Source organism: Panthera tigris, chromosome B1, assembly GCF_018350195.1.
Source record: "Panthera tigris isolate Pti1 chromosome B1, P.tigris_Pti1_mat1.1, whole genome shotgun sequence".
Lineage (NCBI taxonomy): Eukaryota > Metazoa > Chordata > Mammalia > Carnivora > Felidae > Panthera > Panthera tigris.
Genome location: NC_056663.1, coordinates 203,620,261 through 203,758,987, shown reverse-complemented (window position 1 = coordinate 203,758,987; position 138,727 = coordinate 203,620,261). Strand labels below are relative to the sequence as shown.

At 58.2% G+C, this 138,727-nt stretch overlaps 4 protein-coding genes across 12 annotated transcripts; all 4 read right to left on the bottom strand.

Annotated features, from left to right (window-relative positions):
* Window positions 1–1,838: 1,838 nt before the first annotated feature.
* On the bottom strand, window positions 1,839–39,052 carry RNF212 (ring finger protein 212). 5 transcript variants are annotated; one of them, XM_042985182.1, is made up of 13 exons: window positions 38,856–39,052; window positions 34,248–34,309; window positions 26,019–26,078; window positions 25,293–25,367; window positions 21,727–21,783; window positions 20,682–20,740; window positions 18,835–18,887; window positions 18,690–18,747; window positions 17,675–17,720; window positions 13,686–13,749; window positions 2,685–2,757; window positions 2,261–2,424; window positions 1,839–2,081 (listed from the first exon to the last, which is right to left on the bottom strand). In XM_042985182.1, exons 1-13 carry the CDS (start codon window positions 38,962–38,964, stop codon window positions 2,044–2,046), a joined length of 918 nt encoding a protein of 305 aa, XP_042841116.1. In that variant the 5' UTR covers window positions 38,965–39,052; the 3' UTR covers window positions 1,839–2,043. The 5 variants fall into 5 exon arrangements, 4 of the variants coding, with proteins under 4 accessions (XP_042841116.1, XP_042841117.1, XP_042841118.1 ...); XM_042985183.1 differs by lacking the exon at window positions 13,686–13,749; XM_042985184.1 differs by lacking the exon at window positions 26,019–26,078.
* Window positions 39,053–40,731: 1,679 nt separating this feature from the next.
* LOC102961342 (transmembrane emp24 domain-containing protein 11) lies at window positions 40,732–63,771 on the bottom strand. Of its 2 annotated transcripts, none has more exons than XM_007093186.3 (5): window positions 63,563–63,771; window positions 50,420–50,520; window positions 42,613–42,738; window positions 41,744–41,890; window positions 40,732–40,950 (listed from the first exon to the last, which is right to left on the bottom strand). In XM_007093186.3, exons 1-5 carry the CDS (start codon window positions 63,753–63,755, stop codon window positions 40,801–40,803), a joined length of 717 nt encoding a protein of 238 aa, XP_007093248.3. In that variant the 5' UTR covers window positions 63,756–63,771; the 3' UTR covers window positions 40,732–40,800. The 2 variants fall into 2 exon arrangements, with proteins under 2 accessions (XP_007093248.3, XP_042841115.1); XM_042985181.1 differs by lacking the exon at window positions 63,563–63,771 and adding an exon at window positions 55,972–56,268.
* A 10,242-nt stretch (window positions 63,772–74,013) lies between these two features.
* SPON2 (spondin 2) lies at window positions 74,014–79,367 on the bottom strand. The gene is made up of 7 exons (XM_042982768.1): window positions 79,282–79,367; window positions 78,162–78,311; window positions 77,467–77,692; window positions 77,000–77,223; window positions 76,684–76,875; window positions 76,116–76,290; window positions 74,014–74,724 (listed from the first exon to the last, which is right to left on the bottom strand). Exons 1-7 carry the CDS (start codon window positions 79,294–79,296, stop codon window positions 74,540–74,542), a joined length of 1,167 nt encoding a protein of 388 aa, XP_042838702.1. The 5' UTR covers window positions 79,297–79,367; the 3' UTR covers window positions 74,014–74,539.
* Window positions 79,368–106,409: 27,042 nt separating this feature from the next.
* On the bottom strand, window positions 106,410–133,517 carry CTBP1 (C-terminal binding protein 1). 4 transcript variants are annotated; one of them, XM_042985179.1, is made up of 10 exons: window positions 133,395–133,482; window positions 124,010–124,205; window positions 122,404–122,558; window positions 114,362–114,506; window positions 113,027–113,233; window positions 111,118–111,332; window positions 109,128–109,258; window positions 108,353–108,480; window positions 107,702–107,819; window positions 106,410–107,336 (listed from the first exon to the last, which is right to left on the bottom strand). In XM_042985179.1, the coding sequence occupies exons 2-10, from the start codon at window positions 124,014–124,016 to the stop codon at window positions 107,150–107,152; spliced, it is 1,293 nt and encodes a 430-aa protein (XP_042841113.1). In that variant the 5' UTR covers window positions 124,017–124,205; window positions 133,395–133,482; the 3' UTR covers window positions 106,410–107,149. The 4 variants fall into 4 exon arrangements, with proteins under 4 accessions (XP_042841113.1, XP_042841114.1, XP_042841111.1 ...); XM_042985180.1 differs by lacking the exon at window positions 133,395–133,482 and adding an exon at window positions 124,353–124,632; XM_042985177.1 differs by lacking the exon at window positions 124,010–124,205 and having other exon boundaries at window positions 133,395–133,517.
* Between the last annotated feature and the right edge of the window lie 5,210 nt (window positions 133,518–138,727).

Sequence of the window (138,727 nt, the reverse complement as noted above, 5' to 3'; positions counted from 1 at the left end):
TGGAAAACAATCCCTAAAAATGAGGGGTTTGGAGACACTGCACCAGCTGCAGGCGGGATCCCCGGATGGTCCCGGTCACCTGAGTCCCCACACAGCCCAGGGGCTCCAGGGCTGGCCTCAAGGCGCAGGTGAGGGAGCTTCTGCAACACCCAGCCGGGGATTCCCACCCCTGCCACCTGCCCTCCCCTCCCCTCCCCTGCCCTCCCAGCTCCAACAGGCACCCTAGCCCTTCACCAGGCTTTCCCGGGCCAGGGGCTCTGGGGGCTTTGGGGTGCCCGTGACTCACGACCTGCTGTCCCTCCCCACCAGGCCTCCCTCCTGTCCTTTCCCAGCACCCAAGAGGAGCAAGGCTTCCAGGCCTACGTGGGAGGGGGAGGGCGAGCAGGGTGGGGTGAGTGCACTCCCCTCAACGTGCCTGTTACAGAAGCTGCTCCGGGGCCCAGTTTGGCTAAAACCGGAACAAACGGTCCCACAAGCCCGGCGTCCTCCGAAAGCTGACAGTCTGGAAGACACTTTCTGGCCAAATGGCAGACTGAGCCCTTGGGGAGGGGGCAGGCAAGGAGGGAGGGGGATTGGGGGCTGGGGGGGGTGGGGAGGAGGGTGCGGGAGGGGGGCAGGGATTGGGGGTGGGACTGGGGGACGGAGAGGGAAGGGGATTGGGGCCAGGGTGGACGGGGGACTCTGCCCCAAAGCTAGGCTATTTCCAGGCGTAAGTGTCATCTTGCAATTAAGACAAGACGAGGAGCAAACTAAACACATGGTAGATAAGCTGTCAAATATCTACTCCGCACGTATTGGGTGCGCCAGGTCGAGGGGGTTGGGAATAACACGCGACCCTACTTGGCGCGCCGGGTCGAGGGGGTTGGGAATAACACGCGACCCTACTTGGCGCGCTGGGTCGAGGGGGTTGGGAATAACACGCGACCCTACTGGGCGCGCCGGTTGAGGAGGTTGGGAATAACACGCGACCCTACTGGGCGCGCCGGGTCGAGGGGGTTGGCAACCCTACTGGGCGCACCGGGTCGAGGGGGTTGCCAATCCTACTGGGCGCACCGGGTCGAGGGGGTTGGGAATAACACGCAACCCTACTGGGCGCGCCGGGTCGAGGGGGTTGGGAATAACACGAAAATAGCCTTCACAGGCACATTTGAACAGAATACATTGTAAAAGCGGGGCCGGTGCTGCCACCTGAGAGGCCTGCTCTCACGGTTTCACACCCACCCCTGCACGGAAGCCCTGAAGTGCATTGAAGAGGTTTGTCCCACCTGTAGAGGTAAGAGCTCAGTCCAGAGATGGGCCTGAGGCCCGGTCTGCACTTGCAAATACGCGGGTTTCTGGGCACCTTACTACCACTGGTGCTCAAGGACCTTCCCTGGGGGCCGAGTGCCAGCCCCCCCTCGCCCCCTCCCCACAGCACATCCTGGGTGGTGTCCCCTCAGACAGGTGACCAGGCCTCCGGTGGCCGTGAGGGGGCCGCTCCGCACTGCCGTCCCGCATGACAGAGCCCCGTGGGGCAGATGGCCGCACACTGGAGGCGCCCGGCGCTGCCCCCCAGGCCGCGTGTGTGGGGCACGGCTGCCGTCTTGGTTCGCGGCAGGGATGCCACTATTATTCAGATATCTCATTTAGTTTTGCCTTTCCAGTGAAAATTATTCAACAATTTTTTTTATTATTAAGGTTTATTTATTTTTGAGAGAGAGAGAGACAGAGCGTGAGCAGGGGAGGGGCAGAGAGAGAGGGACACACAGAATGCGAAGCAGGCTCCAGGCTCTGAGCTGTCAGCCCAGAGCCCGACGCGGGGCTCGAACCCGGACCGTGAGATCACGACCCGAGCCGAGGCGGATGCTCAACCGATCGAGCCACCGATGTGCCCCGGAAGTTCTAAACACATCACACGATGCCATCCCAGGTCATCAGAAAAATGCTTTATTCAACGGCATTACTTCATTCCACGCAGACGCACGCACGAGCACGTTTGCTGCCTAACGCACACACGCCGGCGCCGAGGGGGCCCGGAGGGCCAGGCCGGGGACGGGAGCTCGTTCACCTTCCGTGCGGGACTCCCTCGAGGCCAGCAGACCCTGCGGGAGCATGGACAGCCGTGACCCAAGGTGGACACGCCCGGGACTGCCACTCACGTCTCAGCCACTCACCAAAGCGCCGCGGCACGACCGTCAGGAACGCGCAACGCGTCGCGTCTGCTTCTGCCACATGCACGCGTGCGGGAGAAGCAGCTGCTCTCAGAGCAGGGCACACTTGCCTGCGTGCTGTCTCTGCAGCAGCGCGGAGATGCTGATGGGCTGCCTGGGGGCCGCTGCCCGGGAGCCCCCCAGGCTGGGCGAGCCCCCTCTTCCTGCTCGGCCTGGGGCCTGGGGCGCGGGAGCCTGGGACAGCCCCTTGCCGGGGACAGGCAGCGGTGGGACCCTAGGAGTAAACCCAACAGACACAGAATCCTCAGCGACAGGGCCCCCCGGCCCCCCCCCCGACCCCCCCTCCCCCACCGCATCGGCCACGCCCCCTCGGAGCTTTCCAGTTCTTTGGTTTTAAAAAGCAAAGCATGAAGCTGTCTACACGACATAACCCTGCTCAGAACACACGCAGAGGGGTTTAAGAAGCAGTACACCAAGGTTAGCGGCATGAACTGCAGTGAGTCAGGTGGTGGACGCCTGGGGCGGGGACACTACCTGAGGGCCTGGGGCAGGTCCCTGTGACTTGGCGTCGGGCCGAAGGGCTGAGGGCCGCGGCGGGCGACGCTGCCTGCGGTGGACAGGAGCAAAAGGTGAACACGCGCGGCTCAGGGAAGACAAACACAGAGGCACGTCCCTCTGCCCTCGGCTGTCCCCTGCCACGTCCCCGCCATCCCGCACCCACACCCTTCCCGACCGGGCGGACGCACCCACAGGACTGGAACGGAACTCCTGGGATCCAGTGCTGTGGCCCTCGTGCCCGGCAGCTGCCCCGGGCACACCCGGACCGGACCGCCAGCCCCGCAGAGCCTCAGCCCGACACCGAGCTCTGGGCCGCAGGCTGGGCTGGGGAGGGCACCTGGGATGCAGATGGCTCAAGAAATGTGCGGAGACCTGCTCTCTGCCCTACTCTGTCCCTGCTCCTGTCACTCAGAACCACTGGCAGGGAAAGGCACTTTCACCAGCTTCTGGATCTGAGTCCCTTAGCCCCAGGACCGGCTCTGGTCTCCGCCCACACCGCCAGGCTCCCGGATTTCTGCTGACATCCTCCGTGCTAATAAGAAGCTTCTTTGAAAGACGCAAACAGCCCCTGGCACGCATTAGTCACAGCAGAGAGCAAATCTGAAGACTACTATTGTTTAATACCCGAATTCCTTTGCATCCAAATCTTGGAGAATTTTAACAGAAGAATGGCAGGGAGAGCAGGGAAGACAGCATTTAGGCTCCCCGTGTTCCCTTTCACACTGAAGAACCCGGATCAGAGAGGGGCAGCGGCTTTCCCAGGGCCGCAAGGCACCCAGCGGCCAACAGGGACCTTGTGTCTCTGCCCACCGGCCGTGCCGCAGCACAATGGCTGAGACCAGAGATGCAAAATGACTCGTTACTTATCTCCTGTATTTTAGGATGGTTTGGCACCGCGGGGCCTTGCTTATTCTGGGAAGACCACCCCTCCCAGGGCTAGCTGACTCCCAAAGAGTAACGATTCGTCTGTGAGCTGGCCTTTGACATGAAATCTGAGTGCCCAGAGGTGCTCCCCATCACCTCCCCGCTCTGCCCTACCGCCACCCCCAAAACTGCTGAAATGATCCCAAGGAGCCAATCCCAAGCCGTCCTCACTGCCCACCACTCCTTCCCGTGAAGAGCAGCCTCCCTGCTCCCTCTGCCCGTGGGCCCCTGTGGGGCGTGCCCGCCTCCTGCTGCCGGGGCTGTGAGGAAAACCTTGTCTCCTGGTGGGCTGGCCACACATCTCATCAGACAAGTCCCGGGACATTTTAACCCCGGCGCAACACAAACAGTAATGGCAGGTTACGTGCTCAACGCGCTACAGACCACGGAGACGGAGTCTTAGTCACTCTTTGCGGGACTCGGTGGCGATGACGGTTATCAACAGAGATGAGGGAACCGAGGCCCCCGGAGGTGAACTCACAGGGGTTTGGGGTTGACACCCCGCACGCGGCAGGTGGGAACCTCGTGACACACGGGGTCTGAGCGGGAACCCCGGCCACGCGGGAACTCCAGAGCAGGGCACGACCGAGCACTCGGGCGCTGGGGCGTATCCCCTGCTTCAGCCCCGCTGGGACCGCGCGCTCAGACCGAGGCTCCCCGACCGACAAGACGGGCAGCAAGTCAAGGCCCGTAGCTCCTGTTCCAGAAAGCCATGCCGTTCAATGAGGTTAGAAATATTTCCGTTGGCAAACGAGAAATTTGCTGTTTAGAGAGGACAAGTTCCCTTATCCAGAATACGGAAAACCTCATCGGCCTGTGGCGGCAGACGGACGAGCCCGCGCTGTTTCCTGAACGAGGCACCAACGTGCCACCGAGGCAGGTGTTGGCGGGTGGTCGCTGAGGAGGAGGGGTCCCGGGCGGCGGGGAGCAGGGTGGCTGTGCCCGGGGTAGGGGGGAGCTCCCCACTCCGTCAAGCGTGCTCGTGGGGAAGGGGCCCAGGCCGCGCAGGAGCCGGGACCAGCTGGACACAGACGTGAACCCCGGCACGGCCAGCCCACGGGGGCAGCCGGCACCCACACGTGGACCGGGTGGTGGCACAGCGAGGTGGGGACAGCCGGGGGCGGGCGGTGCCGAGCCGGCTCCCGCACGAGAGACAAGATCGTCTTAAGACGACAAGGCCGGAGGGCTCCCCGCTCGAGGAGGAAACCAGGGCGGCCCAGGGCAGCATGACTCACGGCCGACTTCTCGCCAGGCGGCAGCAGGAACCTCCACGGGCTGGAAGCGGTGGCCCACGGAGCCACGTCCAGGGAAGCGAGCCTCCGAGATGCACACGAAGTGAAGCCACTCAGACGTGGACAGAGACCAGGAGAACCCACCGCCAGCTGCCCTGCCCTACGACGACAGCGCGCTTCAGGCCGAAGGGAAAGGAGAGCGGCCGGTAACGAAGCCCCGGAGGTGGTCAAGTAAAGGGTGTGTATGTGTGCCTTTGTCTCAAGACCTTCAAGATATGGGAGTTTAAAATCATTCGCATGCCGCGTTCCTGGGTTAACACCTGTGGATGCCGTATGCGTCCACACAGCACACGTGGTTATACGTCAACGAGACAGCACGCAATGGGGGAGGGGTGTCGGGGGACAGTGTTGCTGAATCTCACCACAGTTAAGTCAGCTTTCACGTCAAGTACGTTACGATGGGTGCGCGGCCTAATTCCTAGGCAATCACAGAAAATAACAACACGTTGCCGGAATATCAGCCGCAGAATCGAACGTGTGTCGATTCAGTGGGCTCGGCCACCCTGACACAGCACCCCGGGCCAGCGCCGGACTTTACCAGCGGACACGGTCCTGGAGGCTGGCTGGCATCCAGGAGGGCCTGTCCCCGGTTCCCCACTGGCACCTTCTCTGTGTGCCCTCACCGACCTCTGGGGCGCGGAGCCAGTGAGCTCCCCGGTGTCTCCTTTCTTTGTTGCGGTTTTACGGTTTTGTTGACATAAATACAACGTGCTTTTTCCCCCTTCTTCTGGTGTCTCTTCTTATAAAGACACCAACTATATCAGACTGGGGTCCCACCCAAGGACCTCATTTACCTCTTAGAGGCTCAGTCTCCAAATACAGTCATGTGGCAGGGGGTTAGGGCTTTAACGTGAATTTTGAGGGGAAACGATCCAGCCCATAGCAAAATCATACACTAAAAATATTTAATGCGAAAAAGGCAGTTAAGGAGATACAGACAACAAGTCCCAAGACATACATAAAATAATAGCAAAATGGCAGACATATATCCAAACATACTAATAACTGTGTTAGCTATCAGTGGACCAAACAGTCCAGTCAAGAGGCAGGGATTTTAAGAATGAAACCAGGCAAGAAGGAAAACATCTCATACTGTCTGCAACAGGCACACTTTGCATTCAGACACAAATAGGCTGAATGTTTTAAAATCGGAAAAGATACACTATGCAAACCGTCACCAACCTAAAAATTAAATGAAGAAAATCCCACCATCAAACATAATTACTGAGGCAGGAACGTATCAGTAGAAATGAGACCTGTACACTGAAAACCACAAAAGATCCCTTGGGTAAATCAGAGATCCAAGAAGCAAGGAGACGTCACCAATGGATCCCGAGACTCAAAACTCTTAAGATATCAGTTCTCCCCCAAACTGATTTGCAGATGCAATGTAATTGCTATCAAAATCTTAGCAGGATTTTTTGGTAGAATTTGACAAATGGATCTTATGATTAATGTAAAAACGCAAAGGACCTAGAACAGCCAAGGTTATTTGGGTAAATTAAGAACAAAGTCAGACGGCTCCCACTGATTTCAAAATTTACGGTAAAGCAAGAGTAAGAAGATGGTATTTTGGGGGCGCCTGGGTGGCTGAGTCAGTTGAGCATCCGACTTTCGCTCGGGTCATGATCTTGTGGTCCATGAGTTCGAGCCCCGCGTCGGGCTCTGTGCTGACAGCTGGGAGACTGGAGCCTGTTTCAGATCCTGTGTCTCCCTCTCTCTGCCCCTCCTCCGTTCACGCTCTCTCTCAAAAATAAACATTAAAAAAAAACTTTTAAAAAGGATGGTATTTTTGAAATTTTTATTTAAGTAATCTCTATACCCTATACCCAACGTGGGGTCAAACTCATGACCGTGAGATCATGAGTCACATGCTCCACCAACTAAGCCAACCAGGCATCTCCAGGAACAGAGGAACATCTCTTAGTGGAAGAGAATACAAAGTGCAGAAGACTTTGACAGGACCAACCAATTAACTTCAATTTTGGACTTTTTATATGCAGAATTACAACTGACTTTTATGTATGGATCTTGTATCCTACAATCTTACCAACCTTGTTTATGATTCCTAGTATTCTTAAAGATCCCTCATGATTTTCTGCACACAAGGGCACACCGTCTACAATAAAGACACTCTACTCATTCTCACCCAATCGATGTGCCTTTCACTTCCTTCTCTGGCTTCCCTGCACTGGCTGGAGCCCTCAGTGGATGTCAGACAGGAGAGGGGCTGTGGACTGGGGGCATCTCACCATGTCCCCGGTCTCAGAGTACAGCATGATCCCTCTCAACAGTACCTGGTCAGCTCTGGGCTTTCTGCAGATGCCCTTTACCTGGCGAAGAGGTTGCCTTTTATTACGTTTCTTGAGAGTGAATGGTTGTAGAATTTTGTCAAATTATCTGTTGAAAAGCTCTAATGTTTTTTAGGTCCTTTATTTCTACTAGTATACTAATTAGTCGATCTTCAGATGTCAAATAACCTTGAATTCATAGGATAAATCCCACTTGGTGATGGCATACAATCCTTTTCCTAGCTTGCTAGATTTGATTGTCTCATATGTTTTTGAAGAATTTTGTATCCATATTCATAAGGAATACTGCTCAATTATTTTTCTTGTGCTGTCATTGACTTTAAGATATTGCTGACCTTATGAAAACTGGAAAGTGTTCAGTCCCCTCCTATTTTCTAAAAGAACTCATATAGGACATTAGCCCATTAAATGTCACATAAAATTCACCCATAAAGCTATTGGGAAAAGGGCTTTTCTTTATGGAAAGATATTAAAATTACTAATTCAACTTCTTGATGGAGGTCTATCCAGATTTACGATTTCTTCTTGAGGTAGTTTTGATAATGTCTTGATAGGAATTTATTCATTTCACATAAGTCACCTACTTTGGTAGTATAGAAGTATTCACAATATTCTTATAACCCTTTTAATATCTGTAGGGTGTATAGTGGTACTCCTGACACTGGTAATTTGTGCTTTCTTGGTCACTGTAGGTAAAAAGTTTACCAATTTTCATCATCTTTTCAAAGGACAAGCTTTAAGCTCCACTGACTTTTCTCTGAGAGTTTTCCATTTTATACATTTCAAATTTATTTCGTTGTAGTTAGCTCCCTAAGGTGGAAGCTCACTGGTTTTAGGCCTCCTTCCTTTCTCATGCATTTATTTTTTTTAATTTTTTTTTTTAAACTTATTTTTGAGACAGACAGACAGAGCAAGTGGGAGAGGGGCAGAGAGAGAGAGGGAGACACACAATCTGAAACAGGCTCCAGGCTCTGAGCTGTCAGCACAGAGCCTGACATGGGACTCGAACTCACGAACCGTGAGATCATGACCCAAGCCGAAGTCAGACGCTCAACTGACTGAGCCACCCAGGCGTCCCTCTCACACAAGCGTTTAAAGCTATACATTTCCCTCTAAGCACTGCTTCACCTGCATCTTGTATATTTTGATATGTTGTATTTTCTTTCATTCATTTTCTGGTGTTACTAGCGATTTTTTTCTCCTTGATCCATTAAAGCTATAATTGTGTTAATACTTGTTTTATTATCAGATTTTCCTTCTGCTGACTTCCAATTTAATTCCACTGTAGTCTGAAAATACACTTCACGTGATCATGATCCCTTTAAAGGTGTTGGGACTTGTTTTGTATCCTGGTACGTGGCCTACCCTGCAGAGTCCCCCCTCCGCCCTGGCAAGGAACGCACGCCGTGCTGTCGTCAGGTGGGGGACAGTGCCGTTCACGTTACTGGAACGGGGAACTGAAATACCCCAATCTCAATTGTTGAATTAACCATCTCCGCTTTTGTCAGCTTTCACCTTATGTACTTTCCATTGTGGGGTGTCTACACTAAGAATTATTACGTCTTCCTGGCGTGTTGACCCTTTAATCATCATGAAATGCCCTTCCTGGTCTCTGGTAATATTTATCTTAAAAAACCTGCTTTGTCTGATGTGAAAACAGCCTCCCTAGCTCTGCACTTGCTATACCTTTTCCCATAATTTTTCTGTCTCCCTGAATCTACAAGTGTGCCTTCTGTCAGGGTAGCTCTCGTGCCGTCTGACAATCTCTGCTCTTCCACTGGGGTGTTTAGTGCGTTCACATTTAATGTCGGCCCCGATGGATCAGACCTGTGTGTGGCCACGATGCTATTTGTTTCCTTTTACCTTCCTGCTCTAGCCGCCCCATCAACCTCTGAGAAGAGAGCACTGAGATCTCGAAGACCGAGTCTATTCCTTTCCCTCTCGTCTGCTTTTGCTTCGTTAATCGCCTCTGTTGTTGCGTGCGTACCGCTGAGACGTTGCTCGTCTCCAGAAACGTCCTTTGTCCAAAACCACTTTGTTCGTTAGTCACACCGCAGCTCCAGCTCATCTGCTTACTGTCCACACGGTGCGGTTTCCACCCTGTCCTCCGCTTCCTTGTGCTGCTGGATTACAGGCCTCCGGCGGACAGTGCGTGGCTACAGCTTCTCCACCCGGTCTGACAAGCTCTGCCTTTTCATCGGTCTTTAGCGTTCGTGATGAAGGGAAGCATTGATAGGATCTGGTTTGTACCTATTCTGCTATTTATCGTCTACGGTCTCATGTGTCTTTTCCCTTCTAGTCTGCCTTGCCTTCTTTTGTGGCAAACAAATGCCTTTTAATGCGATATTTGAATTCCTCTCGACTTAACTGTATCTTTGAAGTCACGTTTGTCTGTGTTTACTTGAAACAAGTCGACTTCCAGGTAAGGCTGACTTCATTCTGCTGGGCTGTGTCACCTCTGCTCCGACGCGGCCCCGGCCCCGTCCCCCGCTCCGTGCGTACCGCCCCAGGTGCTGGTTTGCTGTGTTACACTTGCCACTTCTACCACCTCAGGTCTGCAAAGTACCAGAGAATGAGACCCTGTTCCCTCCAGTCCCGTCAGTGTGTATCCTCCGCTCGGTGCCTCCCACTGGATTTCCTGTAGGGCAGGCCTGCTAGTGACCCTTGTTTGAGTTACTCTGTAATGTGTTTATTTTGTCTCAACTCGATATTTTTAATGTTTATTTGAGAGAGAGTGAGCGTGGGGGAGGGGCACAGAGAGAGAGAGAGAATCCCAAGCAGGCTTCAAGCTGTCAGTGCAGAGCCCGATGTGGGCCTCAATCTCAGGAACCGTGAGATCATGACCTGAGCCAAAATCAACAGTCAGAAGCTTCACCAACTGGGCCACCAGGCACCTCTGTTTTGTCTAAACTTTTAAAGAAGAATTCTATTAGATACAGAATTCTTGGCTGACCCAGGCCTGGGGGGGTCTCTCAGCCTCTGTTAGAATTGAAGGTCTAGAACTCTTAAAACTGCTAAAGACAGAAAAGACAAGGAAAGTGACTGAGACACAGCGGCCGTTTGAGATGCGGGGTATCCTCACAGGGGACTCTGAGCCCGAGAGCAAACAAGGCTTCTCAATGGTCAAGGGGCAGAACCATCCTGACGCTGAGCTGCCTGCAGGCTGTGCTGGTGCTGTGAGCACCCCTGTCCTTTGTGGGGGGCTGGGGCGCCATGCCTGCAACATGCTCTCAGTGGTTCAAAGAAACACGGACTATAAAGGGTAGGCAGCAAATGTGGCAAAATCTTAACAGTCGGGGAATCTGGGTAAGGGGAACAGGGAGTTTCTCATACTTTTCTTACCATTTTTCTGTGTGTTATTTCAGAAATATTTTCAAAACAAATTATAAAAATACCAGGTTGGGACACTCATATTACAATATATCTCAAAATACACTGTAAGGATTTTGGAGAAAGATAAATATTAAGAACTAGAATAAAATGATATAGGTTTGGAAAAAATCCGTCCAAACAGAAATCTGGAAACAAACAAAAATTAACAGATTTGAGAACATAAAAATGTTAAGCATTTATGGCACAAAAACAGACAGATCAATGGAACAGAACAGAGAACCCAGAAATGGACCCACAAACGTATGGCAAGCTAATCTTGGACGAAGCAGGAAAGACTATCCAATGGAATAAAGACAGTGTCTTCAGCAAGTGGTGCTGGGAAAACTGGACAGCGACATGCAGAAGAACGAACCTGGACCACTTTCTTACACCAGACACAAAAAGAAACTCAAAATGGATGAAAGACCTCAAAGTAGGACAGGAAGCCGTCAAAATCCTTGAGGAGAAAGCAGGCAAAAGCCTCTTTGATCTTGGCTGCATCAACTTCTTACTCAACACGTCTCCAGAGGCAAGGGAAACAAAAGCAAAAATGAACTACTGGGACCTCATCAAAATAAAAAGCTTCTGCACAGCGAAGGAAACAATCAGCAAAACTAAAAGGCAACTGACAGAATGGGAAAAGATATTCGCAAACAACATATCAGATAAATGGTTAGGATCCAAAATCTACAAAGAACTTATCAAACTCAACACCCCAAAACCAAATAACCCAGTGAAGAAATGGGCCAAAGACATGAACAGACACTTCTCCAAAGAAGACATCCAGATGGCCAACAGACACATGAAAAGATGCTCAACATCACTCATCATCAGGGAAATACAAATCGAAACCACAATGAGATACCACCTCACACCCGTCAGAATGGCTCACATTAACAACTCAGGCAACAACAGATGTTGTGAGGATGCGGAGAGAGAGGATCTCTTTTGCACTGTTGGTGGGAATGCAAACTGGTGCAGCCACTCTGGAAAACGGCACGGAGGTTCCTTAGAAAATTAAAAATACAACTACCCTACGACCCAGAAATTGCACTACTAGGCACTTATCCAAGGGATACAGGTGTGTGTTTTGAAGGGACACATGCACCCCCATTTTTATAGCAGCACTATCGACAATAGCCAAAGTATGGAAAGAGCCCAAATGTCCGTCGATGGATGAATGAATAAAGAAGATGTGGTATACACACACACACACACACACACACAATGGAGTTTTACTTGGCAATCAAAAATCTTGCCATTTGCAACTACGTGGATGGAACTGGAGGGTATTATGCTAAGTGAAATTAGTCAGAGAAAGACAAATATCCTAGGACTCCACTCGTGAGGAATTTAAGATACAGAACAGATGAACATAAGAGAAGGGAAGCAAAAATAATATAAAAACAGGGATGGGGACAAAACATAAGAGACTTAGAGAACAGAGTTGCTGGAGGGGTTGTGGGAGGGGAGATGGGCTAACTGGGCAAGGGCATTAAGAGGACACCTGCTGGGATGAGCACTGGGTGTCATATGTAGGGGATGAATCAGCGGAATCTACTGAATTCATTATTGCACTGTATGCTAACTAACTTGGATGTAAATTTTAAAAAATAATTAAAAAATGTTAACCATCTAAAATTAAAAAAAATCAAATATAAAATTAAACAGCAAATTGGATAAAAGATGGATATCCTTCATCTTGAGGATTTCATACACGTGAAGGACAGAAGGGAAAAAGAATTCACAGTCAAAAACAAGAAATGACTAAAATGAGGACACTCAGGATCAGTCACGGCATGAGGACCTGTCCCTTCCAGGCGCACGGGGCAGGACACGCACGAGGCAGGCCCCCCTCCCCCGTGTCACTTCTCGATTCTGATCGATACATCTGGAAGCATTTAGGATGTTCACTGTGTTCCCTTCTGGAAACATGCGCCAGGGAGAGGACCCAGTGAGGTCCGGGGTCCCACAAGCCCCCGCCCGGACAGTGAGGGGCAAGAGGAGGGAAGGGCGCAGCCAGGCTGGGCGGGCAGACCCCAGGCTTCTGTACGGAAGGGAAGCAGGGCAGGGAGCTCCCATTCTTGCGGCCTCCACGCCTGAGTCCTGTGAAGGCAGATGTGACCCCCACAACCACGTGGGAACAGCGCACATGCCAGGGCCTCCAGGACCTGCCCTGCTCCCCACAAAGGTGAGTGGCGAGGCAAGAGCCGGCACCTACGGGGACCGCGACCTCGGACACCACGGAAACACGGCATCAACGTGTGTCACAAGTTCTCACTGGGGTGTGACAAGGAGCTCCATCCAGGGGAACTGGCTCAACTGGGAAACTCCATCCATGGCGGTGGGGGGTGGGGGGTGGGGGGAGGGAGAGGGGAGCCGCATCGCGAGCTGGATTCTCTAGAAGCTGGCACAACAGGCCTGAGGGGGGCAGTGTGGGGGCTAAGGGCAGGGAAGGGGGACAAGAGGCTGTGAGCAGGGTGGACCCCCAGGATGGGGTGCCGCTCAGGCGCGAAAGTGCCGCGGAGAGGCCCCCGGAGCGGGTGCTGGGGCCCCAAGGCCACTCGGCTGCGTGGGAGGCAGCAAGAGGCGCCAGATGCGACCACGAAGCCTGCCTGTGGGCCCTCCTCCGAGGCAGTTGCTAGAATATCCCCTCCAGCAAGAAGCAAAGGTGAGGCGGAGAGCAGAGAAGCAAACGGGGTCACACATCACGGATGTGAGGGTCTCCCTCACGGGCCTAAGCTCAGGGGCTTGCTGAGGGCATGAAGGCGACGGCAGAGGGGCCGGGGCGGGGGGGGGGGGGCTCACCCTGCTCCCACTGGGAAGGGACCATCTCGCCGAGACGGAGACATCTTGCTGGGACAAGAGTACTCGTGAAGGGTCCCCAACGGGCCCAGCAGCCACACCGTTTTGGGGAACAGGTCACTGCCCACGCTGACTTCGTGGCAGGACAGCGCTGCCCTGGGTGGGTTCCACTGGGTTCCCTTCTGTGGCAGACAGTTCCGTGGCATGTCCGTTTGGGGCAGGGGACAGGGACCCCCATCCATTTGGGGCAGGGGACAGGGACCCCCGCTTACCCATGCGTCCATCATGAGGCGGGCTGATCAGAGAGATTCTTGCCGGGCCAGCCGTGACCTCAGACTAAGCGTGTAGAAAGAAAACAAGTCAGTTCCTGGAGCTGCCCATCCGAGGGCCAGACCCACCCCATCTACCCCGAACCACCGGCTCCAGGCCCACAAGGGCAGGGCGCCCCCACCCTCCGCTCCCCGGCCCCAGGGGGCTCGCAGCAGCGGGGGGGGGGGGGGTTGCTGCACCAAGTGCTTCCAAGAATCTCAGAAGAGAAGAAACGTCAAGTCCTTGGCTGAGGTCAGAAATGTTGAAATCCCACACAGATCCTCATTTTGGGCTCATGATCTCGTCACCCTGCGCTCCGGTGTGGACGGGGTGTTCTCGCTCGCAGGGAGCCAGCTCTGGCCGCCCCGGTTGTGTTCCCCAGGGGCGGCCCCCCTCCCCGATCCCCTGAGGATGGCACGCTGGCACTGTCACTAGTGATGGGGGGCCTCCTCCGACCACAGAGGCGATGCCAGGCGTGCAGGCCAAGCGCTCCCTTCGCTGCCATGGCCGTCCGGGTCTCACTCCCGTGGCCCCCGACAAGCCCGGCTCCCGCCAGTCTGTCTCCAGACCCGGCCACCATCCCCTGTGCCCATCTTCCCAGTTCCCACCCCGGCACACCCACCCCTGCAGCCCCCTGCAGGGTCCCCTCTGCGACCCCAGCCCCTGGCTCACGCCCACCAGCAAGCCTCAACCACGGAAGGACCAGCGCGCTTAGGTGGAGACGCTGCCCCGCCTGGAGGGTGTGTCCATCAACTGCCTGCTCACGCCCCCGACAGCTTCTGGGTGAAGCGTCCCTCCCGGCCACGCGTGACAGTGGTGGGCTCGGCAGCTGTCCTCCCAGGGGCTAGAGCTCTGGTCCCACCACACTTGGTCCTTCCCATCGGCCCGTCCCCCCTCCCCCACCCCGGGGCGCCCCCTCCACAGCCACGGGCCGAGTCGGGGGTGCGCAGATATCCCGTGCGCCCCTGCCGCCGGCCCTCTGCACCTGCTCCTCTCACGGTCCCGACCCGCACCTCCGTCCGGCCTGCTCTGCACATCGTTGCCACATGTGCCCCCTGCACGCCAGCTCTCAACAGCGGGCAGAGCGTTCGCAACTCCAACAGGAGAACTCGTCACAGCGCGACGGCGAAAGTCACTCCGCTGAGTTAGAATCGGTAACTGGTCTCTTCTCACCTTGGCTTCTACCAGCAAGGGTTTCTATTTGCTGGGTCAGCTCTCGAGGCTCCTGGGTCAGGGAGGATCCAGTAACAGGTGAAGAAAAAGGACCCGGAGACACGGCCGGCCGGCCGGGCTGTGCAGGCACAGGGCTGAGCACGGGCTGCGGCTGGCGCCCCGGGTCCCGGTGAGGACCCGTGCTCCGGAGCACGACCGGGAGCCTCGGCCTAGGACGGATGCTCGCGAGGGTCCCGCTGAGCAGAGCAGGGCAGACCCACCCCAGGCGGCACAAGGAAGCTGAGACGCCCCATGGAGGCGGACCACGCCAGGCTGCACTTTGCGGTGTGGACCACAGAGACCCCAAGTGGCAGATGTCTGCGAGGAGGGGTGTGTTCCACGTGCTGCAGGCGCTCCCACGGGGGCTCCCACGGGGGCTCCCACGGGCACTTCCATGAGCGCTCCCACGGGGGCTCCCACGGGCACTTCCATAAGTGCTCCCATGGGGGCTCCCACGGGGGCTCCCACAGGCACTTCCATAAGCGCTCCCACGGGGGCTCCCACGGGCACTTCCATAAGCGCTCCCACAGGGGCTCCCACGAGGGCTCCCACAGGGGTTCCCGTACGTGCAGCTTCCAGGCTCTCCCTCTATTCACAACTTGCTCACGGAGAGTTCTTCCTGCCAGACAGCAAATACTCTAGACAGATCTAGCACTTCCCGGGTGTCAGGAGAGTATGGAAAACTCTGAGTCCAAACCTCCCTCCAGGGTGTCTGCGGTCCGTGTCCTGAGGCTGCCCCCGTAGAGCAGCCCCGCGTCCTGCTGGTTTCGGCGCATCCCGGGATGCCGCGTGGAGGCTGCCGGTCCTGCGTCTGTCAGCACGGTGTTTCTGCCTTCCCGATGGCTGACGTGTTTCTCTTTGGGCTCTCCCTCAAGTCGGTTCTCGCGCTTTACCGGCCCCCCTCGTTAACGCGTGCCGTAGAGCAGGCCTTCACTGGATCCCTGTGAGTTGTCATTTCCCTGTTCACACCGGCCGACCGTCCCGGGTAGGAAGCTGCTGGCCGGTGTCCACGTCTGACACGCCATCGGCACCCTGCGCACCTGCAGGCTGTGTCTCTCTCACCTGCTCTCCCAGGACCCCGGGGTTGGCCAGGGCAGCAGGTGGGAGGGGGACAAGGCCCTCTACGCCCCAGGCAGCTGACCCCAGGCTGCTTGTGCCAGGTGTCCTGTGGTGGGTGTGGCACCTTCTCGACCAGGCGGCCGCAGTGCCCTCACCCTGCTTCCCCTGCAGCCGTGGCCACTCACCCTGGATGAGCCCGCAGGGGCGGGGACCTCTCCTAAACCACCAGACAACACCCCTCAGGGCAGCCCCACACCGGGGCCGGAGTCCTGTGCTCCCCTCCGCGCCCTGCCCCGGGCCGGCTGTGCCACCCAGGGTCTCTGGGCCCGGGGTGGGGTTCCCAGGACACAGCCGTCACCCTGCCCCCACTCCAGGGCTGATGGCGTCCGGGGGCCGGGCAAGGGGGTGGACAAGTTTCCGGGGGCACACTTGTGTCCTGCTCTGGTCCAAGGCGGGCAAACCATGGCCCGGAGCCCGATTCTGTTGATAAAGTCTTACTGCCAGGCAGCCGTGCCCGTTCGCCTCCACCCTGGAAGCCTCACCTCCCGGAGGCCTTGGGGCAGAGCCTCAACTACTCCCAACCTGCCCTGGACGGCAGCAGGCGCTACCCCCGGTCCAGCACCTCACTGCAGTTTCGAGACTGTGGGCTGTGTTCTGGTCCCTCAACTGTAACAGCCGGGACATGGGGGATCAACTCAGGATGTCAGTCTCTAATCTCCAAAACAAGGCCACACGTGGGCGAGGCTGAGTCCAGCCTCCGGGGCGCCAAGGCCAGCAGGTGGTGCGTGGGGGCTGGGATCCACAGGGCAGGGAGGAGGTGCACCCACAGGCTCCCTCCCAGATGTGACGGGGGATGGTGAGACAGGAGGGTGGGGCGGAGAACCGGGCACAGAGGGAGGCGCATGCCGGCACAGCCACCAGGGACTAGGGCGTCCCCTCCACCCCAGCTCTGAACGGCTTCGCGTTCCTACCTGCTTATCCTGGAATCCAGATTCCTCCTTAATCTGCTTGCAGGACGGCCCCCGTGGAAATGAGCACTACTCCTCACTAACCAGCCTGAACACCCGCGTGCACGTCACGGGGCGACCGGGAGACCGAGCTCCCACGTACCGGGTGTTCACGGACAAGCAGCACCAGGCAGTGTATGAGTCACCAACACCGAGTCTGTGTGCACCAGGTCGCTCCCTCTGGGGCCTCGCTTCCCCATCCTCTATCCTGAGCCTCCGGCGTCTGGCCTTGGGTGGGGGGTGGGGGAGTCCCAGGCCGCGCTCCATCCGGGCCAGGCACCGATGGCCCGAACTTCCGGCCGTGTCTCCTCTGGCCTTGCTCCTCTCCAAGTGGGAGCCCTGCCTCCTCTGGCCTCGCCCCTCTCTCCAAGTGGGAGCCCTGCCTCTATTCAGGGGCCTCGGGGTCTCCAAGCCTCTTTCTTGGCCGGACCGGGTTTATCCTGACTTCACTCAGCCTCCCTTCCTTCTTCCCCACCTGCCGCTCACAGAAGGGAGTGTGCTCAAAATCGTCACCCAGGACCTGCTTCGCGAACCACATCTCCGCCCAGCACAGGATGAAGAGACCCTGCTGTGATCTGTCCCTGGGGCCTTGAACGCTTGTGCTTCCTGGTGCTGCAAAAACCACAGACACCGTATGCGGGACGAGGTGGGACCCAGGGAGTGGGTGTACTTACTTTTCTCGCTGGGGAAGGAGTGAGGTCGACCTGCATGGACTCCACCCTGTTAAATGACAAGGGGACACGTTCAGGGGCCAGGGGCTCGTCAGCGATGCAATACCACCAACCGAGACTCGTGCCACGGGACCTACGCTCACCTCCAGGCCCCCGCGCTGTCGGCCCGCCTGCCTCGCTGGCCAGCGCCCACGGAAGCCTTGTCGCCTGGGCCCCGGCCCGCCCACTCCATAGCCCCCTCCCGGCCCTCGTCCTCGCTCCTCTAATCGGGCCTGAGCTCCTGCAAGGCGGCGACAGGAGTAAACATCCTTTTTCCTTTCCTTAGCGCTTATTGCCCGACCCACAAGCTTCACGCAACGAACACTCAACAAGTGTTCGTTCTGACTGAGCCCGAGTCTGACGGGGAAGCACCACTCAGGCAGCCTCGTAGGAGAAAGAGCAGAAGAGAGAGGACATGAAAGGACGGGAAAGTGAGCTACTGAGCTCCTGCAGGGCGGGCTGCCGGACAAAGCCAAGGTGAGGGGCGCAGCTCCCCTCAGCCAGGGTGGGTCGGGGTTCCGGGGGCAGCCACCCGCCCAGCTGTGGTCTCTCGTCCTAGTTTCGTCTGTGCTGGATTAGTCTCCGAGCCGCCTCCCCTGGCCTGGCCATCCCGGTCACAGGTCAGTCCCAGGGTTGACACCCGTTGGCGCGGTGTGGTCGCAGGATGCCCCCCAACCAGTCGCTAGGACTGTGGGGACAGAGTTGTGACCGGCCAGCCAGGACCACACACCTGATTGTGAGGCTGCGTCCCGCGGGGCAGGCAGGAGCCAGAGGGAGGGGCGAGGTGCCATGTCCTGCACTCAGCTCAGGGTCCCTGCCTGTCCGCTGCTGACTGGCGGGGTTGGGGTGGCGGTGAGGAGACGTGCAGGGTGGAGGGAGGAGGGGAGGACCGGAGGCGCGTCAGAGGACGGGCTGTGCGACCCGCCGGAGCCGGCCAGTGACGGTCAGGGACACTGGGGCCGCCCCGCCGCACACGCACCTGTTGGAGGCTGACGAGTCAGGGGGCCGGAGGTGTCCGCCTGGCCGTGCCGAAGGAGCTGCAGCAGGGGTCTGAGCGTCAGGCCGCGTTCGCCGGCCCGGCTGCCTCTTCACATCCCTCCCAGCTCAGGCCCCGTGTCACTTACTCGAAACCGGAGTTTTTATTGTGCTGAAAGCTGTCTGCTGTGACAATCTCATACTACACAGATAGAGAGGGGGTGCTAATCAGCCGCAAACGTTTACTTCCACGTAACCCATCCCGGTTACAATCGTAAGCCGACAAACACAGCCAGATGCCCCACAGGTGCCCCGGCCCCCAACCCTCGCCAGCTTCCCACACACACACACACACACACACACACACACACAGCCCTGAGGAGACCCCCCGAGGACAGGCAAGTGGCCTGTGGCTTGCTCTATTGGCTGCGCCCGGTGCTGCGAACAAGCAGGTGCTTGGCTACGGGTCGGGGGGCAGGCAGCCATCTGCCTCTGCGGTGTGGGGACCTCGAACCTCTGAGGCCCTCGCTCCTGCCCGTGGTCTCCGTGAAACCAGTGTGCTCTGTGCTGCCCCCCCCCCCAGGACATGACGGTAACAGAGCCACCAGTGCCCCCCCCCCCCACCGCGGGTGAATGTGCTCCTCGTGCTCTGGTGGGGGGTGGGGTGGGGGGGACTGGCAGATGCCGTCTGGGAGGGGCGCCCTCCCCGGGGAACGTGTGCGGAGCCAGCCCGCGGGACGGGACGAACCCCCCTGGCCCAGGCCGGGCAGAACAAGCAGATCTGGACTTGGAGGAGTCAGGTGCAGGAGAAACACCGCCTGGGACGTGCCTAAACAGAAGGTGGCGACAAAGATAAGCTAACACTACGGCGGTAAAGATGACCAGGAACGTTCTAGAAATGGAAAGCTGAACAGCCAAAAAGGACCTGGGATGGAAAAGGTGTGCCGCAGGCAGCTGAGCAGAGCACCGGGACTGGGGGCCGAGGAAAGCACAGGGAGGCTGCAGGGACAGAAGCTACCTGGGAGCAGCTCTGTGCACAGGCCTGCCAGGCTCAGAACGACAGGGCACGAGGACGCGGGAAAAGAGCAGGATGGGGAAAGGTAGCGGCTGTGAGCGGCCAGAACTCACGGAAGACGCGATTCCCCAGAAAGAAAGCAAACTATTCACCCAGAGGGATGGATCGGAGACCCCGTGCAGGCCCCTGGCACTCTCCGCCATGCTGCTCCCCTCCCCTCTCCTCCCCTCCCCTCACCTCCCCGAACTGAGCAGGGCCCGAACCCCCACGTCCCTCAGGCTCTCCGAGTCTCCTGCTGTGATCTCTTGGGAATGGGGCAGGACCCCTGAGCACACCCTCACACTGGTGTCGGCTTGGGGGCCCCTTCACCCCAGACGGGGCCCCAAGGTGGCGGAGCGACTTCCAGAGGCCCGACGCGACAGGGCAGCAAGTGCCCGCTTGCAGCGCGTGGGTCATGCCCGCACACGTGACCAGCCGGATGGATGCCAGTCCCCAGGGCCGCTGGCTCTGCAACCTTTACCCTGACGTTCGGCCTACCAAGCTGGGAAGAGCCACCACATTAGCACAGCTCGCGAGACCTCGCCCCGTCTCAGAACAGAAGGCACTGTGGACAGCGGGAGCCCCCCGTGGCCGCTGCCCCAGGGCACGCCACGGCCTCCGCACGCGGGGCACACACGCTGCCCGTGTTCACCTGTCACGGACACCACGGTTCCTGGCAGATGCGCACGGGGCCCCGACAGGGCCCGGCTGTGGGGCGCCTCTGCCTCAGGGACCTCGGGGAGCCCCTGGGGGGGTTTTCACATTTTCCCTTCTGTCTCCCTTGGCCTCCCTTCACCTCCTACTGAACTGCTGCTCTGACAGAAGCTTGTAGTAAAGGCAAGCGCTCTTTCTCCGGCCCCCTTCGTTACAACAAGGTCTCGGACAGACGGCCGAGGGCACGGCACGGTCGGCTGCCCTGTTCGCACTCCGGAGAGAACTCACCCCTGCAGCTGTTCCAACCGCAGCGCTGACTTCCGAAGGGATTCTTCCAGCTTTGAGATCTAAACACAACCAGAGTTCTGGTCACCAGGCGGTGTAGGCCGACAGCGTTGAGAGCACGTGCTGACTCTCTGAACGTCTTAAGCAACAAATCAGAAGGTGGGAGGCATGGGAGCTGTCCTCTTGCTGCTTGAGTGAATGTGCACTGAGAGCAGGCCACCAGGGGCCCCGGGGACCAGCACTGGGACGCCAGCACGAGGCAGCCTCACCCAGGTGCTCCCAGACCCTCTGTCTACACTCGAGAGGGCACTGCTCTGAGTCAGAAGCTCGATTAATGCTGCTTTCACTAAAGCTTTGCTTTCCTTTCATTAAAGACGAGTACTTACAAGGCTAGAGAAGAGGGCTCACAGGGCTAGAGGGGAGTGCTCACGGGGCTAGAGGGGAGTGCTCACGGGGCTAGAGGGGAGTGCTCACGGGGCTAGAGGAGAGTGCTCACGGGGCTAGACGGGAGTGCTCACGGGGCCAGAGGGGAGTGCTCACAGGGCTAGATGGGAGTGCTCACGGGGCTAGAGGGAGTGCTCACAGGGCTAGAGGGGAGTGCTCACGGGGCCAGAGGGGAGTGCTCACGGGGCCAGAGGGGAGTGCTCACGGGGCCAGAGGGGAGTGCTCACGGGGCCAGACGGGAGTGCTCACAGGGATAGAGGGGAGTGCTCACAGGGATAGACGGGAGTGCTCACAGGGCTAGAGGAGTTGCTTGCAGGGCAAACGAACAGGCCCCTCGAACGTCCTTTACAAGGACTGGCCAGTGCAACTTCACAGTTGCTGTCGACAGAGAGGTGCCTCCCGAGTTGGGGGATGTCAGCGGGTCAGTGTTGGCATTCCAAGTCGAAACTGTCCTGGTCACCAGGCTGGGGCCCCCAGGCAGCCACATGCTGTCCACAGGCGGGATCCCCACACCAGGTTGAGGGTGGGCAGGACAGGTGCCAGCCCAGCGGCCCGCCGCCTTGAGACGCAGCCTCGGAACGAGGCGGCACGTCACCGGACTTACCTTTTCTCTATAGAAGGCCAACAGTCTCCTTCTGTGCTTTTCTTGAAATTCTGAAACCTGAGAAGACAGTACGTGTCAGCTGCTGGCGCTGGCACAGGGCCGCCACCGCGCACGCTGTCCCGGCGGCCAGAGGTTGGGAGGAAGCGTCAGTGCGAGCACCGGCGTGCCCGTCTCCCTGCGCCCCGTCCCCCCGCCTGCCCGCTGGCCCAGGCGTGGGCTCCGCTGGCTGCCACCCTGCGCCCAAAGCAGAGCTCAGGACTGCCGCGCAGGACGCGTGAGCAGTGGCGTGTGCCCAGCGCAAACGCGAGCCGAGGCCACGTGCTCCGCGGGAAGCTCGCGCTGCCTCCCTCGCTAGCGGCTTCAACGGTGTTGAGGGCCTGGCCGCGGGATGGGACACGACCAGCGGGCCAATCACAGCGTTCCGCCCCTTCGGGAGCAGCAGCCGGGTCACAGGATGGCCTCCTGACCCAACAGCACCAACGGGGTTGGGGTGACCCTGGAAGCGCTAGGTGGCCGCGGCCGGCCTGGGAGGGAGGAGCCAATGCAGGCAACGGTGCCCAGCGGAGCGGAGAGAGCATGAGAGCCCACGGACCCTGTCCGGTCCCCCAGGGCCCACCGCACCTGGTCCGGCACCATCTCTGGTCTTCCATTTGTGGGAGCCCCGACGTCCACGTCTGTAGCGGGCTCCCGAGGGCACCAGCGTAAATCAGAAACCGTGACCTGTGATTTACTCAGGGGAGAAAAGAGCCAGCCCACGAGAGAGGTCTCCAGACGTGATGCCTTCCCTCTTGAAACACTATGCCGTGACTGCTAAAACCCAATTCTGCTGCCCCGGGGCAAGGCCTCCGCGTGGCTCGTGCAGGGCTGGGCGCAGGGCCAGGTGGGACGCAAGGTCAGCATCCCCTAGGTCCTTCCCCGGGACTCTGCCAAGTGCACGGACAGGAAGGGACGGCCAGCCCACAGCTGGTCCAAAGACCTCGTCTGCGGGCCAGGCCACCTCCAGAAGACGGGACCACAGTCAGGAGTGACAGACACCCTCCTATTCTTCTGCCAAGCCCCCGCATCTTCCGAAGGGTTCCGCGCCCTCGGGGTCCAGAGAACACACTGCCGGGGCCGTCGCTCCGCAGGACGAGGGCTGACAGACACGGGCTCTGCCGGAAGCACTCGTCTGCGGTGGGGGCGCCACCAGGGGCCCGTCCCAGAAACCTCCTTGACGACAGCTCTCAGGCCTCATGGCTCCTCAGGTCTGGCTTCCAGGAGGCGGGCCTCACTTCCGGGCAAGGCAGCATGGGCAGCGAAGCAGGGCCGGCCCGGGGCTAGATGTGAGGTGAGGGCCCGTGCACAGCGGGGAGCGGTTTTGGCGGATCTGAAGCCACCCTCCAGTCGTCTTCAGCAAGACAAGACTCCCCGTCTGTTTGCTTGGTCTCATTCCTCAACGGGTTCTACGCGTGTGGCAGGAAGAGAACGTCACACCCTGACCCCTAGACCTCGTGTCTTGGTGTAGACCCCGAGAAACAGAGAGCAGGAGCGCCTGAGCACGACCACGGGACGGCCACGTGGCGTGTCCGGGAGCAGGACTGCGGGGACGCTGGCACGCGGGGCCTTCTCCCCGGAGGTACCGGGCTCGGCAGGGCCTGTGGGCGGGCCCACGCTATCTTCACTCCGGCAGGCTGTTCTCAAACCAGAAGGGGGAGGGCACACGCACACAGGCCTCTGTGGCAGCACACGCCAAGGACGTGGCCACGGGCAGGGCTGAGCCTGGGAGACGGGCTTGTGGACAGAACGCTGAGCCCCGAGGGGCCTGGTGCGAGTCCACGGCCACACAGACCCCCGTCTGTGTGCCACCCACCTGTACCAGGCAGGGGCCAGCCTCCGTCGGCCCGAGTGACCGCGTGCTGGGCCCCTCAGGCTGAGCCGCTGTGGACTTGATGGGGGTAGGCGACACCAACAAGGCAAGATCTAAAAGGGCCGTGAGCCCTCATCCAGTAGAGAACACCCTCCTGGACGGAGAGGGCACGGCCTCTTCAGTTTGTGACGCGCCCAGGCTGAGGAAGGCCAGGCTGGGAGCTGACCACGCACGCCTCTCCTTTGCTGTTCCTTGACTGGCGGGAGGTGTGGGATGGCCCATTTGGGGGGCGGTCCCCTCGGGTAGAGCCCCAGCCTCTGTGAGGGGGGATCAGGTCTGCTGGCTCATTTCTGTCCCCCTCCCAGAGGAGCAGCCGGATGTCCACACTCCGGCCAGCACGGACCAGCCCTGGCTCAGGGGGCAGGAGGGGAGATGAGAAGGGGTCCCGGGGAGGGGACAGGAAAAGAAAGATTTTTCTATGTCTTCCCAACTGGATCAGGAAGGGTGACCTCCCGATGTCTTCAGTGGAAGGACCTGCCGTGATTCTGACAGTCTCACACGTGCCAGGGCCCGAGGGCTGGCTTTACATTCTTCAACTTACTGGAGACCCTGAGGGTTCTGTCTACGTGGGTTTTATCTGTCAGTGCTGACCCTACTAGAAACTGATACCGAGAGAAACGTACGACACATAGCAATTCATTTCAGAATAAACCCAGTTTGTTAACATGGGTAACAACGCGACATCCCGTCGTGTGGCCTCTGGAAACTCCACTCTGCGCCATGACAGATGGGCTCGTGACCGGGGGAGAGAAGACCCAGAGGCGAAAAGGATGTCACTTGGCAGCTGCCTCCACAGCCTCTGGCCCCACCCCTGTGTGGGCGCACGGTCTGGGACAGCGTCCGTCTCTGCAGAGCTGTCTGGGAACACCACGTCAGGGCACGGGACTGCCAGTGGTTCTGAACGTCATGGGTGGAAGGGTCGCCAAGCTTGAGAACGTGGACAGTTTCCGGGCCTCGGGGGACCTGGCCCATGAAAGCTCCCACTGTGGAGGTGGCGATGGAGACATCCGGGCCCCCGCTTGGCCCCCGCCTTGTGCCGCTGTTGTGTCCTGGTGCGCCACCCAGGCCTTCAGCGCTAAATGTAGATGGGACGGCCATGATACCGTGGTGGCTTCAGGCCGTGTCATAGCTAGAAAGGGCCTTGCAGAGAAGAGGAGGTCTCGGTGGGGCTGCTGGACCACAGCCTCCAGACGTGCAACGGGCCCAGAAGGTCAGGGTGGGACCGCTCTCCCTTGGCCCGCTGCCCCACGGGAAAGGTCTTGGCTAGAGGCGGCTCCCGGCTGCTGTCCACTTGGCCCCTTTCCCCAGAGGGTGGGTGGGAGGTGGCCCACTGCAGGGGCTACACACTGACAGAAGGGGGAGAAGCGGGATGGCTGGGGGCTGGGGGGGTCCCTTCTCTCAGGCAGCTTCCCGGACAGGACGGTGGCCCGCACATGGTCCAGTGATGTCTGGGAAGTCAGACCTCTGGGGTGGGACGTGGGGTGAGCAGGGGTTCACGACCCTGGAGGGAGGTGTGAGGCCCACGTGGTGGGGGGGGGGGCGGGAGGAGGACAGCACAGTGTGGCCGAGTGCGCCGTGACCCTCAGAAAGGACAGCCTCACGAGGCAGCCGCAGCCTGACGGGCTTATGCTGAGTAAGAGGTACCCCGTGCGGGACTCACCTGGAAGGTCTCCTTTGAGTATTTCCTGCACAGGTCGTCTATACCCATGAACAGCGCCCGGATATCCGCGTCCGTCTGAAAGACAAGGAAAGCAGGGTCCCTGTTACCGCCTCTGACACGGGCGTGCGGCACCGGTGAGAAAACCGCACCTCCGGGTCTGGAGTCAGCCCCACGCGACACAATCGATCGACACCTCACAGGCCGTCTCCAGGGGCCCCGGGAGGGACACCCACGTCCCAGCTGCTGGTGGCCGTGGCAGACGAGGGGCAGCGCCACGCCTCCAGCGCCAAGGGGCTCCGGGCACCCACCGGGGGGCAGAGTGGCCAGCGGCCGGCTGAGCCCCCGGGCCGCACGTCCTCCTCTGTGAGGCGGGAGACACCCCTACTTGGACGGGTTCCCCCAAAGGTTGAAGGAGGCAGGGGTGAAAGCCAAGCGGAGGAAACGCGTGGAGCTCGGAAGAAGGGGAAAGCCGACGATCGCGGCCGAGTGGGCACGAGGACGTGCCGAGTTACCGAGAAAGCAAGCTCGAGAGACTCAGGAGAGCGGGGGCTGAAGAAACCGTCTCTGCCGACTTACGACGCTAGTGCAGACGTGCCCTGTCCCCCACCCCCCACCCCCCCACGTCAGCAACGGCCGTCCTGCGACAGGACTCAGAGAGCGGCCGCCGCTAAACGGACAGGACAGCACGAAGCGTGCAGGAGCACCCGGATAAGGACACACACGCACCAGAGCGAAGAGGTGCAGGAGGGGCCTCGTGCGTCCTCCCCGTCTGGTCTTTGGTCTGGGCTGTGGGCGAGTCACGAGCTTCAGGATGTGCCCCCGAGCCCCAGCGAGACGACAGTGAAGCTGAACTCAGATGAGCAGCAGAAACGGGGAAATGCTCCCCAAAGGGCCAGGGCCTTCTGGGGGAGCCAGCGGCGGGGTGGGAGCAGGTCTGGCTTTGGAAGGTCAGGGGGCCGGTGTGGTGAAGCAGCCCTGGGATCCACTCCTGGGCGTCAGGGCGACAGCGGGGGGGCCCCGCACAGTGCTGCCTGGACGGACCACCGCAAGGCGGGGCAGCGCGGCCCACGGGGAGGGGCCGGGGCCTTCAGGTACGTGCGAATCCTGCTCTGCACCAGCTGGACCCGCCGCCCTGGCACACGGCCCAGCATGTCCGAGCTTCCGTCTCCCGAGCGAGGTGAGCAGAAATGGTGCCCTCCCGAAGGTCACGTGGAGCGCGGGCAAACAAAAGGGGAGAGGTGCCCCCAACAGGGCGTGGCCGGGCCTGGTGCTCGGCAAGTGGGGAGCACGCCTGTTATGTAAAGACACATACACAGACGACCCAGAACACGACGAACGGCTCCGTGGGCCAGAAGTGAAAGCACCTGGAAAGGCTGTCAGTCATCTGTCAGGGTCTACTACCTTCTGTGACGGGAGTCAATCATTCTACACGTGATAGAGGCCCCGAGGGGCAGGGGAGGGTGTGGAGACAGAGCAGCCGAGGGCTCTCCAGGCTAAGGAATGACCTAACTGCACAGGCTGTGGAAACTCTGCGAAGACAAGCAGGACAACTACGCAGCAACCGCATCACACGCAGGAGAGCCGGGTGCGGAAAAAGACAAAAATGGAGGAGTATGGTCAAAGCGCCAAAAAACATTGATTTCCGTTAAAGAATTCTAAGCCCAGTGAAAATATGCTTCAAACTGGAGACAAAAACAGAGGTCCTTTTCAGACAAACAAAAAACAGAGAATTTGCCACCAACAGAAGCCACGGCCTTCAGGTAGGAAAGGGTCCCTCGGTGGGAACAAGTGAGGAGCACGAGGGAAGGGGACTGTGGGGTGACCCAAGATCAGAATGGTGACCGCACACTCATCATCCCATGGGGCTCTGTGCAGACAGAACTGAACCACACACCGACAGCATGAGGGGAAGGTGGCACAAAGGTGACAGAAGTGTCTGAGACCCTTGCATTGGCAGGAAGACTACTTCACGTTAGACTGCAGAAGCTCAAGGGCATACCGTAGTCTCCGGGGTCATGGAAACAAATGCTGTCTTGGTCTGACGTACAGGTCACAAACAATTCCCACAGCCATGTATCCATACTTGTGCATTCTTCTGTATTAAACTTGAATAAAAGTAAAAATAACAACTAAAAATCCCCAAATATTTCTAAATTAATCAATACAGTTTCAGAAAACACACAGCTCACAGGAGTAATCAGAAAAAATTTCAAAGTATTCTGAAGTGAAAGATAACAAAAATGTAACACAGCCAATTGCAGAAACGCAGGCAAGGATGAACAGAAGGGTGCCACAACCCTGCAATGTAGATATCAGAAGGGGGAGGCTAGAGGTTCCTGTAAGCAATTATCTTAAAGAACAAATTTAATCCAAAGAAAAAAGAAAAAGGAAATGTTAAAGAAAACAAAAGTTGAGAAATGCAAAGTGACGACAAACAGAGCCAAAACACCTGAGAACACTAACTTACTAACAATAAAACCAGGTAAGACTGTTGGAAGAAAAAAAAGAGACAAGGCAACAAAAAAGGACATCACTACAGATCTCACAGACACTGAAAATACAGATGGCTACAGACATGCGGATGATGAGAAATTTCAAAATTCAGAGGAAGTGCACAAATTCCTAGAAAAAGACTTACTTAAGCTGACCCAAGAATTAGGAACTCTGAAAAGTTCCATGTCTAATTAAAAAATTAAACCCTAGTGGGGCACCTGGGTAGCTCAGTTAGCTGAGTGTCCAACTTTGGCTCAGGTCATGATCTCATGGTTCATGAGTTTGAGCCCCACGTCGGGCTTACTGCTGTCAGCGAGAAGCCTGCTTTGGATTCTCTGTCTCCCTCTGTCTCTCTCTACCCCTTCCCCGCACGTGCTCTGTCTCTAACAAATAAACAAGCATTAAATAAAAAAATTAAACCCTAGTTAAAAACCTCCTCAGCCTTCTCGAATCAGAGAGTGTCACACATGAATTTTACCATTCTCTGAATAACCCCAATCTTGAAACAAAAATCTTCCAGAAAAGAGGAAATGAAAGAATATCCAACTCCTTTTATGAAGCCAGCAAAACCCTGATTCACCAAAACTTGAAAAGGGCATGTAAGAAAGGAAAATCACAGGTCAGTTCTCACATGAACGCAGGTGCACAAAACCCAAATTCACCTACACATACAAGCTATACCGCATCACAACCAAGTTGCAGTATTTGAAATTCTACTGTGAGTTTAAAATTCTAAAAATAAATGCAATTCACCACATCCACAAAATAAAGAAGAAAAATAAAATGATAACCCCTTAGTAAGAAACCCAGAGCTCACATGAATACTCCATGGTGACCCACTGGAAGCTTGACCCTGAAATCAGAAAGAGACAAAGGACGCCTGCCATCACCACTGTGTCCCCTTGTTGCTTACACAGTGAGAAGAAGGTACAAGGAAAGAAAGGGGGGAATGACACAGAAATTAAACATTTGGAGATGACACGACCGTGCACAGAGACAGTCTAGACGGATCTTCACATCGGCCAACAGCATTATCAAGTGAATTTAGCACGGTCACCAGATAAAGGTTAATAAACAAAACCAACCCATTTTTACACACCAACAAGAAGCACTTAGGAGATGAAATTATCCCAAATCACCAATACCTGGGTGACGCTAACGGCGGCACCAGCCTCTGTACAGAAAACCGCCACTGAAGCCGCAGCGCATCTAAACAAATGGAGGTGTGCCACACACTTGTGGCCTAGAGGCCCCACTGTAGGGATGTCAGTTTACCTGTGTCATCAGTGAAGTGCAAACCCAACAGGGCTTTGTGTGGAAATTAACAAGCTGATTCCAAAATTACATGAAGGCGCTAACTTAAGAGGGACACCTATCTCTTGCCTGCGTATTAGTGGAGGCCTGTGCTCAGTGGACGGCCTTCCGCTCGGAAACCAGCAGCCCTCCTCTGCTGGGTCACCAGCATCCACTTAGCAGAGTGTGTGTGTGTGTGGGGGGGGTGCTGTCCAAGAGACTGCTTTGGGGGCCAGGCCTGGGGAGGCATTGTTCACGGGAGGCAGGCAGGGAGACTGAGTCTAGCTGGGGGCCCAGCGAGGAGAGCAGGGCCAGAGACAGCCCCCAGCCAGGCCAGTGTGCTGCTCCAGTGGCTGCTGTCCACTTCTCTCTTCCCCATACGGAAAGGTCATCCCCCGAAACCCTGTGGGACACCCCCCAAATGCCCTAAACCCAGGTCCTTGCTGGCACGTGGTCATGTCCTCCAAGTCCCGATCTGGGCTGTGGCCCAGGAACCAGGCTCAGCCTCACCACGAGCAGCCTCCGACCTGGGGCCTGGGGCAGGACGGCTGAATCCACCCCTCAGAGGTCAGGGGAAGGCAAGAGGGCACAGCCATCACGGAGACCCTGTGGGTGGGTGTCCTGGGGTTCCTGCCCTGGGGCCACACATGCATCTTCCTTAGCCAGGCCTCTGCTGTCTAGGGGAGCCTCCGGTCTAGCCACCTCCAGCCCCGACTCTGCCCACTTCTCCCCAGCGCCTTAAGTGGGCATGTGGAAGAGTGCCCTGCACACTCATGGCCCCAGGTCCCACGTCCTCACACTTGGAGTCCAGACGCCGCTGGCTTCTCCAGGGCTCGGGGCCTCCCCACTACAGGGGCTCCTTTCCATCTCCACTGGAGAACCAGCCAATTCCAGCCCAAGTGCAACCCCTTCCGGTCCATATATCCTTCTGCTGTGCGTTCGTCACAGGCTCTGTCCTGCGGGCCCGGCTGCCTCTCCCAGATCCCCGCGGGCTCCCCAGCTTCAGTCTCCCCACCCCCTGACAGATAAGGCCCTTTCCGGTGACAAACAAGTCAACAAATACAAAGCAGGTGGTGTCCTGTGTGTGAAGCCAAAGGAGCAGGTGCGGGCAGAGTAAGAGGCGCGGGCAGCTTGCACACAGCAGGTCGCGGAAGATCAGCTTGGCCTGGTCCATGCACTGTGTCTGGCTCTGACAAATGAAAGCCAGTCAGAGCAGAAACCACTAGGGGCACCGCGTTCACAAGGGTTCGTGTCGTCCTGTGAAACGTCGTTCACGTATGTGCACACACGTGGATTCATGTGCACCCAAATGCACACACACTGTGCCATGATTGTAAGTGTCCTTCCTGCCACAGGTCAAAGAAACCACAGTCACACAGAACCACAGGCAGAGACCTAAAGGCAGTGGGGGAAGGAGGAGGTGGAAGCAGCCTGGCCCCAGGAACAGTGGCAGGTTGGAGTCACCGGCCAGGGGACCAGGTGTCCACCAGAGGTCAGGTCCCAGAGCCACGGGCACGAGGGGACTTGCGTTTCACTCCGAGAAAGCCGGGACACACGACCCATGAGCGCAGACCCCTCTGGCTGTGGGGGGAGAAAAGATTCCAGGAAGCAGGAGGGAGGGCAGGAAGAATGGCTCTTAGGCGTCATGGTGGCAGAGGAGAAAGGAGGGCCCCCGAGAGACTGCTGGAAGCGGCCCCAGAATGCAACGCAGGCGTGCGGGAGAGAGCGGCCAGGAGCAGCACCGGTGCCGCGAACAACTTCACTCACGCACGTGCACAGAGAATGAACAAATACATACATCTTCGAGCATCTGTAGAACATTAACAATTACCATGTACGAAGACACAGTGAAAATCTTGACAATTAAAAAAAGAAACCACATGGCCATATTCTCTGATCACAAAGGCATAAAATTAAAAGTTTTCTACAAAAACAATAGAGGAAATAAGATCTAATCTCTCAGAAATTAAGGAATATTCTCCCAAGTAATTCTTGAGTTGAAAAAGAAGTTAAGAGAAATAGAAGACTATTTAGAAATGATAAAACCAATGCTCAAAGTGATGCAGAACAGCAGTCAACAGAAGGAAATGGACAGTCTGAAATACATTTATTAGAAAACAAGACAGAGCACACATAAACTGAGCGTGCAAACCAAGAAGGCAGAGAAAGGCGGGGGCGTCCCTCCCTCGGCCGCAGGCCCGACCAGCTGCACAAGTCAGCAGAGCCTGGCAGCACAGCTGAGGGCCTAAAGCCGTACATGTCTTTCCCCCTCCCCCCATGTTCTTACTTCAAAAACATTTTTTAAATGTTTGTTTATTTTTGAGAGAGAGAGAGAGAATGAGCGGGGGAGGGGCAGAGAGAGGGAGACACAGAATCCGAAGCAGGCTCCAGGCGTCGAGCTGTCGGCACAGAACCCGACGCGGGGCTCGAACTGAAGGACCGCCAGATGGTGACCCAAGCCGAAGTCGGATATTTAACCGACTGAGCCACCATGCGCCCCTTCGTGTTCTTACTTTCAATTGTTCATTTTAATAATCATTTGTTTATATGCTTATCTCCTTTTCAAAGTTCCTCGAAAGCCTCTTCTGTCTTTTTTTTCCTTTTTTAAAAGATACAACTTATTGTCACGTTAGCTAACATACAGCATATACAGAGTGCTCTTGGCTTCAGGAGTGGATTCCTGTGACTCATTGCTTCCATACAACACCTAGTGCTCATCCCAACAGGTGCCCCCCTCAGTGCCCATCATCATTTTCCCCTCTCCTCCGCCCCTCATCAACCCTCAGTTTGTTCTCTGTATTTAAGAGTCTGTTACAGTTTGCATCCCTCTCTGTCTGTAGCTATTTATATATGATATATATTATATAATATATATACTAATATGTTAATATAATAATAAATATATAATAAAAATATATTATATATATAATATATATGTAATGTATTTTTCTTTTTTCTTTATTTTTTTATTTTACATCCAAGTTAGTTAGCAAATGGTGCAACAATGATTTCAGGCACATCTTCTTTATCTATTCATCCATCGAGGGACATTTGGGCTCTTTCCAAAATTTGGCTATTGTTGAAAGGGCTGCTATAAACATTGGGGTACATGTGCCCCTATGAACCAGCACTCCTGCATCCTCTGGATAAATTCCTAGTAGTGCAATTGCTGGGTCGTAGGGTAGTTCTATTTTTAAATTTTTGAGGAACCTCCATACTGTTTTCCAGAGCGGCTGCACCGGTTTGCATTCCCACCAGCAGCACAAAAGAGACCCTCTTTCTCCACATCCTCACCAACATCTGTTGTTGCCTGAGTTGTTAGTTGTAGCCACTCTGACCGATGTTAAAAAACCCAGAACCGGACCCACAAATGTGTGGCCAACTTATCTTTGACAGAGCAGAGAAAATTACCCAATGGAAAAAAGACAGCGTCTTCAGCAAATGTTGCTGGTAGAACTGGACAGCGACATGCAGAACAATGAACCTGGACCACTTTCTTACACCAGACACAAAAAGAAACTCGAAACGGACGAGAGACCTAAATGTAAGACAGGAGGCCATCACAATCCTCGAGGAGAAAGCAGGCGACAACCTCTTCGACCTCAGCTGCAGCAACTTCTCACTCAACACGTCTCCGGAGGCAAGGGAAACAGAAGCAAAAATGAACTACTGGGACCTCATCAAGATAAAAAGCTTCTGCACAGCGAAGGAAACAATCAGCAAAACTAAAAGGCAACTGACAGAATGGGAGAAGATATTTGCAAACGACATATCAGATAAAGGGTTAGGGTCCAAAATCTATAAAGAACTTATCAAGCTCAACACCCGAAAAACAAATAATCCACTGAAGAAATGGGCCGAAGACATGAACAGACACTTCTCCAAAGAAGACATCCAGATGGCCAACAGACACATGAAAAGATGTTCAACATCACTTGGCATCAGGGAAACACGTATCAAAACCACGTTGAGGTAACGTTTCTTAAAGGAAATAAGGCACTTTCTACCAAACACTTAAATCTTTGACCTTATTTTTCCACTTCTAGGAATTTATGCTACAGAAATATTCCTACAGATATGCAGAGACATGGTAAAAAATGTTGGCTGTAAGACTGCAACAGTGAAAAACTAAAACACCCCACTAGGAAACTGCTGAAATAGTTTTGCCAATAGGAAAATACTGAAACAGTATGCAGTGTTTTTGGAGAGGGTGGGTGTGCCAGAAGTGTAAAGTCAACTGAGCAGACACCGTTATGTAAGAAGATAAATCCCAGTAACACACAGCAGGAACTATGTTCCCACTTGTTGACATCTGTGGGAAACGGGATTTGGGGGACTTGTACTTCTCCATTATGATCTACTGTATCATTTCAGTTTTTTGTGACATCGTATTGTATTTATAACCAGAAAAAAACCAATTTTGTTATAGATTAAAACATCCGATCACACACATATCTTAGAACCTAAGTATAAAGAAAATAATTATTTACAACTAAGTTTAAACCAAACAAGTTAAACTGATGTATTTTCAAGAGAAAACAAAAGTCATTGTTTCAAGCCTACTGTGACAGTCATCAACTCTGAACTGACGTTCCTCCAACCCTCTTCATTAGCTATGAGCCCCAGGGAAAGCCAGACTCTGTCACCTTCTTCAGGGGTCTGTACTGTACCGGAGACCCTATTCACCTCATCTTCTCCTCCCGGAACACAGCACCGCAAACTACAAACAGGGCCAGTCTACAAAAGAAGGTATCCGAGGCATTCAAAACCAAACCCTGATTGTACTTTACTCAGAAATCCTGGAAGATCTTCTACTTAACCTAGCAAAATGAAAAAATTTTTCAGACACCCCAAATGACTAAATATTGAATCTCAATATTAAAAAAAAAATACTGATCGGGGCGCCTGGGTGGCTCAGTCGGTTAAGCGGCCGACTTCGGCTCAGGTCATGATCTCGCAGTCCGTGAGTTCGAGCCCCGCGTCGGGCTCTGTGCTGACGGCTCAGAGCCTGGAGCCTGTTTCAGATTCTGTGTCTCCCTCTCTCTGACCCTCCCCCGTTCATGCTCTGTCTCTGTCTCAAAAGTAAATAAACGTTAAAAAAAAAATAATAGCATAATACTCTAAAAAAAAATACTGATCAACATTCAGATAATACATATTTGAACTTACGTGTTCTGAAAGTAAAAGTGCGCGACAAGGCACTTTACAAATCAAGCACTCGCCCTTTCTACCTGTAAAAGAAAAGCAAACTTTACTATATCATAGTGAGTATTGCTTCTGAACGTGTGTAGACGCAGATTCAAATTACAGTTTTCTTCACAACGTGGCATCCACACTTCCACGCTCCATCATGACACTGCACGTGGCCAGACTTGGGACACCGTTTTTGCAGCGAACGATCCACCTCTTCCTGCCTCGTGGAACTGCCCCAAATTAGTGACTGTGAAGATCAACAATACTGAAACCAAATGTGTCTCACAACTCTCTTACAGTCAGGTTTTGTAGCGATGTCTTAATTAACAATGGTCAGTACTCGAAAGCAGCTCCCTGCACCCCACCCAACACATGAAGTCAGAGCTTTGCTCTGCTCCCGCAACCTCACCTCTGCGACACCAGGGACCGCTCACCGGGAGAGGACTCTGCGTTTGCTGGGCTCCTGCCACCTGCACGGCGGCGCCTGGACGGAGGCCCCGTACTTCCCACCTGCTGGCGTCGGCTGACTCACCTGCTCCTGCCCGGGGCCCCCAGCGACCCGCACCTGCCGCAGCCTGCTGGTTTCCGCCACACTCGCCCTCACCGGGAAGCCCGCGCTAAGTCCCGCGCTTCCTGGCCTGCCCCCGCAGGGGCCCCTTCTCCCGTGACCCCGCCCTGGGCCCCCGGAGCGGCCGCTGTCGTGGGCAAACTCAGACCCCTTCCTACGCCTGTACCCGCGTCACTGGCGGCAGCGGGGCCCCTCGTCCCGGGCTCGGCCCCAACCCCACACGTCAGAGTCTCACTTTCCCCCAGAGCGGCCTGGAGCCCGGAGCCGGCCAGTCGGTACTGCGCTCCTCGCCCTTCCAAGCAGCACACCCAGCCCCAACCCGGGCTCTCTTTCTCCCCCGCTTCTGGTCCAGTGTAGCTAAGAACCGGGCAAAAAAATCACTTAACTGGGAAGCGGATTCAGAGACGTGGATCCCGACATGGATGAACCCGCAACACTGGCGGCCCCCATCCGTTTTTCTTGAGTGTCCCCCCAACTCCCTGCGGGGGGGTGTTCGGACCAGCCCCAGACTGCGTGCTGACCTCCCTCAATCCCCTGCCTCCTCTCGAGTTACCCACCACAGAACAACCCAGCTCACTCTGCCTTCTTCCTCTGTCCCGTCCCACCCCCGGCACGTGGGACGACGGTCCTGGTACAGAAAGAGCCGGCTCCCTTCCAGCGGCCTCCAGAGCTACCCCCTTCCTCTATCCCTACAAACACATTCAAGTGGCCCTCTCCTGAAAACATCCACGCCTGGCGGTACGTTCCCGTCCCCCCCAGGTCTCTACTGCAGATTCTGGAGCACAGAACTTCCCCTTGAGCATCGCTGCAGCCTGAAGCCGTGGAGTCAAAGATGAACGGAGCCGACTCCGAAAGCTCTGCGAGTTGTGTTGAGGGCGGGGGCAGTAAGAGACCGGACACAGAGAGGAACTTGTCTGCAGCCAATGGACAGGAAAACCGACATTCATACTTAACATGCAAACAGAGCTCACTGACCCATTAAGCACTCCAGTAAAAGGTGCGAGGGCCGCTGGCCAAAGCACAGACCACCAGTAATGTATGAAAGGAAAATCCAGGCCATCGGTGCTGGGGACGTGGCGCAGCCACGCCTTCTGGGCGGGTGGGTCCTAGGTGTCGGCTGTGACGGGCACGGCCCAGTGAAGCACTTCCACGCTTACACACACGCAAAGGAGAAAACCACACAAGCGAACGAGTGCTGCTTACCAGCAAAACATCAGAAAAAACACACGTCTTTTACCAGGGAATCGGTTAAATGGGTCTCGGTATGGCAACTAAAAGATATACTATGCCACCTTAACAAGGATGATACAGACTTAGTCGAACGTGAAAAATATCCACGTACTGTTCATAAATGCAGGTAACTAAACGGTATACACACAATACCATTAACATTCTTTTAATGCTTATTTTTGAGAGGTGGGGGGACAGAGAAGAGAATCCGCAGCGGGCTCCAGGCCGAAGTCTGACGCTTAACCCACCGAACCACTCAGGCACCTCCCGTTTTTGTGTTAAAAACCTGTATCCATAGGAAAGAGTCTGGAAGGATATACACCAAAGCTTAAGGAGGGCTCATCTCTGAGTAATGGTCACCAAACAGCTGGGAAGCTATGGTCGGTGCTCCACCCAGAGCCCTCAAGCCTTTGTGCTGTCTTTTTTGTTTTGTTCTATGGCCCAGCACCTGTGGCTTTTTGGAGGAATGACCTAGGGCTACTGGAATGTGCTCTGGCCTTAGGCTTCAAGAGCCAGAGGTCCGCTGGGAATCGCCCTGCCTGAACCAGTCCCCCAGGGCTGAGAGCATGCACTGGTCTCCACTGTTTTCACCCAAGTTCACCCACGCCACTAAATCCAGGGGGAGGTTCCACTCTGCCCTGGGACGCCAGGTCCCAAATACTCTGCTTTCTTTTCTTCCACAGCCTCCTCCTACCTTCACCGTCTTCTTCAAGAAATGCTCCTCCCAGGCGACACCGTGCCCTGGTTCCCTCCGCCCTCCACACTCTCCTCACTCCAGTATCTTCGATGACTATATACATGCTAATTCCCCGACGTGTTCCTGGCTGTGCTGACCCCGAGCCCCAAATACTCAATCCCTCCCAGTCTCCCCCCGTCGGATGGCTCTCACCGGAATCTCAGCGACCAACGTGAGCCCCTGAACCTCACCCCGGGAGCTGCTGTTTCCTCTCTGTGCTTGGTGCTGCTAACCCAACCCCCAATCCTCCAGTCAGAGGCCAGGCCACTCCCCAGACTCCAGTGTACTACATCTCTCTAGGCCCACGGCCCCATCATCGCTCCCGTGCTCAACCGCACAGCCTCTTGCCCAGTTCCTGTCTCCCACCAAATTACTTTTCACCCAGCTGCCAGAGACTTTTCAAACACACACGTGAGACTCAGCAACCCCAGTGCAGATATATACCCAAGGCGGTCCACAAGATAGACATCGGGTTAGTGGTTCTCTCTGATGTGGCTTCTGAGAGGGTGGTGATGTTCTCTCAATCTGGGAGCTGGTTTCACAGGCAAATTCACCCTGTAACAATTCTTGTGCTTTGCATTCATGACTTTTTCTTTGTACTTCAATTTAAATATCTTTAATGTTTATTTATTTTTGAGAGACAGAGAGAAAGTGCGCGAGTGGAGGAGGAACAGAGAACAAGGGAGACACAGAATCGGAAGCGGGCTCCAGGCTCTGAGCTGTCAGCACAGAGCCTGACGCGGGGCTCGAACCCACAAACCGCAAGATCATGACCTGAGCCGAAGTCGGACGGTCAACCGACTGAGCCACCCAGGCGCCCCTATTTGTCTTTCTCTCCTGTGAATTATCAGTTTATATTCCTGGCTAACTTTTTTATTGGGACGATATTTTTCTTAATCATTTATATTGAGCTCTTTACATAGGGAGACAATTAACTTGGTCATTAACAAGATAGTTATTTTCATGAGGGTGCAATTTGCCCTTTAACTTTGGCGTGTAGGGCATACAGAGGTTTCATGTTTTTTTTTCTTTTAGGTCAAATCTATCTTTTCCTTTTGATTTCTTCTCTTTATTTTAATGTTTATTTTTTAACTTAAAAAAATTTTTATTTTTGAGAGAGACAGACCGAGTGGGGGAGGGGCAGAGAACGAGGGAGACACTGAATCCGAAGCGGGCTCCAGGCTCGGAGCTGTCAGCACAGAGCCTGATGCGGGGCTTGAACCCACAGACTGCGAGATCATGACCTGAGCCAAAGTGGGACGCTTAACCGACTGAACCACCCAGGCGCCACTCTTTGTCTTCAACTTAAAATTTTCATAGAAAGAGACACCTGGGTGGTTCAGTCGGTTGAGCGTTGGACCCTTGAAGTCGGCTCAGGTCATGATCTCTTGGCTCTGTGCAGACAGCACGGAGCCTGCTTGGGATTCTCTCTCTCCCTCTCTCCCTGTCCCCTCTGTCCCTGACCCGCTTGCTTTCTATCTCAAAATACATAAACTTAAAAAAATCTCATAAAAAGAAAGATACCTCTGATCACGTCACCACCCTGCTTAAAACCAGTGGTTTCCTACTGCCCGGAGAACAGGGGGGATCCCCTGCAGCATGCTTCAGCCGACTTCACCAGCACCCTCAGCTCCTCCAGCCCGTCCACACTTCCTTCTACCCTAGGATCTCTGCACTCGGCGTCCCCTCTGCCTGGGAGCTCCCAAGCGTCCAAGCTGACTCTCACCTTCCCGCCCCCTGCCCCGCAGGCTCTGGCTCCACCCTCGCTTGATGCCAGGTGAGGACGCGCCTTCTGGGGCCCTGCGCTGGTGTTTAAAGGCATCCTGGACACAGGGCCTAGTTTAACCCGCCTTCCGAAAGGGCAGGGAGAGCCATACTCCTGGGGCTGACACCTGCGATCTCGGCCAGCACGTTTTCCACCATCCCTCCGGCCGCCCACCCAGCAGGACGTCCTGCTGCCTCTGCACCCGAGGTTCGGGAAGGAACCCGGCGCCCTCGGCCCCGCCCCGCCGCCCGGGTACTGTCCGACCCCAGGGCCCGCCCGCCTCACCTTTGTCCAGGCAGACGTCGCAGTACACGTGGCCGCAGTTGGTCAGGCTGAAGCACGACGTCCGGTGCGGCGGCTGGAAGCAGCGATTACAGAACACCCAGCTGGCCATGTCGAACCCGGCGTCCGCGCCGCCGCCGCGCAGAAGCCCAGGCCCACAAGAGGCCCACACGCCGCCTCCCGCCGCAGGCAGAGGGTGGCGACTCTGCACCTGCGCAAACGCGAACTTGTAACCCGGCGCCTGCGCACCAGAGAGCGGTGTCGCTCCCGCCAAAACCCGTGCTGGAACATACCAACCCGGGGAAGGGAGGGAGGTGGGGTTAGATAGATTCTTCTCCTCGCAGGCTGTCTTGGCTGGACGTGGAGAGGAGGAACGTGCACACCGGGGCCTGGCCTCCCTCATTCCGTCACTGCACTCCTTGCCAAGTCTTCTGTGGAGCCGCGTGTCCTAGTCCAGGCCCGGAGACGGTGCTGGTGTCCCCGGTTGGCGCCCACATGGGCGTGCCGGGAAGGCGCAGGCGCAGAGCGCGGGCAGGGGAGGCCAAGGCGGTGGGGGGAGCGGGAACGGCAGTGATGGCTGGGAGACCGTGTGCGCACGCGGCACCCTGCCTGGTGCGGGGAGGGGGCCGGGGGCGGAGGGTGGGCGGGTTAGGGACACCGGGCTGACCAGAGGGACCAGGGGTCCTGGGCAGACGGAGATGCGGGGCCACAGGCGGACCGAGTGGACCAGGACGGGGTGTGACTGCGGCCGGGGCCCAGGTTGGGACCATTTGTTGGGGTTGGCGTCGCGGCCGCTGCTGCCCTCCTGGGGCAGGTTATTCCTTTTGAAAGAGCATAGATGGTGGAGCTGGGGGAAGGGGCTCCTTGTACTATTTTTGCAGCTTCCGGTGAGCTTATGATTATTTCAGAGTTAAAAGCTAAAGAAAATAGTTCTGTATCACGGTTGAACTCCCCGGATGATGCCGCATCTCCTCCACGGCTCGGAAGAGCAGAGCTTCCATCCACGTGTGGAGGTGGACCGTCTGGGGACCAGGGACGAGAACTCGGTTCAGAGAACTCTGGGCCATTTACTTGTGTGGAGGGAAGTTGCCATCTTTCAGGGAACTAGAAAAAAGCAGAGGTTCAGGGTGGCTTTCGGAGTGGAATGCAGTAATCGGGGAAGGATGGACTCCCTTGTCCAGCACTGTAGCTATGAATGTCATGTGACCATTGAGCCCCTGAAAGTGAGTGGTCCAGATTGAGACGTGCTTTGAGTGTAAAATACCCTTGGGTCGCCAAGAGTTCATTTCAAAAAAGGAACATGGGGCGCCCGTGGTTGAGCGTCCAGCTTCATCTCAGGTCGTGATCTCGTGGTCGGTGAGTTCAAACCCCCCCCCCCCCCCCATCGGGTTCTGTGCTGACAGCTCAGAGCCTGGAACCTGCTTCAGATTCTGTGTCTCCTCTCTCTGTCCCTCCCCTGCTCACGCTCTGTCTCTGTCTCCCTTAAATAAATGTTAAAAAAATTAAAATAAATTTAAAAATACATTAAAAAAAAAAGAAACGTGAACTACTTCAATAATTTTGTACTGTTTACCTATTAAAATGGTAATATTTTTGATGTTTTGGGTTAAATATATATCACGGGTTAATGTTACCTTTCAAAAAAACCCCATTTTTTTTTTAATGTGGGAACCAGAAGACTTCAAATTTACATATGTAGCTCACATTTTCTTTCTATTGGACCGTGCTGATGTGTACCAAGTTAAAATAAGAACTGGGTGGTGTGCTTATTCTATCAAACTCAGAAGCTACATTGTCAAAGTAACATTTTATCATTGCTACGATGCCGTAACATGAATTTCAGTCTGATAATCTTTGAAATCATAAAGGCAATACTCGGTTATGAATACATATTGATTTATTAACCAAACATTATGCAAATTAGCAAGTAGTTTTCTTTGTTAACATCTTAAACAAGTTTCTTAGCTATAAAGAAGTCTTTAAGGTGTTTCATTTGGAAAATTCCAATTGCGATGAAGATTAATGTTTGTGCAAAAGCCCACCATAACACATTGCTGTTTGTATCTTCGCTGGTCATTCGAAAATTTTCTTCACGGTCCTATGTAGAAGAGAAATAGGCAGGTTTAGTTTCTTAAAGTATTTAATGTATGAATTTGAGGGGAAGGTGGTATATGCTTTGAAGATGTTTAATATTTCCCAGTTAGTATCTCATACCAGAGTGCAGTATCTGATTAAGCTGGGGCATGTTGTTAGCTTAACACCAGGACTAAGAATCAACCTTATAAAGCATGTTTTTGTATTTTGATGTAGAATGTCTGCTATTTGATCCATTATCTTTTACATTTATTTCCCAGCATTGAGCAAAGTGACAGATTTTCATCATCCGCGTCCTTGCTTCACGTTAGGCTGGGCACTCTGTCAAGCACACCTGTCCTCCTCTTATTTTCCAGGCAAGGAAACCGGTGTCTGGAGACGACACAAGGTGAGCACAGGGGCAGATCTGGCCCCATGTGTGAGCAGAGTCCACTGAGCACAGTGACCCGGAAACACACAGTGTCACAAGAACAGGACTGTCATTTGCAGAGCAGGCACACCGAGCCTCTCCATGTACGTGGGGGATGTTGGGGAGCATTTATTTATTCGCTCTGTCGGCTCACACCCCGAGAGCGGATGGGCCGCAGTCCCCCTTCCGAGAGGAGCTCACAGTCCAGCAGACAGTGACAAGGTAGTGACAGCTCACTCTTGCCCTTCACCCTGAGTGTCCCCACCGTGCTAGCTCGGAGAGAGAGACGGGGAGCAGGCAGTCTATTCTCTCTGCAGTTTGGGGGCTTTGTCTCCAGAGCTGCGTTCCTGGCAGGAAGAGAGAGAGTAAGTCGAATGGGCAGACTGACCCTTTGATAGTTTTGTTCTTTGACTATTTGCTCAATTTGCTCAATTAGACGTTCCAGCTTGAAGCTAACTTCATTAACTTTGTCCTTCGCTTGAGCAGCGGCTGCATCAAGGTCGTGTTGTCCAACTCGGATCTCTAAGTGAATCCGCTGTACAAACAGTGACAAGGAAGAAACATGCTTAAAACAGCTCCCCTCCACGTCTGCCTTGTGTCTCCCCGACTCCTCTCCTAGCTCTCTCCACCTCCCACCCCCCTGCCCCTTCTAGAGCAGGCCCCACTTCTTTCTAGTCTCTCACTGGCTCTCAATCCCCTGCCGTACTCAGTAGTCTTTCTTGGTGATATTAACGCATTAGATGGTGACCCACGACCCAGAGAGAGTACTCACACCCTCCTGAACGTCAGATTTACCATTAGGCAAATGCCTTTGGTGCCGAGGGAATTTGATGACTTTCAGGAAATTTTCCTTTACGTGAAGCTTAATTTCTGATGCTAACATACAGATTCTCTTCATCTGCACTCAGCACCTTTAGAAAATAACCAGTCACCATCTGCCATGTAAGAGTTGTATTTATCGCAATTGCGTTGTTAATTTACCGTCCAGCCTTCGCTTGTTTTCAGGCCTGAATGATCACAGTTCTTTTAACGGTCCCTCACAATTCTTGTTTTTCAAGCCCTTTAATCAACACCGTGGCTCTCCTTTGAACCCCTTCCAAGCTGTGCAGCCCCTTCTGTGGTTGCTGCACTGAGATGCGGTCCCAGGACTTTCATAAGGCTCTAGCCAGTCGGGAGTGATGGTTCTGCATACCAGCGTCACGCCTGAGTAGCACTGACGCCTGTTCATCAGCACGGACACGGGAGGCATGTACTCACCAGCTTACTCCCTCCAAATGACACAAGCCTTGTAGAGTTAGATTCCAAGCAAATGATGTGTTCGCCAGGTGAATGTGAAGTAAAATAGAATGTTCCCTGTGGGCCATATAACTTGGACAATAACACCTAGGATTGAGGATATCCATAGTTTAAGTTTATTATTCTCTACTTTCTCTTCTTAAAAATAAATCTCCCCTATGTCATGTAGTAAGAATTGTGCTATTCCTAAAGAAGAAATGAAGTGGTTGATGAATGTGAAAATTATTTAGCCTTGTTGGTAAAAACAACACACACAAACACACAGTAAGATATCCCTTATTCGCTATCCGATTGTCAAAGATTTAAATAAAAGTATCCAGGGAATGTATTGAGAAATACTGTCTCTAAACACTGATTTGGGAATGTAAGTTGAACAGCCATTTTGTAGAGCAGGTCAGCAATATGTATTAAAACTTAAAATGTATATAACCATCAACTCAGTGGTTTTACCTATGGAAACTTATTCTATGGAAATGAACAAGTGGAAAAAATTATATGTAAAAGGATATTCCGTGTGGTGTTATTTGCAATGGTAACCTTGCTTTCTTAAAATTACTTTAATACTTTTTAGTAGGGGATTGATTAAATTCAGACAAAGCCAAATAAAGGCATATTACGTGGCCAAAAAAGAGAGTACTATACCCATACCTGTACTAAAGGTGTCCATGATATCCTGTGGTAGAGCAGTCTGTATAGGATCCTATTTTTTATTTAAAAAATCATTTGTAGGGGCCCCTGGGTGGCTCAGTCAGTTAAGTGTCCAACTCTTGATTTTGGCTCAGGTTATGATCTCACGGTTCGTTGGTTAAAGTCCCGCATCAGGCTCTGTGCTGACAGCACGGAGCCTGCCCGAGATTCCCTGTCTCCCTCTCTCTCTGCCCCTCCCCGACTCGCACTCTATCTCACTCTTTCTCTGTCAAAATCAGTAAATTAATTAAAAAAGCATTTGTAAGCTGTAATCATCAAAACAGTATGGTATTGGCACAAAGACACACAGACCAACGGAATAGAATATGAGAACCCAGCAATGGACCCACAAATGTATGGCCAACTAATCTTTGACAAAACAGGCAGGAGTATCCAATGGAGAAAAGTCTCTTTAGCAAATGGTACTGGGAGAACTGGACAGCAACATGTAGGAGAATGAAACTTGACCACTTTCTTACACCGTACACAGAAATAAACTCAAAATGGATGAAAGACCTGAATGTGAGACAGGAAACCATCAAAACCCCAGAGAAGAAAATAGGCAACAACCTCTCTGACCTCAGCCACAGCAATTTCTTATTCGACACATCTCCAAAGGCAAGGAAATTAAAAGCAAAAGTGAACTATTGGGACCTCATGAAGATAAAAAGCTTCTGCACTGCAAAGGAAACAATCAACAAAACTAAAAGGCAACCGATGGAATGGGAAAAGATATTTGCAAATGACATATCGGACTAGTATCCAAAATCCATAAAGAACTCACCAAACTCCACACCCGAAAAACAAATAATCCAGTGAAGAAATGGGCAGAAGACATGAATAGACACCTTTCCAGAGAAGACATCCAGATGGCCAACAGACACATGAAACAATGCTCAACGTCACTCATCATCAGGGAAATACAAGTCAAAGCCACACTGAGATACCACCTCACACTGGTCAGAGTGACTAAAATGAACGCATCAGGAGACCATAGATGCGGGCAAGGACATGGAGAAATGGGAACCTTCTTGTACTGTTGGTAGGAATGCAAACTGGTGCAGCCACTCTGGAAAACAGTGTGGAGGTTCCTCAAAAAATTAAAAATAGGACTACCCTATGATCCAGCAATAGTACTGCTAGGAATTTACCCAAGGATATAGGAGTGCTGATGCATAGGGGCACTTGTACCCCAATGTTTATAGCAGCACTTTCAACAATAGCCAAATTATGGAAGGAGCATAAATGTACATAAACTGACAAATGGATAAAGAAGATGTGGTTTATATATACAATGGAATACTACTTGGCAATGAGAAAGAATGGAATCCTGCCATTTGCGGCAACGTGGATGGAACTGGAGGATATTATGCTCAGTGAAATAAGTCAGAGAAAGACAGATACCATATGTTTTCACTCATATGTGGATCCTGAGAAACTTAACAGAAGACCATGGGGGAAGGGAAGGGGAAAAAATAGTTACAAACAGAGAGGGAGGGAAGCAAACCATAAGAGACTCTTAACTACAGAGAACAAACTGAGGGTTGATGGTGGGTGAGGGAAGGGGAAGGGGGAAAGTGGGTGATGGGCACGGAGGAGGGCACTTGTTGGGATGAGCACTGGGTGTTGTATGTAAGCCAACTTGACAATATATTTTTTAAAAAGAGCATTTGCAAAACGCATGTATGTATGTTTCCAGAAGCTTAGAAGAAGACTGTATTCTTAGAAGAATACACACCAACCTGTTAGTTGGTTATTTTTGTTGGGCAAATTTGATTTACTGTTTAGCTAATTTCTATATTGTTTGCCATTTTATAAGAACAGGTGTAGGACTTCTAGTCTGTCATCAAGGAGTTTGGAAGTTGCCACTCTGTCCTAACAAGTAAAAAGATGAACAAAAAGAAAAGCAGTTCTTTTTAGATCTGTCAGAGAATTGAGGTCACAGGGTAAACCACTGCCCCCAACACTGGAGAGACCAGTAAATACAAAGAATCACAACTTACCAGAGCAGAAACTGTGGGCACCAGTACTGGGTTCCTTTTACCTAGTACATGATGTCCAGTTTTCATCAACCACAAATTTCAAGGACTACTACTAGATGGCAAAAAACATAGTTTGAAGAGACAGAGCAGGCATCTGAACCAGACTCAGACATTTCAGGGATACTGGAATGAGTAGACACCAGGCATTTGGAAAAACTGTGGTTAATATGCAAAGGGCTCTCACGGAGGGAGCAGGCAGTATGCCAAGAACAAAAGGGTAATGTAAGCAGAGAGGTGGAAGTTCTAAGAAACTTTTTAGATGCTGTAACAGAAAGTAAGGATGCTTTTGATGGCCTTATTAGACTGGACACGGCTGAGGAAAGAACCTCCCAGCGTAAGGATATGTCCATGGGAATTTCTAAAACTGAAAAAGCAAAGAGAAAAAAAGACTGAAAAAAAAAAAAAAACGGAACATAATATCCCAGAACTGTGGGACGATTGTTAAAGGTGTAACATTCACGTAATGGCCATACTGGAAGGAGAAGAAAGAGGAGGAAATGGAAGAAATCCCTAAAACAATAATGACAGAATTTCCCCCTGGTTAGTGTCGGACACCAAGCCACAGAGCCAGAAAACTCGGAGAACACCAAACAGGACCAATGCCAAACAAACCAAACCAGAGAAAGACCCTACACCCAGGCATATGGTAAAACTGCCGATATCAATGATAAAAACATCTTGAAGCCAGAGGAGAAAAACACCTTCACTGTAAAGGAGCAAAGGTAAGAGGTACATCCGACGTCTCCAGAAACCACACAAGCAAGAACAGCATGGAATGAAATGTTTAACGCATTGAGCGAAGAAACCCACCAGCCTAGAATTCTGTATCCTGCACAATTCCCTTTCAACAGTGAAGTAGAAATAAAGATTTCCTCAAAGAAAATCTGAGGGAGTTTGTCATTGCTAGACCTACCTTGCAAGAACTGGTAAGTTCTCAAAGAAGAAGGAAAATGATATGGTTCAGAAACTCAGATCTCCATAAAGGAAGAGATCAGAGAAGGGCTAAGTTAAGGTAAAGTAAAAACTTATTTTCCTTAACTGATCTAGTAGATACTAGTTTGTTCAAATAATGACAACAATGCATTTGGTTATAGTTCACGGAAAGGGACAGGAGGGAGGAATCCGGAATGCTTGATTACTCTAAGGCATGTGCACCCCCCATGAAGAGGTATGGTGGTACTTGAAAGTGGACTTGTGTTGGTTGCAAATATATATTGCAAATTCTAGGGCAACCATTTAAAAAAAAAGTTCAAAAAGTATAATTGATACGCTAAGAAAAGAGACAAAATGGAATCACATAAAATACTCAAAGTCGTGAAAGATTGGAGCTCCTGGGTAGTTCAGTCACTTGAGCATCTGACTCTTGATTTCAGCTCAGGTCATGATCCCAGGGTCCTGGGATAGAGCCCCATGGAGGTCTCTATGCTGAGCGAGGAGCCTGCTTGAGATTCTCTCTCTCCCCCTCTGTCCCTCTGCCCTGTGTTCTCTCTCTCTTTCTCTCAAAACCCACAAAAGATAGAAAAAGTGGGAGACAAAAATAGGAACAAAGAACAGGGCAGTGAATAGGAAATGGGAACAAACATGGTGAACGTTCATCCAGTGATACCAGTAATCACTTTGAATGTCAGTGGTCTACATGTACCAATTGAAAGACAGGGATTGTCAGAGTGGATCAAAACCAAAACTGTATGTTGTGTATAAGAAACCTGCTTTAAATATAAAGACACATGTAGATTAAAAGTTACAGGATGGAGGGGGCACCTGGGTGGCTCAGTCAGTTAAGTGTCCGACTCTTGGTTTCAGCTCAGGTCATGATCTCATGGTTTATGAGTTTGAGTCCCATATCCGGCTGTGTGGCGATGGTGTGGAGCCTGCTTGGGATTCTCTCTTCATCTCGCTCCGCCCCTTCCCCACTTGTTCTCTCTGTCTCTCTCTCTCAAAATAAATAACGTTTAAAAAAAGTTAAGGGATGGAGAAAGATGTATATGCTAACTAAGCTAACCTTACAAAAAAGCTGGAGTACTCATATTTGGATACAGCAGACTTCAGATCAAGGAAGGTTATCGGGGATAATTACATAACAGAGCTTTACATAATGACAAAGAGGTCAATTATCCAAGAAGACAAAACAATCCTTAATGGGTGAGCACCTAACAACACAGCGCCCAGCTACGCGAGACAAAAACCGACAGGACTGCAGGAGGAAGGGGAGAACCCGCCCGTAGTCGGGAGGCTCTGACACCCACCCCTCTGTCAGGAGCGGACAGATCCAGCAGCAGGTCAGGAAGGACATCGTTGAACTCAACAGCACCATCAGTCAACGGCACCTAACGCATGTCTGTAGCCGACTTCATCCACCAACTGCAGAATATGCAAATTCTCAAGGCCACACTCACCAAGACAGCCCACATTCTGGGCCACAAAGCACACCTGAATCCATTTAAAATAGTAGAGATCATCAACTACATTTCAATAAATAATAATGATAATAGAAACCATACAAAGTCTACCCTCAAAACACAATGGAGTTGAAGTAGAAATCAGTAACAAAGATAGTTGGAAGATGCCAAAATATTCAGAAATTAAACACACATTTAGAGATTAAGTACATTTTAAATTAACAAATGGGGCAAGGAAGAAATCCTGAAAGAAATTTCAAAATATTTTGAACCAGAAGAGGATTGTGGGAAGATGGTGGAGTAGGCAGCACCAGGAGTCTGTCTTGCCATCTAGACAACAATTACACTGTTAGAATCTGCCTGATGTAACTATTTTGGAACTATGGAGTCTATGGAAAGCTTGCAGCTTCCAGGGGAAGCCTTGGGTGGTAGACTGTGGTTAATTTTGGTCAGTGTCAGCTCTTAGCACAGTAGTAGCTACCCATCCCATCCCCGTGGGCGCCCTCATCCGCATCTGTAGCCCAGCCACATGGCACGCAGCGGTGCAGGTGTTGCTAGAACAGCGTGCTCGTAGCGTGTGGAAGGAAGCCAGGGTGGCCGAATGACCTTGTCCTCCCAAGATCAGGGATCTGCATAATGGTCATTGAAGGGATCTTCAATAAGATTATCAGCAGACTTAAAAAAAAAAAAAAAAAAAGATTATCATCAGACTTCTCATCAGAAACTTTGGAGACCAGAAGGCAGTGGATTGATAAACTCAAAGTGCTAAAAGAAAAAAAGTCCAAAAAGCGCATGAAAAGATGCTCAACATCACCGACTGTTGGGAAATAATGGACAATGGGATACAAAATGCATGTGTTTGTATGGGACACAGATGTTGTTACTGCCTGCCCTACCAGCCGTGTTATTCCCTTGGGCTGTCAATCACATGCCGTAGGAACAGGGAGATGACCAAGTGGGGCAACTTAGAGTGCCCTGTGCTCCTAGACACACTGATCAGGTAACAATGGTCAGAAGCTTTGTGAAGGTGCTGATAAGGACCTTAAAAGGGGATCTTGTAAGAAATGTTGAAACTAGGGCTGTTTCTTCTTCCTTCAAATAGAGTTTTCTTGAAAATCAGGCCTATGGGGTGAGAACTTGGTCTCTTTTAGGCCAAGAAGAGGGCGGGGTATGTATTAGGACCATGATAAATATTTGTCGAATGCAGAATGAATCAAAATATTTTTCATCCCTTCTAGAAGGATGTATTGTTTCAGGGGGTGCCTGGGTGGCTCAGTCAGTTAAGTCACTGACTCTTAGTTTCTGCTCAGGTCATGACCTTGTGGTTCATGGGTTCAAGCCCCAAGTTGGGCTCTGTGCTGACAGTGTGGAGCCTGCTTGGAATTCTCTCTCTCCCTCTATCTGCCCCTCCCCACTCACACTGTCTCTCTCAAAATAAATAAAATTTAAAAAATTTAGAAGGGGGTATTGTTTCAGGCAACTATGCTTTTGAGGAATGAATCTTCTCTGTCTTAGAAACAGTAATTGGGATTTCTGTGACAATTTTTAGCTCAACTAAAATTTCAATTCCACACTTAATAAGCCATAGAGACATTTCCAGATAGTTCATAAAAGGACAAAGAAGAATTGGGTCTCAGCATAAGGGTAGGGAGGGGAGGTAGCTATGCAGACAGGAGTCAGGAAAGTGACCCCGGCAGAACCACCATTAGGCCGGTGCCAGGCGCACCAGGAGAAGGTGCTGTACCAGGCCAGGTTCAAGTGTGCCAACAGTCCAGCTGGAGTGGAGTCTCCACAGGAGCAGGGATGTCAAAATATCTCCTACGCTGGGACCAGGCAACCATCCAGTGTAATGAGAACAGGAACTTTCTGTCCCCCTCCTCCCCAGAGGAAATGCCTGTTCTGCTCTGAGAGGCTTTGCTCCACCACGAGCACATCCCCAGGGCAGCTCCACGTCCAAAGGGAAGTAGTTCTTGCAACTGCGTTTGAATTCGTGGACTGAGCAAGTCAGAGTGTCTTGAGCTGGTGTGGTGGGGACTGGAGGTCTCCGTTACATCCAATGTACAGATGACAAGACAGGATTGGAGCAGTCAACCTGCTGAAGATTCAGCTTGACGGTCTATACTTGAACTTGGCTCTGACTCCAAAATTCGCCTTCTTCCCACTCGACCATGCTGCCTTTTCTACTCCTGTTAACCCCAAGGGGACCAAACAGACCAGAGGCTGCCACATGACTAAAGAAAGTGCCTGCCAGGGAGGAGGGCGGAGGCGCCCCTGTGGCCCTCCTGCGCGGGTGAGGCTGTGGTCCTGACAAAACCACAGGGATGCCTCGGCCCCGGGGGTCCCATCTTCCCAGCACGACCAGCAGACTTCAAGATGATGCGTACGAGGCCTAGCATTTCTATTATTTTAAAATGTTCTGCGTTAAGGTCTCTGCTCTTCAGCCAGACTACAGGCTCCCCGGAGGCGGGCACTTGCCACGTCTTTGTGCAGCGCCTCTATTCGGGGCTGTACACAGGAAAAATTGCAAACTCTGGTTGATGAGTCCCTATGCGGACGCGTTTAAAGTTTGTGGGGATACATGGCATAAGAGTTTTTAGCAAATGAAAACTTTTAGTGACGAAACATAAAAGAATGCTTTACCTCATCATTGTAGGTTGTAACAGTCACAAACATTCCCAGACCCGGAGCCGACTCTAGGAAGTCGTGTCTGCGTGTGTCCCATTGCTGGATCCTGAAAGTCCCTGTTTCACAAACGCAAGATGTTTATTACAAGATAGGGGTAAGAAATATTTACGTAACGTTAACTGATGAATGAATTTTCTTTTCAGTTGATCTGAATAGAAGACACCGTTAGCGTAAAGAGCTTAGGTCCTGGTGATTAGGTCCCGTGGCCGAGCGGGAAGGCCCCGGAGGAGAGAGGAAGGCGTGGGCTCGTGTTCACACGTGACTTCACCGCTCTGCACTCAGCTCCCTCGGAAAAAGGGGATAAGCTAAGTCCCTCCTAAGTCTCAGAGCTGCGAGGGCTGTTGAAAAAATAAAGAGCCGTGACAAATTTCTGCCTCGAGTCCCAGTAGCTGTGTCTGTCACCCAGCACAATTCCTTTGCTGAGGCCTAGGCGTGTCCTGTCGAGTCCTTCCTTCCCCTGCTGTCAAGGCTCCTGCTCGGGTCTGCGTCCCTGAGAGAGCCTCCCACTTTCTCCTTTGGGGCACAAAAGCGTCGTGTGGCTTACCTTTCCCCTTCAGCCCTTGCCAGGTACAATGTCAATGAAAGGAGTTCACGTTTATTGAAAGACATTGAAAAATAGCTAATAGTCCTTGTGTGTGCCAGGCACTGTGCTGAGCACTTAATGTGCCGCCCCATCGATTCTTGAAATGTGCTTCGAGGAGGCATTTCTATTCCTTCACCAAGTCAACTGATAAGTATACAATGAGCCCCTTCCCCAGTGACAGCACCGTTCCGGGAGTGAGGACAGACGTGAACAAAATAGACACTATCTTTGTTTCCACGGAGCTCTCGTACAGAGAGAAACAGACAACAGGGAAATAAGTATACAATATACAAGGACGCTGTAAGAAAAAGCAGGTGACAGGGATAGGGGACTTGGAGAATTCGACAGGGCAGTCGGGGTGCCCCCTGAAGTTTGAGTGAAGAACCAAAGGACTAGGGGAGTAAACGATGTATATAATTTCGTACTGAGTATCCTTATAGACATGTTTCTGTCTCTACATCACATTCAGTTCTAAGTATTTGCCAAGCATTCTAGAGAATTTACACATGTCGTCTGAATTTTCATGACAACAGGCGATACTATTTTTATGACAAGTTTACATATGATGAAACCAAAACAGAAAAAGTAATTTGCCTAAGGCCACACACCTAGCAAGTGGCAGAGTCAGGACTGAAACCCAGGCCATGCAGTGTCTCTCCCCTACTGCCACACGATGCTGCCTCCATCTGGGGGAAAGACTGTTCCTTGCAGGAGTGTATGCAGAGGTCCTGGGGTGGGAGCATGCCTGGGGTACCAAGGAACAGCAGGGCTGCTGGGGTGAGGACAGCGGGCAGAGAACGCTAGGAGATGAGGTTGAGAGTATGGCAGGGGCAGGATCACAGAGAGCCTGCACATCCGTTGTTGGGATCGGGGAAGTAGTTATTTGGAGGAGTGAAATCAAGTGGCTTTCACTTTAAACTATCTGTCGCGTGGGGGCGCCTGGGTGGCTCAGTCGGTTAAGCATCCGACTTCGGCTCAGGTCATGATCTCCCGATTCGTGGGTTCGAGTCCCGCGTCGGGCTGTGTGCTGACAGCTCGGAGCCTGGAGCCTGCTTCAGACTCTGTGCCTGCCTCTCTCTCTGCCCCTCCCCTGCTCACACTCAGTCTCTCTCTGTCTCTCTCAAAAATAAACATTAAAAAAACTTAAAATATTTGTCATGTGGAGAAAAGACTGAAGGATCCAGAGTGGAAGCAGGGAATCGGGGTGACTTGGACCAGGTGTAAGTGGTGGATTCTGCATACTGTTCCCTAGTCTACAAGTTGGAAACTGAATCTCCAAGAGAGAAAGTCGTATAGCTAGTGAGTTGTAGAGGCAGAATTCGAGTCAAGGTAGTGCGATTCCAAAGCCCAGAACTACAGGCACAGGGCCACATGGCCTCCCTGGATGGCGAGGAGACAGGTCCCTGACAGGAACGTCGCCTGTAGGGAGCAGCCCCTGCAAAGTGGGGCACTCTGGGGGGAACACCGGAAGAGACCACCTCCTGGCATGGGAAGATCCACAGCAAAGTCTCAAGCCCTGCCTGCGCTTGGTCCTAGGCACCTTTTAACTGTCCTGGTCCTTTGTCCCTCCAGACATTTAAAAAACTGTATCAAATGCACATTGTATGCTGTTTCAAGGGCCCATCTCCAGGAGATCTTTTTAAAAGTATCATTGATGGGGACGCCTGGGTGGCTCAGTCAGTTAAGCAGCTGACTTCAGCTCAGGTCATGATCTCATGGTCCATGGGTTGGAGCCCTGCATCAGGCTGTGTGCGGACAGCTCAGAGCCTGGAGCCTGCTTCGGAATCTGTGTCCCTCTCTCTCTGCCCCTCCCTGATCATGCTTTGTCTCTCTTTCTCTCTCTCTCAAAAATAAATAAGCATTAAAAAAAAGTTTTTAAGGCTCACTGATGATTCTAGAAAAGATGGAGTAAGCCCATTCCACCCTATTCCTTCTGCTAATGACAACCAAAAACGTTGGGCAAGATGTGTAAAACAACAATCAGAAGACTCTGAAAGGTAGGAAAAAGGTGATTGGTTGAGAGCCTCAAGACTCAAAGCGCAACTCAGCAGTGAGTGTCCTCCAGCTGACCTGCCCTGGCCTGGGGGCTACAGCAATCTGCAACTGCAGACCAAACTCAAAGGGAGGGAGAGAGAGAGGGGAAGGAGAAAGCTTGCTCGAGAAAAACCTGGTTTCTTTAGCCAGAGGATCTGGAAGGGCCTGCAGGATGGAGCCCCTTTGGGTACACCTGCCCTGCCCCAGATGAGTACCATGAAGGAGGCTGCACCCCTCCCCACTGGACGCTTCACGCGAGGGCTGGGGTGGGGTCCTGGGGAGATGCCCACCCTGTCTGAGGGCTGCAGGGAGGCGCGAGATGCACAGACGGATCTTTTCATCTGCCTATGAGGTTCCGCGGGGCACATAACAGAATTAACGCGGCAAAAGGCGCAGTGGGAGAACAAAGCAGAGGACGCCGTCTTATAGAGGAAAGGGGGTAGGAGGGCTGTTGTAAACAGAAAGTCCATTGGAGGAAAACGGGAGCTGGAAGTGTAGTGCTTTTCATTGGCTGACCCCTGGCAGTCTCTCATTGGCTGGGCTGTAATTGTCCCTCATTGGTTGGGCTGTGGAGTCTCTCATTGGCCGGAACTGTCGCTGGGGGAGGAGGAAACCTTCCTTCCTTCCGGTGGGCTGGGCAAGTAGTAGCTACAGTGGAATCCACCCGCAAGGTGCGTCCGTTCCTGTTGGGTCTGCAATTGACCAGGAGTGGTAGGGCTGAGAGCTCCCCTGGGGCCACCCGACTCCATTGTAAATGAGGCTTCCTTTTACTCATTTTCACAAGACCAATATATATATGGAAAATAGAAACCATGCATGACTGATAACGGAACAACGGTTTGAATGACAGTATACTTCACATCAGAAACATGGAGGCCGGAAGGAAGTAGCACATTTTCAAGCGTTGAAAGAAAACAATTGTCAAACCACACTCTATATCCAGCGGAAATACCCTTCAGAATGAAGGCGAAACATTTTTAGGTCAAGGAAAACTAAGAGAACTTTTTCACCAGAAAACCTGCCTTAAAATAATTTCTAGGGGCGCCTGGGTGGTTCAGTTGGTTAAGCGTCCAACTTCGGCTCAGGTCATGATCTCACAGTTCGTGGGTTTGAGCCCCGCATCGGGCTCTGTGCTGACAGCTCAGAGCCTGGAGCCTGCTTCACATTCTGGGTCTCCCTCTCTCTCTGCCTTTCCTCTGTTTGCTCTCTGTCTCTTTCTCTCTCTCAAAATAAATAGACATTAAAAAGTTTAAAAAAAAACAAACTCGCTAAAGGAAGTTCTTCAAACAGAAGGAGAATAATAAGGAAATTTGGAACACCAGGAGGGAAGAGAGAATGACAGAGTAACTAGGGAAATGATGACAGAGCATTCTCTATTTTTAAAATTGTTTGACAGTTGAAAGCAAACAGTATACATAATATTGTCTGATGTGATTCTCAAAGTATGTAGAGGTTACATTTAAGACAACTATATTATAAAGGGTGGGGAGGGCAAAGGCACTTCCATGGTCATAAGGTTTGTACGTTCCTCTTGAAAAAATGCAAAATATCGATCCTCATGGACTGTGATAAGTATGTGCATTGCAATCCCTAGAGCAAACACTACTAAAACTATACAAAGAGGTATAGTGAAAAATACTATAGATAAAGCAAAAACGGGTTATTATAAACACTGAAGTGACCCACAGAAAGGTAGGAAATGGAAAACAGGAACAAAAAGCAAAGGGAGCAAACAGAAAGCAGTAAAATAGACCGGAATCCAGACAGTATACATTGCATGTAATAATTACGTTAGAGGTAGATGGTCTAAACAGATTAGACCAAGATTGTCAGAATGGGTTTTCTTTAATGACCCAACTAGTACGCAGCGTATGAGGAAATCACTTTGATATAACGCTGTATGTGAGTTAAAGGTAAACGGATAAAAAGGGTAAATCATTCTGATGTTAATAAAAAAGCTTGGGTGGCTCTGTAAGTATCCAGTAAAGTGGACTTCAGAGCAATGAAAATTACCACGGGCAAAGAGGGACATTACATAATGAGAAGGGGTCAAGTCACTCAGAAGACGTCACCCTTAAGGCATAAGCGGAGTGTGAGCGCCCACGAAGTAAAACAACCGAAAGGAGACCACACAGGCACTGCTGGAGTCGGACCACGCTGGTCAGTAATGGAGAGAAACCTGCAAGGAGGTGGAAGCGGGAAGGACCGCCAGCCGCCAGGACCCGCCGGACACGCAGTGCACGCCCCCCGGCAAGAGCACAGTAGGCCCTTCTCTTCGAGTACTTACGGAACTTCCACCAACTGGAGCAAGAAAGCCCAGAGCCCGATCAGGCAGGCACCTGTGCGGAAGCAGCTGAGTGTTGGGGGGGGGGGGGGGGAGCACACGGCCAGGCAGACGGACCACTTTCCAAAGTGTGACCACCTGGAAATCTGTTTCACGAGCTTCCCATTCTGTGAGATGAGCTCCGTCTTCCTCCCGGCCCACTTCCGGCACGCCCGCCCCCGCCTCTCCGATGGGAATAGTCAGCGTCTCCGTCTGGCCACCACCAAGTGTCTTAACCCCTCCGGAACTCACCCTTGCTGCCTGTGTCTCCGAGCGGTTAGGGTGTCCCCGCTTAGTCAAGCCGCCCCCCCCCCCCCCACTTTCTCTGGGAGTTTGCTCCTGTCGCCATTCCCACCCTTGCCCATACTGGGCCATTCCGGTCAGCCTGCCAACTGGTCTAGCGGTCAGGCGTACGTTCTGTAAGGTGCTAGATCGGGGAACATGCTGTGTTCGTCTTGCGTGGGCCTCTTGGGCCCGGCCATTAGCCGAGAGCAGTGTTCGGCTCCATGGTAGAGGCTCCGTGAGGTTCTATGACACGTTCAATGAAGATTTTGAACGAATGAGTACCAGTGGGGCTCAGCGTCACGACGCCAGTGATCCTGGCGGCCTCCTGAGTTGTCCGAATGAGTGGGAGTGGTTTCCGTTGGCTTCGCCTCGATCTGCGGCCCCCAAGGTGGGAGGAGGGCAGGCGGGGGGTGTCATGCCCCTGGGAGGCCACCAGATGGCAGTGGAGAAGCATTGTTCAGGGGCCGGCGGAGGTGGAGGGAGGTCACCACCGCGGGATGGAACATGGGACAAAGGCGGGGACAGGCTGCCCCGTCACGCTTCTCACCGCACATCCATTGAGCGGCGGGGAGTCCTGGCTAGGAGCTGGGACACGGGCAGGGCACTGCCCCGCTCTATGCCTCAGTCTCCCCTTGAGTAAAACCGCATAATAACGGGTGTATCCCGAAGGGGGTGAGGAGTTAAGTGAGTTGGCATTTGCAAGTTGCTCGGTGCAGAATTTAGCCCGCGTGAGCGCTGTGTAAGCACTTGATGACTTATTTCTGCCGTTGTTATTGGGCTTCGTGGGCACTGACTTCTCCCGCCTCCCGCTGAACCCTCCGACCCTGCAGTGTTGGTAATGACACCCACTTGCACAGGTGTGGAGCCTGAGGCTGAAGAGGCGAATGGCTCATCTGAAACCATCCAGATGATAACAGGCCAAGCCAGGATTAAAACTCAGCTTGAGTTCCAAATGGAGGGCCTTGGCCCCCTCGCTTCAAACCACACCACTCACTCCGCGGCCTTGGTCTCTGTGTGCGTGCGTGTGGTGTGTGTGCACGTGTGTGCGTGGCAAGTGTGGCGTGTGTGCGTGCGTGTGCGTGTGCACGTGCGTGCGTGTTAAAGCTCGGGTGTGGTTCACACAGAGCTCCCGGCCGACCTCGCTTCCTAGGCGCCCTTCCAGGGTGTTCCCTCCAGGGAGCCCTGGTTGGGAGCCGCTGGGTGCCCGGCAGGCAGAGTCCCTTCCCGGGCCGTGTACACGCAGCTCTCCAGTCCCCCGGGGACCCCGTGCACACCCTGTCCAGGCACTCGGCCCCGCCCTGTGACCCCTGATGTGGCTGTGCCTTCCACCCCAGACTGTGAGTCTTCCTGGGCTGTGACTGGGGGCCATTGGATTGGTACTAGACTGGTCAGGTGCATTCACCGTAGGAAGTTTAAAAAGCAAAAGTCCCCTCGAGAAGGTTTTGGTGATCAGTATTGCCCTTCTGGTCTCTCTCCTGTAAATGTGTGTTGCATATTTTGTAAGAAGTGAAGGCAACCTGTAGATACTACCTGTGACCTGATTTTCCCACCCAGTTATGTGACCGTCTTCCGGTAGACCTAACTATTCTGCTGTTACCTAAAGTGAAGTCTACACAGAGAGCTGAAGAAAGGCCCAGTGTTGTTTGTCAGTGCTGAGCATGAGCGGAAGAATGGAGGCACGGGAGGCCCCGCAGCGTGGTGGTCGACGGCCCGGTCGTCTGGTCGACCCCTGGTGCGACCTGGCACAGAGAGCCAGCGCCCTCAGGAGTAGCTTTGAACATGGAGCGATGTCTTCCAGAACGTTCCGGGTTCCCCGAGGACTCTCTGTCTTCCTACACACCGGTCAGCCGCATGCAGACTCCGTGTAGGGGGAGCGCGGTGAGGTGGGTGCGGCCGACGGAGGTCCTCGTGACACGCACACCGTCAGCGTGTAGCTCACACCTGCATCACCCTGGACGGAAACCGTCCGCTTCCCAAACGCCCCCGCTCACTACCTAACTCCTAAGGGCGACCGCCATTCTGACTCGTACAGACGCACGGGCTGCGGACGCGCTCTGGTGTCCACACGCGTCAGCGGGTCCGTCTGCGCCGTCATGGGCAGGACGGACCGTCCGGCGTTGCTGCCCCGCGAAGCGGCTACGTGGCACCTGTCTGTCGGCGGCCACGTGAGCAGGGTCCCCGGCTTGGGGCCCTCACGAGCGGCGCCGCGTAAGTTTGGCGGCACGTGGACACGGGTGTGCGGCTCTGTGGGGAGCGTCCCGTGGCCTCGGCGGTGGTGAAGCTCGTGCCCCGTGTGTGAGGCTCTGCGCCTGCCGTACACGTGAACACTCGGCCGCTTGCTGGGGGTGGTGGCATCTTGCTGGGCTCTGTGTTTCCCACCGACGAGCAGGGCGAGCGCCTGTCCGCCACTTGCCGGCTCTTTGGGTCTCCCCTGTCACGAAGTGTCTGCTGGGCTCTCGCCCGTTTCTCTGTCCCGCTAACGTGAGCCTGTCGTCCACGGCGGTTTGCCAGGTGGTGGACACCTCCTCCTCCACGTTTATCCTCGGGAATCGGCGTGTTTTCACTACGGAGAAGTGACCGGAAGCACAGACGTTTCTCCCAAACCGGCGGCGGGTTCGCAAAGGGCTTGCGGCACGGTGTCAGGTGGCATTAGTGACATCTGGGGCCAGAAGCGCGGGTCCTCGCAGGTGGGGGGGAGGGGGGACAGCTGCCATGACTCGCAGGCGCACGTGGACCACATGTTGGGGCCGCTCCGGCCCCCTCACCCCCCTCTCCCGGCTCGGGTCAGCTTCAGGGGGGACCTGACCTGACCCAGCCCTGCCGTGGGCGCGGCCTCCACGAAGATGCGAACGCAGCTGCCCCAGGGGAGGGCGAACAAAAGCACTCGCGGAACTTGGCCACTTGTCCTGCGTCCCATCTCTAACGCCCCGAAGAAAATGCAAAAACCCTGGGTATTTGGGCAAAGTGAATCCTATCCAGGGACCTTTTTTTAGAGAGAGAATACGAGTGTGCCCAAGCAGGGGAGGGGCAGAGAGAGAGGAGAATCGCAAGCAGGCCCTGCACGGTCAGTGCAAGCCCGCAGGGGGGCTCCGTCTCACAAACTATGAGACCAGGACCTCAGCCAGCCAGATGCCCCATCTAGGGACCTTTTGAACGGGAGCGACCAGGAGCAAAATTTCTATTGGTTCTGAATTCTAATTGTTTTCTTTTTAGGGAACAGTCTCTGGGGCGCCTGGCTGGCTCTGTCGGTTGAGTGTCTGACTCTTGATTTCAGCCCAGGTCATGATCTCACGGTTTGTGAATTCGAGCCCCAGGTCACGCTCTGTGCTGACGGTGTGGAGCCTGGAGCCTGCTTCAGATTTTCTCTCTCCCTCTCTCAGCCCATCCCTGTCTCTCTTAAAAAAAAGAAAAGAAAAAAGAACGGTCTCCCACACTATGATCACTGTGCTCCAAGGTGCATCTCTCTCTCTCTCTGTGCCTGCTTTTCACGAGGGACTAACAGCCTTGTTTGACAAATGTCTCCAAGGACCAGCAAGTAAAACTCATCAGGTCAGCCGTGGTAACACACAGCTTCCCCCCGCCCCCCTCAGCCCCTGCCTCTGCCAGAGCTCCCTCCCTCTCCTCTGCTTCTCAGCCAGTGTCCTTCCTTTCGGGGGCGGGGGCCGGGCGGGGGGATGTTGAGCCAGAGTCAGGGCCGCACCTGTTCTGGCGGTTTAGGACAGAGCCTGGGAGGCCAAGTTGATAAGGCCAGAGCCAGAGCCCGGAAGGGTGGGGGCTAACACTGGTGAACACCTGCGTCTGGTCACGGGCCACGCCAGGTGCTTCGCTGCTCCAGGGCAGGTGTGAGCTCTGGTTTACAGATAAGGACACAGAGCTCCAAGTCACCAAGCTATTGGGCAACGAAGGTCGTTGCAAAGCATACCTCTTTGACACCAGAGGCCGGGCTCTGCCTGACGAGGCGCCCCGAGCTGCCTCCCCCCGGGGAAGGTCGATTCCTCAGACCCACTGCAGGCTATTTATTTGTAGTCCCGACAAGCAAAGACACTCCTTCCGGTGGATTTGGATGACCGGCCCCGAGGTCATCTCTCTCAGACTTTCTAGATGGGTGTGTTTCGTTGGATCCCATCGTGCCTCAGAGGTGAAGACAGAAGGAGACGTCACTGTGTGCTCTCCTGGACCGGGGATCTCAGACGTGGCCTCAGAGCCCCACAGGCCCTGGAAAACCTTAACATGTTTGTTTTCATTTTAATGGTCGCCTAAAAATTAAATATGAGCACATTCTGGGTTGGCACCTCTTAACCAAGCAGCGTTTGGCACGTGCACTCACAACCATGGGCGCCCTGAGGGAGCGTCAGGGACTCACTTCGTGGACACTGGAGACTTGGTAGCAGTTCAGTGAGGCAGGCAGTGGAAACAGAGTCGTTTTGTGGCTCAGGCAGCACAGGCACCCAGAGCTCAGAGAACCCGGCCCACAGCGGTCAGGAAGGGATTCACGCTGTAAGCAGGTGACCTGAGCCAAGGTCCTGGCTGTAGATACAGGGGCTGCAACACACAATGAACAAGAAAGCACAGAGGGTGCAATGAAATGTCCTCATAAAAGGGATTTTTGGAAGTTTATTTCTTTATTTTGAGAGAGAGAGAGCGCACGCATGAGCAGGGAAGAGGGGCAGAGAGAGAGGGAGAGACCCAAGCAGGCTCTGCACTGACAGCATGAGCCCAATGCAGGGCTCGATCTCACAAACCGAGATCCTGACCTGAGCCAAAATCAAGAGTCATATGCTTAACTGACTGAGCCACCCAGGTGCCCCATAAAAAGGAATTAAAAAAATGTTTTTTAATGTTTATTTATTTTGGGGAGACAGAGAGGCAGAGTGGGGGAGGGACAGAGAGAGAGGGAGACACAGAATCCGAAGCAGGCTCCAGGCTCTGAGCTGTCAGCATAGAGCCCAATGCGGGGCTCGAACCCATGAAGCACAGGATCGTGACCTGGGCAGAAGTCAGATGCTCAACCGACTGAGTCATCCAGGCGCTCCCCATAAAAAGGAATTTTTAATGAAATGTTTAGGAATTGTATTTTGGGATACGCTATTACATTATTTGGCACATCAAAGTAATGGGCTGATTACAGATACAATCATAGTTAAAGGAAAAATTTTTTTTAAATAAAGGAAAAACAATGACAAGAATAGAGACTTAACCTATAGCTCATCATGCTCAAAATTCTTTTAGAAGAAACTCAGAACAGTCAAGTAGGAAACCTGCAAAATATCTTTCTGTTATCAAACCCAATGTTGTTGATTTGTATGTCTCTTTGACTCCAGTAATACTTGGTTTCTTAAAGTCTACTTTGCACTTTCTTTTGGTTCATACTTACATGTATGTCTTTTTCCATTCTTTTACTTTCAAGCTCTCCTTATATTTAAAGTATTTCATTTTGAGGGAGTCTGCGTGGCTCAGTCGGTTGAGCGTCTGACTCTTGATTTCAGCTTAGGTCACGATCTCACAGTTTGTGAGTTAGAGCCCCATATCGGGCTTGCCCTGACAGTGTGGAGCCTACTTGGGATTCTCTCTCTCTCCCTCTCTCTCTCTGCCCTTTTCATGCTGGCTCTCTCTCTCTCTCTCAAAATAAATACATACACTTAAAAAAAAAAGAAAAAAGAAAAAAATTAAAGTGTTTCATTTGGGAACAGTATATAGTTGTTTTGTTTTGTTTTTAAATCCAGCCTGATGACCTTTGTCTTTTAGGTGGAGAGTTTTGTCCGTTTGCACTTAATGTAATGTAAAATGTAGTTGGGTTTACGCCTACTATATTGCTAATTGTTTTCCATTTATCCTGTTTGTTCCTTGTTCCTCATCCTTTCTTTCTTGCCTTTTTTGAGGTGGGGGATTAATCAAGTATTTTTTTTTTGTCCATTAGCATATTATGGGACTTAAGGACTACATTCTCTCTCTCTCTCTCTCTCTCTCTCTCTCTCTCTTTTTTAATGTTTTATTTATTTTTTGAGAGCGAGACACAGAGTGTGAGTGGGGGAGGGGCAGAGAGAGAGGGAGACACAGAATCCAAAGCAGGATCCAGGCTCTGAGCTGTCAGCACAGAGCCCAACGCGGGGTTCGAACCCACAAACTGTGAGATCGTGACCTGAGCCGAAGTCTGACGCTTAACCGACGAGCCACCCAGGCGCCCCCTCTCTTTTTTAATAATAGTGTTTTATAATTGGTGGCATTTAAAATTTTTTTAATTTTTTAATTGATTTAAGTAATCTACACCCCCCACATGGGGCATGAACTCACGACCCCAAGATCAAGATTCGCACACTCTACCAACTGAGCCAGCCAGGCTCCTCAAGGCCATATCCTCTTTTTAAAAATATTTAAAAACATGTGTCCCGACGCATTTCCACAATTTCCCTGTAGTTAAAGCAGACTGTAGGTGGCTGAGCTCTGGCCCTAAATAACTGCACGGGGGCAACGGCTAAGAAGACCACAGAGGAGGCAGAACACAGATGGAGGCTTGAGGAGGCAGGGCGAGGGGCAGTCAGAATTGGAAAGAACCAGAGCAGGACAGTTTGGACGGGGAGCCAAAGAGGCTCCTGACTCAGGCCTCCGGGGGGCCGGCACGAGACCTCCACGTATACACCACCCTCTGGCTGCATTCACCTTCCCGCCTCAGACCCCTCCGGCAGGTCAGGTGATTCTCAGGCTCCCGCCACGGGTGTGCCCGGGACACGTCCATCCAGCTGGTGGGCCGCAAGGTAGCAGGCAGGGTGGGCGGGCTGATCCCGTCCCTCTTACTCCTCCTCTGCCCCCTTCAAATGCAGGTTGAAATTCACAGATTACTAGGAAAATGGCCGCCGGCCACGAGCTCGTCACCCGAGTCACGTGTCCCCTGGGAGGCGAGCCGGGGTCGGGGGCGTGTTCTGTGTGCCTGGCTGCATTCTAAGAGCTGTACAAATATTAATTCAGTCGCCATCACAGGAAGAAACAGGTGTCATTATTATTTTTATCCCCTTTGACAAAGGAAGCAGACAGCTTCCGTAGCTTGGCCAAGGGCACACGGCCTTGGATCTGCGCGGCCCTGCTCACGCCACACGGTCCCAAACACCACTCGGAGTTGCCACAGCAGCGGGGGCTCCCACGTCAGGGTGAGTGGAGAGGAGCATTTGACACTATTCAGCGTGAGATGGGAATCATGATCTGCACTTACGGATTCTGCTGTGTTCTCCCTTTTGGCGTGAAAATCAGGGAACCCGATGCCAATTTTACCTGAACGCTGGAGGTACTCTATTTACCATGCGATTCTGCGGCCCTGGGCACCTGTTCCTTTCTCAGCAGGCCAGGGCAGCTCAGCTGAACGGAGACGAGCTTAGAGGCGGTGTGGGGAACGTGCAGAAATCTCCGTGCCCATGGCCGGCTTTATGGACGCTTTGCTTGGAAAGTGTCTCAGATCTGCGTACCCCTGCCCCCCCTCCAGCACCACTCCCCGCGGGACACCGTGAGCCTCCGGGGGCTGAGGCTCAGAGACACCTTAACGTGTGCTGATTCATGCTATTTCGCTGCACCAAGCCGGAGACGTCACTTACCTTTGAGAATTCGGCCACGATTAGCATGATTAATGGGACCAGAAATTCTTTTCCTTCACGAAACCCGACGACCGGAAAGACCAATCAGGCTTGGACTCTGTGGTGCTGTGTCTTTGTTTCCCGGTCTATGGATTATGCAGTTCACTCCCAAGGCTACTCTCGGGTCAGGTTCGCAAACCTCGATACACTCTCTCAAAAGGAAACCACACAGCGTGCTGCTCCCCGCCAGACAGCTCACGCAGCAAGAAACCAGCACGGTCCCGTAAGGCGACACGCCGAGTGGAGCTACCCACCTGTCAGCAGGGTGTCACTGGGAATGTCTTCTATTATGCACTTCTCCTCTCGTTCCCCCGCGTGGAAATAAAAAGCCGCCGAGAGTGAAAAGTACAAACCGAAAATAAATGTTAACGTCGGCATCTCTGGGTAGCGCTCTCCTTGAAACGGCCCGATCACAAGTGCGCTGCTCAGTGGGCGCTCGTCTTCCATTGGACAGTTCTGTCGATTGATTTCTGTGAGAAGTAACATGTGGCGGCTGCCCTTGGGCGGGTGACGGCAGCAATTCCCAGGGAACAAGATAAAATGATGTCTGAACCTGGGGCCTCTCCAGGCACGGTGGCCTCACAACTCCTTCTGATCTCTTTTTAAGGACTTTGAAATGTGACGAGGGGACGAAAGACAACGCAGGGCCAAGGGACCAGCACGGTCGAAACCCTGAAGCACCACCGGCAACAGCCCCGCCCTCGCGGTCCTGTCCCCGGTCCCTGGTGGTCCCGCGGTTTGGCAGGAGGGGGGGGAGGGGGATGTGAGCTTTGTGCCAGGGGGTGAGAACCGAGGGCAGGGGTGCAGGGGAGGGGCGGTGGGTGTGGACGAGGAGGAGGCGAGAGCCCGGTTTAACTGAGGCCTGGCTGTGAGTCTGAGCTGCGATCACCCAGTGTGGCCCCTCAGGTCCTTCCAGCTCTGGTAAACAATGATTTCTTCTTAAACCTTTTATTTTGAAATAAAATCTGTCCCCGTCACCCAGCTCCCCCCAGTGGTGACACTCTGTGGAGCTCAGAGAGCTCGGAGCCGCTATGGACACCGGCAATTTGACACCGTGGGGGGACAGGTAACTGGCCCACAGAGCTGACGGGGGTTTCACGGGTTTTGTACACCCTCTTTGAAAAAAAAGCAGGGGTACCTGGGTGGCTCGGTCGGTTAGACGTCTGACTTCGGCTCAGGTCACGACCTCGCGGTTCGTGGGTTCGAGCCCCACATCGGGCTCTGTGCCGACAGCTCGGAGCCCGGAGCCTGCTTCGGATTCTGTGTCTCCCTCTCTCTCTGCCCCTCCCCTGCTGGCACTCTGTCTCTCTCTCTTAAAAATAAGTAAATATTAAAAGAAAAAAAGTTGGGTGCCTGGGAGGCTCAGTCGGTTAAGCAGCCGGCTTCGGCTTAGGTCGTGATCTCACGGTTCATGAGTTCAAACCCCGCGTTGGGGTCTGTGCAGACAGTTCAGATGCTGGAGCCTGCTTCCATTTCTGTGCCTCCCCCTCTCTCTGCCCCTGCCCTGCTCACACTCTGTCTCTCTCTCTTTCAAAAATAAACATTTAAAAAAATTTTTTAAAGAAAAGAAGTTAAAAAAATACCAATAACAAGTGTGTGCGGGGGAGGGGCAGAGAGAGGGAGACACAGAACCCGAAACAGGCTCCAGGCCCCGAGCTGTCAGCACAGAGCCCGACGCGGGGCCTGAACTCACACACTGCGAGATCGTGACCTGAGCCAAAGTCGAGAGTTGGATGCTTAACCGACTGAGCCACCTGGGCGCCCCATTTCCTGGACTATTTTAAAGCACATTCCTGACCAGACGTCATTTTTACCCATCAGGACTTCGATGCACCTCTGACCTGTAAAGACTGAAAAACAAGCCATAAAGCACCACGCTGTTGTGAACACAGTTGTGATGACCTAACAAAATTAATACGAGTCCTTCCTGCCATCCAACACCCAGATCATAGTCCGTTCCCCTGATTGGGAGGGTCTCTTTGCCGTTGATTTGTTTGAACCAGTGTCTAAACAGGATCCACACATCGTACTTGATCATGTCTCTTAAATCTTTTGTTCTCTTGGGTCCCCCTTCCTCTCAGCCAGCCATTTTTCTCCCAATAATGCACTAGAAACAAGGTTGCATGGCTCAGAGCGACCTACATGCCAGGTGTAGGACTGACTCGGCACAGCACACACCCCACACGCACATGAATCTCCCAGGGCCGCTGGGACGGGCGCCTCTGGGTTCTGGATTCTGGGCCCCACACTGCCGCTGTGGGGCCTCGTCTGCATGGTGAGGCTTATTTTTTTTTTTAAATGTTTATTCATCTTTGAGAGACAGAGCATGAGCAGGGAAGGGGCAGAGAGAGGGAGACACAGAATCCGAAGCAGCCTCCAGGCTCCGAGCTGTCAGCACAGAGCCCAACGCCGGGCTCGAACTCACGGACCGTGAGATCATGACCTGAGCCGAAGTCGGACGCTTAACCGACGGAGCCACCCAGGCGCCCCCTCACTTGTCTTCTTGAATCCTCTCGCCGCACCCTTCGTAGCCTTCACCGTGTGAGTGCTTCACTGCCGGGGCTGAGGTAATTCCCAGGCACGTTCTTCTCTTTGATGCTTCTGTGATTTCCTTTCAGATCGTCCATTGTTCATGTGCAGAAATGCAGCTGATTTTTGCGTGTCGACTCTGCGTCCCGCCCGTTTGCTGCAGTCATACTTAGTCCTGAACGTCGTGCGTGTGTGTAATCTTTGGGACTCACACATATAAAATTATATGAGAGATGACTTCACTTCTGCCTTCCCAGTGTGGATGACGGCTTTTTTCTTGCCTAACTGCTCTGACCAGAGCTCCCAGGACCGTGTTGAACAGAAGCGGTGAAAGCAGGCATCCCTACCTTATTCCTGATCTTAGAGGAAAAGCTTTAACTCTCACCATGAGTAGGATGCTTCCTGTGGGTTTTGATACATGGCTCCAATTATGTGGGACAGTTTACTTCTATTCCTAGTTTTCTGAGTGTTTTTATCATGAACTTTTGTCAAATGCTTTGTCTACATCAGCTGAGATGATCACGTGGTTACCCCCTCCACTCTGTGGAGGTAACGTATTACACTGATCAATTTTCACATGTTGACCCTCCTTCCATCCCAGGAATAAATCCCACTTGGTCATGGTGTGAAGTCCTTTCAATATATTGCTGAATTCTGTTTGCTTGTATTTTGTTGAGGATTTTGCATCAATGTTCATAAGGGATGTTGGTCTGTAGTTTTCTCACAGTGTTCCTGTCTGGCTTTGGTAGCAGGGTAATTCTGGCCTCGTAGGATGAGTTGGAAGTGTTCCAAATTTTTTGGGAAAAGTTTGGGAAGGATTGGTGTTAATTCTTCTTTAAATATTTGACAGAATTCACCTGCGAAGCCGACAGGTCCTGGGCTTTCCTCTGCTGGGAGATTTTTGATTAGTGATTCAGTCTCCATACCAGCTGTAGGTCTATTCAGACTTCCTGTGTCCCTGTGACTTAGTCTCAGCAGGTTCTGTGTTTCCAGCAATTGGTCCGTTTCATCTAAAGGGATCTGATTTGTTGGTGGACAACTATCCACAATACTTTCTTACCATCCTTCTTATTTCCGTAGAATCGGTAATAATGTTCCTGCTTCGTTTCTGGTTTTAGTAATGAGACTTCTCTCTTTGTCTCTCAGTCCATGTATAGCTAGAGGTTTGTCAACTTTGTTGGTCTTGTCAAAGAGGCAGCTTTTGGTTTCATGCATTTTCCCTGTTGTTTTTCCATTGTCTGTTTTGTTTATGTACGCTCTCACCTTTATTATTTCCTTTCTTCTGATGGCTTTGGGTGTAGCCTGCTCTTCTCCTCCTAGTTCATTAAGTAGTAAACTTCGGTTCCTGATTTGAAATCTTCTCTGTTTTCAGTGTGTTTGTAGCTATACATCTCCCCTAACTTCAGCATCACCCCCACTGTCTTCCCTAAGTTTTGTTGTGTTTTCATCTTCACTTGTTCCTAAGTATTTTCTAATTTTCTTGTGATTTCTTCTTTGATCAATTGATTTAAGAGTGTTATTACTTAATTTCCACAAATTTGTGAATGTTCCCGTTTTCCTTCTTATTGACTCCTAACTCCATCCTGTTGCGGTCACAGAAGACACATCTTTTAAAACCTACTGAGATTCACCACGCGCTCCGACACACGGTCTGTCCCGGAAGACGGCTGTGTGCGCGTGAGGAGAACGTGTGCGCTCGTGGCTGGGCGGGCTCTGTGTGTCTGTTGCGTCTGGCTGGTGGCTTGGGTTGCGTCCTCTTTCCCGGACTCCTCTTCGGTCTGTTGTTTATCCACCAGTGAGAGTGGGGGATTCAGGTCACCACCACTGCCGGACTGTCTATTTCTCCCTCCGTTCCGTCAGTTTTCGCTCCATATATTTCGATGGTCTGTCGTCAGGTGTGTACATGTTTGTAATTGTTATGTTTTCTTGTGTCGGGATTTCATCAACATGCACCGTCCTTTGTCTCTTGTAACCGTTTTGAATTTAAGTCTGTTTTGTCTGGTATTTCCCTGCTCTCCTTCGGTGACCATTTGCCTGGACTGTGTTTTCCATTCTTTTACTTTCAACCTGTTTGTGCCGTTGGATCTCAAGTGAGTCTCCTGTAGACAACCTGTGTTTGGATCTTGTGTTTTTATCCATTCTTCCAGTCTCTGTCTTTTAACCGGAGATTTTAACCCACTTACATTTAAGTAATTACGGATAAGGAGGAGGTCCTACCTAGTTCTCTGAGCAACTTTAAAGTAGTTTTTTTAAAGTCTGTGTCTAGCATATCTGCTGTTACACCTTTATCAAGAGGCAGTTCTCGTTGATTTTTTCCTTTTTTCCTTTGAATGGGCCATGCTTTCCTGCATCTTTGTATGCCTTGGGATTTTTAGTTGAACACTGGACATCTGCATCTGATAATGTGGTAACTCTGAAATCAGATCCTCCCCCTTCCCCAAGATTTACATTTTTACTTGGATTGCTGTAGGCCGTCTCTGTGCTGAGGACCAGCCTGAGGGTAAATTGAGGTCTTCCTGGGTCTTTTTGAGACTTTCCCTGGACATGCAGGGTAACTTCCTAATTTCCCTTATACGTGCATTTGCTTTTGAATGTACTTACCTTTAATATTTAGCTCCCCAAACAGGAAAAAGTGAAAAATAAAAGGGGACTTGGGAGACATGGGCGCTCACCTTTTACATCCCCTGAAAGTTCCTCGGCTGGACAGGAGGGTCTTGCGACACGGGGGGTAGGGGGCGGGGGCGTCAACAGTGGTCCCCGCCTCTGTGTCTGCCTCTCTGTTATTAGAAGCAGCTGTCAGCCATCAGAGAACAAGTCCCCAGTATTTCAAGGACACGGTCTGTTTGCCCGTCTGGGTTGGGGGTGCTACTGTGCTAAGAGCTGCTACTGTGCTAAGAGCTGAAAATGGCCACAATTGGCCACAGTTTCCCATCCCAGCCTTCTCCCCTGCAGCCTGTGCCATGCCGCCATCCTCCCTTGTCTCGTGGTGCCTGTGCTCCGGGCAGGACAACACTAGTCCTTTGACGCGAGGGCACGAGGTCCAGGGTGCGTGTCCTCCGGACGGCACCGCGCCCACGCGGCCTCAGAGGGGCGGGAGATACTTCTGTGGGGAAGCATCGGGGAGGCCCCTTCAGCGCTGTTCCCTTGGGATTCCACGTCTTGTTAATTTGAGGACGTACAAAAGCCTTCATCCTTAAAGGGGGTGTTGAGCTCCCAACTCTGGGGTTCCTCTTTCGTGTTTCTCTCAACAGGCTGCAAGTATTATTTGACTGCCTTCTGACTCCCTTTGCTGCTGTTCAGAAGTTTCTGTCATTTCTACCAGATGCTTCTTTCCAGGTGCACCGTCCTCTCGTGCTGGGCCTGCGTCTGGGGCTCAGCGGTTTTGTGTGACACGAACTTGGGCTGCTTTCGTTTGTCCCTTTGGGGATATATTGTGCTTTCTGGCTCTGGAGACACTTTTTTAGCGAGTTCTAAAACTTTTGCCTGACTTTCTCTTTGACCACGATCTCTTCTCCAGAATCCCTGTTACATCCTTCAGAGCGTCTCATGTAAAACAGTTAGAGCCTCTCGTTGTATCTTCCGTATCTTTTTGCAATTTTCCGTCTCTTTGTGTGCTGCACGCTGGGTGACGTCTGGGGCCGCGCCCCCAGCTCGCGAGATCTTTCGCGCCTGGAGTAGCTCTTGCACCTGTGTCCCGCGCTGGGCTTCTTTCCAGATTGATGTTTGTGCCTAATCATCCCTCGCTGGTGGGTCATTTCTCTTGGACGTTTCTGGCACTTTCATTATCTAGGACCTTGGGCGAATGAGCCCCTTGGGGCCTTTTTTCTGTTTTCAATAGTGAAAGGTGTTGCCCTCACGGCTTGATTTGATTTGCGGGAGGCCTGAGACCCTCCGGGGTGCTGGGAAGCTTCCTGCAGAGAGATCTGCTTCTGTGCTCCCTTATGCGGAGGGAGGAGGGACGCGCTGACCTTGAGGGCCCGCTCTGCACTTCCGTTCCGCACTTCCGGGGCGGCCGGCTGTCTCCTGACTCTGCCCCGGGCCCTGCCTTTCCCAGCTCTTCACGCCCTCACTTGGCCAGCTCCTCTTGGTCCCAGGACCAGTTCGATTGTTCGTTTCGATTGTCTGATTGTTTCGTTTGCTTCTTTGTGGCAGCGGGAGGAGGGAGGGGGAGGCGTGTCTCACATGGAGGTCACGGGGGATTCAGGGTGCGGCCAGGGTGCAGTTGTATGTGTGGGAGGACGACCCCCGCCCCCAGAGTGCCTGGGCAGACACGGAGCTGAGTTGGACTTCAGTTCTCAGCCCACCCTCTCTGCGGGAAGACCCCTCCTGGCCCTTCTCAGGGCCTTACCCTCTCGAGTGCTCAGCCCTGGCCCCGTCGCCGGCCTGTGGTTGCCGAGCACAGCGGACCATTCTCGTGGTCCTCCCCTCTCCTGGACGTGCGGGCTCTGCGCCCTGACTCCCCGGGGCCCCGCGCCAGCCGTCCCCTGGGAGCCCAGGGCGCACGCTTCCGGCCACCTCATCTTCCAGCACGGGACAGCAGTGCAGACTCCACAGGAGCCTCAGCAGAGGACCCTCCCTCCCTCGGCCCCTCCCCTCCCTGGGCTGACCCAGCAGGACCACGGGCCACGAAGGGGTCCACGTGGACAGTCCCGGGAGCACCATTAGGTGCTGCTTGCTGAGCATCTGCTGCCTTTACATCAGAATGAACCTGGACTTCATCCCCCTCTTACCACTTTGACCACATCCCTGCGGCCCCGGCCTCGCTCTCCTCGGGGTTAGTGCGGCCGTCTCTCACTCTTCCTTATCCTGCCCCTGCCCCTACGTGCTGCTCTCGGAACAACCGGACGACCCCACACAACGTACGCCGATGAGTTATTTTCTGCTCAGAGCCCTCCCGCGATGGATGCTCCCTCCTCTCTTCACCTCACGAGGAGCAAAAGTCACCCGCTGCCCGGCCGACCGGGCCCTCCTGCGGGACTGCCGCTCCCCGTGCGGGCCACACGTGCCTGCCGGCTGCCTCCCCGACACAGCAGGGCCTTGGCCTCTAACTAGTCCCTGCTGGGGACACCGCGAGCCTTCCTCCTGCGTCAGGGCTCTGCTCAGAGGGGGGCTCGTGAGTGGGGGTGCCTCTGAACACCTTCCCGGAAGGGCACCCCACCACCAGCGGCAGTGTTCTTTCTGGGCCATGGCCTCCTTGCACAGAGCACCTTCTAACGTAGGATTTATTTACTGGCTTATTTTCCATCATCTGCCCGCCTCGAGTCCCCGGGATGGCTGTCCGTGGTGTGTCGGCAGGGGGCTTCTCCAGAGGCTTCTCCATGCTGACCTGTGCGCTAGAATCTGGAGCATCTCGGGGCAGCAGATGTTCGGACCCCAAAGAACGACACGCATCACCCGAGGGCCCCGGCCAGCCCCCCGCCCCAGGGCGTCACGGGGAACTCCAGCAGTGTCTGCCCCCCTTCAGTGTCCCGGTGGGGCCTTCCACCTCCTGCAAATGGCACATGGCCTTGTCATTTAGCTGGAGCGTTCAGCCCACCTTTGCAGGTTTAAGTCTGTGATCGTGCGAGGTGCTTGGGTCTCCGGTATACTTTCGAGTTTTGAGTGCGGGTCTGGAGAACACGGTCAGCATGCTTAATCATGTCCCGTTCATGACAATCGCATCAATGGCTTTGTGGTTCTGATTTTGTAGTTTGCGGTTTCCTCTGATTTAGGGGTCATGCTGGCTTTTCTCAGGCGATTGGTGAGTTTTGATTGTGAGTTCATGTTACTGTGGGAATTCTCTGAGTCCTGAGTCCACAGCGAGGCGTCCAGGGAAGATTTATGCCGCCGCCTTCCGAGTGCCCCAGGGTGTCCCCAAGGCCAGGACTCTTGAAGCAAAACTGGTGACTGTGGGTTTTTCAGATTTCCACTGAAATCTCAGACCTCGTGCCGGTGTGAGTTTGGGTTTATGTTTAGGAATTGTCAGAGGTAACTTTTTTCTTCTCCGTCAGTAGTCAAGTGCAAGGGAGGCTGTGCCCTCGTGAGGTTGCCTGTTTGCTCGTGCCTGCTCTGGGCAGGTGGCCGGGAGAGCTTCCGACGCCCCGGCCTAAAGGGGCGGAGGGCCAGCCGCGTTGTCCCAGGTGCGGCCTGCCTCCTGCCACTCCTTACCTCGGCCTCCGAGAGACCCCCTGCTTTCCACCACCTCGTCAGCCCGTCACGCACAGGTGTTGCCTACATCTAAGAGGTGTCCCATTTGCTCTAGTATTTTTAGGTGCTCAGTATCGGGACTCTTGTCAAACAGACAAAGTGAATGGAGTTCTTCGCTCATCCAGCAGGTATTGGCCATCTGTGCTGTGTGCCCGAGCCGTGCGGGCTGCCACCGTGGGCCTGCCCTCTACCGCAGCCTATTTCAGGGAGCCCTAGTGCCAGCTCCTGCCCAAGGGCAGACGCTCGGCTGAGACGCAGGGAGCCGAGCACGTGAGCGGCTCAGGCGCAGCCCCCAGAAGGTCGGACCTCCTTGCGCGGTCCAGGTCCTTCCCGGGCTCTCGGTGGGGCGCGCAGGCTGGTACCCCACCCCTGGAAAGCGCTGGATCATGAAATACCTCGGTTGTGCCCCAAGATCACGTGTCCAGAGGTCCACGGAGAACATCTGCTGAGAACATTTCACAGGCAAGTCTCCCCACTTAGCGGATGCCCCCAGTCTATTCAGCAGGACACTGAGGCATCAGCAAGCGTCTGAGGTATTGGCTGAGAATCTACCCCCCGCTGGGGGAGAGATGGGTCACGGGCAACTGCTTTCACTGCTTCCTCCCCTAGGTCAAGGGTCAAGGTGACCGTTTGGATCTAAATCTGTTCTGGAGAGAAGGATGGGTCCAAGGAGGGAGGCAACAGTAGAGGGTGGAAGGGTCTGGGGTCAAGCTCACAGACAGGGGTGTCAGGGAGTAGAGGACGGCCGTCAGAGAGAAGGGGATGGGGCATTGCCGGCCGGGGTGGGGGGAGGGGCTGGGGGGGGCCATCAGACCTCCTGTCAGTTAAAGGGCAAGGACAGAGAGCATGGAGCGTGGACCCCGGGTGCCACAGCACGGTAGATATGGAGCCCACGCCAGCAGCAGAGGGGGTCTCCCATGCGGAAGGAACGCTGGGAACAGGAAACGGGGAGAATCCTTTCTAGGCATGTGGCTACACAGGGGACACAGGAGCAGGAGGTCTCAATGAGGAAGGGGAGGCCACGAGAAACACCCTCGGGATGGGAGAGAGACCTCGGCTGCTAAGCGTGACCGAGTAGGGGACAAGAGGAGAGTGTTTACAGGGTTGGCACCGAGTGAGTGCAAGGCTGGGTGTGGTGTCCCACACTACGTACTTCTGTGGGGTGTGGGTGGCTCGTCAGCGGGAGGTCTGGGCATGTGGGGGTCCAAGACCGCCACTGAGACAGAGTGGACAGGGGAGGTGGCCGACAGCCGGAAGGTGTGATCTTGATAAAATGGAGAGACAGAGGCGAGAAGGGTTTCTACATGGAAGTGTAGTGACCAAGAACTGGCAGGAGCATTGAGGGGGCAGTGGACAGGAGTGGGGAGGTGGAAGGAGGGGAGGGAGGTGGACGGGAGGGGAGGGAGGTGGACGGGAGGGGGGAGGGGGGAGGAGGTGGGGAGGGGGGAGGAGGTGGGAAGGGCGATGGACAGACAGGATGGTGGGAAGGGAGGGGGAGGAGGGGGGTGTGGGCAGGAGGTAGGAGGAAGGGAGGGAGAGTGATGGATAGACAGGAGGGGGGAAGAAGAGAGGAGGTAGGTGGTTATTGGATCCGATTCTGCATGTGTCCAAGCAAGAGAAAGAATGTTCTGGTCCCAAGGAATGGAGAGCCGGCCTTCCCCATCTCCTGGCTGTTCCCTGAGGGACTAGCCCAGCCCCAGGGCTCAGGGACCCACCGAGGATCCATGCCAGTAGGATGAGGTTGGGACGTGCGACCTCAGTCAAGGGTTCAGGTGGGTGCCCAGTGAGCCCTGAGGGCATCTCCGGGAGGCCATGGGCCTTGGTGGTGAGTGTCCGGGGCAGGGACAAGCTGCCGGCAGGGGCACGCAGTGCTGCCCTTGTGAAGTCTCGGGGAGTGGGGGGGCCCTACTCTGGGGGTGGGAGCATGGCCCCGTACCTGCTCACGGTGCCCTTCCCAGGGCCCTTCCCGGAAATGTGAGACGAGGGCCCCTGCGGTCATGAAACAGTCTTTATTCAAGTGCAGGGAGATCGGTCATATGACAACGCCAAGGTGAGGGGTCAGCGCCTGCTCTCCTTTATGCACCTGACCTGCGTGGCCTGCCGAGGCAGCCTGGCTGAGAGGGGCAGGCAGGGGTGTGGGCGCCTGGGAGGGCAGGTCCGAGGTATGTCATGCACGTGTGGCTTGGGGCTCTGGGCCTGGGGTGCGTGGCTTTCCTGCAGGTGGCCCAGCGGGCACCATGTACAAGTCGTCTGCGTGCAAGATGGCCTTGAACTATGGTGAACAGGGCAGGACACGGTTTATAGCAGAGACTCACCCACGAGAGGGGACCTCAGGACCGGGCGCCCGAGAGGAAAGCTTGCGGAAAGGAGGCGCCTCTCCCGCCGTCCTGCTCCAGCAGCCCGAGGCACGTGTGTCAGCGGTGGAGCTCAGAGGGGTGATGGACGAAGCCCCGCCTGGCCCGCTGCACAACCAGGCTGGGCCACCACGCGGGGTCGAGGGGCCCGGGGCTCTGGTCTCAGACGCAGTTGTCGGGGACGCACTCCGCCTCCTCCTCCAGCTCGGGGCAGGGCGTCCCGTGGTTGGCAGGCTGCACGCGGACGTAGCGAGTCCTGCTCTTGGCCCCCAGCTTCCCGCAGGGACCCCCACACAGCCCCCAGGACGACCACAAGGAGACTTCGCAGTCCAGCGGCGTTTCTGGACCTGGACCGAGCACAGGAGAGGCCGTGAGCATGCGTGCGAGGTGCTTTGTGGCAGAAGGGGACCCCCGGGCGTGTGTTCGGTGCCCAAGACCAGCTCCCACCTTCAGAGTCGTGAGAGGTGCTCGATTTTATCGGCGTGGTTTAGAACAGGCTACAAACCCACCGATCGCACCGCCCAGGGAAAACCACTAAGATGCCTCGAGGGAGCATTTCTGCGTCCACTGTCCGGGACTCTGGGAGGCCAACTCTGGCCCCTGGGGGCAGGGGGGACCCCGTGTTGAGAGATGTTCTGAAGGCAGCACAGGCTGGCCGGGGTCTCCGCTGCCCGCGGTGCTGGCTTTCAGAAGGCGACCGCGGTGGGGGCTCCCCTTCACCACCCACACCATCCCCTTCGCCAGGGAGGGCGCAGAGAGATCCATTTAGTGGAATGTCCTGCCCTGTCAGCTGTGACATGGGCCACACACAGGCACACCACTGACAGGGGTCTCGGTCACGAGTGTCAAAGGCTTTCCCTTGCAAGTGTTGTGCAAGAGCTAAATCTTCAGTCTAGAGTTTGAATCAACTAAATCCCACATCTCTCGGAACCCCCACTGTCCTGCACCAAATGCTCAGAACCCCCAGAACCCCATCTGTCATCTTGTACTGAATGCTCTGACCCCCTGTCATCTTGTACTGGACACTCTGAGCCCCCAGAACCACGTCATCTTGTGCTCGATGCACGGAACCCCTGGGACCCACGTCGTCCTACACTGAGAGCTCAAACCCTGGTGTTTGAGTTTGCTCACAGACAGTGGCTCATATGACTCAGAGTGGGGCACCCTAAGCCCATCTGAGCAGTAACCTGGTCTGACTCCGTCCCCTGCACCCCTGTGCACCCCATGGGTGGCCTGGCCCCACCTGGCTAAGGGCACATCACCCCCAGGAGCCCGGCGTCCAATTCAGCACCTTTCTCCATCCTGTCCCTCATCTCAAGTTGGGACTTCCGGGGTGTGTCCTGTGGGCTGGGCACACAGCGGGGCCTAGTCCCTGGATTACCGGCCCTCGAGGGGTTGCCTGCAGGTGACCGGCGTGGCCTTGGGAAGTAGCTCGTGTTGAGGTGTTGTCGCTGCCGAGTCACAGATGGTGACTCTTGGGCGGTTTCTAGCCCCTTAGGATCCTTTGCTGTTTGTACCCGGTGGCCACTCACCATTAAGGGTTATTCTGCAGCTGAGACCTAAGGGCCTCGCGCATGGGGCTCCGTATCGGCGGCTGCCTGGTCACGGTCCCTGCGTGACCCGCACACCTGAATGGTGCTTCCGCCCTGTGCAGCCAGTGGGACGTCAGGGCCCCCCCGGAGTCGGAGCACTCGCACCCGGGATCACGGGCGTGCCGGCCGGGCACCTGCAGGCTCACCTGAGAGGCTGTCCGTGATCTCATTGCCCCCGCCCAGCGGGCCTGGGGGGGGCAGCACGAAGGTCCTGGGGTTCTGCCGGAGTCGCACCAGGGTCACTCTGGCGATGGGGGGCAGGGACTTCAGCCGGGGGTAGTAGAAGGAGTTTGCCGGGTGGCTGGGAGAGGAGGAGGTTATCTGTGGGGAGAGCAGAGGTCTCAGCACAGGAGAAGCCGCAGCACACGCTTGCAGTGGGCGGGCCCAGGCTCTGGAGCGTCGGGTGGGGCGGGGTCAGGAAACCCCGCCCCCTCCGAAGGCCGCTAGCTCCTGGGGGCGGGGCGCGTGGCCTCAGGCTGCGTAGGCTCCGAGGGGTGGCGCAGGCTGCGTGGACCGGGGGCGGGGCACAGGCTCTGGGGGTGCGAGGCCGCAGGCTGTGTGGAGGGGGGGGGATGGGAGGCCGCAGGCTGGGAATCAACCAGAAAGGGCTGGGCCCTCCTCCCCGACCTGCGGGCCCCCTGCAGACCGGCCGGCTTCTAGTCCGGGGGGGTGGGGGGGGTCCAGGGCCAGCAGGGCTCTCGTCCCGTCCCTCACCTCCGTCACCGTGTCCTGCGGGATGGTGGCGAAGTTGGGGGAGGAGAAGGTGAAGCCACTGTCCGTGCCAGCGTCGTAGGGGTACAGGTCGACCTCGACCTGCTCCCTCCAGCGGTCCCCGTCACACAGGTCCAGACTGTCCACGCCCACGAACCAGTCGGGGCTGGGCACGATTCGGACCACGAAGGAAACCTGCAGGGGCGGGGTGGGGGGGACGGGGCTCGCTCAGCGAGCCCCCACCGCCACGAAGGACACCTGGGGGGGCGGGGCGGGCGCTCAGCGAGCCCCCCCCCCCTCCCCGCGGCCGCCGGCTCACCAGCGAGTGCCTGGCGTGGGCCTCCAGCTCGGCGGACGTGTGCCCGGTGCCGCTGGGCACGGCGGGCGCCGAGAACACCTCGTGCACGCTCTGCAGCTTCTCTCCCGCCGCCTCCAGCTCCCGCATCAGCGCCCAGGCCTCGCCCCGCTCGGCGAAGTCCCTCAGCCCGTCGCTCACGTACTGGTTCTTTCTCCACATGCTGTAGTCCGAGCTGTGCGCCGCCCCTGCGCGTGCGGCCGGCGGGGTGAGCCGAAGCCGGGCCACCCGGGCACCGCGCAGGGGCCACTCTGGCCGCCCCCCCCCCCCCAGGGCCCCGCCGTCCAGCAGTCGGCCCGGCGCTGAAGGCAATGGGATGGGAGTGCCCCCCCCCCAGCTGCGAAGCGTGGTGCAGCTGTCGTGTGACCGGCCCCTCCAGGAGGGGGGCCGCTGCTGGACAGGCAGGAACGGGCGGCGGGGGCTGCGCTTACCCAGCAGGGACGACCACTGTGCGGGGGGCCGGAACAGGGGGTACTGCTTGGGGAAGGCCGTCTGGCTCCACTTGCCCGTGAAGGTGAGGCTGTACTTGGCCAGCGGTCGGGCTGTGCAGACAGACTCCGCCCCCAGCGGCTGGCTCGCCGCGGACCCCAGTGTGGCCAGGAGGAGAGCCCAGAGGGCCCTGCCCCAGGTGGTGGCCTGACTTGGGGCTCCCATGACCTAGGAGCAGAGGGAGAACCCGGCACGCCGGTCCCGCTGGTCCCGGGAGCAGGGACCTCCGGAGTGCAGCGCCCCCCCCCCCCCCACCCCCCCAGTATCCCTGCCCGCTGCCACACCCCGGGCTCGGGCTCAGGCTCAGACCCCATCCCCGAAAGCAGCTGTGTCCGGTTACAGGCGGATTCCGGACGCCCCTACGGGAGGCCGGCGCCTGGCAGGTTTGGAGCCCGGGCTGGGTTGCGCCAGCAGCCCGCTCTGCAGCCGCGGGGATCCCCGAGCGCCACTCCTCAGGGCTGCCGTCAGAGGGAGTCCCGGGAGCCGGGAGGGGAAACTTTGGGCTCGCTGCGCCCAGAACTATACAGCAAACTCACGCCTCCGTCTTGGGGTGCCGCTAGCTGCTGCACCCGGGGAGGAGCCCGGAGGCCCGGCGTCTCCGGATGGGGACACGGGCGCACGCACACGCAGTACTCACCCAGCAGGCGCGGCCGGAGGGCGGGTGGCGGGGGTGCGGGCAGCGGATGGTCGCGGCAGGAGCCCCGAGCTGCGGTTCACACGCAGGACGGCGCCCGGCTGGCCAGTGGGGCCCGGGCCCTGCACCGCAGCCGCGGAGCCGCGGAGAGATCTGCCGCGGAGAGGGGAGAGGGGAGAGGGGGCGCCTCGACCTCGGCCCGCCCTCGCTCTGAGGCTGAGCAGATGCTTCTCTGGCGCTGAGGTCACTCTCCTCCCGCGGGCGCCTGCCACTTGCCGCACCCCTTTCTTTGTCTATCCCTCCCGCCTCCCCGCCCTCCTCTCCTCTCCCTCCCGCTCCCCCTTCCCAACAAACCCTTCTTAGTGTCTCCCTGGAGGTGGAGGTGGGGGGCGGGGTGGCCAGCGTGTTACACCCTCAGGGCAGGGTGGGGACCTGAGGGGCCGCATTCCTGGCCCCGCATTAGTCCACGTGCGGGAGAGGGGCTGGAGAAGTGGGGGCTCCCAGCTCGGGGATCCCTGGCCTTGGGGCTCTGCGTTTTGGTGAACACAGCCCGTCAGAGTACATCGCCGCTGTCCACACCGCTGGCCGGGGCCTCCTGATGCCCTCCCTCCAGAGGGGAGTCAACCCCGTGGGAAGGGTGGTCCCACTTCCAGAAAGGCTGGCTGGGGCAGGGAGGCGGCCCACGGGGGTGCCTGGCTAACAGACTCTGAAGCTGGTCACTGCCCACTGTCAGGAAAATAGAGCCCTCATCAGGTGCCTGGGAGCAGAAGGGGAGCCAGCATTGTGGGGACGCCCAGGGGGCGTCTGAGCTCCAACAGAGAGCTTTTTGGAACCTTGTTAATATTTGACACATGTGGGGAGGGATGGAATAAATAGAATCAACCAGAATAGAATGCAAACAAAAACGAATGACCTAACCTGTATTTCAAGTAAATAACACAGCCACAGAGAGGCAGCCCGATGCCCACGGAAAATGGAGGTCCTCAGGCCAAAGACAGATTCTAATTCTGGTTTTCAAACTGTTTGGTCTCGGGACCCCCTCCGCTCTTAAAAATGCTGAGAACCCAGAGAGCTGCTCTCTGCGTCCGTACTTTGTACGTACGTTGTATCCGTCCGTACTTACCACATTTGAACTCATCCAAAAGGTTCACAATCCGCATTAATTTCCAGATGAAATACATTAACGTAAACGGCATGATGTTTCCTGGAAAACAACTCTACTTTCCAGAAGGAGAACCTGCGTGAGAAGAGCAGCCCGGTTCTCCGTTGGCACAGACCTTCTTGCGCCTGGCTCTCCTGCAGGACAGCTGGCCTGCTGCACGTGTCCCCGCTCCGCTGACCCGACGCGCGGTGTTGGGTGGCTCTGTGCAGAGCCCGGCTGGGCGAGGACAAGCCCTGCAGCCTCGGGAGGGTCCTGCACCTGTGGGACGGAACCGAACCCAAGGTCGGGTTGAGAAGCAGCGGCCTGTTCCAGGAGAGGAAGCCACAGACAGCGCAGGGTCGCGTCTCTCCTGCTGTGGTTTGCTCACGCGCTGTCCAGCGGTGGCGGTGGCCTCCGGCTTGCCCTCCTGTCCCAGCACCCCCGCGCCACGTGGAAGGCCTCTGCAACCCAGGGATTCCCCCGCCCCACCCCTGGGATGTGCAGCGGGGAGACCCGAGCCCCGGCTGGCTTGCTGGGAGGGCCTCCCTCCCTCTGCAGTGGCCCGCCTCCCAAGAGCACGATGGGACACGTGGGAAGGGGCATAGAAGAAGGCTGAGGATAGATGACCTGTGGCCCCTTGGCCTCCGTGGGGCCTGGGGGGGAGCCCGGCCTGTAGGGAGTCAGCTGCAGGGCCCTCTGCTGCCAGACTCTTCCTCTGAAAACCCGGGCACCCTGTGTCCCTTTTCTCCGGAGATGTCCCGAGATGCCCCTACAGACCCCTCGACGGACACCCCTGCTGAGGCAGCCCCACCCCACCCTTACCAAGGAAGAGTCATCCATTCGTGAGCACTGGAAGGGCACCTCCACCGTCACAGTGCTGGGGGCACAGAAATGACTCTGATGACAAAGCCCCCTACTCCCCAAGGATGCGGGGGTGGGGCAGACAGGATACCTCTGTAGATCGGATTCTGTTACTAGGTGAGGGATTGGTTAATCGGTTGACACTAATGCAGGGTCCTTCCCGGTCAGTCACTCCTTAACTGGTACAGGGCAGTGGGGCTCAGGACTATGGCTTTTGGTCAGGTCTCCACACCCTGACCCTCCTTGTCTGCATCCCTCCCCTCTGTGTCTGCACCCCCCTCCCCTCCCTGTCTACACCTTCCCTTCCCTGTCTGCACCCCTCCCCTCCTCGTCTGCATCCCTCCCCTCCTGGTCTGCACCCTTCCCCTCCCTGTCTGCACCTTCCCTTCCCTGTCTGCACCCTTTCCCTCCTTGTCTGCACCCCTCCCCTCCTGGTCTGCACCCTTCCCCTCCTTGTCTGCACCCCTCCCCTCCTTGTCTGCACCCCTCCCCTCCTTGTCTGCACCCCTCCCCTCCTTGTCTGCACCCCTCCCCTCCTGGTCTGCACCTTCCCTTCCCTGTCTGCACCCCTCCCCTCCTTGTCTGGATCCCTCCCCTCCTTGTCTGCACCCCTCCCCTCCTTATCTGCATCCCTCCCCTCCTTGTCTGCACCCCTCCCCTCCTTGTCTGCACCCCTCCCCTCCTGGTCTGCACCTTCCCTTCCCTGTCTGCACCCCTCCCCTCCTTGTCTGGATCCCTCCCCTCCTTGTCTGCACCCCTCCCCCTCCTTGTCTGCACACCCCCTCCTCCTTGTCTGCACCCCTCCCCTCCTTGTCTGCACCCCTCCCCTCCCTGTCTGCACCCCTCCCCCTCCTCGTCTGCACCACTCAACCCCTCCCGGTCCTTGTGTGCACCTCCTGTGCTCTCTGTGGTCGCCCTCACTTGCCCCAGGGGCAGGGTGGTCTTCTGTGCACCTGACTCCCCAGGCCTGTCTGTCCTCCACTCTAAATGGCTGCAGCAGGCCCACCTTATCCCCTGACCCCCACCTCAGGTGCCTGTTGTAGCTCAAGCTGGCCTAAAGTACGGGACGGACAGTCCAGGGGGACCTCCCTGCTGAGGGTTGACTTGTGGCCGATGTGAAGCCCTTTGCAGCCGGGGTGGGGGCCGTGGTTTGTGCAGCTCACACTGGCCCCCGAGGGATGTGAGAGGCTCCCAGAAGTCTGTGTTTGCGCGAGGACGGGCCTGGCTGGCAGCGGAGGGCTGGGCAAGCTCGGTGTCCTCATCATCCTCTGTCTCCCCTGAGCTGTGGCCCTGCCACAGGGTCCCAGAGCCCGGGATGCCCCCGCGGGCTTCGTCACCTTTCCATTTGGATTCTGGCTGAGGAACTCTCGAGGCCTGACGCAACAAGGACTCTTTCAGGGCCTTTGCCGGGTGTGGCGCAGGCCCGCCTGGAACCCCACCCGGGGACGGGCTGTCTCCACCCGAGCACACAGACCAGGCGCTGGTGTCTGGCTCCCCAGGGGGATCCCGCCAGTCACACAGGCACACATTTGTTTGCTCGTTTGCCCACTCACCAGACAGTTACCAAGGGCCTCGTTCCGGCCAGACACCACAGACTCTGAACACACATCCTTTCCGATGGCTGCCTCAGTCCTGGATGGCCGAATATGCCGGCAACAGCCCGGTAGTCCAGGGGTTCTCCCCACCGTGCTGGACACTCCCAGCTTGTTCCGCCTCAGGGCCTTTGCACTGGCAGCTCCCACTACCTGAAAGACTCCTCCCTGTGTGTAAGTCCCAGGGAACACCTCCTGGCTTCCCGGCCCAGTGGAGCTCTGTCTCGCCCCATCACATCCTGGCTTTGTGTTTAATCAGGGCCCCTGCAGAGAAAGTCTGACTAATGCAAGCAGGCGGGGATGCACCACAGGGCCTGGCTTCCAGAGCAGCGAGGAAGGCAGTCGCTGAGCTTCCAGGAGTGACTTCCAGGGCCGCGTGCTGGGGCGCCGCTGACCCGTGGCCCGCCCCACGCCCCACCCGCCTGGGAACCTGAGCCCACCTGCCTCCCTCCTCCCGTTGAGCTCCGTTCTGGATCCAGATTTCTCCAAGCACTTCCTGTACGTGCAGCCCGAATCTCTCTGGGAATCCTGGGTCCTGGGTTGAGCTTTGCAGAAGGCCCCGGAAGCGGTAGGTGCTCGGCAGCTGAGCCCCACACCCACAGCACCCACAGGAAGGGCCTGCTCTTCCCTCTCGTGGAGCCAATGCCCAGTGGGGGCCTTGTCTGGTGGGGCCCCTGCAAACCAGACCCCTGGTGACCGAGCCTGACTTGCAGGAGGCCAGCGTGCCCAGGGGTCCCTGGGGACTTCACGGTGACGCCTGCAGGCCCGCTTTCTTGAGGGGCCGGGGCCGTGGCTGCTGACCCGACCGTGGGGTGCAGACACCTCTTCGAGACCCTGCTCTCAGTTCAGTTGGGTGCGGTGTGCCCGGAAATGGAATCGCTGGGTCATACGGCGATTCTGTGTTTAATATTTTGAGGAGCCTCATGCTGTTTTCCACGGCGGCTGCACCAGTTTCCATCCCCACCGACGGTGCACAGGCTCCCAGTTTCCTGTGTCTTCACCAGCCTGAGGTGTTTTAACTTGCCCGCCCCCCACTTCAGCTCGAGTAGCCTGAAAATGAACAGTCCAGGCTCGTGGTGAAACCCAGCCCCCCGGGGTGGAGCCCTTTCAAGGCAGCGTTCCTAAAAAAGTGTCATCGCACCTGCCTGTTGGTTTCCTGGGAGACCCCACAGGGCTGTCTGCATCTGACTAGATTCAGAGCTGACCCAGTAAGAAAAGTCTTTTCCCCAGAGGTGAAGGTTGAAAACAAGTCCAGGCAATTAAAGAACTTTGCATTTGCCTGGGGCGGTGGATAACAGGACACTAAGCAAAACGTGGGATGTCCCCAGGGAGCTATGGAAAGCGCCAGTGCATTCCCGGGGATCTAGAAGGCCACACAGATTCCTAGGGTGGGACATGATCAGGAAGGGCCTGAGAAGGGCCCAGACCTGTGAGCGGCCTCGAGGGTCCGCATAAGCAGTCACCTGTCGCACTGAGTGCCACCACGGCCAGCACCGCACAGAACAGGATCCAACACGACAGCACGGTCCCGGACAGTTAATGGAGTCTCTGTCCAGTTATTACCTGGCCGCTAAGCTAATGAAGCAGCGACTTAGTGGCCACGTGTGGCAAAAATACAGATTTTACAGAATTAATTCAGAAAAGTCACTAAACAGGCAACAAAAGCAACAAACTCTGAGGAGCGGCTAGAGTTCGACTTCACGATCGCCACATTATATTATTTTAAATGTTCAGCTTTCATCAAAAATTTATGAGACATGAGAAGACACGTGAAACCGTGGCCCGTACACTGGGGGGAAGGCAGTTAATGGAAAGCGTCGCTGACGAACGCCAGGGCTGAACTTGCCAGACACGAGCATAGACAGTCTTCGGTACGTTCAAAGAACTGAATGATGCCCGGAGAAGGAAAGCTTGAGAACGCTGTCTCACCAAACGGAGATTCCCGGGAACGAACAGAACTTAGAACCAGATCAACGTTCTGGAGCTGAGAAGGGCACGGACCGAACCGAGAATTTGCCGGAGCCGGTCCACGGCGGGTGAGCAGGCGGCATAAAGAATCAGCGAGAAGAAATAGGTCGACCGGGGTTGCCCAACCTGAGAAACAGTGAAGAAAGCTGAACAGAGGCTCAGAGACCCAGCAAACATGCCCGCTGTGCACGACCCAAGTCCCGGGAGAGAAGGGAGACGCGGGCAGAAGCAGGACTGGAGGAAGTAACAGCCAGACTTCCCCAGGCTGATGAAGACACTGATGTGGGCAGCCAAGAAGCCGCTGACTCTGGGGGAGGGGTGCGGCCAAGAAGCCGCTGACTCTGGGGGAGGGGTGCGGCCAAGAAGCCGCTGACTCTGGGGGAGGGGTGCGGCCAAGAACCCGCTGACTCTGGGGGAGGGGTGCGGCCAAGAACCCGCTGACTCCGGGGGGGGGGGGGGGTGCGGCCAAGAGCCCACTGACTCTGGGGGGAGGGGTGCGGCCAAGAACCCGCTGACTCTGGGGGAGGGGTGCGGCCAAGAAGCCGCTGACTCTGGGGGGAGGGGTGCGGCCAAGAACCCGCTGACTCCGGGGGGGAGGGTGCGGCCAAGAGCCCACTGACTCTGGGGGGAGGGGTGCGGCCAAGAACCCGCTGACTCTGGGGGAGGGGTGCGGCCAAGAAGCCGCTGACTCTGGGGGAGGGGTGCGGCCAAGAAGCCGCTGACTCTGGGGGGAGGGGTGCGGCCAAGAACCCGCTGACTCCGGGGGGGGGGGGTGCGGCCAAGAGCCCACTGACTCTGGGGGGGGTGTAGAGAGCTGCACACCCAGGTGCATCCTAATCAAGCCGCCGTCGTGAGCCAGAGACAGGGAACCTCGAAGGCAGCAAGAGAGAAGCGCGTCCACCTAGGAGGGGTCCCCAGGCGGGTTCCCAGCTGACTCCTTTGCAAACAGCAACTGCAGATCAGAGGCAGCAGGGTGGCCGGCTCAAGGTGCTGAAAGAAAACGGTGGCAACCAAGGGGTCTACGCGTGAAGACTGCATTTCAAACATCAAGGAGAGGGGCGCCTGGGCGTGGGTCAAGCGTCCGACCTCGGATCAGGTCATGATCTCCGTGGTCCGTGAGTTCAAGCCCCGCGTCGGGCTCCGTGCTGACGGCTCAGAGCCCGGAGCCTGCTTTGGATTCTGTGTCTCCCTCTCTCTCTGCCCCTCCCCTGCTCGTGCTCTGTCTCTCTCTGTCACTCAAAAATAAATAAATGTTAATTTTTTTTTTTTTTAATGAAGGAGAAATGAAGACATTCCTGGGTAAACAAAACCAGAATTCGTCACCAGGAAACCTGGTCTACAGAAATACTAGAGGAGTCAGACCAAAACGAAAGGGGTGCGGACTGTGGCTCATACGCGCGCCGGGACGGACGGCGGCCGAGGGCAGGACAGAAGACGGTATAATTATAGTCTAGAGGGCTTCCCTTCCTCCTATCTGATTTCGCGGACAACTGCAGAGGGCAACGGTTAAAACAGCTACGTGCCTTGAGGGGCAAATGATGTGTACGCGTGTGATTTATACGACGATGACAGCGCTAAGGGAGGAGGGAACAGAGCTGTGCACAAGCAGTTTCTGGCGCACTATTGAGATTAAGGTGGTCAGGAATGGGTTTGTTATAAATTAAGATATCAATGATAGTTCCTAGGGAAACCACTAAGAAAATAAATTTTAAAAACACAGTGAAAGAGGGGCGCCTGAGGTTCGGTCGGTTGAGCATCTGACTTTTGATTTCGGCTCAGGTCACGACCTCAGGACGGTGGGGTCAAGCCCCACGCTGGGCTCAGTGCGGAGCATGACACCTGCTTGGGGTTCTCTCTCTCCCTCTCCTCCTGCCCCTCCCTCGCTCACGTGCACGCACTCTCTCTCAAATAAAAAAAAAAATGAAATAAAATAAAAACTCAGTAAAAGAAACGATGAAGTAAAATGGGACCCTAAAAGACATCTGTTTAGTACAAAAGAAGTCCATATGAAAGAACGGCGGAACAAGAAAGATATCGTACATACAGAAAACGGGTAAAACGCAGAGCAACTCCTACCCTATCAGTTAAAGGTTCAGTACAAACTGAGTGTCGACTAAACCCTTCCGTTGAAGGGCAGCCGGTGGCAGAGTGCACGAGAGTGAGGCGCGGTCTCCCCGCCCGCTGCCTGCGGAGACACGCGTCACGCGCAGAGACGACAGCGGGTTGAAGCGTGAGGGTGGAAGGCCCCGTGCAAACGGCCGACAAAAGAGCTGCAGGGACCTTAGGACGAAACCGCGACCAGAGACAGGGGACATTTTGTAACGACGAAGGGCAAATCCAAAGGGAGACAGGCCCCTCACGAGCACATAGATGCACCACTGAAAAGCCACATACGGTCTTGCACCCCCCTCCCCGTCGGAACTGAACGACCGACAGCCTACCGTTGACGTAACAGTCGAGAAGCACACGTTCTGTGTGTCGTTGCACGTGCTCCCCACTGGTTCCTTACAACAACGTGAGCTCGAGAAAACGGGTTATGAAGAAAATCACAAGGAGAAGAAAACACGCGGACAGCACCGTCCCGTATTTGTAAAAAGAATCCACGTAGAAGTGGACGTACAGCGTTCAAACCTGTGTTGCTCGAGGGTCAAACGTAGTCGGAGACTTTCTGTTTCAATAGCTCATTTTTAATAACGGGCAGGGTAGCAAGACAGGAAACAGAAGGAGAACGGTCAGAAGGAAAGAGGATGCCGGAATGACGCTGCGAACCGGCAGGATCTCGCGGACGTCTGTGGAACGCGCCGCCCGCTCTTAGGGGCCCGGGGGAGGGACTTCTCCACGACTGACCGTGTGATAAAACTAGTCTAACAAATTTCAAGCGATGGAAACCACGCACGTATGTCCTCCCAGCAAAGTGGAATGAATTTGAAATCAGTAACAGGAAGAAAGTTGGCCTAAGCCTCTGTCCCGGAGCTCCCTGGGACGCGGTGCGACCGGGGACATGGGTGCCGGAAGGAGCCCCAGCCGCCAGCCGGCAGGCAGCACCCGGGACCCTGTGTGGATCCCGCTGCGGTTACCTTTCGGCACCTGACCCGGCACCCGAGACCCGGTGCCTCGGAAGCCAGAGAAGCCGCACCACGGGCAGGCCCGGGAGGCAGCCGGTCCCGGGTCCCCCCGGTGCCGCTGGGTGGCTGGCAGGCTGTGCCCAGAGTCACCGGAGGCCCCTTCACTCAGTGCCAGGGGTTCGCGCCAAGCGGGGCCCCTGCGCGTGGCCTGCACTTGCTCCCGGCGTGGCGGCGGGTCCCCGGGGTCGCACCCGGAGGGCGAGCTAGTGAGGCTGCCCGGTTGTTCCTGACCTGCCTCGCCAGTCACGGGGCCGCCCAGGTTCCCGGGAAGGTGACCAGACCCCACCTGCTCAGGGGAGGGGCGTGGCTCCACAGGACGTGGGGCCGGACGGGGCGGGGGGGGGGGGGACCCTCGGGCCTTCGCAGCGGCTCACGGGGCAGGTGTGGGTGCCGAGCTCACACCCTGGGACCGGGCGAGCCACGCCGGTGCCCCACAGGAGCCCCCGGGTCCCTGCAGGGACCTGCCGGCCCCGGGGGCTGCCGCGCCCACACCCAAGGGCTCAAGCGCCCCCGTTTGTTCACAGCCCCCGGTCCCCACGCAAGCCACCGATCAGCTGGGCTTCAAGTGACCTTGCCTTGTAACTAGCTGACGGGGCCCATGTTCGCCTGCTTCTGGGGAAACCGTTCCGGATTCGCCCCGGGTGGGGGGCTGAGAGAGCAAGTGAAGGTTTGTCAGCAAGTTTTCCCAGAGGGCTGGGGCTGCCCCTCCATGTCGGGTCCCCGTGCACGTGTGCCCCCCGCAGCCCCGGCCTGGCTGTGGGTGCAGGCCGCGCTGAGGGGTCTCCTCGCCGAAAGATCCCGCACTGGGGGCGGGGGGGTGTCCTGGGCCCTCGCCTGACACCCACCCAGGGCGCCTCTTCCCAGGGGCACACGGGCCACCTCTCCCACACTCGGCGGGACCCTGTCCCACACGCTGGGCTTCGGGGACTGGCTCTGAAATCCTCAGGGAAGGCCCGGAGGGTGGCAGGAAGTCCCATCCCGCCGGCCGAGCCCAAGCAGGGTGAGAGGCATGTGCCGTGTGAGCTGCCCAGAGGGGCTGCCGAGGCCCCGTGCGCCCAGCTGCCCAGCTCACATTCCCAGTGGAGGTTAGGAGGGTGCAGGGGCCCCCGAGACAGCGGCCCCTTCCCTCTGGCCCGTGGGCCTCACGCCGCACGGTCCCCTTTCCAGGTTTCCTGGGCTCCGATGGGGCAGCAGGAGCCCAGCACCAGAGAGGAGGCCCGGGGCCGTGGTGGGTGGGCAGGGGAGGAGGCACAGGGTGCGCAGGGTGGCGGGGGGCGGGGGGAGGCGGGCAGGCGGGCTGAGGAAGCCTGGAGCCGGAGTCTGGGCAAAGCTGTTTACCGGGCCCTCCCGTGGCTCCCCGTGTCCTGACCCCGTGCGGGCCACACCTCCTTGGGCCTCAGTTTCTCCCTCCGCAGGGTGTGGGATGGGACCAGGCTCACCAGATGGCCCTCCGGCCCCCACATGCCTTAGCACTGAGGTCACCCCTTTCCTCATGACCCCACAGGCCAGCCAAGCCGTGGTGCTGTTAACACAGCCTTGTCCAAGCTCTGAGTCAGGCCTCGCCGGCAGCCAGGCTGGCTGTGGATCCGGGGAGTGGGTTCGGACTCGGGGACGTCTGCCTTAGCCTTCAGTTTTCTTCTTCCCAGTGGGTTTGTGTTCTCTCTTCACAGCACTGGGGACGCCGTTTGCTGACCCCGGACGGGAGGCCACACTCTGATGGGCTATAAGGCGAGGATCCACTTCCTCAGGAAAAGCACCTTCCAAGGACACCCCTGGGGTCACTCAGCAGACGGTGCACAGAAAAAGGGGTGTCCAACAAAGGGGTGAACCCAGGCAAAGCAAGAGGCCCCGTGAGGTCCCGCACCCCTGGAGCAGAGAGAGTGCCCTCACCTGGCCCTTTCCCCAGGACCCCCCGGTCCCTGTGGCCCCATCTTGGGTCTGGTGAGCGGGACCGCGAGGCCCTGGTGGCCCAGCCGCGGTTCTGGGCCCTCACCTGCCACGGTGCTGAGCACCACAGGGGGTCTAGCACAGCCTCCCGAGCGGGGCTCTAGGGGCCAAAGAGTCGGGGCTCCAGGCAGCCTGGGCTTTGAGCATGGGGGGCAGGGCCCACGGAAGGACAAGACCCCTCCCAAGTCCTGCCCCTCTGGCCTGCCTCCGCCGTCCCCCCAAGACAGGGACTGGCTCTTTCTGGGGTCCGTGGTGTTGTGTCCGGTTAGGAAGGTGGTGCAGCTTTGCCCCCGCCAGGGTGGTAGGGAGTGAAGGGGTCCCAGGGAGGGGGCCCCTTACAGAGGCACAGCCAGCCCCCGTGGGAAGGGGCTGTGTCACCCAGTCCGGCAGCTCTGTCTCTGTCCCCTGCCCAGGCTGTCCCCCGCCCTGGGAGCGTGGGAGGTGCAGGCCGAGGGTCAGACTCCTCGACAGAGCCAGTGAACCAGGTCTCTGCCCGCCCCCCAGCCCGGTGAGGCCAGCAGTCCCCACGGACCAGGGGAAGGCCTTCCTCTCCCTCTTCCAGGCCTGGAAATTCTGAGCAGGCGCTGGCGGCCCTGAGCCTTGCGGCTGGCCGCCCGGCTCCAGCCTCGCTGGTGGCCTACTTTCCGCCCGGGCTCAGTGGAAATGTGGGTCAGCGCTTGCTCAGCTGGCCTGGGACCAGGACCAATGGAAGGGAATCACAGACTGGGGGCTGCTTGGCAGGGCCAGCCCCATAGCCACCGCCCCCCCCCCCCCCGGCGGCACCCCTACCCCTCACCACCTTCATGCTGCTCAGCAGGCGGGGGCGGAGGGGGCCGGGCCGTCCAGCCCCTCATCCGCACGCCTTCACTCCTGGGTCGGACCGGCGTGTGGGAGTTGGATGGCCTGTCAGGAAAGGAAGACCCTGCACTGTCCCGGGTCTGCTTCTCCCCCAGAGGCAGCTGGACTGAGCCCACCCCCTGGTGGACGCCCCTATAGACTGCACCCAGTGAGCTGACCTAGAGGCCTCCCCGCCCACCAGTGCCCGGAGCCTTCACCCCGCCCCCGCTGTCCGTACCACCTCCCAGAGTCTGCAGCACCCCGGAGCTGCCCGTGGGTGGCCCTGATACTCCACAACACTCCAGGGGCCCTGCTCGCGAGGGGCCAGGTACCCCCAATTCAGGGGGGCGCCCTGGAGTTGTGCCTGCCGCAGCCCCCACGTCAGGACCCTCCCTCCTGCTCAGACCATGGACAGCGCACCTGGCGTTAGGCAGAGGTGGAGGCGTGCAGGGGTGGGCCAGGAGGTGTGCAGGGGAGAGCCCAGGATCCCCCGTGGTTGCTGGGCGCTGCATTCCGCGAGCTGCCCGCCTCCCTGCCTCCTGGGGATTCCCAAAGATCTTAAACCCCTAGAAAACCCCGGAGCCCCTGATCTCAACTACTCAAAGAAAGGATCAGCCCTCCCTTTCCCCCCAACCACCTGAAAGTGGGAGGGGAGAGCAAGGGCTGGTGCGGTTGGAGGGCACTGCTCCGCGTACGGTGCCCCACGTGGTGCCCCACGTGTGGGTGCGTCTGCTGACCCTCTTCCCGGGGCTGGTCTGGGCGGGAATCCCGCAGGAGGAGGGTGTGTGTCTTCAGGGTCACGTCAGGGGTCGTGCGTGTTGACCGTACATCGAGCCCCGGGCCACGAGTCCCCCGAGCCAGCCACCTGCAGGAGACGCCCAGTGGGGCACAGGCCCCTCGGGGGCAAGCCCTGGTCACCGTCTGAAATGAGGGAGGCCACGGCCTCGCTTCCGTGGCTTCTCGGCCGGCAACCCGGTCCTGCCTCCCTTCTCCCGTCTCTGGGGCCTTGCCGCCTCCAAGAGGAGGCGCTGGCCATCAGAACACCTGAGGCCCCAGATGTCGTGACCGCAGCCACCGGTCAGGGTCCATGGGTCTGGGAGTGTGACAGGTGGTGAGTGTTCCGGCTCAGCCCCTGAGTCAGGTGTCCAAGGGGGCAGCCCACCCTGGGGAAGCAGTGCCCGGACGGGAATACCCACCCTTGGGTTCAGCAGGGCCGGGCACAGTGTGGGTCCTCGGGAGGCTGGAGCGCCCCCAGCTAACCCACTCCCCTCCACCCAGACGGGCCCTCCGCCTTCTCTTCCCCGGTACCAGCAATGGAAGGAGGCCAGTGCTCTGGGCTCCGAGGGGCCGGGGGGATTCCAGCTCCTTTTCCCGCCTGCTGAGTGACCTCAGGGAGGTCCTTTGGCCTCGTGGGGCCTGGTAGCACAGGGTGTGCCGGTCTGTAAAGCGGCGTGGGGGGTCCGGCTTACCTCTCACCTCTGCTGTTACACCGGGAAAGCAGGCACGGGCGAGTGTGCATGGCTGTGTTCTAATAAAACGCTCCTGACCAAGACCTCAGGAGTGCGTGGGGAGCACACCAGGGGGGTCTAAGGCCTCCGGTCACCCACGCAGTCCGCTGAGGCCCCTGCGCATCTTTACCCCTCACCCTCACAAACCCGTGAAGCCCTGAAACCTTGTGGGCAGATGGGACAGCCGGGGTGGGGAGAGTTGCATGTTTACTGACACGAAGAACATGTTACTTCAAGAGAGAAAATATTAACAAGGCCTGGTGTTCTCATCTGCGATGTTGGAAGCAGAGGACAGTGAGATGTCATCCATGGGTCACGGAGAGAGAAGGACTCCACCCCCGGCCTCTCATACTAGCCCAGAAGCAGTCACTGTGAGCGTGAAGGTGTTAGTGTGTATGTCGTCCATACACCCTATTCAAGGAGAACGCCAGAAAAAGACCAGAAAACTGACCTCGACTGAGAACAGAGGATACAAGACTGATGTCAAGACACAGCTAAGAGGACAAGATCCTGAGTGCAAACGCTGGCACACGGTGACATATGCATTAAGTAAGCGAGCACATATCGGGAAGGATCGAAGTTCAAGTCATCAACTGTGTGTGCCAACCAATAGGATCTAAACCCCTAAAGCCAGACCGAAGGGTGAAAGAAGGATCGAGGGTGCAGACACAGCAACTCTCCCTGGCTCCCTTCATTATCACATTTAGTAACGGCTGAAAAATGCAAACAGAGGTGGACGTAGGTAATGATCTCCACCTTCCTCGGAGGGAAAACGTAGCAAGTACTTCCCATGACATTATGTCCTCACACACACAGAAAACCTTGATGAATGAAAAAGTAGATCAACGAAAATGATCTTACGATAATCTAACAAAATTTAAAGTAAATAACAAAAAGTCACGTACGCACTCCCAATTTCAACCACTCAGAAACCAAGAAACACATTCCTAGGGAACCCTCAGATAAAACAGGAAATCGAATCTGAACATGCAAGGTCTCGGGAAAGCTATGAAAATGTAAACACATCTCGGCAGAGCCTAGAGGCCCAACGGACACATCACTCAGATGCTCAGAGGAAAGAATAAAAGTGAGGGATCTTGTGCCCATTTTAGGAAATCACAATGAAAACAACAAAGTACATCTTAAAAAGTCAAAAGAGGCAATTACGGGGAGAAAAACAGAAATTAATTAAGTAGAACACAAATCAGTAAAAAGGAGAGATGATAAAGTGCTTTTTCTTCCCCCAATAGAAAATAAACTAGAACCCGCTGGTGCTGCCTAAAAGCCTGATTGAGGATGACAGTCTCTGTCTAGAATATTCTACATTGAAAGGTAGAAACCCACGTGCAACTGGGAGTGGGAAGGAGAGCCGGGGAGGGAGGCGGGAAGGACGGTGGAGGGGCGCGGCTAGAGCAAACAGGTAATTTTCTAGTGAATACCAATTATCAAAATAACTTAGAATAGGGGGAAACACGGATAGACGAATGTAAGACAGTGGAGAGATGGTTTAAAAACGGAGAATGAAGGAAAGCACCAGGGACAGACGTTCACGGCTGAGTATGCGCTAACCGTAAGTCAGAGGAAAAGTCATTCCAGTGTTATTTTAACTTTTCCAAGACACATAAAAGGATGGAAAACTCTGTAATTCATCTCATAAAACCAGTATAATTTAATACAAAAACCTGATGTTAAAAAAACAGAAAAAGAAAACTACAGACACATATCACTTATAAATGATGAGGAAAAAAATCTAAATAAGGGAATAACAAAAAGAATCCAATAAATTATCTGCAGAATTATATGCTGTAACTTAGCAGATCTAGGCCAGGCTTCTAAGGGTGGCTCAGTGATTGAGTTAAATAATTTTATTGACAAAATAGCACAGAAAATTCATAGAACCAGATCGATAAGTACTGAAAGGAAATATGACAAAATTCAGCAATCATTAATACTATAGGGCATCAATCTATATAATAATCTATCATGATACTATTTAGAAAAATTTTTTTTAATGTTTATTTACTTTTGAGGGAGAGACAGAGACAGAGAGAGAGTGTGAGCAGGGGAGGGGCAGAGAGAGAGGGAGACAGAATCCGAAACAGGCTCCAGGCTCCGAGGTGTCAGCACAGAGCCCGACGTGGGGCTCGAACTCACAGACCACAAGATTATGACCAGAGCCAAAGTCAGATGCTTAACGGACTGAGCCACCCAGGTGCCCTATCATGATATTATTAAATCTGTATAATTCACTATAATATCATGATAATAATAATTATTATTCATAATAGAAAATAGAAAGAGACTTTGGGGGCACCTGGGGGGCTCAGTCGGTGAAGCGTCCAACTTCGGCTCAGGTCACGTTCTCACGGTTTGTGAGTTTGAGCCCCGCGTCGGGCTCTGTGCTGACACCTTGGAGCCTGGAACCTGCTTCAGATTCTGTGTCTCCCCCTCTCTCTGCCCCTGCCCTACTCACGCTCTGTCTCTCTCTGTCAAAATAAAGAAAAAACATTAAAAAAGAAAACGAAAAAGGCTTTGCACACGATAGTGGCTGAGATCAATCCGCATGGAAAACACAAAACTTTGAACAAATGCAGGTATGAACAGTGACTCTTGCCCCGGCCGTCACTATTCAACATTTTCTCGGAGGTTCTGGCAACTGCAGTGAGATAAGAATATCAAATAAATGATGTAAGCATCAGAAAAACATAGATGAGATACGACTGAGGGACGGCCCCTATTGTACCGTAGTTCAAAAACTTAAAAATCAATAAGAAAATCTGATACGAGATAAATATACGAAAGCAAGTGACTTCTCGCTTCTCGGCAATGAGCACCTAAGAACGGAAGCACGGGGACACTTGGTCCCAGCAGGAACTGTGGCCGAGGTGAAGGGCTGGAGCGATGCCTGGGTTGGGCGGGGGGGCCACCCGCGGCTTCCACCTCCAGGCCGGGGGGCCCGGGCCGGCCAAGGCGGGGAGCGCGGGCTTGCGGCAACCACCTTTCGCAAGGCAGCATCTTGGGAGCCACCCACGTCTCCCCACGTGCACTCTCGTGGTCCCCGCGTGGCGGGCTGTGGCCCAGGCACAGCAGGGAGGCGCTCTCGCCGCACGGGGTGGGGGGGGGGCACCCTGTCGCACACAGGGCCAGCCTGGTGGGCAGCGGCGATCTGGGCCCGACGGAAAGCGTCCAGGAGCTGACGGGAGCAGAACCGCGCACGCTCAGTGCAGAGCGAGCCGTGAGCGGCGGGGTAGACGCGGCGAACCCCAGCGGCTCCTGGCTAACAGCCGGAGACACGTGGGATGGAGCCACCTTGAAGTTTCCCCGGAAGGGTATGTGCGTGGGCCGAAAGAAGGACCCCGGTCCCCATCCTGACTCTGCCTGTTGCCGGCCCTGTGGTTTCGGTGGTGACTTGGCCCCCGCCGTGCCTCGGTTTCCACATCCGTTACTTGAGAGTTGTTACGGCGAGGGATTTGACGCGTGACAAGTGTCTGCTCAGCCGAGTGGCATTTGCAGGTATCAGAACATCCCCGAAAACCACCCAAATCCAACCTGTGTGCTATCGACACAGACAGTAAATCATCCGTGCCCCCAAACAGAGTCCAGAACTGGATTCCGGAGCACGTGAGGAGGTCCCGAGTGACAGAGCGGGCTTAACGTCACCGGGGACTGGGGACAACGGCGGCGTAAGTCATCAAGGAACGATGCCGGGAGCAGCAGGGCGAGGAGCGGCCTCCGGGACCCGGGGTGGGGCTCCTGGGGGCGGAGAGGGGGGTCCCAGGAGGGCCGGGGCCACGAGCCGCGGGACCCCGCCCGGGATGAGGGGCCGGGCCTGAGAGCAAGCGGCCGGGCCACGCAGGCCGGGACCCCCGGGCCCGAACGGGAGGTTCTGGGCGGCCAGCTGGCCCCGCACCAGCATCCGTCCGGCTCCCATGACATATCACCCGCCTGCCGAGAATGTAAACCATGAGCTAACGGCTTGGGGAATGTGGTTTCCGCTGGCGGCCCCGCAGCTGACAGCTGTTCCCCATCAGGGCAGCGCCGGCCGCCTGGCGCTCGCTGCCCTTGTTTTCCAGCGGGAAGCCCGAGGCCGCCCAACTGCAGGCCAGGTGCGGACGCCCCCTGTTGCCACCGCGCCACCCCTGTTTGAGACGGGCTCCGGCTCCAGACCCGCGGGGAAGGCGGGCAGGGCCGGGGCTGGGAGGGGGCCTTCTACCTGCGTGGACGTCACACCCCCGGGCTCGGGCTGGCACCTGCTGTGGAGGGGTGTGGGGACCCGCCCCCTGGGGACCCTCGGCACCCCCCCCCCCCCCAGGCAGGATGCAGCTCGAGTCCTTACCCATGAACGGACCCCCCGAGTCCACTGACTGGGCCCCCCGGGGTGCTGCTTCACCCCCAGCCCAAGCATCCCAGCTTCCTGGTGGGTTGCAGCAGCCCATCTACAGGCCAGAACGTTCTGGATGATTCAGAGGTTCCTGTGTGGCCTGGCCCCTCCCTGGTTCTCCATTTCCTTCTGTGCAAGCCCGGGGCTGAGCCCCCACCCCCGTGAGATCTGCCCCGGGAGGCTTCGTGGCTGCACCCTGCCCAGGGCACCCCTGCCTCCCGTCCAGCTGGGACCCGGTCCCTGCTGGTGATTCCCCTGTTCCCCCAGCCCCCCCCCCTTCACTTGGGATGCGGTCTAGGCGCAAAGGGTGGGGCTCCCGCCGGGTGAGGGGCAGCACCGACTCAAGCCGGGGTGAGCAGGGGTCCCTGACTACCCCGCTGGACGTCCTGGCTTGGCCCTTTCCAGCCCAAAGCGTCCCCTCCACGGGCCCCAGCGAAGGCCTGGGCGGGGCTGTGTTCTTCCAACGGTGCTCAGCAGTCCAGGGGGCGTGCAGGGACAGGGCGTTTTGGGGGTCAGCCCTGCAAAGCCGCATGGGAGCTCGGCGTCTCTCATAGGAGAGGTCGGAGGAAGGTCAGAACCTCGTATTCCCGGGGGAGCTGCCCTGCCCTGTGACACCAGGAGAGGGTCTGCCACACGTGGGACCCACACATCTTCCATTCTGCCGGTGCTGCCCTCTCGATACAGGCCCCCACGGATGGAGCAAGGACATTTCTTGAAAAAAGGCCTTATCGAGATACAATTCACGTGACATGAAATTCATCTTTTCAAGTGTATAATTTGGTGGTTTTTAGTTTATTCACGAGGTTGTGCAACCATCATGTCTACTTCCAGAACATTCCACCACTCCCAAAGAGGTCCTGCCCCCGTTAGCGGCCCCTCCTGTCCCACGTGTCCCCCTCCCAGACCCTGGCCACCACTCGGCTGCCTCCTGTGCCTGGGACTCTCCCGTTCCAGACGCGTCACGTAGACAGAGTCACGTGCTAGGTGGCCTGTGGTTTTGTCCTTTTACTTCACGTGTTTTCAAGCTTCATCCACGTTCACGAACATGCCGGTGCCGAGTTCCTTCCACGGCGGGACGGGAGCCCGTCGCACGAGCGGACGCTGTGTGTTTATCAGTCGTCGGGTGACGCCATCCGGGCCGTTGTGGGAGTAGCGGTCACGCCACATGGCTATTGTGGCCCGGTGGCCAGGAGGCGCCCCTCGCTGGGGTTTACACCTCCCCGAGCGCTCGTGATGTTGGCGCACGTCACGGGCCCGTTGCCCTTTGTGTGAATTATTCAGAAAAGCGTCTATTCAGGTGCTTTGCTCGTTCTTCAACTCAGCCGTGGTTTTTTGTGGAACCGTTCTCGCTCTCCCGCGTACCACCGCCCGGCCCTGCTCCTGCCCCTGGCCAGCCTCCATCTCATGCCCTGCCTCCCGCTGACCGAGACGTGGCCACGGCCATGAACTCCGGTTAGCTTCGGGAACACGTAGCTTCCTTGGTGCTCTTTTACTCCAGAACTTTCTTAGTTGTTTGTCCACGTTTGTTCAATAGTAACCTTATAATCAACTGACGTGGTTGCAGAGAAATTCTTAGGTGCTTTCCCGGGACTGTCTCGCTCAGATTAGCTCAGGACGAGGTGACATCACTATGAGGCTCACTCCTCTTCCAGAAAGTGCCTTTCTGGAAGGTGCTAGAAGATGTCCCTCAGGAGCTTCTCAGGATGGTTCCGTGTACACAGGAAGTAGGCGAAGTTTGTGCCTAGATAATTTATAACTTTTACTTCTGTTATAAACACTGCCTTCTCTTTATCATCTCTTCTTGGAAACGGCTTGAATTTGAAAGATGTTGGTTTCTGAACATAAATTTTGTGCACAGCTGCCTCCCTGCACTCACCTGTGGCTTCTGACTCTTTCTTTTAAAAATATATTTTTAATGTTTATTCATTTTTGAGAGAGAGAGAGAGAGAGAGAGCAAGTGAGCGTGAGCCCAAGCTGGGGAGGGGCAGAAAGAGAGGGAGACACAGAACCTGAAGTGTCTGAGCCATCAGCACAGAGCCTGACGCAGGGCCCGAACCCACAAACCGCGAGATCATGATCCGGGCCGAAGTCAGACGCTCAACCGACTAAGCCCCCCGGGCGCCCCTCTTTCTGGCTGTTTCTAGGCACAAAGTCACAGCTCAGCATGTGTCCTGGGCTCTCTCTGGGGCTCATGGCCGGGTGAGGCCTGGCCCGATCCTGTGGCTGAGGCGGGTCCCCTGTCCCTGAGGAGACGTGGCCGGGTGCCCCCGTGCCCTCCAGTGCTGCCAGGCCGGGCTCTGGGCCTGGTCCCGGGGGGACACACAGACACGCCTCCGTACGTGGGGGACTGGGGCACCAAGCACGGCTGTGGCCACAGGAGGCCTGGGGCCTGTGCTGGCATCACCCGGGAGGTGCCCCCAAGCTGGCCCTCCTCGGAGCCGCACCCCAGGGCGCACCTCCCTGTCTTTACGAAACGGCACTTTGTGCCCACGGGTGGGGAGGCTCCGGGCTCGGTGGCCAGCAGGGATTGGGGGTCTCCTAGGTTCCAGGCCCCAGGGGCCAGGACCTGGTCCGCGATCTCCTACCTTGAGCTCTCCCAGGGACACCCCAGCCAAGGAAGGTCTGGGAGCAAAGAGAGTGGGGGCCGGGGCCAGGCCCTGCCCTGCTGACCAGCCCAGGCCCCCAGCATGCGGTTCTCGTTTGGGTGTGATGGTTCTTCCTCCTGGATCCCCTGGGCCGGGGGTCAGCAGGGTGACCCTGCCCTGCCCACGGCCATCACAGGGCCCTGAGGACGCCTCGCTCCCACATCCCCGTGCCCCTCCACGTGAGCTGGGCAGCAGCCCAGCCTCGGCCGCCTCGCAGCGTGTGTTGGGCTGGGCGCTGGTCTGGCCAGGCCTCTGGAGCCAGAAAGAGCCCAGCCCAGGTGGGGACCAGCACTGGCCACCCACTTTCCCGTGGAGGGTCCTGGCTGCAGACCCCCAGCGTATCCACACCACCCAGGCCCTTGCACCCCTAGTCAGACCACCAGCCCCATGCAGGGCTGCCACTTGGCTGGTGTGTGGCCCGTGGGTCAGGTGGCCACCCCCGCCCCCACCGACTGCCGGCCACACTCACCCACCCATTCACTTTCGCCACCAAGAGTGACCACAGCAGTGACCACAGAGACCCGAGTGCCACCCCCGCTGACCCCGACACGGGGACCACAGCCGCTGTGCAGGGAGGTGGGTGGGGTGACAGAGCACAGGGGCTGACCCATAGCACACACCCCAGCCCCGGGATAGCCTCCACACCCCTCTGCACAAGGCGCTGGGCTCAGCCAGGACATGGGGACCCAGCGAGCCTCCTCAGGGAGAGGGTACCCTGGTGCCAGCAGGGCAGCAGGCCCCCCGAGCAGGAGAGGTCTTGCCCCTCCGGACCCCCAGTAGTGGCAATGAGGCCAGCACGCGTTCAAGGCGCCCTCAGAATAGAAGCCCCTCGGGGCTCGGCGCTTGGTCCAGCTCCGGGAGAGACGAGGGGGATGGGTCCTCTGGAGGGGAGCAGGCCTGCCTAGGGGGTCTCCGTCAGGGGGCAGGAGAGCCCCCCCCCCCCCCGCATCCTGCCAAGCCCGACCTCGGGTGTGTGTATGAGGGGCTGGAATCACTGCAGGGCAGGGGAGGGCAGGTGAAGTTGAAGGGTGCCAGGAGAGGCCAGGTGAGGGGCAGAGAGGTGCCTGGCGGGCAGCGAGGACGACGGCAGAGGCTGCCGTGGCCTGAGTGGGGGACGCCACAGAGCTGGGGTGGGTGGGCCCTGAGCCGTAAGCACATCGGAGAGTGGACCAGACCTGCTACCTCGGGCTCTCCTAACGAGGCCCGGGGGGCCAGCGACGTGAGGGGGGGGTGGGGAGACGTGGCCTCGGGGCATGCCCCCGCCCCACCCCCACCAGCTCTGGTGGGGCCGGGGGCCAGGGACTGCAGCTTCCAGGACCAACATTCCACTCCAAAGAAAGCCAGTGCCCACAAAGTGGCCTCAGCCAGGGGCCTGGCCACCTCTCTCCCCACCGAGGCCACCAGGGCCTGCCCCCCTTCACTGGTGAGCCGAGGGAGCTGAGGGCTACTTCCCCCTCGCTGGTCTTCCTGGCCAAGCCTGGCTGGGCCCAAGGACTATTTTTTCCTTAGCAATTTCCAGAATCTCCCATCTGTTAAAAACACTCCACTTTTATTGGAAAGCTGGCCCCCGGTCCAGAGCGTGGGCTGCTGCTGACACCCCCGCAACCGGTTACCAGGCCCCCAGGGCAGCGACAGGGGCTGGTGCACGGAGCAGACGGCAGTGGCCCTGGGGGCAATGACTGCTCCCTTCCTTGATGGGGACACCGAGGCTGGAAACTTGCAGAAGGCAGGGATAGATGCCTCGGGGTCTAGCTCCTGGAACCCTTGAGTCCCACCAACAGGATGGAGTCTCTCCCTCCTCAAGGGCTCGGCCCGGCCCCCACCACGGTACCCCTTCTGCTTGCCCCCTGCCCACGCAGCCCTGGCCTTCCTGTGCCTGGGCGGGAGGGCGGGAGGGGGCAGGACCAACTCCTGTTCTGGCTCCCACTGAGCTGTGGCACTGGGTGCGTGGTCAGCCCCGCGCCAGAGGCAGGTGAGGAGGAGGAGTGGGGAGGGACCACCTCCTGGAGCAGGACCATGAGGAGACAAGCGACAGGGGGTGGGGGTGGGGGAGGGATAGTTCCTTTTCACATGGGGACGCCGCGTGCATGTGGGTTTGGGGAGGACACCCTGGGACAGCCAGGTAGTACTGTCTACCTGGGGGAGGGGGCACTGGCTGGACAGGAGCCCAGAGTTGACCTGGCTGCCACGGAACTGCCTGTGCCCTGGAGACACAGAATTAGCTAGAGCCCAGGGCAGGCTCCTGGGCAAAGGAGACACTGTGCTGGGGCAATTGGACGTTCCTTGCCCTCCTGGCGGCTGTCCATCTAGTGGCAGAGAAAGACCATAAATGTGCATGTGAACAATTAAATAAACAATAAATGAGGAAACTGTATTTACAACTCATGTTATAGATAAAACTCTAATTTCCTCAATATATAAAGACCTCTTGCAAATCAATAAGAAAAAGACCAGTTGTAACTTTCCAAATAGAAAATAGAGTTTGAACAGATAATTCATAGGATGTGGAGACACGAGCAGTGTGCAATCTCACGAGTACTAGGAGAAAAGCAAATACAATTGCACAAAGGCACGATATCTCACTTGCCGTGGATTATGAAGTGTAAGAACTCATAATGCCTGGGTAGCTTTGGGGAAGCCACTTTGTTAAGTGTTTGTTTATTTTGAGAGAGAGAGAGAGAATGAGTGTGTGTGCAGGTGGGGGAGGGACAGGAAGAGAGGGAGAGAGAGAATCCTAATCAGGCTCCAGGCTGTCAGCACAGAGCCCAACATGGGCTCAAACCCACGAACCATGAGATCATGACCCGAGCCGAAGTGAGACACTTAACCGAGTGGATGAGGTGCCCCTTATTAGTTTTAACGTCTATTTATTTTTGAGAGAGAGAGAGAGAGACACAGACAGAGCGCAAGAAGAGAGAGAGGGAGACCCAGAATCGGAAGCAGGTTCCAGCCTGCTGAGCTGTCAGCATAGAGCCCAAAGTAGGGCTCGAACTCATGAACCGAGAGACCGTGACCTGAGCCAAAGTTGGACGCTCAACCAACTGAGCCACCCGGGCACCCCGAAACAGGCATTCTTCTACACTGTGGGGAGCTGGTTAATCCGTACGGCATGCAGTTTGGGACCATCTCCCCCGATTACACATGTACACATCTCGACTTAGTTCCACTCCCGGGAATCCACTTGAGAAAGGATCTGTTCCCCCAAGACCCCCGCCCAAGGACAGGCCACAGGCTGAGCCGCGGAAGGGGCGAGGAGGGCCTGGGTGAATGAGCAGTGACTGGTCCCCATAGTGGGATCCTGCACAGACCCCCAGCGCTGCCCTTGGGGGCGGGGAGGGTGCCGGAAGCCCAGGCCCCTGTGCGTAAGAGCACGTGGAGAGGAGACCAGGGGCCGCCGGCTGCTGGCGGCGGCTGCCCGGGGGTCCCGAGATGTCACCCCTGCGGCGTTTCCGTGCCGAGGTGGGGGTGACTGTCAGAGACGTCTCAGTTGGGCGCACGAAGCCCCTCGGCTGCCCCCGGACGGCGGACCGTAGTGGCAGCGGGTGGGCAAGCTGGCCGGGCCGGAGTGGGCCTGCCGGGGCTGCCCCGTGGGGTGGCAGGGACTCCGTGCCCGCGGCCCAGGCTTGTCTGCACGCTCTGTGCCGCGGGGAGTCTGCAGGGGCACGGGCATGGGGCGCCGGTCACGGCGACCCCGGGCCTCCTCCGGGTGTTTGGCACGAGCCCTGGCCCCGCGGGCCACATGCTTCTCCTCATGCAGAGAGCACCGGCCGCCAGGGCACAGAGCCCGGAACAGCCCCGCAGCTGGCCCCAGTCTCAGCTTTTCTCCTTCATGTTGTTTTTTGCTAAAAAATCAATTCTGCAAACCCAGCTGGCGCTGGCCGAGAGCAGCTGGGGGCAGCGCGGCCGACACCGCGGCAGATGTGGACCCGGCCCTCCCCTTCCTGCCTCCTCTGGGCCTGAAGTGAGGGGAGGCAGGGGCAGGGGTGGGCGGCCCGCGTGAGGGCTGAGATCACCCCCTGCCCTGGCCCTGGCGCAGGCCACCCCCAGGACGACGTGCCCCCACGTCCTGCCAGGGGCCCAGCCGGCATCCACAGACCCCTCGCGGGGTGCCCACCCACCGTCTTGAGCCCCCGGGGCAGCACCCCAGCCCTCCCCTTCCAGCCGCATCAGACGGCAGCTGTGGCCGGCGGCCTGGATGGAGCCGACGTGTGGTCTGACCCCTCCCCCGCCGTCCCCCCACCCCACCTCCCCCACCCCGCCGGCCACCTCTACCCTCTGGCGGCAGACCTCACCTCTAGCGGGGTGTGCCCTGTCCCTCAGCCCTTCCTAGACGGGAGCCCGTCCCGGGGTCCAGAAATCTGGGTTTTCTGCTGCGTGGTTTGTCCTCAGCGGTCCTAATGGAGACGCCGCTCTCCGCGCCCTGGCCACGGGGAGCTGCCCTTCTGCCCCGGGAGCCGCGCCGTTTCACCCGCTACAGGTCCGTCCTTCTGCACGGACTTGGGCTCCCGGATCACATCTCGAGCGTGCACGCCCACGTGTGTGCACACAGCCGCCACACCCGCTCTGGGCTCTCTCTTCCTTGCAGACCCATCCGAGGTCACGGCAGCTCGCGCTCTGCCGTCACAGCGTCCCCGAGAAGACCCCTGTACGCTGAGGCCACAAAGACTGAGGCGCGTCCCCCACTCTCCGAAAGTTCCCGTTGTGCCACTTTACAAAAGGCCTCGTCAGCGCCTGTTCTCGCCAGTAGAAAGAAATGCAGAGAGGGTCTCCGTGTTTACGAAAAAGGCCTTCACTGGATTAAGGGAGTTTTCACAAAAGAAATGGCGGACACGAACTTTCGGAAGGCGGGGTTACAATCCCAAACCCCAGATCACTGCTGTCCCACAGACGTTTGGGGATAAGGTGGCTGAATTTGTTAGAAATAAACAGGAGGAAGGGCACCCGGGTGGCTCAGTCGGTTGAGCATCTGGCTCTTGATTTTGGCTCAGGTCAGGGCCCCAGGGTCGTGGGTTTGAGCCCCGTGTCAGGCTCTGTGCTGAGTGCAGAGCTTGCCTGGGATTCTCTCTCTCCCTCTCCCTCTGCCCCGCCCCTGCTGGCACCCACTTTCTCCCTAAACAACAAAACAAGGAGGTGGAATTTTGGCCGGAACTGTAATGAACTTCTGTGCTAATTTGGAGAAGGCCTACTTTATGCTGTTAATCTCCCCCCCACCCCCACGACACGATCTGTGGTTGTTCGGGGTTTCGGGGTTCGCCGGGGAGGCCGGTGTGCCTGTGCTTCAGGCTTGTGGCGGGCGAGGGCAGCAGGCGTCCTGGTTCTGGTCGGGGCAGGCCACGTGCTGCACCTCACGGAAACGGAACGGAAGGGCCCGGAACTGACCATCCAGGGCACATGCCCTTTGCCTCCCGCCCCCAGGCCAGGCCCTGCCCGAGGGCCGCCGTGCCCGCCCCAGGCCCGTGCCCTCTGCCGCCCCCGCAGAACCCCTCCTCGGGCCTGCACCCCAGACCCTGCCCGGGAGTCGTCCTCACTGCCCCTCCGCCCACACGCACAGCCCGGCACCAGCTGACTGGCAGCTGTTTCCTCCAAATGCATCCAGAAGGCCCCCCCACTTCCCGTTGAGGCTGGGCCACCTGTGCGCCCGCGGGGCCAAGGCTCCTCTGGCGGCTGAGGGGTGGGGGCCCTGAGCGGATTCCGTGGGCTCGGGCAAGGGATCCACAGGACCTGGTGGGGGTGTGGGGACCTTGGGCTCCTGGTCTGGGCCCTGGAGCCAATGGGGGGGACAGCTAGGTGAGGCAGCAGCGTGTCTCTTCCGAGGAGGCCTGAGGAGGCCTCACAGGACGGGCCCTTGGGACAGAGATGGGCTGGGCAGCGTCCACCTGCTGGGCGAGGCCAGGGGCAGTGGACCCAAGCACAGCGAGGCAGGGACCACCCACGGGGTTGGCCCTGAGAGCCTGGGCCACTGGCCACACCTCCAGTGACCTGTGCAGAGGTGGGGTGCTGTCCTCAGGGGCTGGCACCTACACCCTCCTGTGACCAGGGACAGGGCTAGAGGCAAGAAGATGGGGACAGGGGGCTCACTTTAAAGGCCGGTGACTAGACCCCTCGTCCGGATGCAAACACCACAGAGCGGTCTTGCCCACGTGCGCTCCGCATGAGGGCACCGTGAGCACACACACGGCGGCTGGCCCCTCCTCGTGCTGTTGGGGGCTCGTATTCTGGTCCCTTCCGTTGCTGCGGCGTGTTTCGTTGTGAAAGAGCGTCCGAGGAGAGGACGTCTCCAGTCTCTGGTCGTCACGATCCCCACGACGGAAGCCACTGCACACACTCTTGCTCACGTCGGTCACCGCACATCCGCGTCTGCGCTGGGGACGTCCCCGGGGCAGGAACGCTGGCTCAGCGTCCGACTCGGCCTTCCTGGGAAACGGGCGTTTCCGCACAGCGGGCCCACGGGCGCTCAGAGCTGGCACAGACCTTCAAAACTGTCTCCTGGAGCTGAAAGGTCAGATCTTTGTACCACGACGTCAGCAGGGAAGCTTCCCTGGGACAGTCCGCTCTCCAGGGCTGGGGACAACGCCCAGAGAGTACCCGGCTCGAGCCCTGAGCAGACATTACTTCTGCAGCTGGGGAATGGCGCCCGGGTCTCGGAGCAGACACAGCCGCGCCCTGGTCCCAGGGGGACGCGGTCCCGGGGGGACGACACAGCACGCCGCCTTGCTGAGCAAGTTCACCCCAGCGGGGAGCACTCTTCGGGGCGATTCCAGACGGGGTCTTTGGAGTGACAGCCAACCTCATCAACTGCGTTGGGAGAGGCGTCCCCAACCTCCTGGCAAGTCTGTGTGAGAGCAGTTACTTCTCGACGCTAACGAAGGAAGCCATCTGCCTAGATTTGTAACTTTCTTCGAGGAAGTACCCACGATGCAATTTCTTCAAGGTCACAGAGCTACCCGGACCGTTCGCATCCCGTGTCGGTTTTGGCAAGTGGCTTTTCATCTCTTCTGCGTTTTCAGTGCGAAGCTGCTCATCGGATCCTGTCGCGAGTGACCCTGGGGGCTGCGCGCCTACACTCACACGCAGCCTCACCGCCTTCGTCTGGCAGACTGATCGATTCTGTTAAGTTTCTCAAAGGACCAGCTGTTAAATTTGCCGGTGCTTTTGCACGTGATTGATTCCTGTCTTGAGCTTCTTCTTCCTGCTCCTCTATGACTTTAAACTTTTCCTCATCATTCTTCTTCTAGTTGCTTGGGACGCACACGTGTTAATGTTCCTTTTGGCCGTGACTCTTTCTGACGTGTCCTTAAGTCTGTGCTTTCTTCTCGGTCCATCGCTCTGCACGTGTTTTCACTGCCACTCGGGATCCCTGAAGGAGAAACCGAATAAAGGCAGGCACCTGAAGACAGAAAGGCCGAGAACGTCCCAGAACCGACTGAAGATGTAAATGCACCAGTTTCGGAAGCGTGATGAGCTCTGGTTGGGCAGGATCACGCCCCACTGTGGAGGGGCCCGACTAGGACACCAGCTGTTCAGGCCGGAGGCCGGAAGACCACGGAAGGGCGTGTGTGCAGGCGGGGGGGCGCAGCTCCCAACCCGGAATCCTGTCGCAGCCAGCACCTCATCAAGTGTGGGCAAAGCCAAAGCATTTCCCCAGAAGTTCCGCACAGGCACCGGCAGACTGTGTCCCCTCCGAAGATCCACGCTGGAAAGACCGCTGAAGGATGAGCTCCCGGAGGCACAAAACCGAATCGTGACGTGACCCTGGGTGCTGCCGTGGTGGCTCGGGTCGGGAGGGGGATGCCAGGCTGGGGGAGGCCCCATTCCCGCTCCCGGGGCCCCCGTCTAGCAGACCGGCGGCCGGTGCAGGGCAGGGGTGTGGGGGCCGAGGGCCGTGGGTGCCCGCAAGCTCCCAGGGGAGCCGGTGAGAGCCCGCGGCTGCGACGTGGATGACCCTGTTTGCCCCGAGCTAGGGCCAGGAAAGCACCGCTCTGCACGTTTCCGAGAGAGCATGGAACCACAGGTCCCTGCCGCGCCCGTGCAATTTGTGTCTGCAGAGGTCACGGCGTCTGCTCTTGTCCCAGGTCACAGGCCGGCCCGGGGGAGGGGCACGCGGGAGAGAGGGGGCCTTGTCCGCCTGCACCCCCGGCCCCCCCAACAAGGACCACCGCCCCCCCCCCCCCGGGGCTCCCCAGGGCTGAGACCCGCCGGTGTCCCCGTGAGGCAAAGCCACCAAAACAGACGCTGGGCCTGCCGGCTCTTTCTGGGATTTTTATTTCTTTAAAATAATTCATACAAATGGTTACAGTCACAAACATGATTTTAACCAAAATATTGCTAGCCTACCACGTCAGCAGGACGGCACCCGCGCAGGCCAGGGCGCTGCGCCCTCACGTCCCGGGACCGGTGCCGACGGCCGGAGCGCGCTGTGCGCCACACCCTCCTCTTCTCTCCGAGCCACTTACAACGCCATCTTCGTTTGGAACAAGGGGGTTCATGCCAAAATGAGGAAAAACAGCCTCTGTTTTGTTTCTCTAAATTATTCTAAAAATAAGACAAGCAGGTAGAAAAAACAATGCACTGTGTGGCGTAGAAAGAAAAACGGGAAGGAGTCGTTGTCCTGAGAAGTTTGCCCAACTGCCTGGTCGCGGGTGTGTTCGGGCCGCAGCCTCAGCCCGGCCTGCGGAGCACGGCCCCTCGGGCTCTCTCCCCGTAGACAGCTAAGCAAACCGATCCTTTGTGATGTTCTAAAGACTGTACACGGACAAGAACATTCATGATAGAATTAACTACTAAACTTCTTTTGCTTAACGAGGACGCAAAGAACACAGGACAGCGGCTGGCCCTCGGGGAAGGACGACTACGGCTGACGCGGGGAGGGCGGAGCGGCCTCTCGCCCGCGCGGCGCCCGGACAGTCTCTGGAGCGCTGTGGCCTCGCAGACGCCGCCTCCGCCACCACCCGTCCGAGGGCGCCAAGGCTGCAGAGCTCCGCCCGGGCTACAACTGGTCACTCGCGTGGTCTCTATCTGCCTCGGGCTTGACGGTTTGGCCGGGAGAAGGGGCGTGGGGCGGGTGGGACACAGGGGGCAGGCCGTGGGACAGGGACATGGCGCTGGGGACGATGCCTTCGACGGCGGTTGGGATGCCGCTGGGGGCCACGCCCACCACGCCCGGCGGGTACCTGCTGGGGGGAGGACCGCAGGTGAAGCTCGCAGCAGGGATGGGGGGGCGGGGCCTGGGCCAGGTCCCTCCCTCGGCTGCAGATCCCACAGCACAGGGCCAGCGAAGCGGGGGCGGCTCCCAAAGGCCCCGCCTAGCAGGACCCCTCCCCGCCCCGACTCCTCCCCTGGCTCCCGATTCCAGGGTGGTCTCTGCCCACGTGTCTGGCGCCTCGAGGCCAGAAAGGCCATCCCGCTTGGTCTCCCGCGCCCTGCCCTTCTGCTCCACTGGGGCCCAGGCCAGCATGCACGTCCAAGCCTGGGGGCCCCCCACGGGCCCCTGCCCCACCCGCAGTCATGACGGAAGTGTTGTGTCCCCGCCCCCGCTCACCTGTAGGCGGCCCCGTTGAGCTCGGGGTGCACCACAGCCGGGTCCATGCTGGCCCAGTGGGTGGCCGCTGTCAGGTGATCCTTATTGACACAGTTCTTCAGGCTGTCGGGGATCCGGCCTGGGAAATGCGGCGGAAGGAGGAAGGGCAGTGCGTGTGCGGCGGCTGCATTGAGGACCCAGGGGCTCGGGGTCCCTCCCTCCCCTCAGGCCCAGCAGGCGCCGGTCCTGGATACGGTCACCTCGCAGCTCAGGGAGCCCCCAGCACCGAGCGGTGCCCTTAGCTCTCTGCCGGGCCTAGGGATTTTGGAGGGCAGCGAAGGCCCAGCCCAGGTTCACAAGCACAACCAGACTTTTTAAACGCGGGGTGAGGGGGGGCACGCGTGCCGAATTCCCACACGGGGGACAGAGAGCGGGCATCGTCAACGTGCTGTGCGAGGAGGACCCGAGGGCTGTGTGGGGAGCACCGTATGGAAGCCGAGTGCTGACCTCTGCACTTGGGGGCCTGGCAGGGTACGGAAGGGTGTGGACCCGCCCCGGCGCAGGTCCGTCTCAGCTCCGCGGCCCCGAGTGGCGGGGAGCAGAGGTCCCTCTGGAGGCCCAGCGGTACAGGCCTCCGAAGGGGCCGCACCGGGGTCTGCCTGCAGCCCTCACCTGTGATGGCTCTCCGGATCTCCCGGGCTGCCTCCTCCCGCATCTCGATGGAGGCCTGTTCGCTGTACCAGGCCGCGTGGGGGGTGCAGATCAGGTTAGGCGCATCCTTCAGGGGGCCCTGGCTAAAGCTACGAATGGCGCAGAGCAGGTCAGGGTAGTGTGGGGGGTGCCTGACCCCGCCTGGACCCACACTTCACCCCTGCGTCAGACCAGGGGACCCGAGGATGGTCAAACCTGCCCACAGGCCCCTGACAGCAGCGGGGACGCTGCCCCTGCCCTCCCTGCAGGCGAGGGCGCTGGTCCCCGAGCCGCAGGGCCTCCAGGCCCTCCCGGCAAAGCTGACAAACCGGGGGCTAGCTGCCGACCCAGAACGGCTTCTCAGTGCGGGGCCTCTACAGACGCGGCCACACGAGGGTCAGCTGCCTCGTGCACCTGGGCAAACCCACTGACGTGGCACCCCGAAGTGCTTGGCATGGAGCGCGGGTCTGAGCCCTCCCCTTCCCCACCTACAGCACCAGTCACCCGCCCACTGAGACCCGGCCGGGCCCCGGGGGACCGGGCCCCGGGGGCAAGCCCGCCTGGAGCAGTAGCTCAGGCTGGACACCAAGCCCAAGGACGCCGTGTCCTTGGACCCTTGGCTGGGGCCTGGAGACTACGCGTGGTGGCAGGCCCAGCCCCACTCCAGCCAGCGGCCAGCGTGGGGCGTGAGGCTGGGTGGGGGTCCAGTTGGGAGAGGTGCTGTCCAAGGACCACCCAGGGTGTCGCCAGGAGGCACCTGAACGGCTCCGACTCGTGCACGTCCAGGGCTGCGCCCCGGATCCGCCCCTCCTTCAGGGCCTGGGCCAGCGCCTTCTCGTCGACCAGCCCGCCCCGGGCTGTGTTCACCAGGAAGGCGCCTTGTCGCATCTGGGGGACACAAAGGACAGCAGGAGCGAATCGACATGATCAACACGGAGGCCTCTCCACTTGCCTTGCCCCGCCCACCCAGGGGAAGGGCCTCAAGGACCAGGGGGCACAGAGGGGCTGGCTCTGGGACCTTGCACTTGGCCTCTTCCCACCCAGGCCAGCAGGAGCTCTCTCGGGCCGGCAGAGGGCTTGGGGGTCTGTGTGGGCCCCGCCCCACCTGGAGGACCAGGGAACGCACAGCTGGCCTCCTGCCACAGCAGTGGGGTGTCCTGGCCCAGCCCCCCGGCTGCATGTGGTGCCTGGCAAGGACCTGATGCATCCATGACACGGTGTGGCCCGAGCTCCTAGCCCTGCACACACCTGGAAGATGGGGTTTCAGGACCTTGTGGTGCTGGCCTGACGGACAGGAGCCCTGAGACGTGGTCCTCAATGCAGCGGCCCCACCAGGGAGCCCCGTTGGCGAGGGTGGGCTGTGGCTGCACCGGCTCTACCCCAGCACGGCCTCACTTCCTTCTGCTAAAAGCCCTCAGGGTTGCCCTGGAGACGCCCCTCTCCACTGCTCCAAGGTGAGGGGCTCCACCCTGCTCTGAGGTGAAGGGTTCCCACGACCCTGAGTTCACACCAACTAAACCAGCCCCGCCAAGCTCGCACGGCCAGCTGTCAGGTCAGGGGGGCTCCGGCCTGGCTTCTCACCTGGTTCTCAGGGACGTACCCCAGGGCCATGCCTGTGCCCCCTCCCTCCCCCCTCCAAACCCACCAGCTGGAGACAGAGAGGAGCCCCAGGTGCCCGGCCTTCCCCACAGGACTGCAGGGCCTGGGGCAGACAGCAGGGGTGACCCCCCCCCCAAAACACATGCACACACCTGCAAGGCAGGCAGAGCAGCGGACACAGAAAATCCCACACACAGGCACATGCGCGTAGGCACGCACACACAGGCACGGGCCTAAGCACTCGAAAGGCCTGGCCCGTGAGAGGCAGCCACTAGCTCGAGCGCCGGCCTGACCCAGGGCAGTTCTGAAACCCTGGTGACACCGTGTGCCTCATGGCCACTGTCTGGGCACCCCCGGCCCCCAGGGACGCTTCGCCCTGCAGACACGGTACTGAGGCTCGTCGCACAGGCAGACGGCGCGGGAGAACGCAAAACCCCTGGGCGTAGCGTCTGGCCTACACGTGGGGACGACAGGACCAGGGACTCAGAAGACAGGCCTGCCTGTGTGGATGACTCCCTAGCAAGTGAGTCTCCTGCCAGGAATCCACCTACCGGGAACCCAGGCCCTGACCCTCCCCCTCCCCCAGGGCCCCGGCACCCAGGCCCCGACCCTCGCCCTCCCCCCCCGGCACCCAGGCCCCGACCCTCACCCTTCCCCAGGATCCCAGAAACACGGGCCCCGACCCTCGCCCTCCCCCCAGGACCCCAGGACCCCGGGCCCCAACACTTGCCCTTCCCAGGACCCTGGGAACACAGGCCCCGACGCTCGCCCTCCCCCAGGCCCCCGGCACCCAGGCCCCGACCCTCGCCCTCCCCCCGGCACCCAGGCCCCAACCCTCGCCCTCCCCCAGGCCCCTGGCACCCAGGCCCCGATCCTTGCCCTCCCCCAGGACCCCAGGACCCCGGGCCCCAACACTTGCCCTTCCCCAGGACCCTGGGAACATGGGCCCCGACCTTCGCGCTCCCCCAGGCACCCGGCACCCAGGCCCTGACCCTCGCCCTTCCCCAGGACCCTGGGAACACGGGCCCCGACCCTCGCCCTATCCCTGGCCCCCAGGCCCGACCCTCGCCCTCCCCCAGGCCCCCAGGCCCCGACCCTCGCTCTCCCCTTCCCCCAGGAACACGGGCACGAGGGTGGCGGGCGCCCACCTGCTTGACGGTGAAGTCGTTGATGAGGTGGTGGTTGTGCTCGTTGAGGCCGCAGTGCAGGCTGACGCAGTCGCTGTGGAACAGCAGGTCCTGTAGGGTGCTCACCCGCTGCAGCCCCAGCGCCCGCTCCGTGCCGTCTGACAGGTAGGGGTCGTAGAACAGCACGTTGAAGCCGAAGGCCTTGGCCCGAAGTGCCACCGCCTGCCCCACGCGACCTGGCAGGGCGAGACTCGGCGTCACCGGGGCCGCAGGCTGAGCGGGCCCCCACACCGCCTCAGTCTCCCCTGTGCCCGGGGCCGCTCGCTGTGGGGAGCACGGCCCCGTCCGCCCCCAGGCGTCTGCTCCCAGACGCTAAAGACGGGGCGTTCAGAGAGGAGGGCAGGGGCTGGAGGGGGTCCCTGGGGAAGGCACAGGGTGAGGGCCGCAGCACCAGAGGGGTGGCCCCTGCATCTGGAGGGGGAAGACCAGAGGGGCTCGGAGCCACTAACTCCGGGACCCCAGGAGGGAGCCCTGACCTGGCCACAGGGGGGCCACCGGGAAGCCAGGCCCAGGACAGCACGGCCACGGTCCCAACGTCTCAGGGAGCGGTGCCGCAGGCCAGGGGGCACCCCGCACGGCACCTCAGGGCCCCTCTGGAGTCCCCCGGCCAGCCCAGGGCAGGGAAACACTCATGAGGAAAGCGAGCAGGGGAGAAACAGCCCACACTCCCTGAGGCCACCATGGTGGGGGGCAGGGTCCCGCACCTGCCTGCTGAAGGGTGACTGCCCGAGGGACGGGACCCCCGGGACCCCAGGTGAGACCAGGGCAGAACAGTCCTGCCAGCCGCACCCAAACAGCTGCCCACGGTGCCACGAGGCCAGGTAACTCAGCCGCAGGGCACCCGCTGCCTGGTAGGTGGGGCCGGACACACACCCAGACACCCGAAGAGCCATTTAGACAGTCCCCTGAGCGGGGGCCGGGGCAAGGGCTGCGCGGGTCACCTCTGCCAAGTCAGACTCGGCCCACCCGGCCCCACCAGGTCAGAGTCTCTCGACAGCACTGCAGAATGAGATCAGGCAGCCCCCAAATCGACCTGGCCAGGCACACTGGCTGCCCATCCATCCTCCTTCAACAAACCCCACGCCTGGGGCCCCAGGTGAAGGATGCCGTCCCTGCCTTCACAACAGTGGGGGCAGCAGTGGGGGAGACACTCGCGGGGACCAGTCCTGGCGTCCGCGTGCCCATCTCAGCAGGACGGCGATTTGTGCCAGAGGAGACAGGCCTGTGTCTCACGGACGACCCCGACCTGCCCTAACATAGGTGCGTCCTCGCGATCGACGATACCCAGACGTCCCTGTGGCACCGCCCCACGCTGCACACAGCGCTGCCTCTGTGGGGCGGGGAGGCCACGCGGGCCAACCAGAGGAAGCTCAGGAGGCAGCATGACAAGGGGGTCCCGTCCATGCTGGCCTTCCCAGGTGGGTGGAGCCCGAGTTTGGGTAGGGAAATGGGTCGCAAACAAGAAACAGAAGAGGGACCTCACGGACCCCGGACAGCTGCCTGCATGGCAGGTAAACCAACTCCCTCCACCTACGGCAGGGTTAAGGGCCACCTGGCCCTCACCTGAAGGCCACGTCCACTTAGCCGTGGTCGGAGCGGGGACAGGGTGAGCGTGTCTGAGTGTGGTGGGCATGCGTCCGTGTGTGACCCCACGGGCCACCATGTTGGCGTATGTGTGACCCACACCTGCTGTTCCTGGGAGGATCGGCCCCATGCTGCCTCCGGCCTGGAAACCGCCCCGCGTGGGGGAAGTCGCCCTCAGGTCGGGGGGACCGTCCAGCATTGGGGGGGACCGGCCGGCGGCACAGCCCGGCCCCAGCCTCGCGGTCAGCCGAGCCAACGCGAGGAGCAAGGACACAGACGAGCTCACCTAGTCCGATGATGCCCAAGGTCTCCCCACGGATCCTGGCCGCTCCGGAAGCCACTTCCCGGATCTGCTCAACGCTCTGGACCCGTGTGCCTTCCCGCAGCGCCTGGTGCAGCCAGGTGGTCCTGCGGTACAGGTTGAGGATGTGGCACATGGTGGAGTCGGCCGTCTCCTCGACAGACGCCGCCGGCACGTTGCAGACCGCGATGCCTGGGAACAGATACGCACGCGCGCTCACCGGAGCCAGCCGTGGCCCTTCCCTCACGGAAGGCCAGAGGAGCGTCCCCAGGCCACCCCGGGAGGCTAGGAGGCAGACCCTGGTTACGTGCCACGGGGAGAAGCTGCCCGTAGGTCCGGCGGCAGACAGGACAGGACGCGGCAGGCATCTACCTCGCCCAGACTGCTGGCCACCTGACCTTCTGGAGGCGCCCGGTGAACGGAGGAGCAGCTCCTCGAGCTCCCCCAAATGCCGGGATGATGCCAAACACACCGGCAGGGCCGCAGGACAGGCCCAGGGTGGGTCCCAGAAACAACTCAGCCCACCGTGACATGCAAGAGCCGGTGGGGGACAGGGGCCCAAGCCACAGTGTCTCCGAGACCCGGGAACAAAACTGCTGCCTGGGAGAGCAGGCCAGGTCCTGGGACTTCCGAGCGGCCGCCTGCCAGGCTTTGAAAGGTAAGCACAGGGCACGGCTCTGACTGTCCCTGGCGGAGGAACAGAGCGAGGCCAGACTCCGTGCACAGGGACGGAGCCTCCAAGGAGCCCCCAGGCCACGGTGCGACGCTCCTGGGCATGCTGCGTGGGGGCAGGTGACAACAGGGCGGGAGGGCCTGGCCAGGCGAGCCGGCGGTGGGCATGAGCGCGCCCACAGGAGCACAGTAAACTCCAGGACGCGTGACGCAAACCCCACCACGACTCTGCGGCAGGCAGAGATGCCGGAACGTTCTGACAAGTTCCTTCAGCTGCATCCCGGAGGAAAGGACAGGCACAACCAGGCACCGGGGGCACTGCCTCTGACCGCAGGCCCTGGCCGGGCACGACCTGGCTGGATGAGGCCACGCGGCTGGTGCAGACACACGGGGAGGCAAGATCAGAACGCACACTGCCCACGAGCCAGAGGACACGTGCTCTCGCGTGGCTTTCTGAGGAAGCTGCTTTGACCAGTGGCCGGGGCTCTGCACCCCAAAAGCAGGCTCATGAGTCACCTCCAGCCAAACAGGCAGCTGCAGGGGACTCTTGGTGTAAAGCAAAACCCACAGACAAAACCAGACGTGAGGAAATCCAGCGCAGGGAAGGACACACGACAGCTGCGAAGGAAGAGCCCGGAACCGCCCTACCTAAGTCCCCAGCTGACTTGATGTCGATGTTGTCGAAACCACTGCCGATCCGAACGATGATACGAAGAGCTTTGAACTTCTCCAGGTCCTCCCTGGTCAGCGTGATGGTGTGGTACATCAGCGCCCCCACCGCCTCATTCAGCACCTGCCGAGAGGGAGGGCGTCCGCCAGTCACATGCCGGCCCCACCTGGGCCCCCGGTCTGCCTGCTGCCCCCAAACCAGCAAAGACACCCTGGGAGGGGGAGGGGAACACCCCCACCCCCAGCCTGGCCCCAGGCCGGGACAGTCCAAGGGGCTTCCCGCTGTTCTTTCCTCTGTGCACTGCGGCCTTCTCAGGCCAGAAGCCGCTGCGGTGACATTTGAGGTCACCACAGTGTGGCCCTGCTGACGCTGCTCAGACTCACCTGGGAGTCCAGGGCCCGCCCCGCCCCATAAACTGCAGGCCCAGGAGAACGCACGGTACGGGGAGCGGGCTGACCTTACCTGTGGGCACCAGACAGTAAAACAGACAGAGGAAGCTGGGTGTTGGGAGGACACAGAGCATCCGAAACCCCCAGACCCTGCGGAGGTGGGTGGGGGGTGGCCGAAAGCTGCAGGGCCGCCGTGACCAACGACCGGAGCGACCCCACGAGGAAACTACAAATCATCGTGGCAGAAGCGCACATGGGGCCCCACGACCATAAACAACTGCGGGTAAAGGACGTTTCACCTGCGTAGGGAGGACGGCTGTGCGGAAGGCCGGGCCGGCGGGGCTGCGACGTGCCCCTCGGATGGCGTCGGCTGCCGGGCCAGCACGGGACGCTGGGGGCCGCGCCCTCGCCCTGCACGCAGGCAGCACGGGCCCCTCCTCTCCAGGTGCTCAGGTGGGCGAGGTCTGCCCCTGTACCTGCAGCTCCCGCTGGCCGGCGAGCGGCCCAGGGCATTCAGGGCGGCCGCAGCCAGCACGGGCCTCCCGAGGAGATGGCCATGGCTCTCCGGGACAGCCCTGGACGCCTGCCCTGGCGGGGTCCTCCTGTCTGTGTGCGGCCTGGGCTGCCTTGCGGGAGGCCCCAGGTGCATATCGGTGTCCTGCCTCCCCAGAGTTTAGATGACACGGGCTGATGCGCCACTCCGCTTGCAAAACCGCCCAAAGGGGGCGGCCCTCCCCAAAGTTAGGGCTCCACCCACGGCCCCGCCCACAGGGCCCGCGCAAACGTGGAGCTCTCCGCGGGTGGGGATAAGCCCTGAAGACAGCGCTCAGAGCCGCTGCGCAGGCCACGCCCACACCCGAGGGGCCTGGTCCCTGCCGACCAAGCCCCGCCTCACTCGGCGGCGCCTGTGCAGACCACGCCCATACCCCCACGAGGGGGCAGGCCCGCGCGGACCACGCCCACACCCCACTCGGGGCCTATTCCCTGCCGACCAAGCCCCGCCTCACTCGGCGGCGCCTGTGCAGACCACACCCCTTGCCGCTGTAGCGTTGCTCCCAGTGTGCCCAGCACCCCGCTTGGAAGCCCCCAGGGTGCCCAGCAGCCACACAGGAGGCGGGGACGCCTGGTTTCTGGGGGGCTTGGCCCAGGTCCAGGAGGGCAGCAGGACCGCGCCCCAGGGCCGCGAGCACGGCCTTAAAGGGCTGTCGTGGCAAGAGCCGGACGTTGGCGGAAGAGCCGCAAGGTCCAATCTCTGGGCCGGCGATGCTCCAGACACACGGTGTAATCCAGGGCATGTCATAGTTCAGGGACCCTAACGAGGTATAGCCGTGAAAGCTTTATAATCAAGACACCTCCAATTCAAAAAAATGCTCTGGCTACTGGGGACTTCCAGCACCATGCCACCCTGTCCTCCCCCAGACTGAGCTTCCCGTGCTGACTCTGGGTCTCCTGCATGGGGAGGGAGGCCAACCACAGGCTCTGTTGACCTTGAGTCCCCAGGACGAGTGAGGCCAGCAGTGGGCCGTGCACAGGCTGCTGGACGGCAAGGCACCAGGCATGAGCTGAGGGGGACTGCACCCAGGACGGCCTAGACTCCGGGCTGATGTGGGCAGTGGAGTAGAGCAGGTGTCCCGTGTGGGGTGCGGGGCACAGTGAAGCTGCTAACCGCCCTGTCTCAGTCCCTTCCTCCACTGGACAGATGGCAACCCAAAATACAACTCCCTCAGGCTGGCATGGCCTCCCTTCTCCTGCCGGCTGAGGTGGCCGTAGGGGACCACACCAAAAGGGCCAAGGGAGAGATGACTGAGAGGCAGGACAGAGGCGGCCTGGGTCCCTGGTCCTGTTTGCTCTGGCTGGCCCGGACTTGAGGGTGCTGTGGGCCCCTGCTCCTGCTCCTTGCACTGAAGATCCTAGGAATTTCAGCTCCTAGAGGCAAGGATGTGCCAGGCCGACGTGTGAACAAATGGGATGGGTCACTGCCCACATCCTGACTCCTACCCCTGGACTCCTGGAAGGAGGTCCAGGCTGCATAGGCACAGACTTCTGGCACCTTGACTGGCCCTGGTGTGAGAGGGAAGCGAGGACCCATGTGTGACAGGGGAGCAGCAGCGAGTGCTTAGGGGACACAGGGTTAACTAGGAGCGCATGAGGAGGGTGGCTGGGAAGTGGACGCGGGGCTGTGGGGCGGAGGCAAGAGGGCAGACCTTGGCCAACGAGGCCCTGGGAAGAGTCCTCTGGCCGCTGTGCTGCACAGACCGGAGATGTGGATGGCCATGGCAGCAGGGGTGGGGGCGAGGGGACAGATCTGCCGGTGCCCACTGTGGGCAGACACGGACGTGCAGCGGAACTGGGGATCCAGATGGGTGCAAGCCAGCGCCAGGAGGAGCAGCCCTGGGCTCAGAGACACACGGACCGTGGACGGGAGCTCCCGAGGGAGACTGGATCTCCGGCCGGGGCAGCTGGACACATGCGGGCCTCTTGCAGAGAAGAGCAAGGCTCAGCTGTGGACAGGTGGAGAGGCTTGCGTGCGTGCAGGCGGCCGGCTTTCTATCTTGAGCATTTAACCACGGCAGGCAAGTCTTCAAATCGTGACCTTCACTGTCCTGAGCTACATCCCAACACGGACGATCCAGGATCTGACGTTCCCTACTGTTGGGGCATCTGGGTCACGACCACTGTTGGCTGCGGTAAAACCCACGACTGCCTTGAGAGAAGTCCCTAGCAGTGCAAACTAGTGGGTCCGCTGGAGAGGCCTCTTCCGGGCTCCGGGCGCCGCTCCGGCCGCACCTGGCGGTTACGACGCCCGCTCCGGCACCGAGCCCGTGGCGCCGGGCAGTCCGGGGTGTAAAACGCTACGTGGGAGGGACACCCGTTGTTTCAGCCTTAATTTGCACTTCTCCGTGTGACCTGACCACATAGGTTTCTTGGTAAATTTTTTCACGTCTTAATCCTTTTTCCACTGAGCCTATTTTAACCACGCAGTACCAGGTGAAGTTCTCAGAACAGGAAGCTGCAGTCCTCAGCGGCCACCCGCCCCTGGCCCTGCCAGGGAGGCCCCGCCCAGTCGCGGGGGGAGAGCCCGCTGCCGCCGAGGCAGCTCCGTGCAGACGGGCACAGGCCAGGACCACCGCACCGCTCCACCCGGCCCCCAGGCCCACGCGCCCTGGAAGTCCCTCACATTCCCTCTCGTGACCGCGAAGGGGCTGGGATACACCCAGGTGCCACACCGACCTCCCAGAGGGGACGTCTGTCTCCGTAAGTCGGACGCCGGCAACCCACATCCCCCTCCCCCAGCCGTGTGGCCAGGCTACTGCCTGAACCGTGTCTTTAGCCCCCGAACGGGTACGTGGGGCCCGCCTTGCAGGATGAACTCAGCCCAGGGGCCCCGGGGTGCTCACAGCAGCAGCAGGGTCTGAGGGGCACTCGCTGGGCACCACGCAGAAGGGGAGCGGCAAATGGCTGGCTGGGAAGATATGTGCTGGGAGGCACTGACGGGGTCCACCACGCCCCCTCCCTGCATCCCGGAGGGGAGGCCTCGCTCGTTTCCTTTACACACACACACACACACACACACACACACACACACACACACACACACACACACGTACGTGCACCATGCGCAAGCTTCCCGGGTCTTCAAGTTTACTTACTTTCTGCGTCCACACAAAGGTGTGACTCATTTTGTGAGGCTGAGGCTCAGAAAAGCAGGCCAGTGACACGGTGCCCCCAGCACACTTTTATATGGTTGTCACGGGATGTTTCCCTGTGACAAAGGGCCACATGCAGGCCCAGAGGGGACAGGTTTTCACAGAACTGCCAAAGCACCATCAAAGCCGGCCACGGCCACAGCCACCGCTGAGCAGGCGTGGCACCTCACACCTCCTGATGCTCCCTGGGTGCAGCCAGAGCCGGGCTAACGTGGGGGCGGGGACAGTGTCACCTGCTTCCCGGCGGTCACTGTTTTTGCCCAAACGCACCCTCCGCCGCCCCCCATCTGCTGGGACTTGTCTTGTCCCTGTCGCTTGGAGGAAGGCAGTGTGAGCCGTTTCGGGTACAGCAAACACCCACCCACTTGTCATTCGTCTTTTCTTTCGCCACATGACTGTTTTCGCTGCTCTTCAACGCAGCGACCTTTTCTGTTACACGGCCCCATTTTCCACAGAACTCAGCACGGCCACTTCTGTCCTGACCTCAGGACGGGAAGGTCAGCCCCTGCAGAAGCCCCCCTACTTTTGTCAGGACACGTGCACACGCGTGGCCGTTCACCTGGGAGGCTGCCCCGGGGTACCTGGGCTCACTTCCCGAATGCTCCCCGCTTCCCCAGGGCCTCTCAGTGGGCACCAACACAGCCCTACTGTCTGCCTCAGAGTCGCTGGGACACTCCCGCCCGAAGCCACTTCCCGCCAGGCACTACTCGCTGCATAGACCGTCTCGGCATTTGCCTGGACATCCCCCTCACTTCTCGTGCGGCCCCGGTACCTCCTTCCGGGGACCAGGAGCCTCACTTTTGACCAGGACTCTTGAAACACTTTTCCTGTGCCCTTGCCGTCTTCCTTGACGTGTCCCCACATTGCCGCCTACGGGTGCCCCACTTTCCCAGAAATGCCCCTCAGGGACTTCCTGCTCCAGGCTAGCTCACGGCACCCTCCCACCTGCCGCCCCCCCCCCCCACCCCGGATTGCCCCTCTGCTTTGCAGGTGCTGGTCTTTAAGGAGCTTCCAAGAGTAACTGAGAAAATGCCCCTGCCTCTGCGGTCTGACGAGGTGCAACCAAGGGTTGAAAACTGGTTTTCCCAGAAGCTTTAAGGTACCCAAAGTTGGGCTGGTGGTGGGATCTGCTACTTGAACAGCAAAGCATCCTGCGGGCCCCCAACACTTGTCCTGGGTTCGCGGCAGGAGAGCCAGAGTCTCCATTTAGCTCTGGAAGGTTTCTTCATCACATCCGCTGATGTGTTCGGTCTCTCCTCCATAACACTCAGGTAACATCCGACATCCAGCTGCTTACAAGCAGGTAGAACCAACTTCCTGATCCACGGCGATGTGGAAGAGAAGCCGTTTCCCTCCCAAGCCAAAGCCCTCAGATAGGTGGTCCAGGGGCCCTGTGTCAGCTCCACAGCCATCAGGGTCCAGGGCTCCCGTCTGGTGGCTCTGCCACTCCCAGGTGGCTGCCCAGGCTCCAGCCATCACATGTGGTTTCCGGCCCACAAAGAGGGAAGGCGGCTCTGCACACAAGGCCTGTCACCTCTTCCTGGTTGGACTTAGTCCCCGGGCTATGCCCGGCAGCAAAGCCGGGGGAAGGAGGTGTGTTTCCGCCGGGAGGTGGGAGGTTCCCGAGGGTGGCAGCTAGGCGGGCACGCCCGGCTGAGAGCCCTTGGGTCTGCAAGGCTCTCCTCTGGCCTCGCCTCTTCCACCTCTCCTTCAGGCTCCCCTTGGCAGTGTCTTCCAAGCTTTCTATTAAAATTAAATTTTTCCACTTGCGTGTTTGATTTCCAAGCGCGCATTCGAGTTCTCGGGTGCCGCCTTCCCGCCGCGAGCCGCCGGCTGCACAAGCAGGTGCCCCGTAGGTCTCGCCGAGGCTCTGACTGGCCGGGTCCCAACACTCTCTTCTACCCAAAGCGTAAATCACAGGCCGTTTGGGGCGCCTGGGTGGCGCAGTCGGCTAAGCGTCCGACTTCAGCCAGGTCACGATCTCGCGGTCCGTGAGTTCGAGCCCCGCGTCAGGCTCTGGGCTGATGGCTCGGAGCCTGGAGCCTGTTTCCGATTCTGTGTCTCCCTCTCTCTCTGCCCCTCCCCCGTTCATGCTCTGTCTCTCTCTGTGCCAAAAATAAATAAAAAACGTTGAAAAAAAAAAAATTTAAAAAAAAAAAAAAAAAAATCACAGGCCGTTTTTCTCTGCGAGTACCCGTCGTCCCGTCTTCCCGAGCCGTGTGGCTGTGGCGTCTGGCAACGTCTGTCTGTCTGCTGGGCGTGGGGCAGAATCGCCGTGGAGCCGAGGCCCCTCACTGCCCCTCCCCGGGGTGTCTGACTTGCTTATCTGGGTTTTACGTTAACTTTTCAAGATAGTTTTGATAAATTACAATTTTGAAAGAAAACACGTTTTGTGTTAGTGTTCAAATTTATTGCTAGAACTTGCTCTAGTACCGCTTATGATTTTTAAACATTTCTATTTGTATGTGTCTTTCATGCCCTATATTGGCTGTAGTTTTCAACAAAATGCTTTGGGGGAGCCTGGGTGGCTCAGTCAGTTAGGCGTCCGGCTCCTGACTCGGCTCAGGCCTTGATCTCAGGGTTGTGTGTTTGAGCCCCACGTCGGGCTGTGTGTTTACGGCATGGAGCCTGCTTGGGATTCTCCCTCCCTCCCTCTCTCTCTGTCTCTCAGCCCCTCCCCGCCTGCATGTGCACACTCTCTCTAAAATAAAACTCTGAAAAAAAATTTAAGTAAAAAAATGAACTAAAAGTTTTAGTCTGGAACAGCAGAAGGTTCACAACCGCCCCCCCAGCTCCACCGCTGCACACGCACGGGTGTGTGTGGCCACATGGTTCCGCCCGGTGGTGACTGAAGCAGCCAGCACCCGGGCGGGCCACAGGCCAGACCGTCACGCGGGCAGAGCCCCACCCGGCCCTGCGCTCCTCGCCTGGGCACCCGAGCCCCCATGCGCCTTGCCCCGGCGCTGCCGAACTCGCCGTCGGGACAGGAGGGGCTCTCCTCTGGCATAAACACCGGGGGGGGGGGGGGGGGGGGGGGGGGCGGTCACTGTGGGGGTGTCGCAGCATGTGCCTCCTCCAGAGGGGCTGCTCCGCGAGCGCCCCACAGCGGGCGGCACTCCGCCAGCCCTGGACGGTGGCGGGCCGTCACTTGGTCACGGCGCTCCTGCCCCCCCCCACCCCCCCACCGGCCCGCCAGGTTCCTGAGGTTTCTATCAGCAGCGCACACGCTCAGCCCCACCCTCGGCGTCCTGGCCCCTGTGGGTTTTCTTCCACAGCCATGGGTTCTCTCTCTGCGTGGGCGGGGGCGGTCTGCCCGGGCTCTCGGGTTCTGTGACGGACACGCAGCAGAAAACGGCTGCTGGGAAGGACATGTGGCTTGGCCGACGGGGCCATCCCCTACAGGGGACCGTCCGTTGCCTCTGCCGGGCCCCCAAGGCACAGCGGTGTGGGGTCGCCGGCAGCCCAGCTCAAGGCTTGACACGGACGCGTCGGGCAATGTGGGGGTGGCGGGCGGCGTGAGGACGGCGGCTTAGTCCCGTCCATCCTGTCACCGGGGCCCCAACCCAGACCCGGGGCTGGGCTGCCCGCAGCAGGCCCTCCAGGAGCCACGTCCAGAAGCAGACACCCCAGGCCTAAATGCTTGGCCGCCAGCCCGGGATGCCCCAGGTGACCAATGTGGGACCAGGATGATGCAGCTCACCGGCCCCCAGTCCTGTCTGCCATGTCCGCGGCCCCCGGATCTGCTTTCTGGGAACATCTGGTCACAATGGCAACGGCTCGAGATGCCAAGCAGTAGCCGTCTCCGCCTCTGACAGGGTGGGGTGACGATGGCCGCACGTGTCTTGGTGGCCCGGGAGCCGCTGAGGCTCACGCCTGAGGGACCAGCCTGCCCTCCTCGCTCCCCCGAGCACCCCGCGCCGTTACCTTCTCGTGGATCTCCTGCGTGGACTGTGCGTCACAGAAGGCCACCGTGGCCACGTCCTTCAGGATGGGCATCTCCACCGTGCAGTCCCGGCCGTCGAGCAGCGCTACCAGGGGCCGGGGGTGCATGGGCCCGTTCATGATCGGGGGTCGGACGCCTGCGGAGACAGGAGCGGACGCTCAGCACAGCGGCGGCCCCGGCTGAGACCTCGAGCCCCCTGCCACCCGCCACCATCCGCAGCCCAGCGCAGGCCCCGAGAGTTCCCACGTCTGCTCGTCTGGACTTTGTCAAACCAGGGTCATGAGCCACCGGGAGAAGCAGACCAGTGTCTGCTACAGCTCACTGACACCCGAGTGAACAGGGACCCCGCCGACTGTCACCACCCCACGGGGCTCGGGGCTGCAGACACACGTGGAGGCGCCGGGGCAGCCGCGGTCTTCACCACTGTGACCCCGGGACACGCAGACGTAGCGCCACAGGCCTCGTGATGGCATCTGTTCTTTTCCGCCTGTGGCGGCAGCGTGGCTACCCAGAAACCCTGAAGGGACCGCGTCTGCTGGCAGATTTGAAGAGCGGGGACCGTGCAGGGGTGGGGGGTGAAACCTCCGCGGTGCGGTCAGAGCCCCCACCTCGCCCGGCAGGGGACTCAGAATCGCCAGACGCTCCTTCCACACAGGAGGGGACTACGCCTCACCCAGGAGGGCCTCCCAGGCGACAGGACCAGCCCCGCGCACCCCACGGCCTCACGAAGACTCGCCCCGGGGAAGGCCCACGGCCCCAGTGCGCCGCCTACGTGAGCCGCCTGGACGCGGCGGCTCCAGCGGGTGGCTCAGAGCGGGATCTGCAGGGCCAGAACCCCGTCTCTGCTGCCTCCCTCCCTGCCCCGCGAGCGGTGCGATTCCCGCCCCCGGGGGGCCCGGCACAGGCGCGGTTTCCAGACGGCCCGGAGCTGCGCGCACAGACGGCGCTCACGTCTCCAGCCGTGCTGGGACGGTGATCTCACTTAGAAGACTGACTTTACCAGCGGAGGCTTATCGCCGCTGTTCTCGAGTGACCTGGAAGACGCCCACCGTCAGAGTCCCTCAGCTCTAACTCCTGACGAGCACAGACCGGCGTCACCCCCGCGAGCTGAGCTCTGAGGCTGTAAGGCCCCCCTGCGGGCCCGGACACCGCCGATGCCAGGGCGCCGCCCGCTGGAGAGCAGCACGTGAGAGCAGGCCCAGTCCGCAGGGCTGCCCAGACGCGGCGTCGGGACCCCTGACCGGACGACGCCCCCTCACCCAGGGAGGCCCCGGCCTCCCGACCACGCAGCCGGCGCCGGAACAGGCCTTGGGTTTCTGCGGCAGCTCCCCGACCCGGGACCGAGCTTGCGGGCGGACGACCAGAACAAACCCAGCATCGACCTGTGGCCTGGCCCACCTGCCCTGGGGAGGCGTGGCGGGGGTGGGGGGTGGGGGGCTGGGCCCCCCGAGGAACCCCCTCGCTCCACCGCACGCGGGGCCTCACTGAGGCCGTCCTGACCCGCCGCACGCGCCGAACGGACAGGGTGACCGCGGTCGCAGAGGGCCTGGTTTCCAGCTGCTTCACACTCCGGGAGCCCCAACCAACCTGACATTTCTTAATATGGGCTCAGCTTCCACGACCATGAATTCGACTTTTCAAAGCGTTTTATCTTCAGAATCCCCCGGCAGAACCGCGTCCTGTCACTGGATCCTCATCCCACGTCTTTAATTGTCTCGAACCAAAGCTCTTAGGCTCCTGATCCTTGGCGACCACTGAAGCCTGCGCCGGGGTCAAAGTCTGACTAAAAATTAAACACAAGAGACACGTTAAAATACCGTCGAGAGCCAACTAGGACTCCCAGACGCCGGAAATTCCACACTGCATCCTTGATTCTGTGCCCGCGGCTGCCAGGCCGGGACCGCCCAGAGCCAGGAGCCGCGCTGCTTACCCTGAAGGTCCTCCTGGCACGTGGGAACCCCGCCCCAGGCGCTACCAGTGTCCGTGAGGTGCGAGGTGCGAGGCCGGGGCCCTGGGGGCTAGTCTGCCGCCAGTCCTGCAAACCTCTGTCTCGTGCTCCCAACGGCCTCCTGGGCCTCTGTGACTGTGCAGGGAGAGTGGACTTCTGAGGGGGCCACCGAGAGGGGGACCGCAGGATGCAGACCGGGACACACACACCACTGTCCTGCACCACACAGGACCCGGGGGGGGCTGTCCCCCAGGCCCCCTCTGCCAGTCCCCACAGGCCACATCCCAGGCACTGGCATCGACTCAGGCACGGCCCCCCCACCCCCCGACAGGACACTGAGGACACACTCCTGGTCACACACCTGTATGGACGGGCTGAGGACGTGCCAAGAGCTGGGACTGAGCATGGATGCTCAGGACCCCTGCTCTCAGCATGGGGACAGTGTGCCAGGGTGGCCCCGAGGCCTGGCTGGGAGCCATGGTGGCCAGGACCCGCGACACCACCGGTGTCAACCTTGGGATCAGATGGCACCTTGGGAGGCCAGCACGGAGCAGGGACCGGATGCACTCGTCCCCCGCCCGATGCCGGCCACAGGCACATCGGGCAGACCGGCCACAGCAGGGACGTACCTGCGGCCCATGGGACCCACGTGGCTCTCACCCTTGCCAGACTCCAGCTGTGACCTCCACTTCTGCACCAAGGCGGGTGCCCTGTGGTCCTGACCCGCGAGCCTAGGCTGTGCCAGAAGGCCACGCTCGACCACAGCACCTCCCGGGTCTGCTCACCTTTAGTCTGTGCAGGTGTGACCTCTGACCCATATCCTCTGTCCCCGCCCCCGAGCGTGGATGTGCCTTACAACCCGAACCTTTGCCGACTGGGCTCGACCGGGCAGGACCCAGCCTGCAGCAACCCCGGGACACGTGGTGGCAGGGGAGCGGGCGTGTGTGCGGGAGTCTAGGGCTGGTGCAGGAGGTAGCAGCAAGGCCAGGCCCAGGCCAGCCCCGCCCCGCCCCACCTCCCCGGGAGGCAAGCCTCACCCTCGACCTTGACCTTCAGAAGACAACCAGGGGGCCAGCAGCGGGCCTGAGGTGTCTGGGCCGGGGGCGGCAAGCTGGCTGCCAAGGACACAGGTGTCCACCAAGGACAGCTGAATCAGAGCCCTCGAGTCTGGCTGGCCTGGCCTCCCCAGGACTTCTGCGCCTCCCTGGTGGTGAGTGCCCCGACTGGCCCCAGATGAAGCACCACTTCCCAGGCCTCACGGGATCCCCACGTTCCCTGGCCAAGTGGGGTCGCCCTGTCTGCCCTGCCTCGCCCCGCACAGTCAGCGAGTGCAGGGGAAGGGGGGTTGGAACGGGCCACAGCCAACCGTGCAGTCACTAGGCTTTCTTCGGCTTTCCCCCTAAATCCTGAAAGCATCCAGGGTGTCTCCGGCCGGATCCTCCCTGGTCGGCGTGGCCCTCGGCAGACGGTGTTTCCGCACGCTTGCACGTCCTCCGAGGGGCCCAGGGCCATACGCCCTGTACACACGGGTCCCGAGTGCCCGTGCACCCCTGGGGAGCTGAGCCAGACGCCTCAGGCACTCTGGCGTCACGCCCTGGATTCTCCCGTGCCCACTGCTAACCTCTGTTGTGAAAATGATTTCAGAGGGAAGCGTGGCTTTGCCAAACCTGACCTGGGTTCAGAAACCCACGAGCAGCCTCAAGGGGTCGGGGTGTGTTCCCGGGGCCACCTCACTATGGGCAGAGGTGTGAGCCCCACCCAGGGAAGCACCAGCAGGCGTGGGGCTCAAAGGCCAGCCCGAGTCAGGCCCCACGTGCAGATGGGTGGTGACTTCAGGCTCGGGCCACACACCCATGAAGGTGAACCTGGCTCCCGCCTGCCCCGGTGCCCCACGGGTCTCGGTGCCTGGTGACAGCGTGGGGCCGGGGAGGGTGACCCAAGTCCAGCAGCAGAAGAAGCCAAGTCCAGTGCGGGAGAGAATAACAAGGCCGTACGACTACAGGAAGCTTCTAGGCTGGTGCCGGGGGACGTTCGAGTTGTGAAAATACCATCTCCACCTCGTTTCTAGAAAATGCCAGAGAGAAGCCCCCCTAAGTGATCTCACTGCTCAGAACAACTACAGAGAGCCACGAGGACACAGAGGTGGTAGAGAGGGTGCAGCGAAGGACGGGGGAGGACACGCGGTGGGGGGAGGCTCCTTGCGGGCCGGCAGTAAGGACACAGGGCCAGGGTCACTGGGGTCCCGAACTGTGTCTGCTCTCCTCACGGAAGTACCTTTTCTCGAGCAGTTTTGCCGTGTAATCAATTTTCTAGAATTCAGTTTTGCCATAAATGATAAAATCACAAAAACTAAAAAATGCTCATTAAAAAAGACAAAATGCAGGGAGCCTGGACGGCTCAGACGGTTCAGCACCAACTCTTGATTTCGGCTCAGGTCACGATCTCACAGTTTGGGAGTTCGAGCTCAGCACTGGCCTCTGGGCTGCAGCACGGACCCTGCCTGGGATTCTCTCCCCCGCTCTCCCTGCCCCTCCCCCATGCACACAAGCTCTCTGTCTCTCAAAACAAGTAAACTTGAAAAAAAAAAAAGACAAAATAAAACGCGAAAAATGAACAACGAAATTAGGAAGACCTTACCGCAAAACGGAAAAACGTTAGAACGCGTTCGCACTGGCGCGTGCGGGTTCGCCTGGTGCTGGTGCCACAGGCGCTCGACCCCAAGAGCGGCCCGCGCTCCAGGAAGGGGCGCCAGCTGGCACGCACCGGCACGTCCCCGCCGCCACTAATTCCAGGTGCCCCGCCACACGCCCGCCACACACCCCCCCGTGGCTCAGACCCCGCGGGGCTGGGAGACCATCGGGAGGGCTGAGCTTTCGTAACGGCGAAAGGGGCGTCCCCCTCAACAGGGAAATGAAACCAAACGTCCACCAGTCAAGGAAACCTCTGGACGGTCCACGGTTATCGTTCGCTCTTCCGCAGCAAAACCGCCTTCCGGCCAGTTAGTTACGTGGCGGACCACCTCGCGCTGCCCCAAGCTCCCCAAACACGCGTGTCCGGCACCTACACGCGGCAGCCCCAGGCCAGGCCTCCTGCCCCCATGGGCGAGGGACAGCTGGAGAGAGTACGGCCAGCAGGGTGGACCCCAGGGTCCCCGTGGGTGCCCTGCCCGTGTCCCTCCGCTCCACCCCCTTCCTCCCGGTGCCCATCCACGACGACCCACAGGAGGCTCCTGAGAGTCCCCTGCTCCAAGAGGCAGCAACAGCTCTTGTACCGAGAGCCCCTCGCCGGGGGACGGGGCCTGACTACCGGGGGTGGGGCCCAGAGACCCGACGGGGGTCTGGGAGCGTGGGACACAGGGCTTCCGCGCCCGCCCGACCCCGTACTCAACACTGCCGGGCTCCCTTCTGCCCCCCGCCCGGCCCCGATGTCCCACTCCCGGCGACATGAGGGCTGGCTTACGGCGTCAGCAGGAGGGGGGCATCTGCGGGCACCCGTCTCGGCACCTAACGGGCGCCAGGCGGGCGGTGAGCCCACGGGGAGGGAGTGGATTCCGGCGCCCGCCCGACACACACGTCCGCTTTCCTCTGCACGTGACGAGCTGCGCTCTCGGAGGCGGTGGCTCTGGGGGGCTGGGTGCCCGCAGTGGGAGGTGACGGCACCCACGCCGGGCCCCACGATGGCAGGTGCGCATCTGCATCCCTGCAACTCAGCAAGGCGGTGGAGGAAACGCAGCGGTCAGCACGGCTAGTGACTCAGGAAGCCCTGGCCGGAGCGGGGGACACAGTGGGGCGGAGGGCCCGCTGAGCTGCGGCAGATGCCTCTGCTGGCCGCCACCCGGCACAGGCCCCGCGGAGAAGCACGCGTGAGCACCAGCATAGGCGCTGCGACACTCGTCGGCACACGGTTCTAGGCCGGCCGGCCGGATGCCAGTAAGCAAGGCTGCAGCACAAAGCATGGGGCAGGGGGGGCAGGACTCCAGCTGTGACACCGGCACCTCGGCGGGAACACCCCCACCCGGCACGGGGCAGCTGCGTGCAGGGGTGCACACGCTCTCTGTCCTGTCCTCGTACTCGCCCTGAAGTCTGAAGCTGGTCTCAAAGCTCATCTGAAAGAAAACGGGGCAAGAGAAGGGACCACAGGTCCCAGGGGCCCCTTCCACAGGTGTCTGCGTGGAGCTCCAGGAGCCTGTCACCCCCCACCCCAGACCCCCTCCCACGGGTGTCTGCGTGGAGCTCTGGGGGCCCGTCTCCCCGCCCCCCCGCCCCCGCAGTCACTCCTGCTCTCCCCACCCCCTGCCCCGCTGTGCTTGATTTGACCTGGCCTCCTTGGCCTGGCTCTCCACTGGGGGTCACTCTCGGGAGGAGATCGGGGGTCTGGGGACACCCGAGGTGTCCAGCCCTCTCCAGACGAGCCGCAGCAGCTTCCGGAGAACCTAGCCCACTCCGGGCGCAGCGCACTGAGCTGGGACCCCGGGCCCTCCCCATCCTCTCCGCCAACTCTGACAAGCACTTCCTGCTCTACACCCACAACACACTCCCAGGACTCCTGCTGCTTCTCCAGCCTCAGAGACTAAGCCGTCTTCCCATACCCCCCACCCCCCTCCGCTCAGGCCCCAGGTCTCCCCACTGCCACAGCCGGGCCCCTGGTCCTAGATGCCGCCTCGGAGACACTGCGCCCCTGACCCAGAGCCTGTCACACCCCCGAGACCCTCACGGGCTGCCTAGCCCCTGCCAGCCCTTCCTTCCTCCTCCACAGAGCCGGACCCTCAGCCACAGCAGGCTGCCCTCGGCCAGCCCCCTCCGTCTTTCAGCTTCTGCCGGCCAGCGGTCACACCCTCCGGACGGCAGCCTCCTCGGGCTGTCCTGGTCCAGAGGCCCCAGGCCTGGCCACGCTGCCCGGGGCAGGGCTGCGGGCTGAGTGGAGGGCGGCTCCCACAGCGGGACTGTGTCTGGCCTGGCAGGACCCGAGCCTGCGCAGACCAGGCCAGGGTGCTCCCTCGGGCGACGCGGGGCCGTGGGGCAGAGTGGCCTCGCAGACCTCAGCGGCCGGACTCTCCGTCAGCTGCCCGCGCTGTGCCACCCCCTTAACTTACCGTAACCCACGAGGGCACTGACCACCACCCACATGCGGACTAAAACCGTGGCAGAGGCACGCTCCTGTCCCCAAGGGCCTCGGTCCCACATACTCCTCTCTCGTGCTTTTATGCGGCTTTGTGACGCTTCAGGATCCCACAAACGAGAACCTGATGGCCGTCGCAGAGAGGGTGCTGGCTGGCGGTGGAGGGAAGGTGGCCTTCCCTCCCCTCCGCACGTGGCATCCGACAACTGCTTTGGGGACACCCCACGCGGTGCCACCACCTTCAAGACCTGGCCAAGCTGCAGGACACGGACGTCACAGACGCAGGAAGACCGAAGTCAATGGCACCGCGGCCTCCATACAGGCCAGAATCCACGCCTGGGGAGGGTCCAGAAAGCGCCGCCTCGGGCCCCCCCCCCCCGGCCCCCCGCCCGCCAGACCTGCTGGGATTTCTTCTCAACCGTCCCAGCTTCCAGTCCTACCACGCTGTCACCACCCCCACCCCGCCCCCGACCTCGCCGAGCACAGTGCTCTTGTACCACGGCGGCCGTCCAGCCCGTCTATGGCCGGGCTCCAGGGCTGACAGGGACATAAGGGACCCCTTCCCCCAGGGCGCCACACCAGTGCCGGCCCGTGCCCCGTCCGCAGCTGAGCTTCCCGGGACGGCAGTGACAGGAGATGTGAAGTCCCGTCTGGGGACCAGAGGCGAGTGAGGTGTGGACACCCCCCACCCCACAGACGGCGGTGCCAGGGCCAGACAACTTCCCCCCGTCCCCCGGAGCCTCGTACGGGTCCTTCTTCATGCCACCAATGGAGGGAAACCAGGAGATGCGCTAGCCTTTGACCGGGTCCTCCATACCCAGGAGCCCCGGGCAGCGGCCACAAGCTGTGGTCTGGCTACTGGACCGGCAACGCCCCAAGGGCACGGGCACGGGCAGTTCTGCTGGCCCAAAGGAAGCCCCCGCCGATCTTCAGCTTTCCACCGGGTTGGGGGGGAGCCAAGGCCAGACCCGCCTCCGAACCCAAGGACCCTCCTCCTACAGACAGTCGTTCATCTCTGCCCTGAGGTTCCAGACAGGGGTGGCTCCAGCTCCCCAGAACATGGGGCCCTCGGGGCTGAGCGCCAAGAACCGGGCCCTGCCCCAGGACAGTCAGCAGGACCTCAGCAGGGCAGGCGACACCAGCCCCAGGCCCAGCTCCGTGCTCCCAGCCCCCCACCCCCAAGTGTCCTCGAGCTGAAGAAAAGAGGCAGGAAGAAAACCCCAAATGCAGTCAGGGGAGAGGACGGACAGGGGCTGAGACAGGTCACCCCTGCCACAAGTCCATTTCTCCGAAACGGAGAGAACAGAGAGCAACCCGCCACAGCTGGACAGGCTGGAGGTGCACCAACACCCCGAGACAGGCTGAACAGGACACACGTGCGTGGGGCGGGGAAACATGCAGCCCCAAGCGCGCGTCCCTCAAGAGGCCTCGCAGAGACACCCAAACCAAACCCCGCGCTCAGCGGCGGTGATAAGACCCAACAGAGAAGAACCCTGGAGCGACCGTGGAACACAACGGCCGGCCCCTGCAGGAAGTGGAGCTCCAGGGCCGGCACACACAGCGGGCACCAGTGGGAGCCGCAAGGAGGGGGAGCAGACCAAAGCCGGGGTCCAGCAGGCCCCCCACGGCCCCCTTTGGCACAGTCCTGAAGCTCTAGGGTGGACAGAAGGTGAAACCCAGAGCGCACACATCGCCAGGCTGACATCCAGGGACAGCAGGGCGGGCACGCAGCACAAGGCGGCACTGCCCCAGGCCCTGCTCCTGTCTCCATTCCTGCCCCAGGACCCTGCTCTGTCCCCGGGCCTGTCCTGCCCCGCCCCTCACCCTGGCCCCGGCCCCATCCTGTCTCCTAGACCCGTCCCCAACACTTAACAGGTGCTCACTCATGATCCCGCGTGGCCTCACACCGCCATCCCCACCTGACAGACGCACACGAGCAGAGCACACGACACGACAAGCTCAAGACCACACACCCAGCAGGGGCTCGGCCGGAATGCCCCCAGGGACGGGCTAGGTCCGTGCCCTGGTCCTCTCTGGTCACCCCACACCAAGAGTGGATGGCCTGCACTGACCCACAGGGCGCGTGTGCAACGCTCCCTGTGCCTCAAATGTCGGCCATGCTGGAGGCCAGCAGCTACAGAGCACTCTTTGGTGTACATTTTTATACAAATGAAGTCGCTGCTCTCGAAGAAGAGGGCGGATCCTGGAAAAGGGGAAACCAGGTAGGAAAAGGGGATGTGGCCATCCCCCCATTTGCGACCTAATTCTCCAGCCACCCCCAGAAGTGGGAGTTGGGTGAGGATTTCACCTCTGACTGCTCGATTCAGACTAACCAGAGAAAGCCAATCTTGTTCCACTTCTGGGTGACAAGTGGTCCCCCCTCCCCCAACCAGAGGTTAATCTGTCCTAAACAAAGCACGAGGAAAATGATCACTATAAAGGGGTCTGGCCGCTGGCCAGGTTCCCGGCTTAAGCCGCTGCCAGCTTCAAGGCTGTCCTTCCGGGCATGCCCAGAGGTGGTGCCCTCATTTCTCCGCACACAGGCAGAGGGCCGGGCAGGGCACCCAGCCACAGAAAGATCTAGCCTCCGACTCCTGGCTCAGGTGTGGTTGTAGCCTCCCTCCCACAGGCCTCAGGGAGCCAGTGCCCCCAAGGTTCCAACGGCAGAGGGGAGGAGGAGGGGCAGCTCCCTGGCCCACCCAGCCTGGCCCCTCCCCTGCTGGACCCACTCCAGAGGAGGCCCCAGGCCCTGGCGGCTGAAGGCTGAAGTTGACCGGGAACTGCAAGATGGCCCCCTACACTTGGGTTCAACAGGGGGCACCAGGCGCTGAGACGGCGACCAAACCAGCACCCACCCAGGAGTGTCCCCAAGCTGGCCTGCTCCCCTACAGCCCCAGCCCCAGGGGCCCCAGTGGGAAAAATGGGGGGGCAAGGCCCTGCTGGGTTGTCTAGAGCACCTGCTAGGATCCTGGTTTCTGACACCTTTATAAGCGCAAAGGGGAAAAGAGGTGCCTATGACAAACTGAATGGGGTCCACACCTCTTGACGTACTCCGGTGGAACAGACTGGATCAGAGGAGTGAGTGCAGCGCGCAGGCTGCTCGGTTGGGGAAGCCCGCGCCCCAGGCTGCTGGCTGAGGGCCACCCAGGGAAGGAAGAGCCGCCCTCCCCACCAGCTGGGCGCTCTAATTTTATTCCCGTTTAGAAAATGAGTAAACGACTTCAGAGGGCAGCACGAAGCGTGCCATAAAGCTAAGCGCCCCCAAAACCGCCTGAATGAGCAGCGGCGAGGGAGGAGCCCGGCATCCGCGGCAGCACGCGGCCAGCAAACGCGCCCGGGGCGCAGGGCCGGAGCTCGGCGCCCGCAGACACGCAGCCCCGCGCCGCAGTCCGCGCCCGGCCTCGCCCCGGGAGCCCACCCACGGCGGCTCCACACGCCGGCGCGTCCAGGTCGGGGAACGGGGACAACGGCCAGGCCACGGGGGGCCCAGAGGGGACAAGGCCACGCGACCGCCAGGAGGCCGGCCCGGTCCCGGCAGGACGGACGCGGGGCGGGACGCAGCGGCCCGGCCCGCGAGGGGCCGTGAGTCCGCCACGTCTAGGCGCCAGGGCGCACCACCGGCGCCGTAGGGCCGGGACTGGGGGTCAGGGGCCGGGCGCGGCGCCCCTTTGTGTCACCTGCGCGGGCGGCGGCGGGCGGGGGCTGGCGTGACGGCGGCGCCGGCGCACGCGCAATCGCACGCAGCCGCTCGCGCACGCGCACGACCCTCCGCGGCCCCGCCCCCGGCGGCGCGCGGGATACCGGCACGCACGCGCACTCGCACACAAAGCCGGGGGCCCGCGCGCGCCCGCCCGCCCCGCCCGCCGCCCCGCCCCCGCGGCCGGAAATGCGCGCGCGCGGCCTTACCGAGCGGCAGGCCCTTGTTGAGCAAGTGCGAGCTGCCCATTGAAAGGCGCGGGCGGCCGCGGGCCCCGACGAGTCCGGCGCGCTCCGCCGCGAGCCCGGCGCGTGGGGCGGCCTGGGCGCCGTCCGCTGCTCCGCCCGCTCGCCTGCGCCCGGGCGCCGCCGTGCCGAGCCGCGCCGCGCCGCGCCAGCAGCCGCTCCACCGGGCGGGGACAGGCGGCGCGCGCGCGGGCGGGGCTTCCGGCCCAGCAGTCTCCTGTTTCCAGGCGCGAGCGCCGCGCAGCAAGACGCGGGCGGCTGCAGGCCGCGCCCGCCCGCCCCGCCCGCCCCGCCCCGGCAGCGAGGCTCTCCCGCCGGCCGCGCCTGGCCGCACCTACCGGCATCCGCGCACCCTCCTACCCCGCACCCAGCAACCCCCTCCCCCGCCGCCCCGTATCCGCGCGCACACACACGCACCTGCCCCGCACCCACCAGGCCTCCACCTGCCGCGCGCGCGCGCACACACGCGCGCACACACACACACACACACACACACAGCCACACATCTCTGCCCCGCACCCATACGTGCACCTGCTAGGCCTCCACCAGGCCCCCACCTGCCCTGCACCCGCGCGCGCACACATACACACACCTGTCCCGCACAGGCACGTGACTCGCATCGGCACACCCGCACAAGCACCCATCTACACACTTTCTCCGCACACACGTTCGCCGTGTGCCATCTGCTCCACACCCACTGGACCTTTACTGGCAGGCCGCACCTGCTCAGCACCCAACCGAGTGCCAGGCCGCATCTGCCCTGCACCCGCACCCTGGGACCAGTGTGTGACCTGCACCTACCTCACACCTAGCGCTCCTAGGCCGGGATCGTTTAAATATTCTTGGGCCACTGCAAGGAGGCACCGCAGGTGCGCAGTGGCTCTGGGTGGCTGAAGGGTCACAGGAGGCTGTGGCAGGGATCCCAGAGGATTTCTCTGGGCAAACTTGGTCTTACGTTTGGGTTCCTGGGACCAAGGAGGAGGTGCACCCATGGTGGGGTGAAGCATGGGTGGGAGGCACCCGGGAATAGTTTCCTGATCCTGCAGAGAAGCGCAGCAACCAGAAGTCAGCATCAAGAAGCCTGAGCAGGGACTTCCCTAAGCCTGGTGGTCCCAGGGAGGTGGCCACACGTGGCTGAAGCAGGGTCCCCGGCCCCTGACGGAGCAACCTATGCTTAGTTCCAGAGAGGCACTGGTGGGAGGGTCACCAGGGCTCCCCTGGGGTGGGCTTGGCCAGGCCCCGTGGGTGAGGTGATCAGGTGATGGGAAAGGACCCGAGAGCCCCTGGGAGCCCCTGGTCCCGGGAGCTGGAACGTTCTCGGGTGGCAGTGAGGATAGGCAACGTGACTGTCCTCTTAGGTACAAAACAGTAACACGACAGCTACAGAGCTAGCACTGAGCTCTTGGTACAGCTCACTGGGCCGTGGTGGGCAACCCTGAAATCCTGTTATGAATCGTGTTGTTTTCAAAATTCACAAACTGGTGAGAAAGTGTGGGTGGATTCAATAAAGAGTATTAGGGAACTGGGTATCTATTTGCAAAACAAACGCTTTTAAGCCCTCGCTTAGTACTCACCTAAGAAAATACCTCCCAAATTGGGTTAATTAGATGGTGCAGGGGAAATGAAAGAGCAGGATATAAGGGCACGTTTAGCCAACGTCTCAGAGAACTTTTTCTAAACGCAGATGCAAATTGAGTCACAAGGCAAAGATAAGAACTGCAGACCTGGGTGCATGTCTCACCCCCACGCCTCTCCCCCTTGCACACAGTGCTTCCTCATGTAACATGTACTCAGGTACTCTTGACGGCCCACCCCTCCACCTCACAATCGCCCCAAACGGGGTCACAGCATGACTTCTTCCCTGAGAGTGACCGTAGCATGTAAATCAGATGCCGTCGTCCCCCTACTTAAGTCTCTTTGTGGCTTCTCGTTGCACCAACAGGAGGTGCAAGCTGCTTTCCACAGTCAGAGAGCCTGAGGCCTGGGCCACCTAGCCTTCCTCTAACCTCCCTCTATCCTCCAGCCAGGAGTCCCTCCCTGCCTACCATGTTCCAGCCACATGTCTTCCCATTGGCCACGGGACCTTTGCATGTGCTATTTCTGCCGCCTTCCCCTGCTCTTCTGTCTTTATCCTCATGCCTATTACAGAAGTTGCCTTTCTGTCTGGGCTTTCTCCCTGGGGACAGGGTCTCTGCTCACCTTCTCCCACGTATTCGAGGTGGGAACCTGCTCAATGGAGATGTCGGAAAAACTGATACACTCTTCTGAACTTGCCTACACCATGCGTGCCTCCCCCATCTTCAGGACCGGCCAGAGGCACCAAGGCCACAGGTTCCCTCCTCTGGGAGCCCGCCGCGCTGATGCCCTCCACTCCCCCTCACCATCCCCTCCCCACCTTTGCACGTGGCCCTGAAGGCCCCGAACTGGCCTGCAGACAAGGGCCTGGGGTGGGCAGATGAGATGGCCCCACAGAAGCTCATTCCCACCCTGGGTGTGTCCACCACGGCCCACAGGGTGGGCCCTGACATTTAGGACAGCGCCGCCCACCCTGCCTTGCCCAGCTCAACTGTCCCCTCCGGGTGAAGCTGCCCCTCCCAGGAAAACTCACCACCTGGAAGGACAAGATAGGAGGGGCCCCACCTCTTTGCTCTTCAGAGCTGGGTTTGCACCCAAAGTAACCTGGCAAGTCAGTTCTGCTTTTGTGGAAGCCAACCCAAACTTTGCCAACCGCGGAAGACAGCCGTGAGCCCAGGAAGACTGGAGCATGTTTCTCCTTCGGGAAAGGGAGCACACCCGCCTGGCCGGCTCACTGGAGATATTAGCCTTGCAGCCCGGGCTTCTTTCCTTAGGAATTCGAGAACGTTCCTAATGGCAGAAGTTCCTATTTTGCTTTTGTCTCGATGCACAATAAAAGACCCTTTGTCTTTTAGTTGTTCCGGGTCCTCTGAGACACTGCGCAGACACCTGCCTGCATGATTTATACAACAGTGCGGACGTGAAGCAGGTCTGCGACTCCCACCCCCTGCCCTGGGACGCTCGCTCGGCATTTACTCGGTGGTTCTTGAGAACACATCGCAGGCCCCCCGGGAAAGACCAGCCTCTCCCGAGGGCGTTGAGAAGAGGCCTTAGGATGCACCTTCCGGTGACTCTGACGGCTCTCAAGACACGAAGGCGTGCCTGCTGGCTTCCTGTTTCCACGGCCGGCAAGGCTGGGCCACCGGCTCTGGGTCTCAGGACCCAGAAGGAGGCCCTGTAGGCATCACATGGGTGGAGTCGTGGAGGGGAGAGGGGTGGAGCCCTGATGGGCAAAGAGGCAGTCCTACAGAGATCTGGGCGAAGAATAGTCCAGAAAGGGAGCAACGAATGCAAAGTCCTGACGTGGGGGGAGGGTTGGGGCCTTGGGTTCTATTCCTGATGGTGGAAGGGGTGACGCGGGTGGGGGCGGGAACCTGAAGAACTTGAGGCTGGGCTGAGGGTCTGGGACAGAGGCGGTCCTGACCACCCCGTCCTGCGCAGCGGGAGTCGGCCGACCTCTACGGGGACGGTGAGGGCAGGCGGGGTCGCCAGGGAGCCAACCACAGCGCTGGCTCGGACTTGCTGAAGGGGATAGGGCTGTCTAAGACACTCGGGAGTTGGACCGTGGACACCGGCAGTGGGCTACCGAAAGGCAGCGGGTCTCGGGCCAGAATTAAGGCGTCCGTCTAGGGTCTGTTTCACCCCCACCCTCGTTTTATAGCTGGAGCAGAAAGTCAGGGAGTTTCACAGCTGCAGCTGAAAGTGAGGGTGGCCCAGAGCTCCAGCATCTGCCCTGGCACCCCCTCCATGGTCTCCCCGTGGAGGCCTTCTCGGTGCCTTATCCTGGCTCCTCTGTGGACCCAACCCCCGACCCACCGGCCCTGAGCCTCCTGTCACTGTTACTGGATCTACGGAGGCCCGCCCGCCTCTCTTCCCTCCGCCTCCACCCCACCTTCCGGCCGGAGCCTTGGGGCCTGCTTGCCTGCTCGTGTGCCCGGGGCCCGTCCTGGGCCTGCACGTGGCAGGCACTCAGTGCCCACTGCTCTGCAAAGGACCCAAGTGTCCCCGGAGCTCCTGGGTCCCAGGCTCTGGGCGTGACGGTGCCAGCCCCAGACCCCATGGGAGGACCTGCTCCTGGGGGGAACCACGTCCACGAAGAACCTCTGACATTTAGATGAGTAACTGCTTCTTCGTGAGGCTCCGTGTTCATGGCCTTGAATCCCACTTAAACACCCGTGACAGTCTCTCGTGGCAGCCACGTGCGGAAGCAAAACCCCACTTCAGGCGTCCACACCTGCCGTAACCGGGAAGGCCGGGGCGTCCGCTGCTCCCGCTGGCATCCGCGACCCCGGCGTGGAGGCCGAGGGGCAGCCACGCCTCCCCCAGGGCCCGTGTGCTCGCCGATAACACCGGAGCACCGCGTTCTGGTCTACAGACACCCGGCAAAGTTGGAACGAAGCGGGGCCGGGCCGCTGGCCAGTGCGCACGGTTCAAGCGGTGGGATAAAGACATCGCCGGCGGGTGAAACCTGCAGCACCCGCCACCCAGACACCGCAGCCGCCACGCGAGTCACGGCACTTCTGAGAGACTTGGGTTTTCAGCCGCAAGATGGGGGACACGAGTGTCCACCTGCAGCGGGTTAAGGAGGGCGAGAGGCACTGGGGGCTCGCCTGTCCTCACTGGGGGCTCGCCTGTCCACCCTGCTGCTTTACCACTCCGGTCCCAGCCTCCTCCGTCGGCAAGTGGGAACGAAGGGTCACCTGTCTGGCAGGCTCGCGAGGACCTGGCGAGACAAGTCACGGTGACTGAAGGCTGCCTCCTTGCCCGGTGTGCCGGACCGAGGAAGGCACGGAGGTCCTGGCCACAGAAAGCCCCCTGCACCCAGCTTCCCCCACCAGTTAGCACAGGGTGTGGCCTCACATGTTCAGGGAGAAAGTGTCCCAGCCGGTCCAGAGCCCCTCCTGAGACAGGTCACACCTTATGAGTCATTCACTGAGTTTTAGGTAAGAGAGGATGTCAATGGGCTAAATTGTGTCCCCCTCAAATGCATTCATTGGAGGCCTAACCCCCAGGATCTCGGAACATGACCTTATTTAGAAACAGGGTCTTTGCAGATGTCGAGTTAAAATGAGATCATTTGGGTGGGCCTACTTCAACGACTGGTGTCCTTCTAAGGAGGACAGAGGCCCTGAGACAGAAACATAGACGGACATATCTACAAGCCAAAGGACGCCAAAGATTGTCAGCAAAGCCCCGTGTGCGAGGGGAGAGGCAGGGACCAG

Bases quoted from the DNA above. Each gene is read 5' to 3' on its own strand.
- RNF212 (XM_042985182.1), bottom strand. From the start codon at position 38,964: ATGGCCAGCTGGGTGTTCTGTAATCGCTGCTTCCAGCCGCCGCACCGG. The intron at 2,425-2,684 runs GTAGTGTCCCCG...GTTTACTCCTAG, and splicing joins GACCTGCCCCAGGCCCTCAG to GGTCCCACCGCTGCCTGTCC. The intron at 2,082-2,260 runs GCAAGTGTGCCC...ATGCTCCCGCAG, and splicing joins GCTGCAGAGACAGCACGCAG to GGTCTGCTGGCCTCGAGGGA.
- LOC102961342 (XM_007093186.3), bottom strand. From the start codon at position 63,755: ATGGAAGACGAGCGCCCACTGAGCAGCGCACTTGTGATCGGGCCGTTT. The intron at 41,891-42,612 runs GTGAGTACATGC...CTGTTTGTACAG, and splicing joins CATTTGGAGGGAGTAAGCTG to CGGATTCACTTAGAGATCCG. The intron at 40,951-41,743 runs GTCAGTCTGCCC...TCTTCTACATAG, and splicing joins AAGAACAAAACTATCAAAGG to GACCGTGAAGAAAATTTTCG.
- SPON2 (XM_042982768.1), bottom strand. The intron at 77,224-77,466 runs GTAAGCGCAGCC...CCGCACGCGCAG, and splicing joins ACAGTGGTCGTCCCTGCTGG to GGGCGGCGCACAGCTCGGAC. The intron at 76,876-76,999 runs GTGAGCCGGCGG...CCGCCCCTGCAG, and splicing joins CCCACGCCAGGCACTCGCTG to GTTTCCTTCGTGGTCCGAAT.
- CTBP1 (XM_042985177.1), bottom strand. From the start codon at position 133,434: ATGGGCAGCTCGCACTTGCTCAACAAGGGCCTGCCGCTCG. The intron at 114,507-122,403 runs GTAACGGCGCGG...CCCTCTCGGCAG, and splicing joins CGCAGGAGATCCACGAGAAG to GTGCTGAATGAGGCGGTGGG. The intron at 113,234-114,361 runs GTAGGGCGGTTC...ATCTGTTCCCAG, and splicing joins CAAGTCAGCTGGGGACTTAG to GCATCGCGGTCTGCAACGTG.